This window comes from Dreissena polymorpha, chromosome 9 (assembly GCF_020536995.1).
Source record: "Dreissena polymorpha isolate Duluth1 chromosome 9, UMN_Dpol_1.0, whole genome shotgun sequence".
Classification (NCBI taxonomy): Eukaryota; Metazoa; Mollusca; class Bivalvia; order Myida; family Dreissenidae; genus Dreissena; species Dreissena polymorpha.
The window spans coordinates 61,172,513-61,316,691 of NC_068363.1; the positions used below are offsets into that span (position 1 = coordinate 61,172,513).

A 144,179-nucleotide genomic window follows, 5' to 3' on the forward strand; every position below is an offset into this window, starting at 1 on the left:
TTTAAGCATACATTTTCTCATGATACCTGTTGAAGTAAACATTTTCACATGAAACCAGTTCAAGTATACATTTCCACATGATACCTGTTGAAGTATACATTTCCATGATACCTGTTGAAGTATACATTACCATGATACCTGTTGAAGTATACATTTCAAAATGATGTGGATGCATACATTTGCACATGATACCTTTTAAAGTAGACATTTTCATGATACCTGTTGAAACATACATTTCCTCATAATACCTGCTTAAGTATACATTTCCATGATTCCTGTTAAAGTATAAATTTCCATGATACCTATTGAAGCATACATTTTTCATTATACCTTTTAAAGTATACATTGTCATGACACCTGTTGAAGAATACATTTCCACATGGTACCTGGTGCAGCATACATTTCCTCATGATACCTGTTGAACTATACATTTCCATGATTCCTGTCAAAGGGATTTTTTCATGTTTTGGTAAATTGACAAAAAAAATTGTTTCAGTTTCGCAAATTTTCGTTGTAGTTATGTTATTTGTGAGGAAACAGTAATACTGAACATTTACTCTAAAATATCCATTATAAGCATCTTTTGACGATTAAAAAACCTGAAAATTATAAAGCATTGCAACTTGAAACAATTTAATAATTTGGAAGGTTTTGTTGTTGTGGTAAAATTTTGTGACACTACGAGGATTGCTTTTATAAAGTATAAAATACAACAATCATAGTATGAGAATGGGTGGCCGAGTGGTCTAAGCAATAGACTTTTACTCCAGGGGTCAGTGGTTCGATCCCAGTTTAGGGTAACAGTACTTTTTTTCTTTCTTTAATTTTTACATTTAGAAATATAAACCATTTAATGACAAACTTCAATTCATGCCAAAATCTGTGAAAAGGCCCCTTTAAAGTACACATTTCCTTGTGATGCATGTTGAAGTATACATTTGCTCATGATACCTGCTGATGTATACATTTTCACATGATACCTGTTGTGGTGAACATACCCACACGATAGATGTTGAAGTATACATTTCCACATGATACCTGTTGAAGTATACAGTACCACATGATACCAAACTTTTGATGAGGTTTGAGGTCACTGGGGTCAAGGTCACCGAGGCTTATAATAGATTTTTTGGTCACACTTTTGTTACAGTTTCTCATATCACCTTCAATACTTTACCGATCTCTTTCATATTTGGCATGTATGTACCTTGCATGGACCTCTACCTTTTGATGAGGTTTGAGGTCACTGGGGTCAAGGTCACCGAGGCTAATAATATATTTTTTTAAGCTGGTTATTAACACATATATTGACGAAGCGCATCATCGGGGAGCATCCATCAGTTTCACTGATATTCTTCGTATAGTATGAAAACTGATGGATGAAAAAGACAATAATAATATGCATGGGCAGTATTTTTGAAATATGTTTTCATAGATAAAAATTGCTTAAGTAGTGTTGGATCCTAATTTGGGTTTAGGAAACTTTGATGCATGACTTTGATACTTGAAAAGGCCCTCCCAAATATCTAAAAAAAACGCAAAATGACAAAATAATTAGACTGTGGGATAATCTGTGTCCAGACAACATGCAAAGTCTGTCACAAAACTCTATTACTAAAACTGAATCCCTATTATTTTAATTTGCAGAGATTGGTTTTTACTGCTCGTGTTTTTATTTCTTCTGAATAATTGGTTATTCAATATGTATGCATTTTGGTATAGTCTTTGGACGGTTCTTGTCCCATGAGCCCTGTAAAATGCTCAAAATGGGTCGAATGACTTCCGCAGCCAGCGTAGCTTCAGAGCAGCCTGCGCATCCACACAGTCTGGTCAGGAGCTACCCTGTCTGCTTATGAGATCACACAACCTTGCTTGACTATAGCGGACAATGTAGCTTCTGACCAGACTGTGTGACTGCGCAGGCTGGTTTTGAGCTACACTGGCAGCATATGACATAAGACCCATGTTTGCATGACTTGGGTCATTTATTCTTTAATGCAAAATGTTGGAAATCTGCTCTGTGATGTAATTTGGTGACATCTGCCAATAATCCACTCTAATAGTTGTTTGAAATGTGTTAAATATAACTCCTTTTTTTTGCCATTAAAAGACAGTTACAACTTAAATAACATTTTGAAGAACAAAATATGATTGCACAAAACTTTTCTTCTTAACAGCGGTTATTAAAATGTATTATGAATTTATGATAGCATGATACATTTCTCGTTACCATTTTGAATGGGTTATTAAAATTATTTTATGCGCCACAAATTTGTTTCTGCAATATTTCTATATATAGCTGGGAATAATTTCGCCTTAATTGTTTTGAAAGTCTTGAGTTTTATTCCAAAATTATTAGTGATCCGATTGCAAAATTGAAAGCAAGCCTGGGCCAATTTACAACAGGGAAACAAAGTGCAATGGAAATGTCATAAAATATTGGATGCAAAGATTGCCTAGATCTCTACATAACAATTCATCAATTAGTGGGCAGAAAATCAATTTTGACAAGAAACAGGCAATTAATTGTGCGATTCATCATGCATCAAGCTGATTTAGAGAAACTGTACACTGGAAAACGTTCTATGTTTTCAAGCTTTTGACATGCATTCATATTAAGACAATTTTTTGTTTGTTCTAAAAAATAGTAGAAGAGATTTACTATTATGAGAGATGGCAAACATCTTAATAGAGAAAGAAAGTATTATAGCTAATTGATTAAAGTTATTTTTAATGACTTTTACTTTGTGAATGACATTCGAAAGATTTTCCATAAAGCCTTTTTATGTTCACTCATTTAAGCCGGTAAAAAACAAGCTTTGAACGACAATCTTGTTTCTACTAGACATAACAAATATGTGAGCTTGAATGATTTCCATTTACAAATTTGTAAAATATAAAACCAGAAAGTGGTCTTTGGCCTGGTGGCTAGGGGCACAGGGTCGTTTTTACACAATCTCTTCCCCACACAGCAGTTATGTTAGTTGTGTCATGCGAAAATGGGTCTTATTCAATATGCTGCCAGCTTAGCTCCAGACCAGCTTGCTAAATTTGGCCGTCTGGTGAGGAGCTACACTGGCCCCTATGAAGTCATGAAAGGTTTCAATGTCTCAGATAGCAGCCAGCAAAGCTCTGCCCCAAGATGGTCTGCAGCTACACTCGCCACATATGGTATAACACTCCTATTATCATGTTTGTGGCTCATTTAACCCTTTCCCACTCAGAGGCAAAGTGAAAATGGCTATGTGCAAACAGCATAAAACAAGAACAGCCTGGGAGTAACTCGCAATCTGTTCAGGTTTTATGCTGTTAGCTGCTCATCAGTATATCTAAGGGTTGGAAATAAAGCCTTTACAATTTGAATCTCATAAAAAAGGTCTTTAAATATAAATTCAATTTTCAAAGGGACTACAAATGTGTAAAAATACGTATTTAAGTGGTAAAGGGTGAAATAAGGTGATACAGATTGCGCTTCTGCCAAGTGCCCAGCTTGAGGAAAGGTATCTGGAGTAAAGAAGTTCACAAGTTAATGGGCCTCATAATTAGCCCTTTGCATGCTGGGAAATGTGTCGTCTGCTGAATTTCTTAAATTATCATTTTCTTCGATTTTTTCAAAGAGTACTATAAGAATAGCAAACAGTTTGGATCCTGATGAGACGCCACGTTCTGTGGCGTCTCATCTGGATCCAAATTGTTTGCAAAGTCCTTCAAAATTCGGTTCCAGCACTGAAAGAGTTAGTACCGGTAATTAGTCATAATTGGTTGGCACCTTATTGATGGGGTGACATTGTCATAGACAAACACTCTACTTATAAGCAATCTCCACTTATTAAAAAATATTTCAATGTATAAAGCCTATGCAAAGGGTATTTGGAATTATACTTGATTTAGCAAGTTACATGTAGTGTTTCCTTACATGTCAGAATGTAGTTATTTGCATGGAATCGGTGAACAAGTTTGGAAATTCACCAATCTTTGAGCAGACCATGTAGAGGCAAAATGCACTAAATAAACATAAAATAAGTGAATTTGTTCTACCAAAGCCATTTATAAGGCCATTGAAAATATATCTTGTTAAAATGACCATATTTAGTAATTTCTGCCATTTTTGCCCGTCTGATGTCGTAAATACAAGTTTATTGCGTATTGTGCTCCATCTCTATTTGTTCCTCATATTTAAATAAGACCCCATGTCTTATATTTATCTATATATGTTTACATTATCAGAAATCAAATGTTAATCAAACAAAAGCGGAATAGACAATGATTTATGCAAATGATCAAGGGTTGTATCGGAATAGATTGATATTAATAAGCTCTAGTGATTGTGGAATTTCGCCATAAATGAGAGAAAAGGGCGCCGCACTGTCTAGTCAACTCTGACAGATAATTAAGGGAGAAATTAAAAGATAGACTAAAACAGACAACTATCATATTATTTAAGATTATGGATTCATATCTAGCAGATTGCGTTTTTGGTTATGGGAAAATACATTTCCACATAATGTCCTCAGCAAATTGAAGTCTACAGCTGAAATTAGCACTTAATACCAATAGTTAATAATGTGTCTAACATTCCTTATCAAAATATTTGATCTTACAGAATGCTATCTTATTGTAAAAAGTACAATTTTTGTTCCCAAAACTTGCATTACTGTTTAAATAATATAATGAAACATTTGTCATTAGTCGGTAAGGGTGGGGTTAAAGTTTTGTGAGTAACTAAAAATAACAGTCTTTATAATTATGACACTTGGTGCAAAATGATAAATGTGTGCAATGGGAATGATAATCTATGTTTGGTATCCTTTATGAACCAATTGATTATTTGTACATGTAATTCTGATAAACATGGCTTCACTATAAACTAATAATTTATTTTTGTTTAAACATAGGAGGTTGTGATAAACATTTTTGGCTGGATATCATCTACTGATTGATTTTTTCAAAATTGTAGTCAGGACAGATAAACATGTGAACACAATAATAAACTTGTGCAGGTTGTCAGGACAGATAAACATGTGAACACAATAATAAACTTGTGCAGGTTGCCAGGACAGATAAACATGTCAACACAATAATAAACTTATGCAGGTAGTCAGGACAGATAAACATATCAACATAATAATAAACTTGTGCAGGTAGTCAGGACAGACAAACATGTCAACACAATTATAAACTTGTGCAGGTAGTCAGGACAGATAAACATGTCAACATAATCCTTAACTTGTGCAGGTAGTTAGGACAGAAAAACATGACAACATAATACTAAACTTGTCGTATAGTCAGGACAGATAAACATGTCAACATAATACTAAACTTGTGCAGGTAGTCGGGACAGATAAACATGTCTACTTAATAATAAACTTGCACTGGTTGTCAGGACAGATAAACATGTCAACTTAATAATAAACGTGTGCAGGTAGTCAGGACAGATAAACATGTCAAGATAATACTACACTTGTGGCGGTAGTCAGGATTGATAAACATGTCAACATAATACTAACCTTGTGCAGGTAGTCAGGACAGATACACATGTCAACATAATACTAAACTTGTCATATAGTCAGGACATGTAAACATGTCAACATAATAATAAACTTGTGCAGATAGTCAGGACAGATAAACATGTCCACATAATACTAAACGTGTGCAGGTAGTTAGGACAGATAAACATGTCAACATGATACTAAATTTGTGTACGTAGTCAAGACAGATAAACATGTCAACATAATAATATACTTGTGCACGTAGTCAAGACAGATAAACATGTCAACTTAATAATAAATGTGTGCAGGTAGTCAGGACAGGTAAACATGTCAACATATTACTAAACTTGAGCAGGTAGTTAGGACAGATAAACAAATCAAACATAATACTAAACTTGTGCAGGTAGTAAGGACAGATAAACATGTCAACATTATACTAAACTTGTGCAGGTAGTCAGGACAGATAAACAATTCAACACAATAATAAACGTGTGCAGGTAGTCAGGACAGATAAACATGTCAACATAATACTAAACTTGTGCAGGTAGTCAGGACAGATAAACATGTCAACACAATAATAAACATGTGCAGGTAGTTAGGACAGATAAACATAACAACATAATACTAAACAGTTGTATAGTCAGGACATATAAACATGTCAACATAATACTAAACTTGTGCAGATAGTCAGATAAGATAAACATGTCAACTTAATAATAAACTTGCACTGATTGTCAGGACAGATAAACATGTCAACTTAATAATAAACGTGTGCAGGTAGTCAGGACAGATAAACATGTCAACATAATACTAAAATTGTGCAGGTAGTCAGGACAGATGAACATGTCAACATAATACTAAACTTGTGCAGGTAGTCAGGACAGATAAACATGTCAACATAATACTAAACTTGTGCAGGTAGTCAGGACAGATAAACATGTCAACATAATACTAAACTTGTGCAGGTAGTCAGGACAGATAAACAATTCAACACAATAATAAACGTGTGCGATGTAGTAAGGACAGATAATCATGTCAACATAATACTAAACTTGTGCAGGTAGTCAGGACAGATAAACATGTCAACAAAATAATAAACGTGTGCAGGTAGTTAGGAAAGATAAACATGACAACATAATACTAAACTTGTTGTATAGTCAGGAGAGATAAACATGTCAACACAATAATAAACTTGTGCAGGTAGTAAGTTTAGTATTATGTTGACGTATTAATCTGCCCAAACTACCTGCACACATTTATTATTGTGTTGACATGTTTATATGTCAACATTAATTAATACTAAACTTGTGCAGGTAGTCAGGACAGATAAACATGTCAACATAATATAAACATGTGCAGGTAGTCAGGACAGATAAACATGTCAACATAATACTAAACTTGTGCAGGTATTCAGGACAGATAAACATGTCAACACAATAATAAACTTGTGCAGGTAGTCAGGACAGATAAACATGTCAATTTAATAATAAACTTGCACTGATTGTCAGGACAGATAAACATGTGAACATAATAATACACTTGCGCAGGTTGCCAGGACAGATAAACATGTCAACACAATAATAAACTTGTGCAGGTAGTCAGGACAGATAAACATGTCAACATAATAATAAACTTGTGCAGGTATTCAGGACAGATACAAATGTCAACACAATAATAAACTTGTGCAGGTAGTCAGGACAGATAAACATGTCAATTTAATAATAAACTTGCACTGATTGTCAGGACAGATAAACATGTCAACTTAATAATAAAACGTGTGCAGGTAGTCAGGACAGATAAAAATGTCAACATAATACTAAAATTGTGCAGGTAGTCAGGACAGATAAACATGTCAACATAATACTAAACTTGTGCAGGTAGTCAGGACAGATAAACATGTAAACACAATAATAAACTTGTGCAGGTTGTCAGGACAGATAAACATGTAAGCACAACCATAAACTTGGGCACGTTGATAGGACAGATAAACATGTCAACACAATAATAAACTTGTGCAGGTTGACAGGACAGATAAACAGGTCAACACAATAATAAACTTGTGAAGGTAGTCAGGACATGTGAACACAATCATAAACTTGAGCAGTTAGACAGGACAAATAAACATGTCAACACAATAATAAACTTGTGCAGTAAGACAGGACAGATAAACATGTCAACACAATAATAAACTTGTGCAGTAGTCAAGACATATAAACATGTCAACACAATAATACACTTGTGCAGGTTGTCAGGACAGATAAACATGTCAACACAATAATAAACTTGTGCAGTTTGACAGGACAGATAAACATGTCAACACAATAATAAACTTGTGCAGGTTGTCAGGACAGATAAACATGTCAACACAATAATAAACTTGTGCAGTAGTCAAGACATATAAAACATGTAAGCACAATAATACACTTGTGCAGGTAGTCAGGACAGATAAACATGTCAACACAATAATAAACTTGTGCAGTAGTCAAGACATATAAAACATGTAAGCACAATAATACACTTGTGCAGGTTGTCAGGACAGATAAACATGTCAACACAATAATAAACTTGTGCAGTTAGACAGGACAGATAAACATGTCAACACATAAACTTGTGCAGGTAGTCGGGACAGATAAACAGGTCAATACAATAATAAACTTTCGCAGTTAGACAGGACAGATAAACATGTCAACACAATAAACTTGTACAGGTAACCAGGACATATATACATTTCAACAATATAACATCAATTTAATTATGCAGGTAACTTGTCAGGCCAGATAAACCGATCAATACAGTAATGAACTTGTGCAGGTAGTCAGGACTATTCTACCAGTCACGCACGCATGCACATTAGAATAAGAAGGGAGCTTACTGTGGGTTATTACCCCAATATACGACCGGTTGTTTAAAGTGACGTCACTTCGATTGTCCACGCACTGTTTTTGAATGAAGACGACGTCATTTGATTTTCATTGTTGTGGTGACGTCGCGTTTTCGTGGAAAAGTGGAGGACGTTCAGTTAATATAATTCTCATTTATAACCTTTAAATTGAAGATAACTTATTAATGAAATTGTGTTAGAATAAAAATAAACGATGTGTAAGCGTTGGTTATTGCAGTTATAACCAACGGTTCGTCGTTCCGATGCTTGTTACCACACTACGCGGGCTACGCTCTTGTGATTTAACTACTACGCATCGGAACTCCAAACCATTAGTTATTACAGCAATAACCATGCAACACTTACACGTGGATTATTTCTTAAATAAACACGTCCACAATACAACAATAAACTTGTGGGAATTGTAAAGAACAAGATACAAGCTGTTGGAAAATATTCCTTTATTTAAATATCAGAAGCATTACACAAGCCTGTATAGCAATCATATAGAACAAGCATTTTTGCAAATAAAAAATATGACCTGCGTCTTGCGAAGAAGGGTCTTGTGCCATGTGAAATTGAGCAGTCTGGTAAGAAGCTACTCTCTCCGCTATAAAGTCAGTCACAAGGTTTCTTGGTCTTATTGGCCGACACAGTAGTTCCAGACCAGACTGTGCGGATGTGCAGACTGGTCTGAAGCTTCAATGGTCGCAAATTGCATTAGACCCATTTTCGCACGATGCAGCTTACATGGTGCAGATTAATACTGAATGCTAAAATACAAGAGTAAGCTAACCCAAGACTCACACATCAAATACATAAGGTATGATTTGTCAACTAATTTACTCTGAATGTATAACTGAGTAATTGGTCTCCGTGTTATTAATAAGTGTAACAATTCTGTGTGCATGACGAATTGTCATGGTTAATTGGGGCAAACTCACAAGACAAAACATTGTTTTATTTTGGAAATAAAAATTTGGTTTTCACAAAAAAAGGAAATCATTTATTTTTAAAACACAAGTTCATATTTAATGCATGACCAAATGCTATTCTTTGAATTGACCATTCCAATGTTGTGACCCAATTTATTTATAGGAATTTGTTTATTCTCCCCGGTTTTATTATGTGTCTAATTATCTAGTGATTGGTTACTAACCTTAAATAAAGGAATAAATGATAATAACAAGAGCACCGCATAACGGGTGCCGCGCTTGGCTGCGAAAGCTTGTCAGAAGTTTTTTTGTTTTTTTAGAGGTCACAGTGACCTTGACCTTTGACCTAGTGACCCAACAAGAGATGTGTTTGTCAGAAACACAATGCCCCCTAATGCGCCGCATTGAAATAAAATTTCTATTTATCATTTGGCAGGTATAGAAATCATCTCCCTTTACATGTTATTACTTCCCTTGAATTTTGTCCAATCCAACCGGAGAGAGGGGGGGGGGGGGGGGGGGGGGGGGGGGGGGGGGGAGACATCACTGACAACCAAGGCCTGTGATTTAAAAGAGATCATAACCAGAGTTGATCATGTATCTATGGACATAAGTCTACAGGTATGTAATGAACATCAAAGAAATTATAATTATATCATATGAAAAAAAAAATCAATCATTAGGGTTATAAATAATCAAAATAATAAATCTGTACAGTAACTGTGAAAAGAACTTCAATTCTTGGTAAGGAAATATATAATATGAGATGTATAATTATCTTAATTACTGTCCATTTTAAGCTTATTACTTCCCTTAACTTTGATTTTTCGACCCTAGATTTTGAAGGATCATGTTCACCTTGAAATTTTACCACTCAAAATATGCAGCTCCATGAGATACACATGAATGCCAAATATCAAGGTGCTATCTTCAATATTTAAAAAGTTATGGCCAATGTTAAGGTTTTAGCACGACGCCTACGGCGGACAACAAGCTGGCTATGACAAATGCTCGGGTTTTCTCCGAAAACAGCCTCGCTAAAAATGATCTCTATCAAATGCAAGTGGAAATTTTACTTTCTAAATATTTAGAGGTACAGATCAAAGCTGATATTAAAGTTTAGAAATCCCTTAAAATATTTTGTTATCTATCATTGACCATTGAAAACCCTTTCCTTTATTGAGAAATGTGTATCATTTCTGTATCATGGTTACAGATCTAATTGTAAGTTCTAGCTTGTAAATTTATTTCAATCAATATCTTAATACTAGTATGTTCTAAGACAAAAATCAATCTTTCCTCGCCCCTTGTGAGTAAAATTTTAGACTTGCCGATAAAAAACTGGATTGTTAACAGAACAAAAAGCAAATGCAAAACAAAGAAATTCTTTTTTTCTAAATCAAATACTTGTTATCAAATTGGTATGTCTAGTGGAAACATTTAATCAAGAACACTTATCCATAATATGGATGAAAATAATGCATATTTGTTTTATGTCATTGACTATAGATTGCATTATATTTTTTCCCAACATTCAAAAAATAATGTGTTGAATTTTACTCTTCAGGTATTTGCTTATATAACTGAACAAGTTAATGGACAAAATGCATTTCATTTAATAAGGATTTGTCTCATAACAATTAATTGGGTACAGAGATAACATATAAAGTAAAACACAACAGATTACAAAAATCCCATTACATACATTTGTGGGGGCAATACAAACTTCTTTTGGAATGCAAAATAAAACATTTAAAAACATGGACTTCCTCAAACTGGACAAACAGAGTCTAAAAGAAAATAATATGTTGAAATAAAAACAAGTTTAACTCTTAAAAGCAAATATATCCATGTAACAAAAAGATAGATTATTTTTTATATAGATAAATTAAACAAAAACGAATCAAAATGCAACAAAACTTTGAGACACATGTAACTGTATATACATAAAAGATGTATATCTGTACATTCAGATCTATGACTCCTGGGTAAACAATTTCAAATAAAAATTTAAACTGATTATGAATTATATTCAAGTTGTAATAACTAATATATATATATATATATATATGCAAAAAAGTTACAAAACAAATAAAGGTATTACAATTTAATAATTACAAAAACAGTGTGTTTTTTCTTACAAGGTGATGCCATCTGTGTAATATAGATTTCTGATGAATACTCAACAATAAAATACATATTTGCCATGCGTCAGATCACAACATACATGTAAAGCAGATAAATGGCATGAAAGACGAATGAATGAAAGGCAACTTTGCAATCCCAACAAGTTATTTAACAACAGTAATAGCCAATAACAATACATTTTGACAATGGAGTAAAACTAGGAAACAAAATTGAGCAAAAAATGTATTAAAACCTAAAAAACAGTAAAAAATATTATGAAAGCAGCAAATAAGATCAGATATAAACAAGATCTAAAACAGAATTTGTACAATAATACACTAATCATCATAACAAAGCTATACAATAGTGTACAATTTATCATTCAAAGCATTAGAAGAAGGGTAACAACAAAGCAATACAATAACTGCCATAAATACTTAAGGCATTAGTTATATTGATACACTGCAGGTAAAATTGCATTAAATCCATGGCTAGTCTTCAGTAATGCTGCAGGTCAGAATTCTCTCCTTTGTACCTCTCATACAAGAGAATGCAAGAAACAGAGATAATGCCTGCGATGGAAAAAAATCCTGATTTTTTAAATTTTGGCTAGGCAAATGTGAAGACTTATAGAACTTTTTCAATTAAATTCAGATACTGCATTTTATGTGAATTTATGTAAGAATGACCTTTTAGAGATCCATTAAAATTAGAAGCCTAAAAAACCTCCTTGAAATTCAGCTATTGGAGTAAATATTGAATTCAGGAATTTATCATTTCAAATAATGTCATTAAATTTATGTGAGAATAATCCTAATGTTTTACAAGTTTATATTCTTCTTTACTTGTAAAAGTTTTTTTAACACTGGTAGTATGTTTGCAAGTAACAACAACAACAACAGCAATTACAACAAACCAATGGCGTGATAAGGGACAACAGGAGTGAACATGATCTGATGCCAGTGTTTCTCATTATTTAGGCTCCTTCTATAAAACAGAAACATATTGTATCCTTAAGAGCACGAATGTATACCATGTAATCAAAAAATAATTCAAAACATCCCAAAGCCAGACAATGATAAATCAATAATCACTTTATATTCAAGCAAAAAGTTATATATCAGGAGTTATTGCACACTTTAATGTAACAACTGGTAAGTCCATACATCTCTGCCTCAAGCGTATAACAATAAAAATGTATCTGCAGGATCGGTTGGACAATTACAATATTACAAACAGCAATCACGGCTAAAACACGCAAGACCAATCTTTTACATACACTTCTCTCCATTATGCAAAACATTTGTGAGAAAACAGTGGACAATGTTTAGATGGGAAAAAATATTATGCACCCAAAACTACAAGACATTGAAAAATGCTTCATTGATCAAATAAACACTGGCATAAGATAGTGGACAATGTTTAGATGGGAAAAAATATTGTGCACCCAAAACTTCAAGGCATTGAAAAATGCTTCATTGATCAAATAAACACTGGCATTAGATGATGTTTTCTTTTACAAATATAAGATTATACGTAAGTTTTGAAATGCAGTACAATATCAAATCTGGAGTCATTTTCTAGAAATAACAAACATGTTTAATGGACGTTGACAAAGCATTACAACTTGTACCCAAAATTCTGGAATGGCTACTTCATGAGCAACACTTGCAGACATTCAATTTATTTTTTCAAACATTAAACAGATTTAATTTTCTGTTGTTGTTTTATCAAACAAGAATGTTTGTTAATTTGTCAAAGCAAAGTGACACCTATCAAAATGTTCAATTATCAGACAGTTTACCAAACTCTTTAACACTACATCAGTTTGTTCTTGGAAAAGAGGGCTTATATAAATTAATTGCGTAAACTGTCATTTTAGATAAGCCTGTGCAGTCCTCACAGGCTAATCAGAGGCAACACTTTCCTCCTTAACAGGATTTTTAAATATTATTCCCCCCCTTTAAACAAAATATGCCATAAAAGCAGACTGCACAGACTAATCATGGATGAAACATGAATAAAGCCCAGTCTTTATAGAACGAGGCTTACATGGACCTGTAAATAGCGGCTACATTGGATCACAGAGAAAAGGAATCATAAACCAGCAAACCCACTAACAGAAAAACCATGAACAGATCAATGTCTAATGACAACATTGAGCATTTCATTTTACACGATAGTTTTGACAGTTTATTCTTTATTCTTTTGACATGATGTGGCTGATGCCTATGGGTATTCATTGATACACACTCTACAAGTAATTGATTACAATTCTCAATAGTGTACAGGTGACAATTCTAATAAAAATACATCCATACATAAAGTTTCTTATAAGTCTTGTATACATAATGAAATAATTTCTATTTTATTATATTAATTTACAATGACTAAATGTATACTACTTATCATTTTGAAAATATTCTAAATTACTGTAGACAGTTGTATGTCAAAGATAAATACATTAAGTATTATTTTAATGAAAACATTAGTAAAAATTAATATATTTATGCATTTTTTTTATTACTTTTTTTTGGGGGGTGGGGGGGGGGATAGAAACTAAATCGCAATATCATTGTCTTCTCAATTGGAAAGCCTTCACAATACAAACATAACATTGCTACACAGAACACAATTTACAATTTGCATGGCACAAGGATTAAAACTGAACAATACAAAGGTATAAGCAATGACACTTTTAACTTTGTCCAGTAAGTAGCAAGTTCAATAGACCGACCACAATTAGTTAACATAGTGTGAATTTAAAATAATCTGCACAAATACAAGTCCTTTAACTAAACATGTTTTGTTACAAAACAAAACAAAATAAAAAAACTGGCATCAAAATGTGCATTCTGCAGGAGTAACTGAGACAGTTCTATTGGGTGTCCAGACCATTGTGCCAATGTTCTTCCCTATTGGTCTCTGTGAGATGAAATCTGCTAAGTCCACACTGAAACATACAAATAAATAATAGTCATCAAAAATCATTAACAACAGAACCATGAGGAGATATCGATTACATACAATCATGAAAGAGATTTCAGGATTGTTTATAATTAATGACACATTTTCATTACATTGCAACACAAATATTTAAAAAAACAAGAGATGTGTTTGTCAGAAACAGAATGCCCCCTTCTGTGCCACTTTGAAGCCATATATTTGACCTTTGACCTTGAAGGATGACCTTGACCTTTCACCACTCAAAATGTGCATCTCCATGAGATACAAATGCATGCCAAATATCAAGTTGCTATCTGAAGCGACATAGAAGTTATGAGCATTTTTCCTAAACGCAAAGTGTGACGGAAAGACAGACGGACGGACGGTCGATCACTATATGCCCTCCTTCAGGGGCATAAAAACAAAAACAAATTAATAAATAAATGTGGTATCCCTTATACCATAATTATGTTCACTTTCAATGGACAGTCTTGGTTTTATATAAATTGTAAAGACAATTGACCAGTCGCCAACTCCGCCCACATTTTGTCGATCAGCCAATCAGATATCGATTTTTCACAAACCCCTCAGCAACGCTTATCTGGCCGCCATTTTGTGCGACAAACAAAGCGTGTTGTACATATGGAATGGACGTAATTTTTAAGAGTTTACACAGATTTTATATCAAATGCATGATCATTACTGTTCGATCATTATTCAAAATTGTAGGTGCTATACATACTTTATAAAAGGTTATTATTTTATCTTTATTTCTTGAACATATGAACGAGTAATGAGGAAACAAACACAATAAATAGTTTAACCACACCAGGTGTGTGTTCTATAAAACGTGTTATACCGTTTGATGCACAATATTATTAAGCAGTTTGGGCAACATAATAATTGCCACACGTGCTTATTAATCTCAGCGTAATTGTCGATGATTAATAAATAACAGTATGTTGCGTGGATCTCAGAATGAAGGAACATTAAGGCATTGTTAGGTACTGTACACAAGAAAAGAAAACTATTTAATTACTTAAATGATTTCCAATTATACATTTATTTTCTGTGGATCATAAACAAGGGAAATCATTATAAATTGTTAACTTAAATATTGTTTTAACTAAAGTAAAAACAACACAAAGGTGATTTCAACGCGGCTTAGCCAGCTTAAAGCGACTTCAAGTGTAAAATGTACGGCTTATAATACAACAACAACATTTCTAATACAACATATATTAATACGGGGAGAAATATGTGAAAATTGCAATTAACATATAAGGGCCATCTTGTTATAAATAAGCAAATGCATAATATGCTAAATGTATTCAATTCGAATGTTCGTGAACAGCAACGTAATACCAACATTTCATTTTTTGATAGTGAAATGTAACAGGTTCGCATTAAACATAAATGAAATAAAATGCATAATAGACTATATGTTAATGAAACCACGAAATTAGGCCTGTATTAATTTATGGTTACAATTAAAATTTAATTTATATCCAAATAAAAAAAATCGGTGTCTTTTTAAAAATAACACAATAAAACAAAGATCTAAACATTTTTAATAAACAAAAAACCCATCATGATATGAATATGTCATTTGCATTTAATAAAAATATTTTCAAACTTATATATGAATAGCCACCGGGTTCACTGTCAGACGGTTGAATACAAGTTCAAAATCAATATGAAATAAATGCTCATTTTTACAACGGATTTTTCATCACCTCCCTATATAATATGTATAAGAAACGTTTCTGATAGTCAGTCTGCCGTTAACTAATTTATTTTGATTACGCCATTTCTCTCTAAAGTTTTTATGATTGTATTAACGTTTTACAAAGCAGTTTAGGTTAGTGTGCGGCTTTAATAATTTATTATATAGAAAAGAGCATAATACATCATTACAAATATAGAATTTCCCGCACGTAATCCGCTATAATTGCGATCTGCTTGTCGGAGTTTTCTAATCACTAGACCACGTGACTATGTGGGCAGAGCGATCGATAATTTGGCGACTGGTCAATTACCCAAAGACCACTGACTTTTCAACAATTTTAAATGCATCAACATTATGGGGGTACAAAAGCTCTTATTTACAATTATGTGATGTGCATGATCTACTGCTGGAAAAGACTTCCAACTTTAGCACCTATATTGTTTACAACAAAACCAATAACAATTACAACTATCATATATATGTCACATCATAGTTGACAATTTCAACACCAGCAATGTTAAGTGAAGAAAACATTGATGCCAATGGCCCAGCCACATAAAACGCCAAGAATTCAGTTGGCAGCCAAACTTGGGAGGATTAAAAACAAGGACATAAATAATCCCTTAACTACAAGATCATTCCTAAAGGCGGATGCTAAGGCACATTCCGAAAGAAATTGTCTGCCAAAAGTAATTAACCATGTTTCTGATACGGTACGATTGAGAAAGCAATTGATTTAGTCACCCTTTGCCATTATATTGCCCTGACCATTAACTTAATAGAAAACAGATCTATAATAGGAATCAACAGTGGTGAGCTCTAAAATGGGCCAAATGGCAAGGGCAATTTTTTTTATTTTTATTTTATTAAATATTATGTGATCTAGACTTGTTTTGTAGAAAAGAAACTACACTGTACATTTATATTAAATTGTAAACAATTAGTACATTTGGAATACAATTTTCTCACAACTAAGAAAATATGTTTATAACAAAAAAGCAAATTGATAATTATATATTAGATTCGATTGTAAAAGCAAACACACAGAAAAATATCAAACATTAAAGCTTTTTCAATATAAATATCATTGGCATGCTTGAATCCCCAAAAAAGATGATTTAATATAAATTTCAGTCAGAACATTCCCGTTAATGTACACACACGATACTGCAGAAACAAGGATACCCCTCTGGGGCAATACTTAACCCATTTATGCCTAGCATCTAGAAAAAGGCCTTGGCAAACAGCGTAGACCCAGATGAGATGCCGCATGATGCGGCGTCTCATCAGGGTCTGCGCTGTTTGCTTAAAGGAATTTCTGTAAGAAATATTCTAAATAGAAATAAATATACTAGACATCCCTAATGTTGGAAATAAATTGATTCAATTTAGAAGGATGGGAGAGTCAACTAGGCATAATGGGTTAATTATCAATAAGTAATACATAAATGTTTTGATCTGGGGCTTTCAATATTTTCCCAAGGACATCTAAATATTCTATTCTGACCCCGACTTTATTTGATTAAACCATCCCTCTAACCCTGCACTCAATAGGACAAATTATAAATTGTAACAACCGAAAAAAGAATGCCACCTAATTAAACAAGGGGAAAATGCCTTTTACGCAAATGATTTCTAAGAAAATGATTAGTCAGAGCTCTAGGATTGTAACCTATTATTTTTCCCTTTCATTAGCGTGTATTGAAAGTGTTTTCTGGTCCCGACATTCCAGGACGTTAATTAAGATGGGAGCTGTGAAGTATAATGAGCTGTCAGAACGTTGGAGCCGAGGCATTGATCCCGGGACTAAAATATTGAAGTTCTTACACCAATTATTCTGGGCCTGATTGTCTTAGGACAATGGCGAGTTGGAATGAGTACACAGTGCCATCGGGGATACAGCTTTCGAAATCTTGTCAGAACGTCTCACCGTATAAGTGCTAAGAAATGTGGACAGCTCTGATCAAACAAATAATCCAGGGCAAACAGCGAGAATTCTAGCGAAAAACTTTTGTCTAACATGGAAGAGAACACTGACTTGAGCTGATTTTGCCTTTGTGAGGCTGGAAAATAAATTTAATGTGACCGCACAGTCTTTTATTAAGTAAATTGGTCAAGATGAAATAAACTTACAGTGACAGATCTCATGATGGGCTCTCAGTTAAGATAGCAAATTGTTTCCTTATGAATAAATAATTGTAATAACTTAGCAATGATCATGCTATCAAAGGCCAAAAAACAGGTTTGCACCTAAAAACTATGTTTTAGGGAATGAAAGTAACAAACTGACAGTATAACAAATAATTAAATATTATTTATCACCCATTTAGGTCTATCAGTTGTATACAGCAGCAACATATGTTAAGTACACAACATATAAATTCTAATACCAAGGCCACAAAACAGATCATGAAATGAGTTGGATATCTTATTCCCAAACAAAATATAATCAAAACCTCACAAAACTAACACATTTAATTGCAAAAGCAGACTTGCAAGAGATTAGCAACAATCATGCCGGTCTTGCACACAATCCCAAGCTCAGAAACTCATGTGATTAATGAGACCAGATGATTTTTTAAGCAATTATCACCTTCTAATTACTGTTTTCTTCATATAAAGATGTCAATCTTGGAGAGCAGCAACTGGGATTTCAGATAATTTTGACTAATGTACGACCAGCATGATTATCTTTCATCAACAGGCATCTTTTGTAATTAAAACTCCCCAAAAGCTGGTGCCTATGTTGACATAGCACTCTTCATAACATCCAACTCATTAATATGGAGTTCTCATAAACTGGATGGATTAATTTCAAGAAATGTGTCTCATAAATGTCTATTAATCAATACTGATTTCTTCTTTTTCTTGTAAATTGCAGATTTTTTATGCAATCCTTCATGTGAAAGTGCCTGTACTCTGTCATTATCGTACCATTTCTCAAACATGTTAGTTCACCTAATATCTGGCTGTATAATTTAAACAACCAGTATTGCAAATTTATACCTATACAGACATTTGATGTTAATGCAACTAACACATTTAATGAAAAACATCATTCTTTTAATTTAAATTATAAATCTTATGTATTAGGGTTTCATCCATGTAAAGTGTAAGTTGCATGATGATGAATGTTAATATGTCATTCAATATGGAAAATTCTAATAGATTACGATTCTAATGTTGAGAGTATGTTTTTATCCCCACGTTTTTCTGAGAAAAAGTGGGGATATTGTGGTGATGTGCGTCTGTCCGTCCGTCTGTCCTGGCCACCTGCTTCTCCTACACTATTAGCACTAGAACCTTGAAACTTACATACATGGTAGCTATGAGCATATGTGCGACGGTGACAGTGACGGAATTTTGATCTGACCCCTGGGTCAAAAGTAATGGGGGTTGGGGCTTGGCTGGATCAGAGATTTTCACTCATTTTTTAATGTTATTTTACATTAACTTCTTCATTTCTGCACCGATTTACTTCAAATTGATACTGAGCCTCTCTTATAACAATACGGTCAATCTCAACTATGCATGGCCCCATTACCAACCCTGGGGCGTCCCGGCCACATAGGCCACGCCCACCCAAAATTACTTTTTACTATTATTTCTTCATTTCTACACAGATTCACTTCAAATTGATACTGAACCTCTCTTGTGACAATACGGTCAATCTCAGCTATGCATGGCCCCATTACCAACCCTAGGGCACCCCACCCACATAGGCCACACCCACATAGGCCACACCCACCCAAAATTGCCTTTTACTATAATTTCTTCATTTCTACACCGATTCACTTCAAATTGATACTAAACCTCTCTTATGACAATACGGTCAATCTCAGCTATGCATGGCCCCATTACCAACCCTGGGGCCCACATAGGCCACGCCCACCCAAAATTGCCTTTTACTACAATTTCTTCATTTCTACACCGATTCACTTCAAATTGATACTGAACCTCTCTTATGACAATACAGTTAATCTCAACTATGCATGGCCCCATTACCAACCCTGGGGCGCCCCTGTCAAAACTCCTTATATACACTCATTGCCTATTTACTTACATATGATGTTATAGAAATCCATGTTCAGCATTTGTCTTATCTGCCCTGTAGAGGCTGAAAACCTGTAAAAGAATGAATGCATAATTAAACAAGATGTGTTTGTGAAACACAATGTCCCCCCATATATATATCAAGTTGCTAACTTCATTATTGCAAAAGTTATGGCCAATGTTAAAGTTTGAAGCAAACCAACAAACAGACAGGGCAAAAACAACAGTCTATACTGGGGGACATAAAAAACACTTTAGTAATAAGTAGAATGTTAGAGATCTTCCATTAATAACTAGTTAATATCAAGTAAATCAAATCCAACAAGCATTAATATTTTACCGGTAGCTATAGAATACTGACAAAGGAAATATTTTTATCTAGAGAAAGCGAACAAACAACCTCAATTAAATGTATGTAGAAAATGATCATATCTTTACCTTTTCCATTAAATTAAACAATTACATGTATTCAGAACATTTCTGAATGCCTACATTACCACTAAAAATTGTTTTCTTTATTATCAAAATGTTAATATCAAAGCTGTTGGCTAGGCTGCTCTAGAAGTTTCCTGAATAAGAAGCATTGATGGAAACATATTCATGCAGCTCCATAGGGAAAACTTCAAAGACAATGACTCGGTTTCACCTAAGACATTTTCTTTAAAACATTCAATTTAAAGAGCCATGCAAATGCCAGGGAAGGTATCTCACCAATCTCAGAAGCCAATGCATCCATTTGGTCAAGTGCTTTTGGAATCGCCCTTGGGCTGTTAACAATGATCTCAATTTCTCCAACCATGTGCCCCTTGTCTGACACCTCCAGCAAAACCATGCAGTTCCCCACCTGGTACCTCTTTCTTGTGGTTACTATGGAAACAAACTCCATCAGTCCTAATGAATCTATTAGAACATCAACATGACTATCGGAAACTTTCCTTCTCTGTTCCAGCTCTGTGGAGTACATGTTCATTAGCATTTCTTTGATATCATTTTCATTGGTCAAAATCTCATCCATTGTACTATTGTTCCCATAACCAAATGAAGCGTTGACTTGCATTTCAAACCTCTTGTTACGTAACCTCAGCCAACTGTCTTGGAGGATAAGCGAGTAGCATTTGTCATCCAAATACTCATCAACAAATGTTTCAGTTTCTACAAAAACTCCATTTTTTCCTTGAAGCATTTCTTCAGACTTTACTGAACTTTTGTAAGTCCTTTTTACAGTAAAGGGATCATAAACAAATGGTTCTTGAATATGCCCGGAAGTACTTGTTTCAACAGGCTGTTTTTCTACGCTTTCAACAACATCAGCAACTGTTTGTTGACTTGAAAACTTCTGCATCGATTTTGGACTTACAGTTCTGTTATCCAAATTGTTACAAAAGGACATAGACATTTCCTCAGCTTTCTCCATCTCAATACCTGTCTTTGCAGCTTGGACCATTTCAACATTTCTAACTTCAGAGGCACTTACAGCTTCTTGCACTCCTGGTTTATCCTTCATCTCAATATAGCCTACTGCATCCTCTTCATCTTCATTACTCTCGTTTTCCAGGTCCTTAAAAGACTTTAGATGAGACATTTTTACAACGGACTTAACTTTCCTATCACCATCAAGTCCTAATGCTTCATCAGCACTGCCTACATTCTTGCCATAAACATCAGAAATAATAACATCTTCCAGGTCAGGTAAATCCTCTAGTTCATCAGCTCTTCTTTTATATTTTAGTTTCTCATCACTTTCAAGACCCCATGGATGTTGTTTTTCAAACACAATGACTACTTGACTTGTAGCATCACTTTCATCTCTTTTAGCTTTTGGTTCTGATTTCAACTCTGTGGCAAGATTTAAAATCCTACTTGATGCTGATTCAAAAGCTGGAGACCATTTCTCCCTATTGGAATCTTCAGCTGTTCTATTCTGATGGATTACATCCCTAGCATATTTATTTTCCGCAGATTCCTTAATATCTTGTTGATTTTTTGCTGCATAATACAAATTGCTAGTAGTTATTTCTGTTGAAACTCTCTCTGCTTGGGATGATTTGAAAGCTTCTAATTCTGCTAGATCTAATGATGGTGTGTCTTTATACCAGTAAAGATTCATTGAATCACTTTTGGAAGAAAATGATTTACTTTCTTGTTCATTATTTTCATCACAACCATCTTTACCAACTTCCTTTCCAAGATACACATCACCAGTGACACACTCTGTGATCTTAAGCTCAACTAGCTGTTCATTCGGTCCAAACTCATTGTCCACATCATTTTCATCATCATAATCATCAGCAAAACCATTATTATTGTTAGCAAAATCTAACGACTGCATTTCTGGTTCTAGGAAATCAAATAATCTTTCAACAGTAGTTTTTTCAGAAAGTATTTTATCAGTTTCTTCAGCTTCTGTGTATCTCTCTTGACGATCAACAAATGTTTGAGCTTCCTCATCAAGATGACCTTCAGAACTCTTGTTTGAGGAGTCCTGACCACTATCACTAACAGTGCTTACAGGATCTTTGTCATTTTCACCAAATAAGGACCGTTGCTTTGAGGACTTGGTTGGACTAATCATCTCCCGGCCTGGACTTGTGATTTTCATCTCCAACCGATCAATGAAGTTGAGGAACTCTGGTGCTATGGCACCATTCTCATTGCTATCCATTGTAACTGTTTTCTGAAACAACAAAATGTAATCAAGACAAGATACTTGAAACAAAATGCTACAATAGTTAATGTGAAGGGTGGACAGCAACATTTTAATATCCAATGATGTATTCAGCAGTTCAAAGATTTATTTTGATGCTAACAATTTGATATCTGTTATAAAAAAAAAGTAGAGAGGTATCAAACTCACAATTGCTAGACGGATATCACAATATTATCTATTACACCAAAGTGGGCCATTTGTGTACGATGACATTACTGATTACATGTGCATGTATGTGGTTGACACAAGTAAGTTTTTTGACAGTTTTTCCATAAACTAAGACCCATCAATTATTACATTTTTTAAAGAGGAAAACATTGAGCTGTCAACATCAAGAGAAAGAAATGCTTGCTTGAATGTTGCTTACAGGCAACAAACATCAAGTTTAATACAAGGGTTATAGAAATTGACAAAGTATGAGCAGTTATGTCCCATAAAATCAAAACAATAATGACTTGCTATAATGTCTAATAATATTATGTTTATTATCTTTAACTTTTATTTATGCTGAGTGCATGGATATAACTCTTTCAGCGCTGGAACCGAATTTTGAAGGCCTTTGCCAACAGTTTGGATCCAGATGAGACGCCACAGAATGTGGCGTCTCATCAGGATCCAAACTGTTTGCTATTCTGATAGTATTATTTGAAAAAAATCGAAAAAAATGCTAATTTGAGAAATTCAGCAGAAAACATTTTAGCAGACGACAAATTTCCCAGCATGCAAAGGGTTAAAAAAGTGCCAGCCTGCCAACTTACTTCCCTGCTAAATTTGCATCTATAATAAGTCTTCTTTAAAAATAAAATGTTATAAACCATCCTTTCTGAATTTGTGTAACTGTAAATTGTCATTCTTGTTTGAATTATTGTTCACATTAAATAAGTAAAATTGTTCTCAAGGGAGTAATTGCACCATCAAATTCTTTGGTCATGACAAATTTACAGATTCTAACTGTTGTCTCCAATAAAGTGGTTTTTCTTTCTGTGAGCATACATCATCGTTCTAAGACACGAAACTTTGTGCAAAATTGATTTTGATTCAATTCAAACTGTCATCCTAAAGTAATGTTTTAAAACATTTTCAGGACATGAACACCACATCGGGGAATCACGTGATCACAAAAGTACATCGTACGCACAAAATGGCGGAAAAAACTCTATCTTAATGACGAAAATCAAGGTATTCTCATATTTTATAACATCTAAATTAATGATAACTATGCGCAAAGTACCCGCTTAGTCTCCTTATGTACTCTGGTTATTGTCGTTTTTCTGAGATTTCTGTAGTTTTCTCAAACATTCAGACACAATAAACAATGAAAATTGTACATCGTCTGAACATAGTTTATTTTGACGCGTTTGCTATATATATTCAAGATGACAAACAAACAAATAAATACAACAGTTTTTGCTTTCTAACATGCTTAGAATATTTCGTACAAGGTTTTCCACGTTGTTAAGCTTTTTTAGATCTGTGGCGAGTAATTTGGAAAATAGTACATCATCTGAACGTTTTTTGTTTGAGTACATCGTCTGAACGGTTTTGAGTACATCATCTGAACAGCTTCTGTTTTTACTTTTAATGATATGTTTATCATAATAAAATTGTAATAACATCTGTGATCAGCCAAGCGATTTTTCGTCCAAATGAAGTTCCGTTCTATGATCAGAAAACACAAAATCCTGTGTTGTTATTTTTACATGTTTACATAGTGTTTAATTTTATTAAATTAAATTAATTAAATTAAATACAAGTTACGCTCGAAAAAGGTTGTTATTTATATATATAAAAGCATGAAAATAATGTAATAGGAGGTAAGTCATTTGGACGAAAGATCCTTGGCTTTTCACATATTTATATTTAAAAAGACCAAATGTAGTTTGCAGTAAAACTAAACTGAACTTAACATTTCTATTTACATATTTGGCGCATGTGACATTTCTTTTTACATACTTGGCGCATGTGACAACTTATTAAAAATATGATGCTTGGCTCAAAACAGTGGCAGCTCTCAGAGCTTGCGGTGATTTTGCCAAGCTTCAATAATATATGTAGTATATAATATTAAATGTAAATGTTAGTCTGAATTACATATATGTGGTAATCAATATATAATTATTTTTGTGAAGATAAAATATTGATGTCATAAAATAAATTGGTATAATTAGATGTCTGTTATATATAGCTGTTTCGTTATTTCAGAATGCGCCAAAAGTCAAGTCTATCGCTTCATCGCTTGAAGAGAAAGCGCTTGAAAACATCGCAAACAATACGATTAGTTACACCAAAATGCATTTCCTCAACTGCATGTCACACTGGAGTTTATCTGCAACAAATTACACCTGTGCTAATGCCCATTAAGTTACCATTTCGTTCACCATTGTATAAAGTATCTCCACCCAAAAAGCGAGCAAAGAAAAGCATTTCTGCAAGGGCTCTTTTTGAGCAGCAGCCATGTTGTGAAAAATATGCCGTGGCATTCATGACGCTACTGAATCAGATTTTCTTCTAAACATTAACAATGGATCAGTCAAAACGAAAAGCGAACAGTTAAGTGGAATCGATATCGTGTGAGTCTCAAAGCTATGAGAATACTACAACACAAGCAGACAATTTAACGAGATACATATTTTGTAAAATAGTTTGTACTAATGTATCTACCGGTAAGATATGAAATAGTTGTATATCTACATCTTAAATATTAACTCTTATCAGATTCTTCCACCTCCTTTTAATACCAATTTTATGAATTGTTATAGACTTTCCGAATGCTTTAAGAATGCTTTGTGCTACTGTGAAACCATTATTAATCGTCAGGCATTAATTTTCATAAATTTCGTCAGTCGAACGATCGGCGAATTTAAGATCCTAACGAACAATCATGCTCTATGTTTGAACAACAAACACTGAGTTGAACAATATTTTAAAACTTTACCGTAGACATGAGGCATTAAATTCCAACATAATCCATGCACACATTCACTGCTGTTTCATAATTAAGATTAATCCGGTTTTGACACAAAGGGATGTAGATTACACAAGGTACTTAACTGACACGTTACACTTCTTTAAATCGCGTGTGCAGTACAGCTGTATCGAATGTGTTGACTTCGTTTATGTAGAATGGTAATGAATTAGCGCTAATTGTTTATAACCTATTACCCATTAGGTGCATTGTGTTTTTCAGGGGTGTTGCATATTAGCCATCACGCATCGAATGCCGATGAAACCAAATGAAAAGATGACGATGTGTGATCAACATGCGTATTTATCACAAATATAATAAAGAATATTTTAATTGCTGTTTGTTGTTTGTGTTTAACAACACTTATTACTATTTTAAATGTATCAATTTATTTATTTTTAAATTATTGACATTATTAATTTATATACCGGTAGTTTACTTTTTAAGAACAAACACACACAAGAGTTTATAATTTTAATGTTGATATCAGAATAAAAAAGCATTTTATTTGAAAAAAAACACATAACAAACTGGAACCTCTTTCGTATCACACAAACAGTTTTAAAACGGTATTGACAGCATTTTAATAAAAATCATACCAACTAGAATTACGAGTGTTATCAGTATGGCAATAATAATAATAGAAAAAGACTAATGGGCAATTGGCTTCGTTGTTACAAACACTCGTTAACGGTTATTCGATCCCACTTGTCCGCTTATCATAACAATGAACGTGTGAATGGCATACATTAAGAGGGTCCATTACTTGTCCGCTTATCATAACAATGAACGTGTGAATGGCATACATTAAGAGGGTCCATTACTGTCCCTTGATAACAAAAGACTAATTAATTGGAATGTGATTCTCAAGTGTGTTCCCGCATTCATACGATTTTTCGCAACTGCGATTGATCGCGAATATGTATTACACACAAATCGGATATTGACTGACGCATTATTTTTTTAATTTAAAATCAGAATTCGGCAAATTTAAGTGCTGACGAAATCTTCATTTTTATAAAAATGACGAAATTTTGTGCTGTCGAAAATAAATGGTTTCACAGTATTTTATGCCAAATACAAATGATGTTAATGTTTTGTCATGAAATAAAGTTTAATGTTAATAAAGAAGTCATTATGACCTAGTGTTTTATTTTATATGCAACATCATATAGAGGCCCTCGAATACATGTATGTGTTATTTAATCTTGACTGGGGTCCGAAGTTGCCACACGCAGGAAGTAAAATATTTTATTGAAGCTAAATAACTGATTAAATAACTTCCTACTGGACATGTGCCCAATTTGATGGGGGTGGGGCAGATATAAGGCATTAGCAAAAAACAGCAAATACACTTTACAAAAGTTATGATGCTTCAAGAGAAATCTACTGGATTAAAGCATTTTGAGGACTTTTATATTTATTATCTATTTTATATCTATTATACCCAGTACATGAATGTCTTCCTATCAGAATATACTGCTGTTGATAGCTGAGCGCAATGTTGAAATTATGCATTTGTACTCTTCAGCATGTGGTGCATTACAACTAGTGTTTTGTGTATTTTCTTCATTGTCAGATATAAGTTCCAATAGACAACATCAGTGCAGCAATATTTTTTTTTATAAACGATAGTGTTAACAAGGTTTTGCTATAGCCATACACGGTAAACTGTCCCGCTTCCTAGTGGCCATGTTTTTCAACGGACCGTATCAATTTTCGAATTAAGCCGATGTATCATAACAACAAATGTTTTGACCAAGTTTCATGAAGATTGAAGTATAAATGCGACTTCTAGAGTGTAAAAAAAGGTTTTACTATAGCCATGTGAGCAAATATGCCCCCCCCCCATGGTGGCCATCTTTTTCAACGAACCTGAACCATTTTCAAAGAAAGCTGATATATCATTAAGACATACGTTGTGACCATGTTTCAAGAAGATTGAACGATAAATGTGAACTCTATAGTGTTAACAATATTTTTCTTTATTTTGACCAAGTGACCTAGGTTTTTACCTGTTGTGACCAAGTTTCGAACACGACAAAGATATCACTGGGACAACTTTTCTTACCAAGTTTCATGACAATCATGCAATAAATGTTACCTATAGAGTGCTACCAAGGAAAAATGTTGACGACGCATTAAGGACAAATGGTGATGCTAAAAGCACACCATGAGCACCTTGTGCTCAGGTGAGCTAAAAATAAGAAACTAAACGTTATATGTTTTATATAACAAATGTAATTTTTATTTGCACTAAACTAAATTTCCAGTGCTTTGTATTGGTTATGTCATAGTCAGAGAGGTAAAGATTATGCTCATATACAGTACATAGATTGGCATGTTCACAAATTCAAATATATGACTGTTAGATTAAATAAATTCTTTATCACAGTCATTCTCAAGATTTTTTAAGTCATATCACGGTGATAATTTTCTCATCAATCATTTGACCGGTTCGGCTGTTTGGGGGAATGAGGGGCAACAATACAGAAATCCTTCTCCAGTCAGGTCTGTTGTGTGCTGCTTAGAGTAATTTATCCATAGAAAGGGTTGTCCACTCTTACATTATCCATCCAGCTTTTCTTCTGACAGTCTCGGCGTCGACCTCCCTATATCGTGCCCTGGATAACAGTCTTGCACAGAGATTCGTGCCCGGTGACATTTCCAAACCAAGCCAGCTGTACCTAAGCACAAATATTCATGGTCATGGTAGTGCAGTTATAAAATTGCCCTTACTGAAGCTTGTTTCATTCCCTTCACTGTTGTCTATTTCTCAATATGAAAAAATCAAAAGCAATCCAGTGTGATTTGTCCACTTCATATTGAGTGCTTAATCTATTTGCTTATCGATATGTAGAGAGAACATTACCGGAATCGATTTGCTGTTGGCATACATGGTAAAGTCTTCTTGGACCTTGTATAGTACAATCTTATCTCAGTTCTGAAATTTAAATATAATACCATACAGTTGACAATATAACAGCAAATACATTTTTAACACATTGAATAAACACACATTCACAGATGGGCATGAAGGATTTCTTTGCCTATTGATTTTTGCAGTAAAATTAAAAGAATACTTAGCGTTATAAATAAAGTTATTGGCTGATCACAGATGTTATTACAATTTTATTATTATAAACATCGCATTAAAAGTAAAAACAGAAGCAGTTCAGATGATGTACTCAAAACCGTTCAGACGATGTACTCAAACAAAAAACGTTCAGACGATGTACTATTTTCCAAATCCCTCGCCACAGATCTAAAAAAGCTTAAACAACGTGGAAAACCTTGTACGAAATATTCTAAGCATGTTAGAAAGCAAAAACTGTTGTATTTATATGTTTGTTTGTCATCTTGAATATATATAGCAAACGCGTCAAAATAAAGTATGTTCAGACGATGTACAATTTTCATTGTTTATTGTGTCTGGATGTTTGAGAAAACTACAGAAATCTCAGAAAAACGACAATAACCAGAGTACATAAGGAGACTAAGCGGGTACTTTGCGCATAGTTATCATTAATTTAGATATTATAAAATATGAGAATACCTTGATTTCCGTCATTAAGCGAGAGCTTTTTCAGCCATTTTGTGCGTACGATGTACTTTTGTGATCACGTGATTCCCCGCAGTGAACACTGGGTCACTTCTATAAATATGAACAGCCAGTAAATAAATACAAGAGAAACAACAAGAGGGTCATGTTGCAACAAGGTAGCTCACCTCATTCAACAAGTTCTGCAAATGATAACGCTTAAACAGCTTAATAAGGCTTTAAAGAAAGAACATATTAATTTCAGTATATTTAAACAAAATTGAAGGTCACTCAATGAACATGTATGATTATTTATTTTGAAATTCAGTCCGTGGTCTTAACTCTTTCAGTGCTGGAACCGAATTTTAAAGGCCTTTGCAAACAGTTTGGATCCAGATGAGACGCCACATAACATGGCGTCTCATCAGGATCCAAACAGTTTGCTATTGTGATAGTATTATTTGAAAAAAATCGAAGAAAATGCTAATTTCAGAAATTCAGCAGACGACATTTTAGCAGAGGACAAATTTCCCAGCATGCAAAGAGTTATTGATTTTTAAGTTGTCTGAAAAGCTTTACAAGGAAACCTGTTCAAGCCTCTGGTGTCCATGCTTTTTAACAATTCTAAATATTAAGTATGAATTTTGTCCAGTATGAAAAAAGGAACATTCCTGTGATTTCTTTTATCTGATCATCATTTTTTTAGCAGAAGAATGTCAGAATAAGATTTCAATATTAGCCTAAAAAGGAAAACTTCTACAATTGCTTTCGGCCATGTTCTTCTAACACATAAAATTATTTTTTTTGAAATTTGGCATAGGGTCACCCAAAGAATATTTCTGTGAAATTGTTCTTAAATGCAATGCTCGTTTTTGTTTCTGAGAAAAATTTTCTATTTAGCCATAAAAGGAAAAGAGTAATGTTTATGTAATGCATTTGAAAAATATTGCAGGATTTGCAAGAGGGTCCTGGCATTGTTTCTGTGAAACTATGTACAAACCAGATATTAGCTTCAAAAAGCAGACTTTTAATGTTTGCTACTTTCTTTAGATTTTGGTCACCAAAGTGTTCCTTGAATAGAAGAAATTTGGTAAAGGACCACCCCATGACATTCTCTGCAAGTTTGGTCAAAGTCTACAAGTGTTTTTGAATCCTGGTGCTCAGGTGAACTTAAAACTGATGCTGTGAATGTGACATGTTTATTTTCTGCATCAAATACAATAGATTATGTGGCATAGAACCCATTTTAAAATGATGTGGCTCTTTTATCATTTGTTTTTGGCACAATTTAACAACAAAATGTAAAGCACTAAACCAATGGTGAAAATGCTCTAATTGAATAGACCATTATTAATGTCCCAGACATTCTAATTGGATTACATGCAAGAATTACACTGATCGTATTTTAGTGTATTTTAGTGCCAGATAAAACAACCAAAATATTTATCATTCAAACTTCAGCTTAAATTGAAGAATCAATACAATTCTATAAGCTCTAGTGGTGACAGTCTACACAAGCACTTTTGAGATGGGTAATGCAATGTTTTATGTACTGGCATTAGCATCAATAACAGCTACAGGTGCATTTGAGCAGTATTGAGATCCAATCATATGGTTGTGAATATCAGATCAACACTACTTGCAGGGCTCAACATTAACCGAAAAACCAACTTGCCCTACCGGGCCAGTACTTCCAAAATCTACTTGCACTGAACGTAAAGCAACTTGCCCAAAGATGAAATATCACATCAACTGTAAACCTCATATTGTTTGATAAACCAAAATGATACACAACAAAACTTTTTTTATTTTTGAACATTTAACAAAATGATTACAGCAAGTTAAGTCTAAATTAAATGCTTTTTGTTCTTTTTTGCACTTTTCAGGGCGGACAACTAGATTATAAAATAACTTGCCCAGACCCAACTTTTACTTGCCAGGGGCAATAGGACAACCATAAATGTTGAGCCCTGACTTGGTAACACAACACATGGTTTTGTTTCAGAGTTTGTGGTGTTGAGCAAACATTGGCTTTGAAGTTGATATATTTGATGTACCATCAATGTAAAACTCTCACCCTAGGCTGCTTATCATGCTGGCAGCCTTTTTTAAGCCATAAACACTGTATTGTTTGACTTTGGAATAAGGCATCAAACTTAGAAATGATGTTATTTTGTCATTTTCTCACACAAAACTTTACATTTCTTGGTATTAATGTATGTATGTAATATTCTATCTATAAATTAAGTATAATGAGTACTTTTCTGTGACTTTCTTATTAAAAGTTATTGTGTTTTTTTATCATTGTCACTTAAAAAAGATAAGTTGTATTTGATGATTTATTATTGACAGGTAAATAGAATACTAATATATAACAGCGTTATTACACAATCATTGATAATGAACCTTTGCTAAGCTTATTTTAAAGTATATTAAATCTAATACAACATACAAATCAATCAAACCTGTTATTAGTCGCATATCACTAAGCAAAAGGCATCATATATAAAGGGAGACGATTGCACACCTGTAATTTTCACCTGTATAAGTACAAGTATGAGTTTGCTCCCTTCTATTGCCCATGGAACTTGATTGGTTTGATGGGAAGCACAACAAAAAGTTCAAACACCTATAAAATATTTGTCTATTCATTCCGTAACAATTTCCAAACTGTTGAGAAATTCAAGTCATGTTATTTTTCCCTTGCTCAATGAATCCAAAAATGGCATGATCAGTGATACGGTCATTCCATTCTTAAACATCAAATTACAGCAATATTCATTTTTTAAATTTTTCAAATGGTGCTACCAATAATGGTAAAAGAAGCCCTTAAAATATAAATAATCAAATCTTGAGAGACCTTTATAGTATTGATTTCAATCCATGTGCATAACAATTTGTTGGACAATAATGTATTACAGTAATGAAGATTAATCCATTAAAACAGAATGGTGCGCACACTTTGAAAGGTTTAATAAAATAGTTACTATACTGTGATTTCACTTTTATTATAAAAAGTGCAATAATATTGTAAAGCAATATCCCTGAGAGAGTAAATCCACAGCAACTAGACAAGGATTATCAATTACTATCATACTTGTAATTTCATACCGTATCATCCATCTGAAGTCATCATAAGGTCAAGGTCAAAGGTTGGGTAAGTGTTAAAGTATTAAACCATGTGGGAACAACTTCTTTAGACCAGTCAGAATCAGTATTTTATATCACCATGGCAACCAATGATCAGGTTCTTAACACTTAAATTCTACCTGGTCTACAAACCTTTTTTAATAGCCTTTTTCAATAATGAATATCAAGACATTTTTTACTCCAAATGAAAGCGAAAAAATGCACATTTTAAGGCACACAAATGGAAAAACAAAGCTCAACTTAAGCATTTTAGCAATGCTCATGAAAAATCATCATACCCCTGCAGGACAGCAAGGTTTCACATGCAACAGAGGATTACACTTTACAGCATTAGCTTAATTTTTCCCGTCAGAATTTTCAACTTCCACTAACGTTTTTTAATTGACCTAATCTATTTCTGCAAAGCAAAGGTTGCCTTGGATATCTTGAAAAATGCCTAAAATGGACCAAATGCCAATTGGCCAATTATATTCTATCAGAATACCAGAGTAAATGAAATAACAAAAACCTGCATATTATTATATAAGAAACGTCTTTATAAAACCTGCAGAAAGAAATCTTTCATGAAGAAACAACAAAATCAGTTTCATTTTTTTTAACATAAAAACATGGCAATTTGCTAGCCCCAAGACCTCCCCGGGAACCCTTTCAACTTCAAAAACAGTTAATTAAAGTAAACTTTGTGTTGTTTCCAGGGAAAGTCCACACTTTGATATAGGACAAGAATGAGAACTATTTATAAGTCAACAATCTACCATGGGTCAACTAGAAGAACTACCCATGTGACCTGTACTTATCACCGAAATAAAAGTTGATTTTCAGATAAACATCAGATTAATGTAACAAAATATGGATAGATTTCACGAGATCAAAGCTGCCGGATGAGGGATGCTAATTTATTGGCGGGCTTCTGCACAATTAAACCCTCTACTGTTGATTAAAACATTGCTGATGGCACAAGATTGGGCAGATGTGCAAATTGATGAAATTAAAACATAAAGTAATGCACAAAGTGAAACACAAGTGCTCACTGATTTACATAATCAAGAAATTATACATCTTGCCAAGTGAATTAAGAAATTGTTGAAAGAATGAACCCTGGGACATGCTGTGTACATTTTAAGATGCACTTTTTATGAACCTGAAAGATACAGCCAATTACGCTAGAACAAAAAATATCAAATGTCAGTTAAATAGCTCCAGTGAATTGTACTACTGTCAGCAAATTGCATGCCAGTGCAACACAGTTTAACATGCTATAATTTCTCTAAAGAAATTTCACAGAGAAATAACATCACCATTAGGTTCATTAAAGCAAAACAAAAAGTATTGACCTTTCTGTCTTAACCCTTTGCATGCTGGGAAATTTGTCATCTGCTAAAATGTTGTCTGCTAAATTTCTAAAATTAGCATTTTCTTCAATTTTTTTTCAAAGAATACTATAAGAATAGCAAACAGTTTGGATCCTGATGAGACGCCATGTTTTGTGGCGTCTCATCTGGATCCAAACTGTTTGCAAAGGCCTTCAAAATTCGGTTCCAGCACTGAAAGAGTAAAATAATATGAATGATAATGGTGTGTAGGGTGTCCTATAAACAGTATAGATTGAACAAAACAATACATATGGGGGAAATATTATTATGGATAAAAAATGGATATGTAATAACAGTGAACATATGGATCATAATAATTACCATGGAAACAATGTACTTCTGATCCATAATACTTGATATGGAAACACTTTATTTGTTAGACCATAAGACTTGATATGGTAACAACTATGTACAAACGGACCATAGTAATAGAGTATTGATAGATGTTTAGACTCATTATGTAAACAATGTATAGATGGACTATAACAATTTATATAGGAACAATGTATAGATAGACTATAACAATTTATAAAGGAACAATGTATAGATAGAATATAACAATTTATATAGGAACAATGTCAATGGACTATAGGAACAATGTATAGATGGACTATAACAATTTATATAGGAACAATGTATAGATGGACTATAACAATTTATATAGGAACAATGTATAGACGGACTATAACAATTTATATAGGAACAATGTATAGATGGACTATAACAATTTATATAGGAACAATGTATAGATGGACTATAACAATTTATATAGGAACAATGTATAGATGGACTATAACAATTTATATAGGAACAATGTATAGATGGACTATAACAATTTATATAGGAACAATGTATAGATGGATTATAAGAATTTATATAGGAGCAATATATAGATGGTTTATAAGAATTTATATATAGGAACAATGTATAGATGGACTATAAGACTTTATATCGGAACAATGTATAGATGGAACATATTATCACTTGATATGGGGACAATCTTTTGATGGACTGCCTGACTTAATATATGAACAATGTTTTGATGGACCATACAATTTTATATGGTAACAATTTATTGATGGACCAAAATACTTGATAAGGGCACAATGTATTGTAATGATGGACCAAAAGCATTGACATGGAAAGAATTTACGACTTGATATGGAAACCATGTATACATTTACGATAAATCTTGATATATAGCAACATCCTATAAACTGACCAGACAACTTGATATGGAAACGGTGTTCTATAAAAACATAATATTGATTATAAAAAGCTTTGATATGAGAATGGAAATAAGAAATGAAATAGAATCACTGAAAATAAATAACATGAGTATGCTATAGCATTCGGATACAAACATAAATTCAACGTTTGCATACCAAACAAGTTATTAAAACTATTAACTTGAAAAAAGCAAGACTTAATGCAATATTGTGATTACTCAAGTCTACTTTTAAGTTAATATTGCGTTGTCTAAAATGTTTACACTTTGCAAAAAAACACTAAATGGTTTGCCTTATTAGGTTTAGGCATATGAGTTATGCAAAATCAAATGAACTTAATTACATTTAACCAGGGGTAGGTGTTCTACATCTTTTCCTCTGATTCAGATTCATCTACCATCAATTTCACGGCATTGTGAGCCCAACTAGGCTCCTATTCAAACTGTGTCACATGTAATCTTATTAAATTCGAACAAAGCATTGAAATTATGGGCACGCTGAAGCTGGATTCCCATACATTTGCCATCAGATTTCCTATTTATTCGGGTTTAATTAAACAAGCAATCGCCTGTCTTGATAAATGAGTTTTCTATTCAAGATTCCCTTGTAAGAAGTTTTCACAGTTTTGGACTTGCTATAATTAATATCGTCAATAATTTCAACAGGCCGATGTATAAATGTTAATGGCTCGAGTATGAACTAAAGGCATTCTTCATAAGCACTGAACCTGTCCCTAGCAACTGCGATAATGAATTTACCAATGTAATTAGCACAAACAGAGAATGATGCTACAGGTGGTAATATTGTGAGAGTATTTTAAAGGCCGTCTATAGCCTAATCCTGCTTGGAGATATGACAAGTATGGTCACACTGTGAGGCTTTGATCTCCAGAATTACTTTCTGTGACTGAATGCCCGAAATTAGCATTAGATCCTTGTTCAACGTGAATTTGTGACCACAGGGGAAAAATGGGGTCAAATGAAAGTTCCCTTTTAACCGTAACTCTTCCCAGATATCAGTAACTTAACTATTTCAGTGCTGGAACCGAATTTTGAAGGCCTTTGCAAACAGTTTGGATCCAGATGAGACGCCACAAAATGTGGTGTCTCATCAGGATACAAACTGTTTGCTATTGTGATAGTATTCTTTGAAAAAAAATCAAAGAAAATGCTAATTTGAGAAATTCAGCAGATGACATTTTAGCAGACGACAAATTTCCCAGCATGCAAAGGGTTAAGTATCATCATGCAATCTGCAGTTGCTTCTCCAAACTCTATACTTTCATTCTGCATTTGTATTTATTGGTTTAATACAAGAGAAAAGCAAACCACCTTCCAGGTTACTATTTGTGAATTCTGCCATATGCAATACAACCTATCAAGTTATTGTTAATCAGAGTTGTTTCCCTTCATCTTATCTTCCACACATTTTTTTGTATAATCGTTTGTTGTTATTCTTTGGACCAAGAAGCATATTACATTCTGGTAAAATAATGAAGTGTCACTTTATTACAACTTCTTTTTTGTTAACTTTTTATGAAAGAAAGTTGGCAAATCATCATTTATCCCAATCTGTTTCAGTTAAGTTAACACAGCTTTTATTTGAATACCCCTGCGAAACGTTTTAGAACCGTTCTATATAATTTCTAGAATTGTACTGGAACAAATGACTAGAAGTGTTCTGCAATCATCCTTAAAATTTTCTAGAATGATTTAAGAACAGTTGTTGAATGTTAAATGAGAATAATTTCTAGATTAATTGTTCTAAAACAGTTCTGAAGGTTTGTTCTAGAACAATTATTGAACCATCGTTTTAGAACTATTCAAGAATTGTTCTTGTATAAATTTCCAGAACTGTTTTAGAACAATTGTTCTATAAATTTTTCTCATTTAACATTCAACAACTGTTCCATAATAATTCTAGAACATTTTCAGTATGCTTACAGAACAGTTCTAGTCGGTGTGTCCTAGAATTGTTCAAGGACATTTTCAGAACTGTTCTAAAACGTTTGTTCCAGACTTATTTGAAACAAAACATCGGAACTGTTCTAAAACATAGTGAACTATTCATCAGGATTAACCTGATTACCTTACATTATTAAATAAAGTTTATATAAGAAAATATATAAACTTTATTTAACTACAACAATATACAAAATTGTTACAGAATTAGAAAATAAGTATAAAACTGTTGACATGAATATTATGCATAAACATTAAGTATAATTAATATATGAAAAAACATTTTAAAGGGAGGAAAATCCCCTAACATACAGAGAGGTAATATTGTAGAACAATTGTAGAACAATTGTATACCTTGGTTCTAGACCTGTTCTATATGTGTTCTTATTCCCCATTAGAACTTTTTTAGAACTTACTAATTTGAAGTTGAAGTCAAATTATCATTGTCTGAATTAGTTTATTTTAAATATGTAGAACAATTGTAGAACAATTGCAGACCTTAGTTCTAGACCTGTTCTATATGTGTTCTTATTCCCAATTAGATCTTTTGTAGAACTTACTGGTTCTTAAAGAGTTCTAAATGTGTTCTAGAACGACATTTTAGAACATTTTTAGAAATTTCTTGAACTTATTTTGTCCTTGAAATGTTCTTGAATATTATTGGAGCAGTTTCAGAACCAAGCCATGTTCCACAAATGTTCTGGATTTATTCTAGAAAACTGTTTTGAAACAATTCCAGAACATATGTTCTAGAATGTGAATATGGAACGTTCTAGAACTCGCAGGGGTAAGAACAATATATTTGAAGACGCAATTTATACTTGCAAATTCTTAGAAACCAAACAACCAAATGCAAAACTTAAAATGTATGCATAGGATCGGGATGCCACCATTCCATTTCACTGAACAAGGAAGCAAGTTATTTTTGCAACATATAATGTATTCAATTAATAGAGCACAAATGTGCTAGTCATTTGTAATCAATGCTCACATAAAGCCTATTTCACTTATGTGACATTGACCTTTAAGCAAGGATCATAGTTGTTGCATACAGCATGTTGACGATGAAACATTCATGATTGTTACATAGACCTGATGGTCACATGATCATCTACGGCAGTATTATAAAGACTGAGCACCATATTTTTTAAGCGCCTTTGAACGTGCACTCTTGCATGAAAAGGGCGCTATATAAATCCGGTATAATAATAATAATAATATTTTAGGCACTATGCACAAACTTCAAGTGTCCACTTTGAAATTCCATCATTTGTGACAAAATTATGAGCCTGACACAAACGCCTACTGTCCATGGTAAGCTTAACCATGAAGTGATCTACAAGGATATTGCATGCAACATGTTGTCTTGTTAAAGTAGCGCACCCGTAATGATTTCCGGCGATTTATTTTACGATCATTGCCGATCTTTAATGATCGGTTATTTCCGAGAGATGAATTTCATTTTTTTCAAACTTCGAATTTTGATATATGTTTATGTAATTCCTTTATAATACAGTATTTTCTCACAAAAAATATTGACTTTGATCCAAATATCATCTGAAAAATACGATTTCAGGATTTCTTCAAAGATCGCAGAGCCTTTTTATCGGTTTACTTATTTATATCTAACTTAAGCTTTTACGAATGTGAAGTTGTCGTGGTCGAGTGGTTAATGCTTTAGACTCTGCATCTTTTGGGATTTTCCCGCGCAGGTTCGAATCCTGTCGACATCTCATACTTTTTGTGGCGCGTTTTATTTCTTTTCTAACGTAGTTTGATTTAATATAGCATATAAGCTATGTTTATTGTTAAATATGTTGCAATTTTTATACACATTCTTCAATTTTTAAAATTAAAACAACGTTATGGCTAAATTGGGTGATTTAAGGCTGAAAATACGAATCATGCATGTTGCATTTTTATTTTTATTTCAAAAAGTAAACGGTAAATCTGTCTATTTCTTAGTACTTTTGCTGTATATATTGTATCTATAAAAACTAAGTACAAAATATTACTTAAATGATACGATTTTATTTTGAATTTTATGAGACTTTGTTTTTAACCAACCCAATTTCTACTTGGCTGAAACCACTAACATTTCATGGCGCTCTTCCATAGATAACTAGTTATAAAAAATAAATATCTGTAAAATAATACTTATTTTATCTTGTTTATACTTAAAACACCTTTACTGCATCTGTACACACCAACTGCATGCCCATATTTGGAAATCTCGATGAATTATGGAACTTTCATTTACCCAAGGGGTGCAAATAAACTGGACAAAAGCCGAGCCTTGGGTTGGTTTTGATAAAAATCTGTATATTTTTTTTTAAAGCATGAAAAGCCTACCTAAAAATGTGCATGTAGTTCAGTGAATCGATGCTGATCAAGAAAATAATACATTAGATTATATTTGGATATGTGCCCATTACGGGTGCGCTACCTTAAGATGGTAATTTGTACCAATTTATTCCAAAATCCCATCTTGAACAACAAAGTTATGAGTAAGACATGAAATGCCCCACAAAAAACACACACATTCAAACACAAACAAACACACACACAAACAGGTAACGAATAAATAGCCATTTTAATCAACATGTTTCTGAAATGAATGGCATGAGATGGAAACCAAGAAATAAGAAAAAATCACTGAAATCAATTTGGATTTGGGTGCTTTGCTTATGCTAATAATTAAAATTGCATCGTAACATAATTTTCCCATAAGACAGGACCCATAAGAACAACAGAAATATATGACCTCAAATATGTAAATGTAGTCAGTCTGCAGTACATACTACAGTAAAGACCCAAATTAATATTTATTCTTCTTGTCCAAAGCTGCTAGCAAATATTTCGGGGAGGCTTCATTAAAATTGACAATTGTTTCTATGGATGGCAGTACAGGCCCATTAAGAATAACCCAGCAAATCCGAGTCCATTAAGAAGATTGGTAAAATCTGATTAATCAGAGAGCGGGCCTGAATGACATGTCCGTCTTTAACGCAGTTTGACAGCAGCAATCATTAGTTAAGGCCTGCAATATAATGGCGAGCATAGCTCTGCATTGGGGAATATCAACAGAACTTATTATAGCAAGCGAGCAGAAAAAATACTAGTATCTTACTATAGTATTAAGACACAAGCGGAAATTAAATCAGAAATAACAAAAACAACTTTGAAACACATTTCTTTAATTTGTCTTTCTTATTAAGTTAGTCCACTTTTGCAATTTCAGATGACAATACTGTTTGATTAACATTGAAGACATTTTACATACAACTTCTATCAATAAAATATGAAATGAAAATGATAAGAGAATATATAAATCATTCTTTGACTTTGGTTCTGTATATATGCAAAAATAGCAAAAGAATCATACATAAGAAACCAATTTCATATACCACAAACGAGAGAAAGAGTTCACAAGGCAAAAGCAAAATCACAAAACCATTCAACCCGAGTCACTCATAGAAATCAGAACAACCCCAAATTAGGAATCAGACATCTCAGAAAGCATTGTAGCTAGTTAAGAATGCCATTTGCCTGCTGAAATTACACTCATTATCAACTAATTGGAAGGTAACAATGTATTTTCCAGAACTAATTAATGAACATCACATTCGGGGGACATGTAATTATCGTGTTAAGGTTGGTGACAGCGTACTCCCATTGTCTTGGCAACAGAATGTTATTCAGGGAAAATAAAGACAGTTCGTTCAATTGCAAGGGCACTTGTTGCAGGCATCGGCACGAGATCTCGTGACTCGCAGGTCGCAAAGCAGCCAAAAAAATTGAACATCCAACGCTCTGCCATTCATTATGCTTCAGAGATTTGGAAAAAAAATGTAGCTTTGACCCAGCGTCCCGGTCTCGATTGCTTCATTTAAATGAAATACACATTAGTGCATTTGCAAGTTGTCTTTACAAGCCTCAGGATTATGTTGTGAGTAATCTTCTGATTTTTTTAATGTTAAATTGCCATGGATACCCATTCGTTCTGCAGTTATCACTGAAATCTCTCATGATATACTCCATTGTATATCATGATCATGGTACTGAATTCTTACACATTTTAGAAATCTTCACAAATATTTTGGATGTAGTAATTTTCTGAATTCTTTTATAAAAATCACACAGGCAATAAAAAAATTGCATTAGAGGTGGATTGGGCTAGAGTTTAATCAAGCTTTTGTCTACTGGTTTCATTCAACAAATGAGCCGCATCATACAAAAATGTTTCTTGTGACATATGCAGCCAGCTTAGCTCCTGAACAGCCTGCACATTTGCACAGTCTCTTTAGGAGCTAACCTGTCCGCAAATGAGACCACTAAGCCTTGCAGACTGAGACCACTAAGCCTTGCAGACTGGGACCACTAAGCCTTGCAGACTGAGACCACTAAGCCTTGCAGACTGAGACCACTAAGCCTTGCAGACTGGGACCACTAAGCCTTGCAGACTGAGACCACTAAGCCTTGCAGACTGAGACCACTAAGCCTTGCAGACTGAGACCACTAAGCCTTGCAGACACGGAGACCACTAAGCCTTGCAGACATGGAGACCACTAAGCCTTGCAGACATGGAGACCACTAAGCCTTGCAGACACAGAGACCACTAAGCCTTGCAGACACGGAGACCACTAAGCCTTGCAGACACGGACGATCATGACCAGAATGCTTAAATCTTAGTGATTAAAAAACATTAAAACATAAATTTTTAAACAGTATTGTAAATGTTTAAAAACTTGAGATTAGGTAAAACAGGTATTTATAATGTGATGGGTGATTTAGTGTAGCAGGTATTTATAATGTGATGGGTGATTTAGTGTAGCAGGTATTTATAATGTGATGGGTGATTTAGTGTAGCAGGTATTTATAATGTGATGGGTGATTTAGTGTAGCAGGTATTTATAATGTGATGGGTGATTTAGTGTAGCAGGTATTTATAATGTGATGGGTGATTTAGTGTAGCAGGTATTTATAATGTGATGGGTGATTTAGTGTAGCAGGTATTTATAATGTGATGGGTGATTTAGTGTAGCAGGTATTTATAATGTGATGGGTGATTTAGTGTAGCAGGTATTTATAATGTGATGGGTGATTTAGTGTAGCTCTTTTTAATATAAACTATTTAACTTAATGAAGTGCTTTGCTTTCATCAACGAAATCATCTAAAACTAAAAAATATTAAATGTTGCAAACATATAAACCTCAAATTGTGTTATCACCAAAGAGTTGAAACCATATGGCACTCTTCAGATTTTATCTTTTCATCAAAAACATTCTATATTGGCAAGTGAAATTAATGATTTCAGCAAGCTATTAATTTCGTCCAAAATTTCACCTGTAAACCTCCCATATCATTGCCAAAACATTTACTTAAGACATGTCGCACAAATAAATACAAATAATTTACAGCCAAATGAAATTCCTAATTATCTGAATTTATCAGCCAGAAACATTCTGACGGTGATGACTGTCATGAAAATGAATAGTTTTAATTGAAGGGTAATTTTTGAAAGGCTCGAGCGCTCGCTAACAAAAGCCCAAATGGGATACTAGTCCTGTGTGAACTTTGGTCGATGGGTAGCAAGATACAGGGGATGTCACCTAAAACACCGAAAACACATCCAGATCAGTGACTAATTTTAATGGTGTTTTTGTAATTAATCTTTGATTCAGCATCTCAATTTACCTACTAATTAAAGTCTTATCCTGAAATCAGCGGGTTTTATTGTCCAGGATTTCTCCTGGCCTATGCAATTATAAGGCGATGGAATGTTTTCAATTAAACTGAAGCATGTCGTTTTTTGTATACCATGACAGAGGGTTCGAAATCAAACCATTACAGGGTTTGTACAATTTAATTGTGGGAAAACACATTCTGTTTTAATTTGGTGAAAATTGCAGCTGCAATATAAAGTGCTTAAGTGCTTTACATGCACAGACTGATGTTGACAAGCCAGATATTTTTTTTAAGGAATATTCATTACCATAGTCTATGTAACACTTTCAATTAATTCACTATGAAGTAGTTTGGTCCATTTTTTCAACATAACAGTTAGGAAATTGTAATGCTTATGAACAGTGCCAGTTTTCATATAATTGTATACAAACATATGTTAACATTGAACAAATAAACATTCAAGTTAAAACTGATTATTTAATAATTCCCCAGGCAATGCACCTTTAAGAAAAACTTAAAATGGGTGTATTTTCAATTAGTATCTTAAAAACTTTCAATAAGAGATATTAATTCTTCGAGACAAAGCTATCTTTGTGCCTTGGTAAAGGCCTCACTTCTTTTTAATGAGTGACATTCCCAGCCAAGAACAATAACAGCTTTAAGTACAGACATCCAGGTACCTGAGTAAGCCTATTTAATATTCTAATTTATGTTCACTGTCACAAATAACTTGCTTTTTATGCTTTTTACGTTATCCCCATGAACGATAATTACATTTCAACTTAAACCAGAGCTTAATTCGTTTTACACAAACTGCCAAACTAAAGGTTTATTTATGCAAATTAAAATCCCCAAAAGTCCATGGGTATCACCTATCAAATTTTAAACACCTTATTATCTTTACCAAACTTGTGAGGTTTGCAATTTTATTGTTATAGCTATTATAACAAATCCTGGATATTTCCGTATGGAACAATATCAGTCACTAGATTCCAAGTGATTCTCTCTGTAAAGATTACATTCATGTATATAATCCTTTCTGTCAACAGATTTGTATTGGTGAACAATGTCTAATGGCAGTAATTAAAGTAAAGGATTTTCAGCATTTCACAAACAATAATCTGCTTACTTGATTTTAGAAGTTACTTCCCTTTGATTATTATTCAAATCATAAAATCAAAACAAATGCTACAGTTAAACTGATTAGTTAGAACATCCAATAGCATGTGTGGATACATGTTTTTTTATGCAAAAATGATGCTATGAACCTGAAGAATTAAACACACTGAAACTAATTCAGTGGTATGGTACCATAAAAGTATTAAACCAAAATTAAAGAGTCAATACTCGAACAATGATGTGTTTGCTCAACAAGTTAACTTCTCAACAATGAAACATAAAATCCTTGCAATTTTTAGTAATATACTTGCAAAGTATATAACAGCAATCAGGAAATAAACAAACATGCAAAGACAATATATCATGGGCCACATAATAGATGCTACATGGAGGCAAAATATGCTTATTTGGTTGCAAGCAGAGACATCCTTCCAATGACAGACCAATGTAATGACGACAATTTGTCCAACAATTTACCACGAAACTGTGTGCCCAAAACTGCTACATTACAATCAAATTACCCCATGTTTTCTGCGTATATACTTCCAGAACACAGAGCTGGTGAAATAATAGCTCCCCCAATTACAATTTTTTTCTCCATATCTGCCCAGACAAAATAAAGTACATCCCATCTATAATTATTCCAAATGATTTTAGCATACACCAAGAAAACAACTCAAGATGTAATTATTTAATTAGCCATTGGATAGGAAATAAATCACATTTATCCCCTGACACCATTATACAGCTTTTCTGTTCCCAAAGGTCACATGAAATTTAAAATGCCTGAATGTCTGAATAATTGGGCCAATGCTTTTTGGAAAAGCCTCATTTCGTACATTTAGTCTTACCACATAAACATATATCATAGTTGGAACAAAAATGCAAATAGGTACCTAATAGGTGTCTGTATTTAAAACATTTTAAAAAGACATTTTTTCCCAAGCTGTATATGTTTTCAAAAGTTTTTTATACATAATTATGATAAACCCTTATTATAAAGCATTTTAAAAGAATCAGTTTTTTTGGGGTAAATTTCCATCAATTTTAATTTCCAAGCAATTGCATTTGATGTCCCATGTTCATAGAAACCAGATACAAATTGAACATATTTACCAAGATCAGTGGAAAACAAGTCACAGAAATGTCCCTGATATATTCCTAGCCTGCTGCAGGGACCCTTTACGGCTACCTGTCTTACAACTGTTTAACCCATTTATGCCTAGTGGAGTCTTCCATCCTTCTAATTCAGATCAATTTATTTCCAAAATTAGGGATGTCTAGTATATTTATTTCTATATTTAGAAAATCTCTTACAGAAATTCCTTTAAGCAAACAGCGCAGACCCTGATGAGACACGGCATCTTGCGGCGTCTCATCTGGGTCTACGCTGTTTGCCAAGGCCTTTTTTCTAGACGCTTGGCAAAAATTGGGTTAATAACAAATGCTCCAGCTAGGATTTGAAAAGGGCAGGGTGGCTTAATTGGTCAAAAGGGCACTTTCTAACGCCCGGTCGTATCCAGAATGCTCTCTGTTGTATATTAATTTGTATATAATAAATAATTGTTAGAATATAACATATTATTTCCATTATTATTAAACCATGCAAATAAAATGTCCTCAATGAGGAATAAATTAACAAACTATTGTCAAGCAATATATGTCCCCTACCTGCTCCACCATTTTTATTTTTTATTTTTTTATTTGTTGCCATAGCAACCAGAATTTTTGACGCAGGAACAAAGTGAAATGAAGTGCATAATGTCCATATTGCCATCTATCCATGTTTCAAGTTTCATGAAAAAATATGAAGAACCTTTAAAGTTATCGCAGGATCCAGAAAAGTGTGACAGACAGACAGACTCACAGACAGACAGACGCACAGAGCACAAACCATAAGTCCCCTAAAAATCAGTAGGGGACAATAACAATGTAATAAGAGATTAATAAAATATAATATGTCTCAATTTTATTTTTTTTATAAATAAAAAGGCACATTGAGGCCTTGGAAGGGTGGGTCTTGAGGAGGGAAGGGTGGAGTGCCCTTCCATTTAGGCTTTGCAGGAGCATTGAATTATATATAGGAATACCAGGTTACTGTCCCACGTTTTGTAATATATCAGGTGAGGCTTAGAATAATATAACGGCGAGGCTTGCCGAGCCGTAATTTTATTCGTGCCGAGCCTGATATATTACAAAACGATGGGACAGTAACCTGTTATTCTGTTTATCCTACCACATTTTCCTAACAAGGGACAAAATTGTCACAAAACCAGGTTTTCATTGTGAAAAAAAATTCTGATAAAGGGAGAAAACTCAAACTGAACTTTTGAAATGACCAAAAAAAATTAACCCCTTTTGTAATTTTTTTTTTTTTTTTAAATCTATTTTTAGTCGTGGCGACCTTGACATTGGAGATATTGACGTGATTCTTTCGTGGGACACACCGTCCCATGATGGTGAACAAATGTGCCAAATGATTTTAAAATCTCACAATGAATGACATAGTTATGGCCAGGACAAGCTCATTTATGGCCATTTTTGACCTTTGAACTCAAAGTGTGACCTTGACCTTGGAGATATCGACGTAATTATTTCGAGCGACACACCGTCCAATGATGGTGAACAAATGTGCCAAATGATTTTAAAATCTGACGATGAACGACATAGTTATGGCTCGGACAGGCTCATTTATGGCCATTTTTGACCTTTGAACTCAAAGTGTGACCTTGACCTTGGAGATATCGACGTAATTATTTCGCGCGACACACCGTCCAATGATGGTGAACAAATGTGCCAAATGATTTTAAAATCTGACAATGAATGACATAGTTATGGCCCGGACAAGCTTATTCCGCCAGCCCGCCAGCCAGCCCGCCCGCATTCGCCAATCTAATAACCAGTTTTTTCCTTCGGAAAACCTGGTTAAAAATATGCAAAACAAATCAATTTTTTTTAATTTAAAATGTACGGATCCTCGCTGATTTTGCTGATCCATCTTTTACACGTTGACATACACATAGCAACGGCGTTCGAAGAGACGACACGAATAATCGCTCATTTTAACCCTTTGCATGCTGGGAAATTTGTTGTCTGCTAAAATGTCGTCTGCTGAATTTCTAAAATTAGCATTTTCTTCGATTATTTTTCTAAGACCACTATCAGAATAGCAAACAGTTTGGATCCTGATGAGATGCCACGTTCTGTGGCGTCTCATCTGGATCCAAACTGTTTGCAAAGGTTTTCAAAATCCGGTTCCAGCACTCAAAGGGTTAAACATCGCAAAGAGAAAAAAAGTTGTTTGCACTACGAATGGGAAGAGTACACCCGCTTCAATTATAAACGTCTTAAATTGGAGATCAGGAATGGACTGCAGCGACAAATTTAATCGAAGAACACACTTCACCGAATAGTTTGGAGACGCCATTTTGGAGATGTGTATTGGAATTGACATGTTGATGATGGTGTCAATATTGACATAAGCGTGTTAAACCGTTTGTTTAAATATTTGAGGATTAGCATACAGTAATCATTATCTTGACTTTCTGTGCAAAACTTGCGAGTGCAATGACTATATTAATATTTAAGATTTATTGTCCCATTGATGACGTCATTAAACTTCTGTAGTGCGGGCTGTGGTGATTTTAAACAAGAGCACCGCCTTGCGGGTGCAGACCGCTCATCTATTTTCTTTTTAAAGGTGAAGGGACTCTCATTTTCAATCACAAAGGAGGGAGGACATTTATTACATTATCTTCCAAAAATGCGAAAAAAATGCACAAAAAAAATAATTCCAGGGGGGGGGGGGGGGGGGGCGGGGGGGGGGGGGGTATAGTGTGAGGGTTGTGGTGGTAATTTGTGAGATGATCTTAAAAAAAAAAAAAAAAAAAAAAAGTTGGGGGTGGGGGGGGGGGATGAATTGGGGGGGGGGGGGGGGGGTATAGTGTGAGGGTGTGGTGGTGGTAATTTGTGAGATGATCTTTAAAAAAAATAAAAAATTAGGGGGGGGGGGATTCGGGTGGGGGGAGGGGGGGGTTGGGGGGGATTCTTGGTGAGATGGTTAGAGGGTATTTCAAACATATAATAATAAAAATAAATAGTTGTGTTTTTTGCGGGCTGTGTGTGATTTAAAACAAGAGCACCGCCTTGCGGGTGCAGACCGCTCATCTATTTTCTTTTTAAAGGTGAAGGGACTCTCATTTTCAATCACAAAGGAGGGAGGACATTTATTACATTACCTTCCAAAAAATGCGAAAAAAATGCACAAAAAAAATAATTCCGCGGGGGGGGGGGGTTATAGTGTGAGGGTGTGGTGGTAATTTGTGAGATGATCTTAACAAAAAAAAAATGTGGGGGGGGGGGGGTGAATTGGGGGGGGGGGTGAATTGGGGGGGGGGGGGGTGTGGTGGTCATTTGTGAGATGATCTTAAAAAAAAAAAGGGGGGGGGGATTCGGGTGGGGGGAGAGGGGGCGGGGGGGATTCTTGGGTGAGATGGTTAGAGGGTATTTCAAACATATAATAATAAAAATAAATAGTTGTGTTTTTCAACCGTTAAAAAAAAATTGGGGGGTGGGGGGGATATAGTGTGAGGGTGTGGTGGTCATTTGTGAGATGATCTAAAATATAAAAAAAATATAGGGGGGGGGGGATTCGGGGGGGGAGGGAGGGGGGGGCACAGGGGATGGTTTGAGTGGAGTCTATTGTGGTATGTCAGGTAAGAGTCGTTTTGTCAAAGTATCAATCAAATCTAATCATAAATAAAGAAGTTATGGCAATTTTAGCAAAATTTAATAATTTGACCTTGAGAGTCAAGGTCATTCAAAGGTCAAGGTAAAATTCAACTTGCCAGGTACAGTAACCTCATGATAGCATGAAAGTATTTGAAGTTTGAAAGCAATAGCCTTGATACTTACGAAGTAAAGTGGATCGAAACACAAAATTTAACCATATATTCAAAGTTACTAAGTCAAAAAAGGGCCATAATTCCATAAAAATGACATCCAGAGTTATGCAACTTGTCCTTTTACTGTACCCTTATGACAGTTTGCGAGTGTTCCAAGTATGAAAGCAATATCTATGATAATTTAGGGGTAAAGTGGACCAAAACACAAAACTTAACCAAATTTTCTAAGTATAAAGGGCCCATAATTCCGTCCAAATGCCAGTCAGAGTTACATAACTTTGCCTGCACAGTCCCCTTATGATAGTTAATAAGTGTTGCAAGTATGAAAGCAATAGCTTTGATACTGTAGGAATAAAGTGGACCTAAACACAAAACTTAACCAAATTTTCAATTTTCTAAGTATAAAAAGGGCACATAATTCTGTCAAAATGCCAGTCAGAGTTACATTACTTTGCCTGCACAGTCCCCTTATGATAGTTAGTAAGTGTTGCAAGTATGAAAGCAATAGCTTTGATACTTAAGGAATAAAATGGACCTAAACACAAAACTTAACCAAAATTTTCAATTTTCTAAGTATAAAAAGGGCACATAATTCTGTCAAAATGCACGCCAGAGTTATCTAACTTTGCCTTCCCAGTCCCCTCATGATAGTAAGTAAGTGTACCAAGTTTGAATGCAATAGCATTGGTACTTTCTGAAAAAAGTGGACCTAAACGCAAAACTTAACCAAAATTTTCAATTTTCTAAGTATAAAAAGGGCACATAATTCAGTCAAAATGCACGCCACAGTTATCTAACTTTGCCTGCCCAGTCCCCTCATGATAGTAAGTAAGTGTACCAAGTATGAATGCAATAGCATTGATACTTTCTGAGAAAAGTGGACCTAAACGCAAAACTTAACCGGACGCCGACGCCAAGGTGATGACAATATAGCTCATAATTTTTTTTCAAAAACTAGATGAGCTAAAAAATAAACGTTTTTGTGATTTATGACTTTAAAATAGAATAAAATATGTACGTTCTTGGTATCATATTGTTTGTTTTGTTTAACCTGATTCATGTTGATATAAATTGTTTACTTTATTGCAAATCCCACGTTACTCCAAACATTGACTGATATAAGAACTTCCTGTTGACCATGATATAAAAAAATATATCCGGCAACGTTATATCAGGCAAATATCAATGCGGTGGTATGATAAAAATGCATATTGACATAAGGGTTTGGACTGATATAATAGATATTAGGACACTAATACATGAACACTCACCTGACTTTGGTCTAGATCTGTTAATTGTCTTGGGAAGAATGTGTGATGGTATTTCTTTCAGCAGCTGAGTGATACCTGAAATGATAATATTAAACCAATGTTAGCTTATTTTATAAAAGCGAATTTTTCACAAAACATATTTAGGAAAGATGCTGATGTACTATAGGAATCAACTAATTGGTCGCTGGACCAATCCAAATTATGAAAGGACTACTGGTACATGCATTCAAAAGAGTCATCGCCAATGTGGCAGGAAGAAACTTTACTATTAAGTTTATCACACCGTGCCAGACTTGACCTAAATGTATTTTTTTAGGGTTGCAAAAATGCTTGTTTTCAACAAGAGGGCCATGAACCCTTAGGCGCTAATCAGAGATCCCAAACTTAACCGTTCCGATCACGTAGTGTTCACAATGTTTCACAATATATACTTATAAACCGACTACACAAGACGCACAATGGATGATAAACGACAGACAAAAGGCCATCAGAAAAGCTCACCATGTGCACCTTACTTTCAGGTACATCACACAATTTTTCATTAAAGAATACAGAGAAATCAAAATTGCAGTTTATGGAACTAAATGTGACACATCCAAATGTACATCATTATTATCAGCACATGAAAGCAACATGATGGTAATAAAAAGAATAAATACTTGTTACCAGCCATCTAAGTGACACCATAAATTGCATTCAAAGATTTTTAAAAATCCCCTTAATGTGACATGTGTTTTGAAATGCATGTTATGACCGAAAATTAATAACAAGACCTGTCACATGTAACATGCAGATTAGAATCGTTGTACATTTGCGCACAATTTTAATTGCAAAAATCGGACACATGAGATTGAAGACATGTTATAACCATCATGTTTAACATGGAAAGATGATAACATCTGAATATTTCTGTCTTAACCATGATTCATGTCTTAATGCCGTCCATCAATAGAAAGTGAAAACACAAAATTATTCTGGCCTAATCCAATAGAATAGTGCTTCTGTGATGAGTCTTTGAAGCAAGCAAATGTAATTAACATTGATTGATCTTTGCACTTTGTAATTGCACAACAAAAATATTGTTTCAGTCATATCATCCTCTGCTTGATGAAATTTTCAAATTAAACAAGATTCTAAAATAGATCATTGTTCATTGGTCGATATTCAATGATTTGCAGTTAATATGAAATAAACTATAATAATTATGGGTTTTAGAAATACTGTTTTACAGCCACACATCTGAACGACAAAAAATAATGCCACTGTGTACATGATTTTTTTTTATATTTTAACATGACATGTGAACTCTTTGTGTATTTGAAATAATAGCTAATTTTTACTAAGGTGTGCTTGGGTCTCACGCTTTTTTTGTTATTTATCAGTTATTGTAAATTGTATTCTTCTGCTGTTTTTTTATCAGCAAGTTTTGCATTTAATTTATTTTAAGACATATGTGAGTACACATTGCACACTTATGAAGGTCCACATAGTAACAGTACATAATGGACTCGTATTTACCCTTTGCATGCTGGGAAATTTGTCGTCTGCTAATATGTCGTCTGCTGAATTTCTAAAATTAGCATTCTTTGATTTTTTTCAAAGAATACTATCAGAATAGCAAACAGTTTGGATCCTGATGAGACGCCACATTCTGTGGCATCTCATTAGGATCCAAACTGTTTGCAAAGGCCCTTAAAATTCGGTTCCAGCGCTGAAAGGGTTAATTTTGACAATTTCTTGCAACAGTGCATCCATTTCAGACTGGAGCAATCTTTATTGCTCAATGGAAATGGACATATTTTTGCTAATTGTTTCTCGTTAATTCCAAGTTTCTTACTAATATTGCCAGGAGAGAACCATGTTTAAATCCCCATTAGTCTCTTCAGGACATCTCATGTCCAATTAAAATGTGAACATCATTAAACAGGTCTCCAAAGAATTCGGGAAAAAGGACTTGTGTGAGACAGGGTCACATGATTTCACAGTTTTCAGCAGTTTGGTTTTTCTCCCTTGACTAGAAGTCTTCTCTTTTTTTTAATCTTTAATTATTTAAGACATATGCATTAGTTCTTGCCAAAATTACAAGAAATTAAAATGCTACTAGATTGAAAGCGATTTTTTCCAAGTGTGACATAACGTTTTATGTCAAATGTTTGAATAGAAAAGGTTCGATCGATTTAAATGCTTATATTGTCTTGGGCTTGAGATGGGGTTAATTAAAACAATTACGACCCAAGTGTCACTAGCATTTTTTCTTTATATTTAAGTATCAAACCTTATTGCAATTTTGGAGGATAACTGTTTTTGCTGTTGTCCTGCAAAATAATGGTTATTCATGTCAATTTGTTCTAAAGAATGAAATATATTGCTATTTACTTTAAATGTATAGTAAAAATCCTATAACATACACTTCTTGACCAAACAAACACAAATTATCAAAACTTTTGCAATTGAACATGTTGATGCTGTTGGCAAGTACAAGTCTATGCAGTTTCGTTGATAAAAAATATCATAATTGAATATTTGCGGAAAGCCATACATTGCATAATTCTCAATCAAATTTAGCAGGGAGATTTCGCTGTCATTTCACAAGAGCACATAAATCTGTATTTCGGAGCACTGACAAATAACATTAACAGCAGGCCAGCCAGCCCTTACATATAATTATCCCCACGTTTTTCGGAGAAAAAGTGGGGATATTGTATTGATGTGCGTCTGTCAGTCTGTTTGTCCGTCCGTCCTGGCCACCTGCTCCTCCTACACTATAAGCACTAGAATCTTGAAACTTACAAACAAGGTAGCTATGAGCATATGTGCGACGGTGACAGTGACGGAATTTTGATCTGACCCCTAGGTCAAAAGTAATGGGGGTTTGGGCGGGGCCAGGTCAGAGATTTTCACTTATTTTTATGCTCCACCTTAAGGTGCATTGGCCATAACTTTTGCAATATAAATGATAGCAACTTGATATTTGGCATGCATGTGTATCTCATGGAGCTGCACATTTTGAGAGGTTAAAGGTTAAGGTCAAGGTCATCCTTCAAGGTCAAAGGTCAAAAAAACAAATCCAAGGGAAGTAATAAGCTTTAAAGGGAGGTAAGTAAATAACCTGCCAAATGATATAAAAAAATTAAATAAGTCAAAGTGGCGCATAGAGTCACACAGTAGCCAGGTCCAGCTAAAATGACTCCGTGAAGGGGCGTGGGACCTGGTAATAAACTTAGAACAACAACAACAACAACAGTCACACAGTAGTGGCGCAGAGATGTATTTAGTATTCAATTGTTTGTGTTAACTCATCTGTGAAATGGTTTAGCTCAATCTAATGTTTATACAAGGTGAAGGGATTATAAAATATTGGCGCAAAGGGACACCTGTATATGAGAGAAGAGATAGAATGCTGCAAGCATAAAAAGCATGAGAAACTCATGGAATATAGCCTCAAGAATCTATAAAAGGGCTGAAACTTTCAATTTGTGCAATTACAATTTTAGACTCATTACTGAAAATCTGTCAAAGTGTGTGGGAAAAATGTGAGAAACAATTTAAAGCAAGATGGACTTTGAACAGGCACATCAAAGACAGACATGAAATTCAACATATTCATTGTTGTGTACAAGATTGCGATAAAAAATTTCTGAGACGCTACTATTTAGTCAACCATTTAACCTCAAAGCATAACTTTTCCAAAACAGAAGCAAGAAGATTTGCTATAAGAGAGCATGTTCAGTCATCTCATAAGTCATTCCAATTAGGATGACATGTACATATTTGACTACAGTTAAGTTGATTCATTATTAGATTTGTTAGGAGAGCAGGATGAGGAGGTGAAATTAAGGTATAGATTTTCACTCATTTTTTAGGTTATTTTACATTAACTTCTTCATTTGCACATTGAATTACTTCAAATTTATACTGAACAACTCTTATGACAATACGGTCAATCTCAACTATGCATGGCCCCATAACCAACCCTGGGGCGCCCCTGTGTCAAACATGCGGCGTGGGGATACGCGTCGGCCTCTGCTGCGCCATTTCTAGTTGATGATATGCTTTTATGGTGATTTCTTAATGGAATTCATAGAGACAGGCAAGAACTTCTTAATTGGATTGCATGAGTGACAGGGGAGAGATTTAGGGAAAGTTTCTGCAAAACAGGCCGTTAAAATGAATTAACATGTGCATGAAATTCTAAAAGGTTGCATTTTTCAATATTGCCCAATGCCCATTATTCTCAATGATGATTTGTATCCATTCAAATTTTACGTCATTGCACTGCATCAATTTGTGCCACACATACAATTGTTTTGCATTGTGAAGTCCTTAAAAAGGATCTCTAGGCCAGGCAGAAAACACAAATACCATCACATACCGTAACACTTTTACTAAAAATGCTCCATACAAGAATAAGCCAATTATTTGCACTGTTACAATTTAACAATCTTAAGATCCCAAGCCAAGAACAATACGAATGTTATCATAGATAATGTTCAAAGTTAAAAAAAAAGGTCCCACAGAATTTAAGCCCATAATGCCTGAGGTGGCAGTGTGTTTTTTTCCGTAAGAAATCAGATCGGAATATGGAAACCTTTATACTCATCCTAAAAATAGAAATATTGTAAATAACATAATTGAAAACTACAATATGATAGATATCTGGCGTACAGTATACCCAAACGAAAGCAAATTCACCTGGCACTCAAACACAAAACCAACAATATTTTGTAGACTAGACTATTTTTTAATATCTGAATCTCTTTGCAACATTATTGACACATGTAACATAAAACCAGGATTTATGACTGATCACTCTCTAGTTGAACTTAAACTGCATAATATACAACCTGAAAGAGGCCCAGGATACTTTAAAATTAACAACAGCATCTTATTGGATACACAATATCAAACACAAATAAAACAGGAAATATTAAATACAGTTCAAAATAATAAAGATGCAAACCCAAACACCTTATGGGAAGTAATTAAAGGAAATATACGTAACACAACAATTAGATACACATCATTTAAACAAAAAGAAACACACAAACTTGAAACTGAAACCATCAAAACCATTGAAACACTTGAAAAACAATTGCATCAAACAAACACAAATGATACCACCGACATTGAAAATGAAATAACATTAAAAAAACAAATATTAGATGGAATCTATCATACACGTCTCAATGGAATAATACTAAGAGCGCGTGCACAGCATGTTGAACACAATGAAAAAAATACAAAATACTTCGCAAACATTGAAAAACGTAGAAGTGAACAAAAAACTGTACACAAATTAGTAGTCAATGGCAAAGATATAACAAACATGACTCAAATACTAGAAGAACAACGTTTATTTTTCGAAACCCTCTATAAACGAAAAAATGTTGAAAATAACACCCTTTTTAAAAATACACATCACGCTTTAAACGAAGAGGAAAAACAACTGTGCGACGGATTGCTTAATGAATATGAATGTGGATTAGCCCTAAAAGATATGCAAAATAACAAAAGCCCAGGATCTGATGGCATCACAATCGAATTTTATAAAATATTCTGGAATGATATAAAAACACATCTAATTAATTCACTAAACTATTCATTTAACAACGAAAACTTAACTACGCTACAAAAACAAGGTATTATATCACTTATTCCAAAACCTGGAAAAAACTTAGAATCCTTATCAAACTGGCGCCCGATTAGTTTACTAAACAATGATTATAAAATTGCAACTAAAAGTATAGCAAACAGAATAAAAAAAATATTACCAGCAATCATTTCAAGATCTCAATCTGGTTTCATAAAAGGACGTTACATTGGTGAAAACGTTCGTCTTATCCAAGAATGCATAAATTATTTCAACAATTCAAATAATCCTGGTCTAATTTTCTTTGCAGACTTCGAAAAGGCATTCGATTCGCTTGATCATTCATTTATGTTCTCTTGCTTAGAAAATATGAACTTTGGTGAAAGTCTCATTCAATGGGTCAAACTATTTTATACCGATATTAACAGTTTAATCATTAACAATGGCTTCTTTTCAAACAGTTTTAACATCGAACGAGGGGTTCGACAAGGATGTCCACTCTCATCATCGCTATTTATTATCTGCATCGAGTATCTATCACATCACATCCAATCAAATAAACACATAAAAGGCATATCACTAGAACCTGACGAAGAAATCAAACAGTCCCTATTTGCTGACGATGCAACTTATTTTTTAAACGACACTTACGATTCTTTCCATAACCTAATAGAATCGCTAACCCTTTACGGAATGACATCGGGTCTGAAACTAAACAAAAGTAAATGTACTGTGCTACGAGTAGGTAAATTAAAACAAAATAATGTCCAATATAAAAAAGAAATGAAATTTAATTGGACATCCGATGAAGCCACAACGTTAGGAATTACTTTCACAAATAATGAAAAAGATACAGTTCTTAAAAACATACTACCTAAATTACAGAATTTTAAAAACTGCTTAAAATCATGGCATCACCGTAAACTTACACTTATCGGAAAAAACACAGTATTGAAAACGTTTGCACTTCCTAAATTAATTTATGTATTAACAGTCCTCCCAAATCCACCAAATGATATTATTAACGATATAAAATCAGCAATATTTAATTTCATATGGGACGGTAAGCCTGATAAAATAAAACGAACTCAGTTAATTCAATCTGTAGAAAATGGAGGTATCCAATTAACGAACATTGACTCATTCTTGAATGCAATCAAATGCAGCTGGGTTAAAAGATACCTAGATAATGCCAATACAAGTAAATGGAAATTATTCTATCAGAAAATTCTAAAAAAATATGGTGACTCCTTACTCTTTGAATGTAACATCAGCAATACTATCTTACATGAAACTGCAAACGAAAACATATTTCTGTCTGATGTTCTATCAGCATGGAGTGATGTCACTCATAACCTAGAAACCCAAACAAGCAGCAAAACTATTCTATGGAACAATAAAGACATAACTTCAAACAATAAGACGTTTTTCTATAAAGATTGGTTTGAACGAAGCATTAAATATGTCGACCAATTATATGACTACAGAATTAAGGATTTCTACTCTTTTAATGATATATGCTACATATACGGAATACCTTCAAATAATTTTTTGAAGTACTACACATTAATCAAAAGCATACCCATACATATTAAATCTGAAATCAATACAAATAATACACCATGTACTCAAACAACATTCGTAGAAAATATACTTGGAAGAAAAAACAAAACAAATAAAATATTTTACACACTACAAATTAAAAACCCTACAGAAAACTCAAAAACCCAAAATAAATGGAAAGTCCTTTTCGGAGTACATGAACTTAATTGGAAACACATATTTACCATGCCATATAAAGCAACTATTGAAAGCACTCTGAGAAATTTTCAATATAAATACATTCATAGAATTATAGCTACAAATAAATATCTCTTTAAATGCAAATTATCTAATTCAAATCTGTGTGACTTCTGCAGTGAAAACATCGAAACTATAGAACACCTGTTTTGGGAGTGCAAACACATCCAGCCTATTTGGAATCAATTAACATCTTTTCTTGAACAACAGCAACTAAACGTTAAACTATCTTTCTTAAATGTAAGTTTCGGAATTTACTCATTGAAATCAAAAGATTGTAATAATATTGTGAATTTTATTCTTATAATGATGAAATTGTTCATCTTTAACATGAAGTTCAAAAAACAAGTACCAAATTTTAATTGTTTTATCCATAGTCTCAAACTTAAAGTCCAGATTGAGAAAGAAATAGCCCTCAGTAATGACACATTACAAAACTTTGAACAAAAATGGAATCGGATTAAATTCTCATGATGTTTGTCCACTTATATACATTTCACTCTAATGTAAGTTTATCTTTCTAAAATATTTTTGTATGTTTTTTTTTTCAATCCTATAAGATCATTTTGAATATACAACGAAACACACAAGTCCAGTATGCTTTCTTCCGACTTTATACAACTCATCATTTTTCATAACAATTCTTCCATTATTTTTTTCTTTTCTCTTTAAAAAAAATACATATTAGCATATCTTGTATAACATGTCTGAACTTTATTGCTTTGTACAATCACTATGTTGTATATATTCATGTATACATTGTATGTATTATATTAAAAAAAAAAAAAAAAAGAAATCAGATCGGGTCCAGTATTTGGCCCCATTCCCAATTTCAAAGAAGAATATATATACTTAAAATTCCCAATTGAAGGTTTCCAAAAAATAATATTTATTTTTTAATTTTTATAGATTTCAACATTTTGTTCATATCCCATCCAGCCATATTAGTTCAACCTTATTAAAATTAATACTGAAAAACACTTTTATTCTCAATTTGAAGCATTTCTTTAGCAAAACAGCAACAACACTAAATTTCCCAATTTTAGCCAAAACACCGTGAATTTTCCCAATTCAAGGGACACAGTCCCATTCCCAAAATGGTGGAAAAAAAACACTGGGTGGTGTGGCCTATTTATAAGATTACACACCTTTTGGTGGAGTTGGGTGAAATATCAAAAATGCAAGATGAGAGGATGTGGCCAGCAGACAGATACACTTTAGAGAACAAATAAAACCCTTCATGATCTTAATCCATTTATGCCAAGTGTCTACAAAAAAGGCCTTGGCAAACAACTTAGACCCAGATGAGACACTGCATGATGCGGCCTCTCGCTGGGTCTGCGCTGTTTGCTTAAAGGAATTTATGTAAGAAATATTCTAAATATAGAAATAAATAGTGCTCAAACATGTACCCGAAAAAACCCGGATCTGCCGGTCGAAAAAATACCCGCCGATCCAGGTCAAAGTTTATGCGAACGATACCGGTTCAGGTCGCAAGCTACGAAGTACATGTACAAGCTTACATGTTAAACGTGAAGTCAAATCATCTCTTTTAAACAAGTGAAGTAAAATCACATCCTTTATCAGTTTAGGCAGTGTTGTTATTACACATTGTCAGAAATGAATGGAAGTGACCCACCAAAAGCAGAAATGTCGACTTTAGTTTGTTATTCAGATCCCAAAATGGCCACGTTATAAAAACAAAACTTGTATAATAAAGTATATTGACTCTAAAGTAGACAAGGCAGTTAGAGCTTACAGTGAAACTTATTTTGGCTTCTCCCCAAAATAAGACAAACTTTATTTTTGCTTGACATGTTGTTCTTGCTATTAATGCACTTTGAATCGCTATTCCAAGTAATACTTACGTTTGCTGATTAATTTCAACATCGTTGTGTAAACTTAATCAATAGTTATATGCAGTTCAGTATTTCATTCATAACTGAATAAATTAAAACAATAAAAAGTATAATATTCTAAACAATATACTTGACGAACAGTTGAATATTTAAGAACGCTAAAACATGCTATGCCAATTAATGTAGTTTTATTTTAATCATCTGACCCGAACCGACCCGAATTTTCTCGGGTATTTTTATTTTTATTTTTTAGTAAGCTACTAACATAGTTTTGTCTCCAAAAACAAGAGATAACACACATTTAACAAACACTGCCCACAAACAGACAGGAATCTTATGGCTGCAGTTAATGCAGTCATTCTAATACAACACAAATATGGATCTTTTTATGGCAATTAAGGTCACTATGGCATCTTAAGAAAATGGATGGTAAATCAATTAATTTCAGCAATAAGTTTCATGCAGGAAAGCAATAGATAAAATCTTGGCAGGCACTTATAAAATTATTTCACAGATTCTGACCATTCCACTACCAAAAGACCAGAACACACAGATACAAAATAGATAAAAAATAAGGGGTAATTGCAACAATTTCTCTTTGTATGTAATTTCTATATCAGTCATAATTTCCCCGAGAACAGAATAGAAAAATGAATTAGCAAAGATTATTCACAATGGCAGTATTTGTTTCTGCCGGCTTATATCAAGGCAATTGGGCCCTCAGAGTTTTCTCTGGTATTAAAGTTCCCTTGTGACTCGAAAGGAATTAGATTTGATAATATATTTCATCAAAAATGCATATTATATATTGGCATAATGGCTTTTCCAGGCATTTTGGGATGTCTGATCGTGGCATTGATCACGGTAATTGTTTTTGAAGTCCACTTGCATAAATAATTAGATCAGTGTGAACAAAATGATTGGTGACATCACGGCAATGATCGATACCATGGCAACATGTGCCACACATTACAGCGAGTATTATTTAAGACAAGAGGCATTGTGGGCCATGAATTAATCCTTTGCATGCTGGGAAATTTGTCGTCTGCTAAAATGTCGTCTGCTGAATTTCTAAAATTAACATTTTCTTCGATTTTTTTTCAAAGAATACTATCAGAATAGCAAACAGTTTGGATCCTGACGAGACGCCATGTTCTGTGGCGTCTCATCTGGATCCAATCTGTTTGCAAAGGCCTTAAAAATTCTGTTCCAGCACTGAAAGAGTTAACACCTTTGTAGCAGGCCTTTCTTCTGGTGAACTCACACTTTCCTAATCCGAATTTCAATGCCAAGCTTCACATGTATACAACATGTTTACATTACAGCACACAATCCCTACGGCCTGCCCAAAGTCCTTTTTTTTTGGGGGCATATTCATAAAGAATAATCATCCTTTTGAATGCTTTTTTGTTAAAGTTTGTTTGTGCTGTTTGTTGTTATTGTCAGACAGAAAATATTGTTTATTATGTTAATGTTTTTGCAAAACGTTTCTTAGCAGAATAAATCTTCATAGTTATAAGATCATTAAATATGCAATGTATATCAATAATAAAGAATGTAAACGCTGAGAGGAAGGCAATAACCAAGAATCAATAATAGAAAATTATAAGTATGCAGATATAAAAATGGAAACTAAATAATTATAACAGAAAAATACTAAAATATTTTATACACTTACAAAAATATCTCAATATTTATTTTTATTGTAACTCATTTAAATGATTACACAAATAACAAAAACAAAATTGTAAACATACCAAAAACTTCCTTCCTTAATAAATCAGACTTCACCATGCTACATTAGAAAGTATTTTTCCTAAAAAATTACCTAAAACCAATGCCAGTACCTTAAATGCTACATCAAACAGATTAGGCATTGTTAAAAAATGGGGGTTTTCATAAAAGGGAAAACCATATCAGGAAAACTACCATACACTTTCATATTCATACAATGGAACAATCAACACTAGCTAATCTGTCTTAATCCCAAAATTTCATGTATTACAAGGACCAGCTTGATTTAAGGACAGATAAGATTATCAAGAAATGATTGCACAACTGCAATAAAATAATATTTTGATTTAACCATTTGCATGCTGGGAAATTTGTTGTCTGCTAAATTGTCGTCTGCTGGATTTCTAAAATGAGCATTTTCTTTGATTTTTTTCAAAGAATACTATCAGAATAGCAAACAGTTTGGATCCTGATGAGACGCCACGTTCTGTGGCGTCTCATCTGGATCCAAACTGTTTGCAAAGGCCTTCAAAATCCGGTTCGAGCACTGAAATATTTAAGGGGTGTTAGGCTAGATTTACATATAGAATATATTTCAAGCCTGTCACAGGTTATATGTTATTATGCAGATATATATTGTGATATTTAATGACTTATTTTCAGGTATGGTCTGCAACTTATTTGTCTATGCATATTTATTTTTTAATAAGGTGGATTCATATCAAAAGATGCTGTGTAATGCTTATTATCATCTTTTCCGATGAAATTATTACATGGAAATAGACAACAACAAAGTAAACAATGGAATCTCGTACTTAAACCCCACACATATTATTCAGGACACACTATTTCGTTGTTTTTTTTTAGATGTTGGGATCCTGCAGTTGAAAACCTACTTGTTGTTGTTTTAATTGAATGGGTTTAGTTTGTTTTTTGTAATATGTTGTAATACTGTCAAAAACTGTGATATTTATTGAAACTGTTTGCACTTGTTTCTGAAATTTTGCTATTCAACTAGAGAATTGTGTTATTGTTTTTTGTAAAATAAGAACTTTGGAAAGTGTTACATGTGTAATTTTAATTCTAAATATATCGCAATAACCTATATTTTTTAATCCTGTTATCCCCACGCTTTTCGGAGAAAAAGTGGGGATATTGTGGTTTTGTCCGTCTGTCCGTCCTGGCCACCTGCTCCTCCTACACTATTAGCACTAGAACCTTGAAACTTACATACAAGGTAGCTAGGAGCATATGTGCGACGGTGAACTATTTGGAATTTTGATCTGACCCCTGGGTCAAAAGTTATGGGGGTTGAGGTTGGGCCGGGTCAGAGATTTTTACTCATTTTTTTAGGTTATTTTACTATACACTTCAACACCGTTATTTCGAACACCGATAATCCGAAGTCACTGTTATTTCGAAGTATTTTTCGTGTCCCGATTTTGGTTCTCCTTTGTTTAATGTAAAATTTCATTGTTAATCCGAACTTCGATAAACCGAAGAAATCGTTAATTCGAAGTGATTCAGTCGGTCCCAACACTATAATTCGCACCTAATTATCTATCTTTAATCCGAAGTCAAAACTGCAAAATACGGTACGTAATTTCACACCTTTGTCGTGGCGCGTCAAAAGCCGATCATTACACCTTTGTCGTCTGCGCGAACGCCGTTGTTCAGAGATACATCGCGTATTAGTTTTAAAAAAATGTTTCATTTCCGAAAATGTATTCATATGTATGTATGTCTGATAATTTGTGCTATTCTTTATATTTTATATGTTCTGTAATTAGACAAATATAAAAACAAGAAAAAGAATCGTTTTATTCCTCCGTTTGTTACAAGTGGAAATCTATTTGCTATCTGACTAGTTTACGCTTTTAAGTAAGCGTGTAACAAAACCATGCGAATTCCACAACGTTTCATTTTTACAGAATCAAAGAAGTCTTCTGTCAAATGTTTATTTCGAATTATCGTTAATCCGAAGTTTTTTTAACGGTCCCGACGACTTCGAAATAACGGTGTTGAAGTGTATTTTCATCATTTCTACACCGATTGTCTTTAAAACACTGTATTATGTGAATTGGGAATAAGACATCAATTTGGGAATAAATTGTGTTTTATCAAAATTGCATAATATGCAGTTTTATATGTTGCATTTATCAAGTTTAACAAATTATAATTAAAACATATACTTGCATATATAATAGCATCATTTAAATTGATTTTACTTCAAAACTGGATTTTTTATTAATTAAAAAAAAAATCCTCATGAAATGAAACTGTGTCCATGCCGCGCATGGACACGGTTTAAAATGCACTTTAAATGATACAAATTCAATCACTGTTAATGAAAAAGTCATGGAAAATTTCTTATTAAGCTTAATTTATAGATAATATATTACAAAAATATACGAAGATCATGAAATGAATAGTTTTGTTTCAGAAAATCACCAAAATGATGTCATTCCCAGTTTGATGTCTTATTCCCAATTCACATAATACAGTGTTTTAAATTGATACTGAACCTCTCTTATGACAATACGGTCAATCTCAACTATGTATGGCCCCATTACCAACCCTGTGGCGCCCTGCCCACATAGGCAACACCCACCCAAAATTGCCTTTTACTACAATTTCTTCATTTCTACACCGATTCACTTCAAATTGATACTGAACCTCTCTCATGACAATACGGTCAATCTCAGCTATGCATGGCCCCATTATCAACCCTGGGGCGCCCTGCCCACATAGGCCACCCCCACCCAAAATTGCATTTTTACTATAATTTCTTCATTTCTACACTGATTCACTTCAAATTGATACTAAACCTCTTTAATGACAATACAGTCAATCTCAACTATGCATGGCACCATTACCAACCCTGGGGCACCCCGCCCACATAGGCCACGAACACCCAAAATTGCCTTTTACTATAATTTCTTCATTTCTACACCGATTTACTTCAAATTGATACTGAACATCTCTTATGACAATACGGTCAATCTCAACTATGTAAGGCCCCATTACCAACCCTGGAGCGCCCTGCCCATAATAGGCCACACCCACCCAAAATTGTCTTTTACTATAATTTCCTCATTTCTACACCGATTCACTTCTAATTGATACTGAACTTCTCATATGACAATACGGTCAATCTCAACTATGTATGGCCCCATTACCAACCCTGGGGCGCCCCGCACATAATAGGCCACACCCACATAGGCCACGCCCACCCAAAATTGCTTTTTACTATAATTTCTTCATTTCTACACTGATTCACTTCAAATTGACACTGAACCTCTCTTATGACAATACAGTTAATCTCAACTATGCATGACCCCATTACCAACCCTGGGGCGCCCCGACCACATAGGCCACGCCCACCCAAAATTGCCTTTTACTATAATATCTTCATTTCTACACCGATTCCTTTCAAATTGATACTGAACCTCTATTATGACAATACAGTCTCAACTATGCATGGCCCCATTATCAACCCTGGGGTGCCCCGCCCACATAGGCCACTCCCACCCAAAATTGCCTTTTACTATAATTTCTTAATTTCTACACCGATTTACTTCAAATTGATACTGAACATCTCTTATGACAATACCAACCAATACCATGACTTACCAACCCTGGGGTGCCCTGCCCATAATAGGCCACACCCACCCAAAATTGTCTTTTACTATAATTTCTTCATTTCTACACCGCTTAAATTCTAATTGATACTGAACTTCTCTTATGACAATACGGTCAATCTCAACTATGCATGGACTCATTACCAACCATGGGGCGCCCCTGGGTCAAACATGCGGCGTGGGGATACGCGTCAGCCTCTACTGCGCCATTTCTAGCTTTTTTTGTTTCGTCAAAAATTGGAGTCGGCGGGTCCGAAAATCATTTCATTTAAAAATTCTTGCCTAATGGAGTGTTTAAAATTGCGTGATGTTACTAAAGGTGCTTTTAGGACTAATTTCATTTGAAGATATAGATGTGTTTCATTGCATAATTTGATTTTTTGTCTCTGTGTAAAGGTTATAAAAGATATGTTGTCTTTGTTATGATGTTATTAGTATTAACTTTTTTTCCGATGTTTTTTTTTTTTTCTTTTTTTCGACCGCCCGCTGGACCATTTTAAAAATAATTTTGTAAACCAATAAAAAAAAAAGTCGTGGCCTTAAGTAGAAATTTAGCAGAAAGTGAGTGTTACACAATTGCAAATAAAATTAAAACAAAGCAGGTGACCATATGTTTTTATTTGTTTTGTTACAATCAGGAGGTTTTCTGCCTTTTTTGGGAAAAGGAGTCTTACCAAATTGGGAATTTTTTATCGACAAAATTGGTCATTTTGGGAATTTTTGCTTCAATGAAACGGCTCATTTAGAAAAAAAAAGAGAATTAATCATGCTTAAATAATTCAGTGGTTTAACAAATAAATTTGTTTTTATTTGTTATTTTGTCTTCTTTATGTAAACAGATGTTAATGTCAAAATCTCTCTCTCTCTCTCTCTCTCTCTGTCTCTCTGTCTCTGTCTCTCCCTCCCTCCCTCCCTCCCCTCCCTCCCTCCCTCCCTCCCTCCCTCCCTCTCTCTCTCTCTCTCTCTCTCTCTCTCTCTCTCTCTCTCTCTCTCTCAACGAACACTCAAATCCGGCAATCCCAGTGATTCTATATATAGCTCTTAAATTACGTCATGGAAACCGGGCAACTAATCGTATTAATCGTGTGACAATTTAACTGGATTCCTGTCTTGCGCGATTAATTACCGGAAACCAGTCGAATTTTCATCCGGGTTATGTGAAAGCCAAGATATAAACGTTAAAACAGAAAAAAGTCTCACAATTGGCGTTCATACACGAACAAAATAAAACGTTCGGACTCGGAAAATATTAATTGAGTTGACGCATTTTTTAAGAATGAATCATCAAAAACCGTTGAAACCCCGCAGGATTCGGAGGTACATGTAATCAACATCGATTAATACTATCGGATTATTGTGAAAGTGAAAGTAGACAATCGGCAGCTGCCTCACCTTTCCCTTCCAATACTGTAGCTGATCTAGATCGTCAACCCATTCATCATGAAATTGAAATCATAATATTGACATCATTCCCTGGCCCCAGTTGAAAACATTTCCCATTATTAGATCTACACCTGCAACTTTATTTAGGACTTTGACTTTAATCTCATACTTGTTCATGTGTTTAAGAACAAAAAGGCCAGAGACATGCCTATTTTTCTTAAAAAAAACCCTGAAGTCTGTAGGTGAGTTATAGACATTGAAATGAACAGTTTTTATTTTTTCCCCAAATATGTCTCTTTCGCGCTCAATTTTCCCCTTTTACCCAGCGTCCAGCGTCTTCCCCTCTTTCTAAAAAAAAACCCTGTAGTCAGACATTAAAAAAAATATATTAAAAGACCTTATTTGGATTTCAATTGAATGTGTTTGTGCATAACCAACAGTAACTTAAACAGATGCTATGAGCTCAGAGATAATCTGTTGCAATAGGCTTTTCTCCTCTGCAACAAAAGGCTTATTACGAATCTGATAGCAAACAATGCCCTTGGGTCTTGTTTCCTGTTTGTGAGCAATGTGTGTGACTAAATATGTTGTACAAACGATTTGAACAATCTTATTAAATGGGCACATTATTAAGACTTTTCATGCAATGTAGATAAATGAAAAGTCATGCATTATGGACAAAAAAACCTGAACAGAATCATACCATCAACAATAGGACCTTAAGACAGGGTGACTATACCACGTGACTTTTAAAGATCTGTGTTGGGAGAATAAATCGCGACCCAATAAACATTTTTAACAGAGTTTTTTGGGGTTGTGGGGGAAGGGGCCTTTAGCCCTTATGTGGGGGAAATTTTACGCGGGATTTTCCACTTTGAGGAAAAATTGTGCGCGTGGGAATGTTCGCGGCGTTTCCCTTTTTGGGGGATTTGCTTACTTACTCTCTCATTATTTTAATACATTTGTACATTTTCGCACTATATTCATTGTTTTTTCATAATTTATTTCGTTTGGCAAGATTAAATTGAAATAGAATTGAGATATTATAATCATGAGGCACATCTTTCTATTAAAAAAAAAAAATTTTTTTTTTAAGGGGGGAATTTTTGGTTCTGACAGGGAAAAAAACAGCCTAATTTGGTGGGGGAAGACGCCGATATTTGGCGTCTGTTATATAAGGTAAAAAAAACCTGTTTAATGATATCTTTTTTAATATTTCACCATTTTTAATGGAATAAAGAGGAGAGCCCGCTCATTTGTGAGAGTTTTCTATAGGTATCATGATCTTTTTAAACATTTTAAGTATTTTTTCAGCAAAGTGCAACCGCGCGTTTGTAATATGAAGTCCCCACACTGATCCGACATTTTTCTAACCGTTCAAATGCGCGGTTGCACTTTACTGGAAAAATACTTATTTGTTTAAAAAGATCATGATACCTATAGAAAACTTTTACGGATGAAATATTTTATAAGAACGTATCCAGTTAATATGAATTACAATATTAACCTGTTTTGTCTCATTTTTGATCAACAAAATGATTGTGAATGTGTCCAAAAAAAAAAATCTTACCACTGCATCATGTTTAAACTTTAAACGTATAATCAAAGATTTCCCGCAATCTCTTCAGGGACGACTTAATTCTGGCTACCATAATTTTAAATGTCGCTTTTTATGATTTTTGACTGGCGCGACTTTATAGTTATGGACCATCCCCATAGGAAAGTCAACCAGAAATTCCCGAAAAGTTGACAGTTAACAAAGACCGGTCCAAAACAGCTCTTAAATGCAGTTATTGGCCCAAATCAACCACTTGATCGGAAATATTGACATTTTTCACATTTAACTGATATATTCTTTCACAAAATACTATCTTAAACATTTAAAATTTATCTATTCTGCTCTTACATATCGAGAAAAACAGCGATGTGACAGACTGTCTTGAAATGCGAATCTCTCGAGATTTTGCGGCCATATGGCGTTATTTCTATTTTAAGTAACATACCATGTGCTCAAGTGTTTTCAAAATTCAGAATGACATTTCCCGGTATTTTAAATTATTCTGGCTTGTTTTGTAAACAAATTGTTTTGTAAATACAAACTCAAAGTAAATATTATTTAAAACTACCTGATTCACTCTGAAATCAGTCTTATAATCCACCAGACGTAAGTTGTTAATCACAAATAATAGATTTCAGAAAACGAAAGTAATGTTTACAATTTCAGCATAAAATGTCAAGGTCGATCCGAAGTATCCAAATGAAAACTTGTCATGTGACAAAGCGACAATGGCGTCAAAATTGTGAATTTCAGACTGATGAGAGTTACACTGTAACTCCAATATAGTGCGGTCCGTTATAACGCTGTGTCCAATATAACGCGGGGGATCCTTGGATCCCGTTTTTTCTCCAACCTTCCATTTCTGATTCAAATCCATGTTATGCAACTTCATGTATTTTCAGAAAATTCAAAGAAGCCGTCGATCACAGCTTGATTGCTTTATCCGTCCGCTTAACTGATTTTAATCGATTAGAGGTTGAACGACACTCGACAGTTAATTGGTGTTAATCTGTTGTGTAATGTCAAAAAAGGTGTGAAAACTCGCGAGTCTGTGTTTATTACATGTATTCCCTATCAGAGCGGTTCAGTGCGCTAATTTCAATACGGCAAGTGCAAGCGGAATAATTATCAAATTAAAGTTATTTAAAACGATTACCTGTTTATGTTTTGTATTTATCGTGTATGGTATTTCATTGTATAAACTATGGCTGTGTAAGTGTGTTATCGTTTATTATATGCTACACATGCTTGATAAATAAAAATATCTGTGTGTGAGATGCACTTAAATTTGTGCCCGTTATCTGAAAGTCCACGGAAAGCACGTTTTTCACATGCTGCATATGACGCAATAAAATGTTTTTTTGTATATGTATCGTATTGCATTCAATCTAATTTTAAATTCGCTCGTCCAATGAAAGCTGTGTCCCATAATGCACTGTACTAATTTTTCTGAAAAATGGCGTAGGCATATGAATTTGTTTACAAAATTCGTAAACATATTTCTTGTCATAAATGTTTAACATTATTTTTTTTGTAAGTGATGTTGTAATTATATTGGATTATCGGATAAATGTGCACATTCAAAAAGCGGTATGTATACTGTTATCGTTCGATTCGGTTTATATGCATGTATTTGCGGATGACAACACAGCATGACATAACACAGGACCTATATTATAGGCTATACTTTACATGTTTTTATAGCCCTCTTAATTAAATAAGCTCAAAACTTATAACGCTGTCCGTTTATAACGCTGTTGCGTGGCTTGGACCCCGTCATCCGCGTTATATTGGAGTTACAATGTATTTTCATCTATTGTAAGATGCATTTGAAACATTTGAACCTTGAAATATTCCCCGATGCAGTAATTTATATTCATTCACCAATATATGTAGAAATGTATCCAAGAAAATGAATTTTCTTTGATATATAGCGTGACATAAATATGTTACGACTGGTTGACTTTCGATACTGGGTTGGCTTCAGCGTACAGGTATGGCAATACTATATATGCTATAGTCTGGTTGAGTTGTGGGTAATTTTCATAAAGTTGTTACATCACAAATATTTTATAAATATATGACCATGAATCATAATGAAAATCATTATTAACCTTTCTTCTTTAAGATGTGTTGCTTTTTTCCAAATGTTTATAGTCTTTAAACATCAAAATAATCGACTGTGTTGATAGTGTCAAACTACCATCATGAAAATAAGCTTCAGGTTGATTTGTGGGTTCTGATTGGCTGCTAGAATTTCAAGATTTGCATACTATAAATAGCCTTTAAACTGACCTTGCAGGACAGGTTAATTTCTTGTGAAAAAATGTCAACAGACGATGTAGCATGGTAAATACTCATAAATAAACAAGTTTGTGTTACTTTGAAACACTATATGAACAATACATAAATGAGGAAATACTTCATAAGGACCTATCTAGTTATGATGAATTACACTATTTATCGTGTAAGTACCTGTTATCGAACAGCACCTATTATCGGACGTTTTGTTTTGGTTCTGTATACACACGCGCAAAAGTGCGCATGATGTCACATTGATAAACAAATGGTCGCACATGAAGTCCATGACCTACTTGCCTACTTAGCTTGAAACAAACGCGCCGAAAACAGGTTAAAGGAATGCATTTATTGTTATTTACACCGTTTGATGTGTTTTTTGCTATTACTTTTTGAATGCATTTATCAAAACGTTCATTTACACACCAAAGAGCATAATTCCGTTTGCAATGTTGATTGCAGCAGACGCAGATTTTTTCGACGAGTCCGGATCACGTGATAGTCATGTGACTTTGTATATACTGTAGTAGTATTTAAGTGTCGGTTAATAGGTCATGTTTATATCGGCCGCCATTTTGTTTTGTCTGCTAGAGGTGACAATAACCAGGGAATCATTGTTATGAATTCTTGAAGGTTGTTTGCTGGAAAACTTTACAGATAAATCATTCAATGATTGAACTGTTAGTCATTTGTTAAAACAAAATGTTTTTGTCATTTTAAGTGTTTCAATTTTAACGTAATTTAACGTAATTTCTTAGGTGTTCGATAACTGGTTCGTCCACCATACTTGTTTTTGACGCATTTTTGATCGGAAAAAAATGGTGACCGTGTCAAAACATTTTTCCGTAACGAACTGCATCATGTGCGAACATTCTATCGCGAGATTTCACGCGATTTCTATACCCACGAATCAAACAGAACCCACGACTCAACCAGTAACAACCATAAGCTGTACGCTGAAGTTTCTTTAGCTAGGGACAACTCAACAATAACCTACCATACAGACAAGCGCTGCCAACAATAACGATGTTAGTAAAGAAATCTTCACTCAAATAAGTGAGGGAACGTTCGCAAATATGTCACAATAGGCGAAAATGACGAGCGACAACATCTTTGTAAACGCCTAAGCTGCACACATATTAATTTTATTGAAAAAAATCAACTTCCGGTTTAACAAAATATGGTTTCAAGAGCAGACTTCGCCATGCCATGTGATCGATTGACTGCAGATCAATATATCATATACTAATGCTTTAATCAAATTGATTGTATCACTTATTTGTTATTTATTATAATGTGTATTTGGAAAACATAATTACCGGCAACCTGTTTATATCTTCACATCCACCATTTGCAATTGTACCCACAAGCCTCTCTCCCGCCATGTGTCATACTTCAAGTTCCGGAATGAATTTCGACCAAATGAAAGTATATTTTTACTGTTGTAAGTAAATTTACGCTAAAATCAAACATTGAATAAACATCCGATTAACATTAAAGTAGACAGTGACCGGGTTTTTGTTTTGTTTTGTTTTGAAGTAAACACAACTTAAGCACAGTTCAATATCTGCAATCAAAGCACTGAAAGGGATTTGAAGTCGACCCACTAATTGAAGCAGATCAGGGTATACGCGTCCGAGTCCATAAACAGGTTACAGACAGACAAACGTTTGCATAAGAATAATCAATAAGAATCTTGAAATAAAACTTAGGTAATTGACAGCGAGAATGAAAAAACATGAGATTTTTTTCTGGTTATGAATTCAACTTACTAGCTGCTATATGCCACTGATGGTGAGACCAAACATGTGTTTGTTATTTTAAAATACGATGAATGGTTATAAACTAGTGTCTGAAATGTAATTGTGTTTAAAAAAATTTCTTTCTGTTTTTAGGAATTGAAGACAACTTTTGACATTTTTTAGTATAAAAGCAAATGTTCTTAAAATGTCATGCCAGTCGCCCCTAATGAACACATTCTATTACTATCTATCTATATATACTGCTAGTCGCCAACAATTAGCATTACAAGCAGGCACGTGCCAGTGCTAGGAAATTAAGGAAGAAGTGCATAGGAGATAAAAAGTAATACATAATGTATTTGTGAGACATAGAAACAAAGGTGATAGTGTTAGTTAAAAGAAGGAATATACAGATAAAAGGTTAAAAACAGCCAACCTGCTTAGAAACTGTGGTCTAGTTTGGTCACCCCCAGCCTAAACTGGTCCAGGGTAGGTGCCTGTACAATATTGGCTGGTAGAGAGTTCCATAGGACAATAGTGGCTGGATAGAAGGAGAATTTATAGTAGTTGCTTGGAGTGGGGATTTGTCTGAATGATAGAGGGTGCAAATGTCTAGTGAGCCGGGTCGGAGGAGTGCCGTAGGGAGGCATTGGTACAGCCACCAGACCGTGGACAATTTTATAGAACATCAGTAGCCGGGAGTCATACCTTCTGTTCTCAAGTGAACGCCACCCTAATTTGTCTTGCATGTGTGTGACACTGTTGTGATATGAGTAATCATTTGTAACCCATCGAGCGGCCCTGCGTTGGACCATCTCGATCTTGTTTATGTTGTGTTGTGTGTGTGGGCTCCACACTGAGCTACTATACTCAAGTTGTGGGCGGACCAGGGTTTTGAAGGCAAATTCTCTAATGCGTGGGTGTTTTATGGGAATGTTGCGTTTGATGAAGTTAAGTGTTTGACTGGCTGTTGCAGTAACCTGGTTTATGTGTTTATTCCAGCTGAGGTCATATGTGATGCTAACACCCAAGTATTTAGCATCACTAACTGTTTCAAGGGTATGACCGTGGAGTGTGTAAGTGGATTTGTAGGGACTTTGACCTGGTGATGTTCATAACCGTACACTTGGAAGGATTAAATTCCATATCCCAAGAGTGTTCCCATTTTTGTAGCCAATCTAGATCTTCTTGCAGGGTATTTTGTTCAGTGGGATTGTTGACCGTGATGTAGACAGCAGTGTCATCAGCAAATAACCGGACCTGTGACACTATGTTTTCTGGCAGATCGTTTATGTAGAGCAAGAAGAGGAGAGGGCCGAGAACAGAGCCCTGGAGGACACCTGATGTGACTGGAACCTCGTCTGAATTGTCACCATTTACCAAGACAGACTGAAGTCGACCTATAAGGAAAGATTTGACTCATTGTAATGTGCTATCTTGGATGCCGTGTTGGTGCAGTTTGTAGAGTAACTTCATGTGATTGACCTTGTCGAACGCTTTCGAGAAATCCAGGAGTATTAGATCTGTTTGTTGACCATGAATAAGGTTCCTGGATAAGTCCTCTACAAGTCCTATGAGCTGTGTCTCGCATGACAGTTTTGACCTAAAGCCATGCTGGTGATGGAAAAGAATGTTGTTGACCTGGAAGTGTTTGGTGATGTTTGAGGCGACGATATGTTCCATGACTTTGCAAAGAACACATGTCAGTGAAATCGGCCTATAGTTAGCGGGGTTACTTTTGTCGCCTTTTTTGAAAAGGGGGATGACGTTCGCCTTGATCCAGTCGGAGGGGACAGTGCTTGTTTCTAGAGATTTTTGAAAGATTCTGGTAACCAAGGGGGCAATTTGTACACTTAGATTTTTTAGGACAATAGGCTTGATATTGTCAGGGCCGCAAGCTTTGCCAGTCTGCAAGTTGGACAGAAGCTTTTGGACACCACTTACACTTATGGAGATTTCAGGCATTTTGGGGTATTTTGTCTTAGGGGTGTTGCTAAACAGGGTTTGGGCTTTCATTAAACAGAGTTGACCTAATTTTAGAGGATTCATTGGTGTGAAGACGGACTGAAATTGGCGATTGAGGAAGTTTGCTTGACCCTTGCTATCAGTGATGAGATTATCATTTTCCAGTAGAGGAGCGATACCTTGGGTATCCTGTTTAGCATTTTTGATTGTGGAGAAGAGCTTCTTACGGGAGAAATTTTGACCGATATGGGGGGTGTCTGGATCACCGGACTGCGCTTCGAGTACGTATTCAAGGTAACTGTTGTGGGCCTGATTTATTTTATTTTTAACCTGATTTCTGAGTTTTTTATACTGTTGTTTGACCTTGGGACTGCCAGTTTTCTGTTTAACGTACAATTTGTTTCTTTTTCTTATTTGTCTTAGGATACTTTGGGTGATCCAGGGAAGAGAGGGTTTTGAACCTAACCTCTTTGAGGGAATAAAGGTTTGATCCCTCTCGGAGAAGGTCCTTGAATTAAGTCCATAGCTCTTCGATGGACTTAGATTGGTAATTTGTGAACATGGTAGGGGACCTAGAAACAATGTATTGTTGAAAGTTGACCCAATTGGCTTTACGGAATAGGTGTACAGTGCGGGGCTCTGTCTGCTTATTCTCAATTTACATGACAACATCATTCTTTTTAACATAAATGCTATTTCATACAAAGCTTTTAAGTGGATACAGCAGCTTATACTTGACTCAAGAATTTCATTTGTGATGTATTTATTTCTGCACATTGCTTGGGTATGGTTAATGCCATAACATTTGAACTTCTGGTCTCGGTCTCATATATGACAATTAATTTCATTGTGCACTCATTATAGCCATATAATTTTTATGCTCCCATAGGAGGGCATATAGTGATAGGACTGTCCGTCCGTCTGTCCGTCACACTTTCAGTGTTTTTTTATGGCAATTTCGGGGCCGACATTCGGCCCCATTCCCCTCAAAAAAGAGTATATATTTTCCCCCTTTTTGTAGAAAAAATCCCCTCTTGAAGTTAAAAAAACAACAACAAAAAAACAATTTTTTTTTTTTTTTTTTTTTTTGGAAAGAACTGTCTAATGATAAATATATCTCAAATTTATTTCATAAACATCTAACAAAGTATATAACAATAATTAATATGATTCTGAATTATTATAAAGAGTTATATTAAATGAATTTTTCCCAAATCAGTGGCCTTGAATTGCATTTTTTCCCAAAATAGCCAGGAAAAGGCCTGATGTATCTATATTGTGTCAATATTTGTTGATAAAAACATTCCACTTTGGTCCATTTTATTGAAAAAAATGCTCAAATTTGCCATTTTATTGATTAAAAAAATCCGAATTAGACTCAAAATGGCTAGGAAAACTGAGACTGTGCATGAAAGCTGAACTGTCTGAAACTAATGTTGATTTTTTTTTAAGAAAAAATCATTGATATTTATTTAAGAAAAAGGACAAAGACATTCAGCTGTGAATATTGCATTCATACACACATGTACATGCGTATTCATATAATAAATTTCATTACATATGAAAGAGTGAATTTTTAATTTTCCCCTTTTCCTAAAAAACGACGCGTTTTCCCCCTTTGGACGGGCCTCGCCACCGTTCCCCTATAGGTGAAAAAAAACACTGCACTTTGCGTTTAGGTTTCGTAAAATGCTCATAACTTCTATGTCGCTTCAGATATTAATTTCATATTTGGCATGCATGTGTATATTGACAAGGCCTTTCCATACGCACAAAAAATTTGACCCCTGTGACCTTGACCTTGAACTTAGGGTCCGAGTTTAGGTTTCGAAATCTGCGTTTAGGTTTTGAAAAAAGCTCATAACTTCTATGCCCCTTGAGCTATAACCTTCATATTTGGTGTGCATGTGTATATGGACAAGGCCTTTCCATACGCACACAAATTTTGACCCCTGTGACCTTGACCTTGAACGTAAGGTCCGTGTTAAGGTTTCAAAATCTGTGTTTAGGTTTCGAAAAATGCTCATAACTTCTATGTCCCTTGAGATATAACCTTCATATTTGGTATGCATGTGTAACCAGGGGCAAGTTATTGTGTAACCAGGGGCAAGTTATGAAAGTATATTTAATATGTTTTATGATGCTCATTAGTTTATTTTTCATGTATGTTGGTAATTATGTAAGTTGTCTTTAATTATATTGGTGTGGTAATACCAGAGACCCTGAGATAATCATCAAAGAGAATTCAGGGACACCTTTAGAGAAGTAGTTCCACCAGGTTGAGGGGTAGACGGTTACAGGTTCATTACTTACCTCCCTTTAAAGCTTATTACTTCCCTTGGATTTGTTTTTTTTTACCTTTGAACTTGAAAGATTACCTTGACCTTTCACCACTCAAAATCTGCAGCTCCATGAGATACACATGCATGACAAATATCAAGTTGCTATCTTTAATATTGCACAAGTTATGGCCAATGCACCATACTGGGGGCATAAAAATGAGTGAAAATCTCTGACCTGGCCCCACCCCAACCCCCATAACTTTTGACCCAGGGGTCAGATCAAAATTCCAAATAGTGCAGGGTCGCACATATGCTCATAGCTACCATGTGTGTAAGTTTCAAGGTTCTAGTGCTTATAGTGTAGGAGGAGATAGTGGCCAGGACAGACAGACAGACGGACGGCGGAGATAACCACAATGTCCCCACGCTTTTCAAAAAGCGTGGAGATAATTACATTATCAATACAAAGTGTGCATGTGTAGAACTCCTTTTTCAAGTGCAGTGATCCACATGTTCCTGAGTTATGTGCCCTTGACCTTGGCCATTTTTATTTCAGAAGCATACAATGTTCTAAGTTTGTGGAATAAACAACTTCTTCATTTCTCAAGTAACTTAATTAAAGCTTGAAAATCATTGTGAAGTGATGTGCAAACGCTAAAATGTTCTTTGTTTGTGGAGTTAACTATTTCTACATTGCTCAATGGATTGAATTGAAACTTCAACTTTGTCATAAAAGTGAAGTGAAGACTTTTCATGCCCAGTGATCTGCATGTTCCTGAGTTGTTGGCCCTTGAACTTAGCCTTTTTTGTGCATAAAGTATTTCAAGTATCTGAAATAAACTTCTTTTACATTTCTTGAGCGATTGAATTAAATTCAGTGTATTATTAGTTACACTGTTAGTAACTGATCATGTATGGTATATACACCCTCAGTAATTTCATACCATACGAGAGCGAGGGTTTATATACCATACACCATCAGTTAATAACTGTGTAACAATTATATCTCAACCGACTACTCAGTTACTCCGGGTGTATGGAGATTACTCAGGGTGTATGGAAAAAATAACATGAGAACGTGACTACTCTAAGCCAATTGGATTAGGTCATTTTTGTAGGAGGTGAGATATATGTGCAAAGCACCATTTTCAAGCCCAGTGATCACATGTTCCTGAGTTATGCCCCTTTAAACTTAGTCATGTGTGTGGTAGTAGCATAAAATGTTTTTAGTTTGTGGAGCGAACTACTTAAACATTTCTCAAGAGGTTTAATTGAAACTTTAATGTTTTCATCACCATCAATATACGATTTTTTCATCCCAAGTGATCCACATGTTCCTTAGTTGTTGGCCATTGAACTTTTTTTATGCATAGATTCCTATAAGTTTATAAAACAAACTTCTCATACATTTCTCAAGGGATTGAATTGAAACTTGGAATTTGTGATCTCCATGAAATGAAGATGTGCAAAACACCCTTTTCAAGCACACTGATCAAGAACATGTTCCTGAGTTATGTGTCTTTGAACTTAATCATGTTTGTGGCAGATGCATTGTATGTTTTAAGTTTGTGAAGCAAAATACCGGTACAATTTTCAAGCAATACTACTCAAATTATGTCAAAACCATGAAACGTAAATGCTGAAGACACCTTTTTCACACGCAATGATCCACATTTTCCTGAGTTATCTGATCTTTAATTTTACCATGGGCACAGCTGCTATTCATGTGACTTAGCCAATAGCCAGTATCGTGCCAAAGCTCTAGTTAGAATATTTGCATTTTCAAAGTTTTTCAACACCTTTTTAATGGTAATAGCTATGAATAAAAAAATCTTCTCCACCCACAAAAAATGGTCAAATGCTTGTATTGGCTATGAATATACCATAATGAAGAAAACATCAAGCCTTTTTCTGTGCTTGTTGTATGCAGATTTCTTAGAGAGATTCAGTCGGTCCCTTACATACTTGATTAGAAACTATTGTCGATTTAATACATTTACAAACCTTTTGTAAAATTAATTTAATCAAGAAATGTATTACGTTGCCAACTGCTGGGACAGAAGATGATCATGATCAATATTTCCTTTTTTCATCATGTCTTTTCTTTATATTCCAACTCACCAACAATTAACTTGCATTTTGTTCCTTCTGATTCTTAATCGTATGCAAATTGTTGGCATCTCAAAGGTCTGATGAACAATGATTCTATTTCGGTAAATACTTGCATGCTACCAGATTTAATTAGTAGGCGCATAATTGCTAAGTGTCAGCGGCTTTTCATTAACCCTCTTGGGTACGAAGTTCTGAGATTCTGAAGAATAACAATTCGGAATTATATTCCAGGCCGGATGGAGACTTGTTACCGATGAAAGGATGGCCAGAATAGAAAGCAGAGATTGGCAAGAGCTGCCAAAGGCGTTCATAGTTGTAGTCAGAAGTTGGAAGGATTGGCGCTGCATTTTTTGCTGCATTTTTCATTACATGTCACACATGTGAGTATTTAATATGGTGGGATAGTAACAGATGATGTGACTGTATCATAAGTGTGTTTACCATATTTCCAGTTTTAGAAAAGAAATTAAATTGGAGAAAATCATGCATAGTTAATATTTGTCATAAAGCTTCGCTAGTGTATACAATATTTGTATGTGGATCTGACAGCCTGTAAATAGGTCAGTTTGTCAGTAAAACAAACCATGTTTGGCAGTAAAAACTGACAAATTATAAATTAATAATGGCTAACACTAAGAGGATGTTTACTGATTTTACATTGAGTCAAAGCTAATCCCTACTGAAAGATCAAAACAACCTTTATATGTTAATCCTTTTCCAAGCCAATACATTAAAACCCATAATCAAACCAGTTAGTATCAATATTGTGTGAATCAATACCAGTGGTACTCCTTGTAGAATAAAGTGGCTATTCACCTGCAAAGGGAAACAACTAGTTATCTAGAAAGTACTTTGACAATAGTATACAGGGATTATTGTATTTACTTTTTACTGAAGCAAGATTGTTTCAAGAGAAGATGCTTATTAGATATGCTATATTGAACATGCTGATTTTGAATACATGGGAAATATCTAAAACCATTGCAAATCTGAAATTACAATTATATTTGTATGTAGCATGTCTATCCGTAGTATCGGCCTCTTAACGAATACATATGAATGTTAGAAGTGAACAAATAAAAAAACATGCATGTGTCAGATGTATATCTATAGTCAAATGTGTATTTTTGAACAAAACATCAAACACTGCATTTAAATCGGCATTGTTTTGGCAGAATACTGGCTCTCAAGTGAAGTAATTCTGTATCATGTACAATGGTTCTCATAATATCAGCCCTTCTGATTGGTTGCTAATGTTTGTTACTTTGCCCACATGCTTGTTCTAAAAATAGTATCTTAATGGAAAAAGGAAACTCTTGCTCATGTTGTTCTTAAAATATTGTTACATTTTATTTTTTTTAAAGCGGCATATGCAAATTTGATAAAGCTACTATAAATCCATCAACAAACTAACATAATTGTGTGTTACTTAATTTAAAAATCATAGCATCACCCTGGAATGAACATGACCTACTATCAAATGAACAATGGAAATCATGAGAATGATCGTCGTAATAGTAATGAATAACCATCAAATAAATTAATGCTTCTAAAAATTGAAAAAACATTATCTTTCCAGCACTTCTTGAGGGTTTTTCGTTAAAGACATGATACTTTGAGGGAGGCTGATGCTATGAGAATAAGGGATATAAACAATGTATATTTTTACTAATATTAATCATAATTGGTATATTCTAGAAACTTTGCTTCTCCAATTTTTGGAAGTCAAATTTTTTTCTTATAATGTGACAACATTATTAGGCATTCTAACTCATCATTAAATTTTCCAAAGTTACCTTGCTCTTTAATTGATTTGTTATTTTTATTTTCATTTGAAAAACACAGACATCTTAAGTTGGTGGTCTGCTTTAATTTGACAATATGATCACCCGCTATGAAAACTTTAACATGGTCGTATTTGCAGGAATGTGTTTTCTTTTACCTCCACAAACAAAGTTTTAGAGAGTCTATATTTGCGTCGTTCAGTCCGTATATTAAAATAAAATGGTGGAACAAACTATTTCTGCATTTTCAAATGATAAAATTAAAACTTCAATGTCATGCCATCACCATGAAGTGTAGATATGCAAGACACAGCTCATGCCATCACCATGAAGTGTAGATATGCAAGACACAGCTCATGCCCAATGATCCTCACATTCCTGAGTTATTTGCCCTTAACCCTTTGCATGCTTGGATATTTGTTGTCTGCTAAATTGGTGTCTGCTTAATTTGTAAAAGCATCATTTTCTTCACTTTTTTTTCAAAGATTACTATCAGAATAGCAAACAGTTTGGATCAAGATCAGACACCACGTTTTGTGGCGTCTGATATTGATCCAAACTGTTTGCAAAGGCCTTTAAAATTCCGTTCCAGCACTAAAAGGGTTAACCAAAGTTGTGTGGGGTATCAAGAGCATCTATGACAAGGCTCAAGTTATAGTTTCTTTCTCACTGTGACCAAGAACTCTAAGACTGTTCACTTTTATAATAGTTCCCTGTTTACTGTAGACAAGTTAGCCTTCCATGGGCTGCATAATTTGATTTCATATTCTCATGCCAAGGCTTCCAGTATTAAAAAAGAAGATAACTTAATTAAGACGCTCCTGGATGTTGTCATAAAGCTTGTTCCATCCAATTTCTGTAAAATAAGTAAAAGAATGTGATATTCACTAATGCATTCTACATGGCTGAAAGTGCCCTCAAAGTAATGAATGGAGTCTCAGAATCTCATTGAAATGAGCAATACTTGAGAATTAAAAAACTAAGCAAGTAAAATGATCAGACGCCTCTGTTTAATTGTCAAAATAAATGCCTTTTGTCTTAGAAAATGCAGGTTATAAGTTTTAATCATGCGCGTTTGCTTTTAGTTTTGGAAGCATAATCTGTCAAAATGATACTTTAATGGTTTGTAGAGGGAAGACGATGCAGATAAGGAAATGTTTATTGTCACTTTTATGATCTTTGATAATACTGAAGAGATAGATTAATATTGCGCTGACATCTGAAAGCAAGTGTGTTTTAAGATAAATGTTTATTTTATTTTTGATGTTTTTATTTGAACACTTTTATTAAGGAATGCTGTTATCTTGATTGGGTTGGAAACCTGATAAGCCCACATTGGCGTTCTTAAATATGTTAATTTTTAAAATAAATGTTTTCAACCTCAGCAGCAAAACAAAGTGTTGATTTACCTGCAAAGGCTAGTTGAATATTGTCATTTAGGACATTTTTTTTCTCTGCATACACTAATTAAATAAGTACAGCTGAGTCCCATAACCTTGCAATGAGGTAAGTCAAAATGGAGAAAAATTCCCCTGAAAACACACTACCTTTTCCAACTAAGTAGCTGTACACTTTTCAAATTGCAACATTTAATCTTTTCATTGTTCCTTAAGATATCAATGTGTGCTGCTCCTTAAAATATCAATGTATGTTGTTCCTTAAAATATCATGTGTGCTGTTCCTTAAGATATCAATAATGCTGTTCCTTAAGATATCAATGTATGTTGTTCCTTAAGATATCAATGTTTGTTGATCCTTAAAATATCAATATGTGTTGTTCCTTAAGATATCAATGTGTGTTGTTCCTTAAGATACCAATGTGTGCTGTTCCTTAAGATATCAATGTGTGCTGTTCTTGAAGATATCAATAAGTGCTGTTCCTTAATATATCAATGTATGCAGTTCCTTAAGATATCAATGTGTGCTGTTTCTTAAGATACCATTGTGTGCATGTGCATTTTTTATAATCATATGTTATTAGCTTGGCTGTTTTCAGAGAAAACCCGAGGTATTGTCATAGCCAGCTCGTCGTGCCGTCCGCCATCATCCGTTGTTCTAAAACCTTGACATTTTGCTTCCACCTACAACTTTGAAACTTCATATGTTGATGCATCTTGATGAGTCCTACACACCACACCCATTTTTGGGTCACTAGGTCAAAGGTCAAGGTCACTGTGACCTAAAAAAAAATAATTCTGACAAGCTTTCAATGATTCAAAACTGCACTCGCAGCCGAGTGTTGGCAACCGTTATGTGGTGCTCTTGTTTTATAATTTGTATTATCCTCACTTAAAATTGCTTAATTAATACCTCTTTTTCAAATAATTTCTTTAACAAGCTTATTTTATTTTGCTAGATACAATCACTTGTGCTACAGGGACTACCATCACTTCTTTAACTACCTTACTCTTAGCCACATGTTCATAAATGTCTATGTATTTGAAACACTAGGTGAGTCTTAGATCTGTCATTGTCTGACATAAGTCTTTAATTTCCCAACTCATGTTTGTACCATTTTAAATAACAATTTATCATAGTTTGATTTTTTTAAGTCCACTCATCACATGGGAGATGTATTGCATATGCGAGATTTTTTAAAAAATAGGCAAGTTTTTAAAGACAAAATAAGTCCCCATTGAAATTAATCCTGTATTTCCCGTGACGAAATAAGTAATTTTCTTAAATTTCTTAAAATTTGGTCCAAATACATTGATCTAAACATGAAACCTTGCTCCATAATGATCCATTAAATCCTTTCTGAAGACAATATTTGACTGTAAAATCCAAAGAAATTAATGCAAATTACCAATTAAGGCCGCGAGCTAAGTCAATTTTCTAATGCTTCTGGTAGAGATTCGTCACATTGTGCCATGACCCAAAACTAATTTACTTGTTACATTCTCTAACAATGCCTGAGCTATCATGATTTTTCCAATTAATTAATGCAGAAATGCCATTTCAGGCTGATGAGCATGCATTTCCATTGCGTTTCTTGTAAGTCGACTTTAACAAGCGCTAGTCCAGCTATTATTCCAGGATGGTTCGGTGACGTTTTGGAAGCAATTTGCATAACAAGACGGTTTGTTTTTTACATGGGAGAATTAATTGGTTGTGAAGGCGAGGGATTGATGTCCAAATTGCTTTAATGTAAATGTGAAATATTTTAAATAAACCTGGCCTTTTTTATACTTTTTTTGAAAACATCTATTTTGTAACACGTTATTTCATGGTATAAAAACCTACAATTTGAATGATAACTTTCAGAAATGCTGAATTGTTGCCTGACCAATCATATATTATGTTGGAGCTGCACACACTTGTAAGGTCAATTAATGAAAAGAAATATTACATTTAACGTAATACAATTTTACAATTAGATGCTTAAACTTTTTGACATTTTTTTTGTGCTCTTTAAATTGTAAAACACTAACAATTTTAATTGATAATGCAGCTTGAAGAAGTACAGAAAGTTACGACAAGTGCCGTTTCCCGAAACAAAAAAATTGGTAGCTATTAAAATGCTAATGCAAGACCAAATGCGTTTGTCAGTTTGTGTGCTTAGCGGTAAGATATCCATGCAATTTCAAGAAATTATGTAAGGAGCTGGATGTATTGTCATTGATTTTAGGTATTGCTTAATAGCCTGATAAGATTTGCTTTGTGATAATTTTTGCATGTTTATTTAATTTGGTGTTGTGTGTGGTTCCTGGTTGCTACATTTAAAGACTTTTTAAGATGTTAACAAATGGAAAGCATTTAAATTCTTCAGCCAGGTTCACATTAAAAGCTAGGATCATACCAGACAATTTATTATTTATGGAATACATACTACTATTCATAAAAGACCAAATATTAATATGTATGGGATTATCTCACAGACAAAGTATTATTTTTGGGATCATAAAAACAATATATTATATGTGGGAGCATAGCAGATATTGAACTATTTATGGGCTAATAGCAGATATTGTACTATTTATTGGATCATAGCAGATATTGTACTATTTATTGGCTCATAGCAGATATTGTACTATTTATTGGCTCATAGCAGATATTGTACTATTTATTGGCTCATAGCAGATATTGTACTTTTTATGGGCTCATAGCAGATATTGTACTATTTATTGGATCATAGCAGATATTGTACTATTTATTGGCTCATAGCAGATATTGTACTATTTATGGGCTCATAGCAGATATTGTACTATTTATTGGCTCATAGCAGATATTGTATTATTTATTGGCTCATAGCAGATATTGTACTATTTATGGTCTCATAGCAGATATTGTACTATTTATGGGCTCATAGCAGATATTGTACTATTTATTGGCTCATAGCATATATTGAACTATTTATGGGCTCATAGCAGATATTGTACTATTTATTGGATCATAGCAGATATTGTACTATTTATTGGATCTTAGCAGATATTGTACTATTTATTGGCTCATAGCAGATATTGTACTATTTATGGGCTCATAGCAGATATTGTACTATTTATTGGCTCATAGCAGATATTGTACTATTTATTGGCTCATAGCAGATATTGTACTATTTATGGGCTCATAACAGATATTGTATTATTTATTGGCTCATAGCAGATATTGTACTATTTATGGGCTCATAGCAGATATTGTACTGTTTATGGGCTCATAGCAGATATTGTACTATTTATGGGCTCATAGCAGATATTGTACTATTTATGGGCTCATAGCAGATATTGTACTATTTATTGGCTCATAGCAGATATTGTACTATTTATTGGCTCATAGCAGATATTGTACTATTTATGGGCTCATAGCAGATATTGTACTATTTATTGGCTCATAGCAGATATTGTACTATTTATGGGCTCATAGCAGATATTGTACTATTTATGGGCTCATAGCAGATATTGTACTATTTATGGGCTCATAGCAGATATTGTACTATTTATGGGCTCATAACAGATATTGTACTATTTATTGGCTCATAGCAGATATTGTACTATTTATGGGCTCATAGCAGATATTGTACTATTTATGGGCTCATAACAGATATTGTACTATTTATTGGCTCATAGCAGATATTGTACTATTTATTGGCTCATAGCAGATATTGTACTATTTATGGGCTCATAGCAGATATTGTACTATTTATGGGCTCATAGCAGATATTGTACTATTTATGGGCTCATAACAGATATTGTACTATTTATTGGCTCATAGCAGATATTGTACTATTAATTGGCTCATAGCAGATATTGTACTATTTGTGGGCTCATAGCAGATATTGTGCTATTTATTGGCTCATAGCAGATATTGTACTATTTATTGGCTCATAGCAGATATTGTACTATTTATGGGCTCAAAGCAAATATTGTACTATTTATGGGCTCATAGCAGATATTCTACTATTTATTGGCTCATAGCAGATATTGTACTATTTATGGGCTCATAGCAGATATTGTACTATTTATGGGCTCATAGCAGATATTGTACTATTTATTGGCTCATAGCAGATAGTGTACTATTTATTGGCTCATAGCAGATATTGTACTATTTATGGGCTCATAGCAGATATTGTACTATTTATTGGATCATAGCAGATATTGTACTATTTATGGGCTCATAGCAAATATTGTACAATTTATGGGCTCATAGCAGATATTGTACTATTTATTGGCTCATAGCAGATAATGTACTATTTATTGGCTCATAGCAGATATTGTACTATTTATGGGCTCATAGCAGATATTGTACTATTTATGGGCTCATAGCAGATATTGTACTATTTATGGGCTCATAGCAGATATTGTACTATTTATTGGCTCATAGCATATAATGTACTATTTATTGGCTCATAGCAGATATTGTACTATATATTGGCTCATAGCAGATATTGTACTATTTATTGGCTCATAGCAGATATTGTACTATTTATGGGCTCATAGCAGATATTGTACTATTTATGGGCTCATAGCAGATATTGTACTATTTATGGGCTCATAGCATATAATGTACTATTTATGGGCTCATAGCAGATATTGTACTATTTATGGGCTCATATCAGATATTGTACTATTTATTGGCTCATAGCAGATATTGTACTATTTATTGGCTTATAGCATATAATGTACCATTAATGGGATCATAGCAGATATTGTACTATTTATTTGATCATAAAATACAAAATATTATAATGTATGGGATCATAATATTTAATACATTATTTATGGGATTATAACAGACACTATATTATTTTTGGAAACATAAAAAGACATAAAATGTATGGGATCATATCAGACAATACATTATTTACATATATATATTTATTTTCTGTTACAATCCCATAAATATATATTAATGATGTTTGTCTGTCATGATCCAATAAATAATGTATTGTCTGGTGTGATCCCATAAATAGTACATTGTCGGTGAAAATCTCATTAAAAGTGCATTGTCTCTTATGATTCCATATATATATTGGTATGATCCCATAAATAGTACAATGTCTGAGAAGATCCCATAAAAAGTGCATTGTCTCTTATGATTCCATATATATATTGGTATGATCCCATAAATAGTACATTGTCGGTGAAGATCCCATAAAAAGTGCATTGTCTCTTATGATTTCATATATATATTGGTATGATCCCATAAATAGTACATTGTCGGTGATGTTCATATATATATTTTGTATGGCTGCATTATTACAGAACATGCTTTATTAATAGGATCATAAAAGACAATAATAATTATTCTATTAATGCATGAGATCATAACAGACTTTATTGACTATTTTAGGATTGTGCAACATAGTCTGTAAATATGATGATTTTTAGTCATTATCACAAAAAACATGATAAATTTGTAGTTAACTAAAAGGATCCTACTTCTTTGCAATAAATATAACTTAATATTGCGCAGTTTATTGTGCATTGCTTTTTTCAATTGACATATTATGAAGACTTCTGTTTTATAGGACTGTGTCGAGGACATGACAAAGTTAAAGTCCTATCCCACAGCCTCATCAATAATTTCTAACATATCATAAACAGTGTATTATATAGTCCGGAGTTTTGTAACACCCCATCAGGGGTGTCAACTTGAATGTGTAAAAATCACACATCAGTGGTTGACAGAAGACATTTGGCGTAACTGTGTGTGACAACAAATTATGTGTCCCCCTGATGTGATTCTGACTTATTGTGTTTAAAGCTTTTTAACTGGCAGAATAGTTATTTTGTTTGGATGTGTTGAATTATTTGAGACATGAAAAAAATTGTCATCGTGACGATTCTAAACATGAATAAATAGTTGAACATACCAGTTTTATCGTCAGGCATTGTTTTGAAGTTGATGTTGTCAATAATAAAGCAATTCTCATTTAGCCAAATACATGTAATTAAAATACATTTCATAGGAAAGCATCACACATTTATTTTTTGAGTCCACAATTTCTCTACGAAAGCCATGTCAGTGTTGTTTTTTTCACCATTTTGGGACTGGGACTGGGTCCCTTTGAATTGGTAAAAATCCCATTGTTTTGGCTAAAATTATAATTTATGATGCTGTCTTTGTTCTAACAAACACTTAAAAAATGAGAATAAAAGTATTTGAATACATTTACAAAGGTTTAACTTTTAGAGCTTGATTGAAGATGAACTAAATGTTGAGATTTATTTATATATATTTGATTAAAACCTTCAATTTGGAATTTTTAGGTCCAATTTGGGAAAAATACTTTTTCCAATTGGGAATGGTTCCCCCTACACACAGGCACCAAATTTGAAGGACAAAAAACCCACTGCATGATTAAATTGGTTATGTAAGACTATCAATGACATGAGCCTCACTATGGACAAATAGGTCAGAATTCTTGTGTATTAAGTGTTAGCTAGATCAGCGACAACACTTTTTGTTTTTATGAATTTTTCAGTTTTAAGGAAGTCTCTTCTAAGCAAAATTCGAGTTAAGGCAGAAAATGTCTCCCTTTATTAGCCTTTACAGACTAGCATGGGCTAATCTGGGATGAAAATTAATCCACATGCATTAAACTTACCCTAGTAAAAGTCATGCCAAAAATGTTGATTTGGAGTGATGTAAAACCTGTTTAAGTGTAGGCATGTTTCTGCAAGTGCTATTGACTTCAAGCAAGTATTTGCATGAATTTCTTATTTAATTGTTTTAGTGCTCCAAAAATGGCAAATTAGTAATTATGAATCATAACTCTTTTAAAATAGTACACATTAAAAGTATGCATCCAGATTCTAAGAAATCTTAAATGTATATCATCACTGAATAGTTACAATAAGGAATTTTATTTTTATGATATTTGACAGTTGTAAGACTGTAATAAGTGGTCCCTAGGGTCTCATTAGTTTTCCGCCAGTCAATTAATCATCTTTTTAGAACACATATGTCTAAAGTTTCATACATTAAGGTATTGTATTTCAAAAAATGATGTACATGGCGACATATTTACACCTGCCTTCCACAGTAATTCAATTGAAATTCATTTTAAAAAGCTGAGAATATTAATCTATATTATTGTATGTGAAAACTGTACCATTCTAAGCTAGAGTTTTCATTTTAATCAATGATCTTGGAAAAAACACACTTGAAATTGTTGAAACCTTTTAGATATAATTAAGTTAATTCTGATAAGTGGATGACATAATGTCGTAATTCTGATATATTTTATTATTTACTTTGCTATCTGTCATATGAAGCAAAACAGATGCCTGTTAATATGTGCTTTCTTCAGATAACCCACTGGTTAAATGAATATTTTCGCATTTTAAAATCTTCAATTCTCAAGATAAGAAAAGTTAATTTGCAAACACATTTTCATAATGTCTGATATAAGACTTGTGTATAATTAACTTGTACTTTCTAATCTGGTTTTGTCTGATATGAAAATCTCACAGTCTCTCTTCTGACATATATTAATTTGAATTTCAGACTTGCACTTAACTGGGTGTGGGGTTTAATTGAAAACAAGATTTGAGTTAATTCCTTTTTAAAAATTCTACAGGGTAGGAGCTGTGTTTGAGCTTTCTAGCTGCAAACATCTCTAGAACACCTAGAGAAGTGCACAGGTTTTCTATGATATAAGTGAGCCTGTCTATACGAAACTGGGCTTAAGTCAAGAGCATAAAGTATCCCAGATTAGCCTGTGCACTCCTCACAGGCTTATCAGGTATGAACTATGACACTTTCCGCCTTCATTTGATTTTTTAGCTCGGCTGTTTTCGGAGAAAACATGAGGTATTGTCATCGCCAGCTCGTTGTCCGCCATCCGTGCTAAAACTTTGACATTTTGTCAAGGTTTTTATGCCTCCGGTAGGGTGGCATATAGCAGTTGAACTGTCCGTCAGTCAGTATGTCAGTCAGTCTGTCCGTTCGTCCGAAACATTGGCCATAACTTTTTCACTATTGAAGATAGCAACTTGATATTTGGCATGCATGTGTATCTCATGGAGCTGAACATTTTGAGTGGTGAAAGGTGAAGGTCAAGGTCATCCTTCAAGTTCATATGTCAAATATATGGCATCTGTCCGTCCGAAAACGTTAACATTGGCCATAACTTTTTCAATATTGAAGATAGCAACTTGATATTTGACATGCATGTGTATCTCATAAAGCTGCACATTTTGAGTGGTGGAAGTTTAAGGTCAAGCTCATCCTTCAAGGTCAAAGGTAAAAAAAAATAAAATCAAAGCAGCGTTCTCATAAACCTGCACATTTTGAGTGGTGGAAGTTCAAGGTCAAGGTCATCCTTCAAGGTCAAGGTCATCCTTCAAGGTCAAAGTTCAAAAAAATATTTATTTTTTCAAAGCGGCGTTATCATGAAGCTGCACATTTTTAGTGGTGGAAGGTCAAGGTCATCCTTGAAGGTCAAGGTCATCCTTCAAGGTAAAAGGTAAAAAAAAATAACAAAAATAAAAAAATCAAAGCTGCGTTCTCATGAAGCTGCACATTTTGAGTGGTGGAAGTTCAAGGTCAAGGTCAAAGGTAAAAAAAACAACGTCAAAGGTAAAAATAATAATCAAAGTGGCGCAGTAGGGGGCATTGTGTATCTAGCTGACAAACACATCTCTTGTTAAATAAAACGTCTGTAATAATTGTAATCCTAACAAGACAGGTATTTTAAGTTTGAATTAATTTATTTTAAACAAATTAATTAAAAGACTTTATTAAAATAACACTAAATGCTCCAATCACTCGATACAAGTTAAAGCTCTTGACATACCATTGCTTGTACAAATGGGTGCATCATGCATGTATTTATGCGAAATGTTAAAGAACATGTTATACGTTTCAAAATTGTATATACCATCTTTGGGTCATTTATTGACAAATATTGAATATGTTTTGTAAACTTAACCCATTTATGCCTAGTGTCTAGAAAAAAGGCCTTGGCAAACAGCGTAGACCCAGATGGGACACGGTCTCATCTGGATCTGCGCTGTTTGCTTTTAGGAATTTCTGTAAGAAATATTCTAATATAGAAATAAATATACTAGATATCCCCAATTTTGGAAATAAATTGATCAAATTTAAGGATGGGAGAGTTCACTAGGCATTAATGGGTTAAAACAGTAAATTTGTATGATGGCAACATAAAACATTGTAAGTAAAAATTCAAGTGAAATAACAGTTTATGCCAACAATCTGTATTATTAAGTCAAATCTGTCGGAAAGACTCCCATGTCTAAATATTTCAAATATTTGATAAGTTGATGCATGTTGACTGTCATGGTGCCTATACCAAATGACTTTTTATGTCCCCCACTATAGTAGTGGGGGACATATTGTTTTTGCCCTGTCTGTTGGTCTGTTGGTCTGTTGGTTGTTCTGTTGGTTGGTTGGTTGGTTTGCGCCAACTTTAACATTTGCAATAACTTTTGCAATATTGAAGATAGCAACTTGATATTTGGCATGCATATGTATCTCATGGAGCTGCACATTTTGAGTGGTGAAAAGTCAAGGTCAAGGTCATCCTTCAAGGTCAAAGGTCAAATATATGGGTCAAAATCGCTCATTTAATGTACACTTTTGCAGTATTTCAATATTCAAGATAGCAACTTGATATTTCGCATGCATGTGTATCTCATGGAGCTGCACATTTTGAGTGGTGAAAGGTCAAGGTCAAGGTCATCCTTCAAGGTCAGATGTCAAATATATGTGGCCAAAATCGCTCATTTTATGAGTACTTTTGCAAAATTGAAGATAGCAACTTGATATTTGGCATGCATGTGTATCTCATGGAGCTGCACATTTTGAGTGGTGAAAGGTCAAGGTCATCCTTCAAGGTCAGAGGTCAAATATATGTTGCCCAAATCGCTAGTTTTATGAATACTTTTGCAATATTGAAGATAGCAACTTGATATTTGGCATGCATGTGTATCTCATGGAGCTGCACATTTTGAGTGGTGAAAGGTCAAGGTCATCCTTCAAGGTCAAATAAATGGGTCAAAATTGCTCATGTAATGTCACTTCTGCAATATTGAAGCTAGCAATTTTATATTTGACATGCATGTGTATCTCATGGAGCTGCACATTTTGAGTGGTGAAGGGTCAAGGTCATCCTACAAGGTCAAACGTCATATAGGGGGACATTGTGTTTCACAAACGCATCTTGTTAAGATATGTGTTGGGAGAATAAAGTGCAACCGCGAGTTTGTAATATTAAGTCCCCACACTGATCCGACATTTCTAACCGTTCGAATGCGCGGTTGCACTTTACTGAAAAAATACTTATTTGTTTAAAAAGATCATGATACCTATAGAAAACTCTTTTGAATGACTGGGCTGTCCACTTTATCCCATTAGAAATGGTGACAAATTTAAAAAGAGATCCTTAAAAATGTTAACTGGGTCGCGCTTTATTCTCCCAACACAGATTCGAAAAAGTCACGTGGTATAGGCACCGTGAATTAGTACACATGTATCGACACAATCATAGTTCTACAACTCAACCTTGCAAACACTTTGCCACTTTGACAATAGATTGACTTTCTGAAAACCAGCATTCTCAATTTTAATATCTTGGAGATTGTATCAGTCGTTATTTATAAAGAGGATTGTGATCGTAATATTATAAAACAATTCATTGTATAAATGTGTGCATTTTTTAAGAATAAAATAATGGGTAAATAATGGGTATATAAGATAATAATTGTTAGCATCAAAAGTTCAAAGCATATTTTCCTTCTATGCAAATTGAGTTGAAATTGATCAATTGTAAATACGATTATATTCTTGTTTGCAAAAGCTTTGCAGCTGCAATATCCTAAAATTATTATTTGAATTTAGTTTTTTACTAAGTTCAGCTTTGCAAACAGTTTGCGAATAAGTTTATCATTACAGGTTTGCTTTGCAATAACTTTGCACTCAAAGTTTGGATTGCAAAACCTTTGCAGTCCATCAATTAATTCAGTTTTTGTTTGGATTGCAGATGTCATGTGTGCAAAATGTTTGCTGGCACTTTCTGCAAATATATACAGTAGACTCTGCCAATACTGGACTCTCCGAATACCGGAACTCTCCCGATTCCGAACGGTCGGGCCAGTCCCATATTTTCTCCTTCTATTTCTTTGTTAAAAAATGTTGAATAAACCGAACTCTCTCAAAATCGGAAACCGAACGGATATCTCTGTAGATATGGTCATTTTCAACATAAAAAACATTGAATACACCGGATGGTCCAAAATCTCAAGATGCCCGAGGCGTGAAAATTACAATACCTAGTCAGCACAACGCGTGCGGTGTAACACATTTTGCTCGCGCAATTATCGATAATGGGATTAAACATACCATAAAGGTGTCAAGTTGTTACCGCGCTAAAGAAGTCAGATTAAATAATGTATAACAAACTGTGAATGTCTATAATAGACGTGCGGTAAAACCAAAAAGTGATTGACTCGATTGTTTTTTTTTTTATAAACAATTTAATTACAAAATTAATGCATGCCGTTTCTTGTGATCTTCTGGGGTAGTTTAAAAGATCTTATAGCCATGTTTTTAACGCTTAAATGGTTGTTTGTTTGTTTGTCAGATAAAACTGTGAGAAATATGACTGTTAAATATTCATCCATCTGTCTGCAAATTCATTCATTGCCTTTTCTTATTTTCAAACGCATCTTCAGCATTAATAGTCTCAAATCTACAAATCTTCTAAAATCTAAAATGTCGCAGCCTCCAGCTAAACGCAGACGCGTAGAGCTTACGTTAGAGGATAAGATTAAGCTGATCACGGAATCAACTTCTCAACCAAAACCATCTCTGAAGGCACTCGGCGAGCGCTTCAAGATCGGGAAGTCAATGGTCAGCAACATCTTGAAGAAAAAGAACGTCTACCAGGAGCAGTGGGAGAGGAATGCGTCCGGCTCCAAGTTCCATTTCGACAATGAATGCAAGTTCGACCAACTGAACAAGCTGACGTGGGAGTGGTTTAGCTGGAAGCGGGCCCAGAACTTCCCTTTGTCTGGACCTGTGATCCAGGAGAAAGCAAGCAGCTTCTCAAAGGAACTGGGGTACCACGACTTCAAGGGGTCCAGCGGCTGGCTCACCTCCTGGAAGTCCCGCTACTCAGTGAAGGCGTTCAAGGTGTCCAGGAAGAGTGCTGGGGTGGACCAGCAGACAGTTAGTGACTTCAAAAGCCGGCTGCCAGACATCATACAGGGATACAGCCTGGAGAACATCTTCAATGCCGACGAGACCGGCCTCTACTACAAGGCGTTACCTGACAAGACCCTGGCTGTGCGCGGAGATGGTGCAACTTACGTCAGTAATAAGCGTGCGTGGATGACGTCAGCTGTGCTCTCTGATTGGCTCCGGGACGTGAATTCAGAGATGTGGAGGAAAGGACGCAAGATCCTGTTATTCCTGGACAACGCTTCGTCCCACACCGCCTACATGAAGACATGAGCCACGTCCAGTTGAGCTTTCTTCCGGCCAACACTACGTTCGCTCTGCAGCCGCTGGACCAGGGAGTTATTCGAGCGTTCAAGGCTGTCTACAGGAGGTTCATGCTTCGAGCGCTGCTGGCCACAATGGAGGAGACCGACGACACTGCCAATGTTTGTCGCTCAGTGACACTTTTGGACGCCATCAAATGGACAGTTAAGGCGTGGCAGGCAACACAAGCTTCAACGATCCAGAAGTGTTTCAGAGCCTGCGGGTTCACAGCGGAGAACACGGAGACCAGCGACGACGAGTACCCCGACGACGACATCCCTCTCGCGGACCTCGTCCTGCATTTGTGCTTTCAGTTGGATGAGCTCACATCACTTGACACAGACGTCCAGACTCATGACTCCGAGTGGGAAGCAGACATCGTCAACTGCTATAGAAAGGACGACGCTGACGCCCCCGACACTGCCGATCCCGCAGATGCCGCCAATGATGTGGACCATCAAGAGGAAACGGTGGAAGTGCCTCCAGTGACTCTCAAAGAGATCCGCAACTTTGCTCTCCGTCTGCAGTGGTATGGACATGAGACGGATGGCGACTTCCTGGCAACTGCAGACATCCTCATCAAAAGTTCAGAGATTAAGATTGTAAAGCAGAAATGTGCACTGAAGCAGAGAGTGATCTAGGACTTTTTCAAGAAATCGTGAACTTCGTGCATGTGTAGGTTTTGACAATACCTTCTGAGATTATAAATGTCTTGAAAATAATTATGACGCTGTTTTTTGTGTGTGTATGTTTTGTGAAATATGTTATGATTGAATAATAAATCGTGTGTCCACAACATACGTATTTGTGTCGTTATTCGTCAAAATTGTCTTTGAGGTTTAATTAATTCAGAGCTATTTATAGCGAACTCGAACATGACTCACTCGCTTATATGACAAATGTTACGTACGTACACGTATAAAGCACCACGCTCACTTTGGGATTAATCAAAACAAGTCGGTATGGAATGTTTTTTGCTGTTAATCGAATAAAAACACATATTTTTTAGACATAAACATTACATGAGTACAGTTATCACATGGTACATGTAAATGTATATGGTTTGTTTTATTATCCCCACGCTTTTTGAAAAAAAGGTGGGGATATTGTGGTTATCTCCGCCGTCCGTCCGTCCGTCCGTCTGTCCGTCCGTCCTGGCCACTATCTCCTCCTACACTAAAAGCACTAGAACCTTGAAACTTACACACATGGTAGCTATGAGCATATGTGCGACCCTGCACTATTTGGAATTTTGATCTGACCCCTGGGTCAAAAGTTATAGCGGTTGGGGTGGGGCCGCGTCAGAAATTATCACTCATTTTTTTAGGTTATTTTACATTTACTTCTTTATTTCTACACCGATTCACTTCAAATTGATACTGGACCTCTCTTATGACAATACGGTCAATCTCAACCATGCATGGCCCCATTCCCAACCCTGGGGCGCCCCGCCCACATAGGCCACACCCACCAAAAATTTCCATTTACTATAATTTTTTCATTTCTACACGGATTCACTTCAAATTGATACTGAACTTTTGTTTTGACATTAGGGTCAATCTCAACTATGCATGGCCCCAATCCCAACCCTGGGGCGCCCGCCCACATAGGCCACACCCACCAAAAATTCCATTTACTATATTTTTTTCATTTCTACACGGATTCACTTCAAATTGATACTGAACTTCTCTTATGACATTAGGGTCAATCTCAACTATGCATGGCCCCATAACCAACCCTGGGGCCCCGCCCACATAGACCACACCCACCCAAAATTGCCTTTACTATAATTTCTTCATTTCTACACCGATTCACTTCAAATTGATATTGAACTTCTCTTATGACAATACAGTCAATCTCAACTATGCATGGCCCCATTACCAACCCTGGGGCGCCCCGCCCACATAGACCGCACCCACCCAAAATTGCCTTTTACTATAATTTCTTCATTTCTACACCGATTCACTTCAAATTGATACTGAACCTCTCTTATGACAATACGGTCAATCTCAACTATGCATTGGCCCCATTACCAACCCTGGGGCCCCGCCCACATAGACCACACCCACCCAAAATTGCCTTTTATTATAACTTCTTCATTTCTACACCAATTCACTTCTAATTGATACTGAACTTCTCTTATGACAATACGGTCAATCTCAGCTATGCATGGCCCCATTACCAACCCTGGGGCACACCTAGGTCAAACATTCGGCGTGGGGATACGCGTTGGCCTCTGCCGCGCCATTTCTAGTTCTTATATGATTTTGTACACAGTGCATACAATGTATATTTCGGCAATATGCATACTCTTGATAAACCGAAACTCTCTGAAAACGGGACGATCAGGCCGGTCCCCAGACCGTCTGGTTTACAGAGAGTCTACTGTAGTCTGCAACACATAACTTGTATTTAACAATTACAGATATGTATTTTGTACACATATTGCAAAGAAAACTGGTATGTGGTTTGTCCTTCAGTAATTACTCAAGCTTTTTGACACTTAAAAATAAAAATAAAAATATGTGTCCGAAAATTGAAACTTTCAGCGCACTATGTTACTGATCTCACATTCGGTCTTAAATAAATTATACTGAGCTACCAAATCTTCTGTTGCATTTCTTGCTTTGAATTTCATTGGTTAATATTTCAATGAAATTAGTTTGAAACTTGTGTAATGTTAGTACCTGAACATTATACGTTTGTGCGTGTCACTCTGAAATAATTCATTACAAATATGCGACATAATTATTAATTTGATTAAAAATGCCTTTCAAGAGTGTTGCTATTTATAATGAAGGTTTTATGGTGCAGACAATAATTCCTGGTGGTAATGTTGACATTGCATGATGTAATCAGGAAAAGTTCACTCATGCAACTGGTAATTAATGCTATCAAAATTAATTAATTAAGATTGGAGGCTGTATTGATTAAGTCAGAGAAGATAATTAAAGGGTCAAAAACTGAGTTAATTAGCTTTTGCTTAATTACATACGCCCTTGGTAAATTCTATGATTTAATTTATGGTTATTGATCAACTTTATGTTATTTTACACTTTATTTTATGTCCGAGATAACTTTGTTTTTTTAGCTCACCTGAGCTCAACATGGTTATGGTGAGCTATTGTTATCACCTTATGTCTGTTGCTCCTGTCTGTTTTTTGTTGTTGGCCTTCAACTTTTATCTTATGAATACTCTTGAGGTCTTATTTATCGCCAAACTTCATGAACCTTGTTCAGAACATTTGTCCCAATGATATCAGAGGGGGTAATCACGTGATAGTCAAGATGGCGACGTCCATACCGAGACAGTTATTTTTCGCCGTTTTATACCCTTTATTACTTCTATTTATTTTGTTAATGACGCTCACTTTCCAGCCATATCAGTAATAAGGTGATTAGCGTTTATTTCGTATTAAAATTTGCTTTAAATCTGGACTTCACTCCCCGCAAATTTTCTTAGTGGAGCCCTAATTAGGTCATACTGCTAAGAAATTTTGCACCGAGTAAAGTCGAGATATAGAGAGAATATTACTATAGAATAAAAGCCAGTAACTTTCTTCCTTATATGGTTGGAAAGTAAGCGGAATAGAAAAAATATATACAAGTAATAAAGGGTATAAAACGACGAAAAATACCTGCCTCGGAATGGACGTCGCCATCTTGTTTGTCACGTGATTACCCCCTCTGGATATTGGAAATGTTAAACAGAGTGACAAGTGGGGTCGGTTCAGATCCTATGACAGTTGGTCAAATTAATAAAGAGCTTATGAACACTATAAGAAAAATTTATTGGATGTCCTGGCCAAATTTGAAGATAGGTCATGTAGTTTCAAAATTTAGTCATTAGGTCAAATTAAATAACAAGCTTGACAGTAGAAACCACATCTCTTTGTGCATTCTTCATGAAACTTTCTCAGAACAATTGTTCTGATGATTTCACTGCAGATTGAGTTATGATTCTGGTCCTTTGAAAAACATAGCCCCCGTGAGCAGGAGCAGTTGTTCTAATGTGGCTATAGTATAGTGTAGTTTGTAAAATACATAGTTGCCAGGTTTAGGGGCTTGTGGTTTGTAAAATACATGGCTTCCAGGTTTGTGGGCTTGTGGTTTGTAAAATACATGGCTGCCAGTTAAGGGGCTTGTGGTTTGTAAAATACATAGCTGCCAGGTTTGTGGGCTTGTGGTTTGTAAACTACATAGCTGCCAGGTTTAGGTGCTTGTGGTTTGTAAAAAACATAGCTGCCAGGTTTAGGAGCTTGTGGTTTGTAAAATACATAGCTGCCAGGTTTAGGGGCTTGTGGTTTGTAAAATACATGGCTGCCATTTTTAGGGCTTGTGGGTTGTAAAATACATAGCTGCCAGGTTTGTGGGCTTGTGGTTTGTAAAATACATGGCTGCCAGTTTTGGTGTATGTGGTTTGTAAAATACATCGCTGCCAGGTTTGTGGCTTGTGATTTGTAAAAAACATGGCTGCCAGTTTTGGGGCTTGTGGTTTGTTAAATACATGTCTGCCACTTTTGGGGCGTGTGGTTTGTAAAATACATAGCTGCCAGGTTTGGGGGTGTGTGGTTTGTAAAATACATAGCTGCCAGGTTTATGGGCTTGTGGTTTGTAAAATACATGGCTTCCAGGTTTGGGGCTTGTGGTTTGTAAAATACATTGCTTCCAGTTTAGGGACTTGTGGTTTGTAAAATACATAGCTGCCAGGTTTGTGGGCTTGTGGTTTGTAAAATACATGGCTGCCAGGTTTAGGTGCTTGTGTTTTGTAAAAGACATGGCTGCCAGGTTAAGGGGCTTGTGGTTTGTAAATACATGGCTGCCAGGTTTGTGGGCTTGTGGTTTGTAAAATACACAGCTGCCAGGTTTCTGGGCTTGTGATTTGTAAAATACATGGCTGCCAGTTTTGGGGCTTGTGGTTTGTAAAATACATAGCTGCCAGGTTTAGGGGCTTGTGGTTTGTAAAATACATAGCATCCAGGTTGTGGGCTTGTGGTTTGTAAAATACATGGCTTCCATGTTTGTGGGCTTGTGGTTTGTAAAATACATGGCTGCCAGTTTAGGGGCTTGTGGTTTGTAAAATACATAGCTGCCAGGTTTGTGGGCTTGTGGTTTGTAAAATACATGGCTGCCAGGTTTGGGGACTTGTGGTTTGTAAAATACATGGCTTTCAGGTTTGTGGGCTTGTGATTTGTAAAATACATGTCTGCCAGGTTTGTGGGCTTGTGGTTTGTAAAATACATGGCTGCCAGGTTTGGGGCTTGTGGTTTGTAAAATACATAGCTTTCAGGTTTTGGGTCTTGTGGTTTGTAAAATACATGGCTGCCAGGTTTGGAGGCTTGTGGTTTGTAAAATACATGGCTGCCAGTTTTGGGGCTGGTGGTTTGTAAAGTACATGGCTGCCAGGTTTGGGGGCTTGTGGTTTGTAAAATACATGGCTATCAGGTTTGGGGGCTTGTGGTTTGTAAAATACATGGCTGCCAGGTTTGTGGGTTTGTGGTTTGTAAAATACATGGCTGCCAATGTTGGGGCTTGTGGTTTGTAAAATGCATGGCTTCCAGGTTTTGGGGCTTGTGGTTTGTAAAATACATGGCTGCCAGGTTTGGGGGCTTGTGGTTTGTAAAATACATAGCTGCCAGGTTTGTGGGCTTGTGGTTTGTAAATACATGGCTGCCAGGTTTGGGGCTAGTGGTTTGTAAAATACATGGCTTCCAGGTTTGTGGGCTTGTGGTTTGTAAAATACATGGCTGCCAGGTTTGTGGGCTTGTGGATTGTAAAATACATGGCTACCAGGTTTAGGGGCTTGTGGTTTGTAAAATACATGGCTGCCAGGTTTGGGGGCTTGTGGTTTGTAAAATATATGGCTGCCAGGTTTGGGGGATTGTGGTTTGTGAAATACATGGCTTCCAGGTTTTGTGCTTGTGGTTTGTAAAATACATGGCTGCCAGGTTTGGGGGCTTGTGGTTTGCAAAATACATGGCTTCCAGGTTTTGGGGCTTGTGGTTTGTAAAATACATGGCTGCCATGTTTGGGGGCTTATGGTTTGTAAAATACATTGCTTCCAGGTTTGGGGCTTGTGGTTTGTAAAATACATAGCTGCCAGGTTTAGGGGCTTGTGGTTTGTATGGCGTCCAGGTTTTGGGGCTTGTGGTTTGTAAAATACATGGCTGCCAGGTTTGGGGGCTTGTGGTTTGTAAAATACATGGCTGGCAGGTTTGGGGCTTGTGGTTTGTAAAATACATAGCTGCCAGGTTTGTGGCTTGTGATTTGTAAAATACATGGCTGCCAGTTTTGGGGCTTGTTGTTTGTTCAATACATGTCTGCCAGTTTTGGGGCGTGTGGTTTGTAAAATACATAGCTGCCAGGTTTGGGGGTGTGTGGTTTGTAAAATACATGGCTGCCAGGTTTATGGGCTTTTGGTTTGTAAAATACATGGCTTCCAGGTTTGGGGCTTGTGGTTTGTAAAATACTTTGCTTCCAGTTTAGGGACTTGTGGTTTGTAAAATACATAGCTGCCAGGTTTGTGGGCTTGTGGTTTGTAAAATACATGGCTGCCAGGTTTAGGGGCTTGTTGTTTGTTAAATACATGTCTGCCAGTTTTGGGGCTTGTGGTTTGTAAAATACATAGCTGCCAGGTTTGGGGGTGTGTGGTTTGTAAAATACATGGCTTCCAGGTTTGGGGCTTGTGGTTTGTAAAATACTTTGCTTCCAGTTTAGGGACTTGTGGTTTGTAAAATACATGGCTGGCAGGTTTGGGGCTTGTGGTTTGTAAAATACATAGCTGCCAGGTTTGTGGCTTGTGATTTGTAAAATACATGGCTGCCAGTTTTGGGGCTTGTTGTTTGTTAAATACATGGCTGCCATTTTTAGGGCTTGTGGTTTGTAAAATACATAGCTGCCAGGTTTGTGGGCTTGTGGTTTGTAAAATGCATGGCTGCCAGTTTTGATGCTTGTGGTTTGTAAAATACATCGCTGCCAGGTTTGTGGCTTGTGATTTGTAAAATACATGGCTGTCAGTTTTGGGGCTTGTGGTTTGTTAAATACATGTCTGCCAGTTTTGGGGCGTGTGGTTTGTAAAATACATAGCTGCCAGGTTTGGGGGTGTGTGTTTTGTAAAATACATGGCTGCCAGGTTTATGGGTTTGTGGTTTGTAAAATACGTGGCTTCCAGGTTTGGGGCTTGTGGTTTGTAAAATACATTGCTTCCAGTTTATGGACTTGTGGTTTGTAAAATACATAGCTGCAAGGTTTGTGGGCTTGTGGTTTGTAAAATACATGGCTGCCAGGTTTAGGGGCTTGTGGTTTGTAAAATACATGGCTGCCAGGTTAAGGGGCTTGTGGCTTGTAAATACATGGCTGCCAGGTTTGTGGGCTTGTGGTTTGTAAAATACACAGCTGCCAGGTTTGTGGGCTTGTGATTTGTAAAATACATGGCTGCCAGTTTTGAGCTTGTGGTTTGTAAAATACATAGCTGCCAGGTTTAGGGGCTTGTGGTTTGTAAAATACATAGCTGCCAGGTTTGTGGGCTTGTGGTTTGTAAAATACATGGCTTCCATGTTTGTGGGCTTGTGTTTTGTAAAATACATGGCTGCCAGTTTAGGGGCTTGTGATTTGTAAAATACATAGCTGCCAGGTTTGTGGGCTTGTGGTTTGTAAAATACATGGCTGCCAGGTTTGGGGACTTGTGGTTTGTAAAATATGTGGCTTTCAGGTTTGTGGGCTTGTGATTTGTAAAATACGTGGCTGCCAGGTTTGTGGGCTTGTGGTTTGTAAAATACATGGCTGCCAGGTTTGGGTATTGTGGTTTGTAAAATACATAGCTTCCAGGTTTTGGATCTTGTGGTTTGTAAAATACATGGCTGCCAGGTTTGGAGGCTTGTGGTTTGTAAAATACATGGCTGCCAGTTTTGGGGCTTGTGGTTTGTAAAGTACATGGCTGCCAGGTTTGGGGTCTTGTGGTTTGTAAAATACATGGCTGCCAGGTTTGGGGGCTTGTGGTTTGTAAAATACATGGCTGCCAGGTTTGTGGGTTTGTGGTTTGTTAAATACATGGCTGCCAATGTTGGGGCTTGTGGTTTGTAAAATACATGGCTTCCAGGTTTTGGGGCTTGTGGTTTGTAAAATACATGGCTGCCAGGTTTGGGGGCTTGTGGTTTGTAAAATACATAGCTGCCAGGTTTGTGGGCTAGTGGTTTGTAAATACATGGCTGCCAGGTTTGGGGCTTGTGGTTTGTAAAATACATGGCTTGCAGGTTTTTGGGCTTGTGGTTTGTAAAATACATGGCTGCCAGGTTTGTGGGCTTGTGGATTGTAAAATACATGGCTACCAGGTTTAGGGGCTTGTGGTTTGTAAAATACATGGCTGCCTGGTTTGGGGGCTTGTGGTTTGTAAAATATATGGCTGCCAGGTTTGGGGGCTTGTGGTTTGTGAAATACATGGCTTCCAGGTTTGGTGCTTGTGGTTTGTAAAATACATGGCTGTCAGGTTTGTGGGCTTGTGGTTTGTAAAATACATGGCTTCCAGGTTTTGGGGCTTGTGGTTTGTAAAATACATGGCTGCCAGGTTTGGGGGCTTGTGGTTTGTAAAATACATGGCTTCCAGGTTTGGGGCTTGTGGTTTGTAAAATACATGGCTGCCAGGTTTGGGGGCTTGTGGTTTGTAAAATACATGGTTTCCAGGTTTTGGGGCTTGTGGTTTGTAAAATACATGGCTGCCAGGTTTGGGGGCATGTGGTTTGTAAAATACATGGCTTCCAGGTTTGGGGCTTGTGGTTTGTAAAATACATGGCTGCCAGGTTTGTGGGCTTGTGTTTTGTAAAATACATAGCTGCCAGGTTTGTGGGCTTGTGGTTTGTAAAATACATGGCTGCCAGTTTTGGGGCTTGTTGTTTGTAAACTACATGGCTTCCAGGTTTTGGGGCTTGTGGTTTGTAAAATACATAGCTGCCAGGTTTGGGGGCTTGTGGTTTGTAAAATACATGTCTTTCAGGTTTGGGGGCCTGTGGTTTGTAAAATACATGTCTTCCAGGTTAAGTGGCTTGTGATTTGTAAAAAAAATGACTGCCAGGTTTAGGGGCTTGTGGTTTGTAAAATACATGTCTTTCAGATTTAGTGGCTTGTGATTTGTAAAATACATGGCTGCCAGGTTTAGGGGCTTGTGGGTTGTAAAATACATGGCCGCCATGTTTAGGGGCTTGTGATTTGTAAAATAAATGGCTGTCAGGTTTAGGGGCTTGTGGTTTGTAAAATACATGGCTACCAGGTTTTAGAGCTTGTGGTTTGTAAAATAAATGGCTGCCAGGTTTGGGGGCTTGGGGTTTGTAAAAAACATGGCTGCCAGTTTTGTGGGCTTGTGGTTTGTTAAATACAGGACTTCCAGATTTGGGGGCTTGTGGTTTGTAAAATACAGGACTTCCATGTTTAGTGGCTTGTGATTTGTAAAATACAGGACTTCCAGGTTTGGGGGCTTGTGGTATGTAAAAAACATGGCTGCCTGGTTTGGATGTTTGTGGTTTGTAAAATAAATGACTGTCATGTTTGTGGGCTTGTGATTTGTAAAATACATGGCTGCCAGGTTAAGGGGCTTGTGGGTTGTAAAATACATTGCTGCCAGGTTTAGGGGCTTGTGGTTTGTAAAATACATGGCTGCCAGGTTTGGGGGTGTATGGTTTGTAAAATACATGGCTTCCAGGTTTTGGGGCTTTTGGTTTGTAAAATACATGGCTGCCAGGTTTGGGAGCTTGTGGTTTGTACAATAAATGGCTGCCAGGTTTGGGGGCTTGTGGGTTGTAAAATAAATGGCTGCTAGGTTTAGGGGCTTGTGGTTTGTAAAATACATGGCTGTCAGGTTTTGGGTCTTGTGGTTTTTTAAATACATGGCTGCCAAGTTTAGGTGCTTGTGGTTTTTAGCGAGGCTGTTTTCAAGAAAACCGGAGCTATTGTTTGTATAGCTATAGCCAGCTCCTGCGCCGTCCGCCGTAGGCGTTGTGCTAAAACCTTAACCTTTGCTCTAAAATCAAAGTGCTTCCACCTACAACTTTGAAACTTCATATGTAGATGCACCTTGATGAGTTCTACAAGCCACACCCATTTTTGGGTCACTAGGTCAAATGTCAAGGTCACTGTGACCTCTAATATTAAACTTTAACATAGACTCTAAAATCAAAGTGCTTCCACCTACAACTTTGAAACTTCATAATATTATGTAGTTGCACCTTGATGAGTTCTACATGCCACACCCATTTTTGGGTCACTAGGTCAAAGGTCAAGGTCACTTTGACCTCTTATATAAAACTTAAACAAAACCCTTAACATTGCCTCTAAAATCAAAGTGCTTCCACCTACAACTTTGAAACTTCATATGTAGATGCACCTTGATGAGTTCTACACGCCACACCCATTTTGGGTCACTAGGTCAAAGGTCAAGGTCACTGTGACCTTAAAAAAAAAAAAAGCTTGGCACCCGCTATGCGGTGCTCTTGTTAAAATACATGGCTGCCAGGTTTGGGGGCTTTGTCCTTGTAAGGCTAATGTGACACCTTGGGAACCCTTAGGACCTATTTAGAACATTCTTGCTCATTTGTGTCTCAGGTGAGCACCTAAAGGTCTTTGGCCCTCATGTCTATGAACTAATCTTAAATTGTATTCTTTAATAGCTTAACAACTTTATGTAAGTGTATTTAAAATGATGAATCATATTTAATTTACAAACTTATATCTTACCACACCTGTCCCATGAAGGGAAGAAATGCCTGAGCACCATTGCACCACTACTGTCACTGTTACTACACTTAAGTCTTTGTGCATATGATAATTTGTGTAATAGATTTTGTCCAAACATTTTTTTTGTTTGAAAAAAATATAAATGCAACAATAAAGTTTATAGTTATGTTCATTAATGTGATAAAGTGTACATAGAAGAATGTACATTGAATGACTGTTGAATTTTTTGCAATTCTAGCAATCCATGCATGAAATAAATTTGTTATGATTAGTCACTGCATAATAGTTTGAAGTAATTTCAGGCTGTTATTACAAAACAATTTAAACAACTTAGTTCCAATCATCATCACAAGCTGCAATGGTCATATGTGAAGTCATTTCTTGTCATGCCTCTTGTAGCCCTCATCGGAATGACACTGAGTATTCCAATTCCAATTGTATTTGCTAATTTTTGGCTCCATAGATCATATTTACTGTGGAGATTGCATGCTTTCATATGAATCTTGGCCTAAATGATGCATACAATAATTGTATAAATGAATAACGCGTCACCTTTCCATTGATTGATGCTCGCTTTTGTCATTTCGTCTTCCAATTTGGGCTTTGTCTATAATGATTGGATTCTGACAAGATTTCTGATTGCGAATTATAGGGAACAATTATAACTGGGAATGAGGACTGTTGAGGAAGGCCTTCTTGCATGGGTCAATAATTGTCTCCTTGGTATGGTGGCTATGGTTGTGCATATGAGCCTTGCTCTGGGAAAGTGGGCCTTAATGCAAGTGCTTCAATTGTTGGCCCAGATTAGCCTGAGCAGTCCGCGCAGGCTGATCAGGGATGACATTTTCCAATTTTTATGGATTTTTTTTACTAAAGGAATTCTCTTTTGAACCCAAATTCAGTAAAGGCGGAAAGTGTCATCCCTGATTAGCCTGTACAGACTGCACAGGCTAATAAGACATGACATTTTATGCAAATGCAGTAAGCCCCATTGTTTCCAGAGGGCAGATCATGCTTTTGTTTAGTTTGCTTTTGATAAACCATCTTTTTTTGTAAAACATAAATACTTATATGTATTTTGGAATGCTTCCTCTATTAAGTTTGTTTATTATTGATAAATGAATGATTAAACTTCTTGAAGTGTAATTTTATCATAGACATATATCAAAATATTTACCCTTGCATTGGAGGGGAGGAAGAAAGGAGTCATTGTCAATTTGTCAGTTTGTCCTTGAAAAATAAAATAATTTTTGTGGAGCAAACTACATCTTCATTTCTCAAATGATTACACTGAAACAACAAATGTTATCAACATAAAGTGTAAATGTGTCAGACATTTGTTTCATCCCCAATGATGCATATGTTTATGCGTTTCTGTATCAAATCCATCATTGTTGGCCTGATTGACTTTGATTAGGACCTTTTCTAATGGATGGCCCCAACCAAGGGCATGTGGTTTGTAGCATTATTTACTGATTGTTGCAGGCTTTCATTACAAGTGCATATTTACAGTCTTTTTGCATTTTGTCCTACAGCTACTATCTGGCATGAAGTTCTTGTTGTTCCATTGTGCATGTTTGTATTGCTTCCCTTTAATTAGGATCGTTTACCTTTGTTAGGAACCCTTGCTAGACAAATGAATAATTGGCTATTAACTTCGCTAATGAAACTACTTTGGACAGCAAAATTGAATCATTATTTTTCAGTCATAAGCTAGAGTCATTAGTAAATTTGCTTGGAAATATAGTGCACATATTTTTTTTTCAGGGAAATTTGAGCGTGTGTCTTAAGTGACTGGGTATGTGTTCGGTTGAGCAAATACTTTTTTGACATACCATTGTCTTAATTCTGGCTTTCACTTTCTGTTCACATACTAATTAGAAGTGTTTATCTACAAATAACTTAAATATTAATATGTAAAGTACATATATAATAGTAATATAGAAGCTTTATCATTATCAGCAGCAGCAGAAGTAGAAGTTGTAGATATTGTACAAATTATACCGTAATTACTCTATGTTTTCGGACACTCTAAGATTTCGAACACCCCCGTTTTTAGCAAAAATAATTATTTTTCGTGACTCTTAATTTTCGGACACACAAGTTTTTGTCCATAATTAATGTCTCTAAGTTTTCGGACAGTATATTTTACAGTGCTATTTTACCAAATTTCGGTCCTGTTTTCGATATCTAATGACACTTTGATCGTGGGGTTTTACATCCAGATTAACATCATAAAACAAAGCAGGCGCATGCCTGAGGGCAACGGACCATTACATTTGCATAATTTTGTAAATAACCTTGTAAACTGCTAGTAAAAAATGGTTTCGCCCTATAGCATTTGAATTGATGCCGTATTAAGGAAGCAGTATGTTTAATGTTACCGGGTATATATCTTTGCTCCATATTATTTCAATAAACAACAACTATCGGAAATGAACACACAAAGAATTCATAGCTTTTTTTATTGCGTTAGTTACAGGTTCATACTAGCGAGTATCGGTACATCACATGCTCATCTTTGAACTCGTTGGTCAAAGTACAACCTTATAGTAACTTTCTGTAAACTAAATTAAGCACGTGCTTAAAATTATTATCCCCACGCTTTTTTTCTCCGCTGTCCATCTGTCCGTCCTGGCCACTATCTCCTCCTACACTATAAGCACTAGAACCTTGAAACTTACACACATGGTAGCTATGAGCATATGTGCGACCCTGCACTATTTGGAATTTTGATCTGACTCCTGGGTCAAAAGTTATGGCGGTTGGGGCGGGGCGGGGCCGGGTCAGAGATATTCACTATTTTTTTTAGGTTATTTTACTATTATTTCTTCATTTCTACACCGATTGTCTTCGAATTGATACTGAACCTCACTTATGACATTACTGTCAATCTCAACTATGCATGGCCCCATGACCAACCCTGGGGCGCCCCGCCCACATAGGCCACACCCACCCAAAATTGCAGTTTTACTATAATTTCTTCATTTCTACACCGATTCACTTCAAATTGATACTGAACCTTTCTTATAACAATACGGTCAATCTCAGCTATGCATGGCCCCATAACCAACTCTGGGGCGCCACACCCACATAGGCAACGCCCACCCAAAATTTCCTTTTACTATAATTTCTTCATTTCTACACCGATTCACTTCAAATTGATACTGAACCACTCTTATGACAATACAGTTAATTTCAACTATGCATGTCCCCATAACCAACCCTGGGGCGCCCCGCCCACATAGGCCACCCCCACCCAAAATTGCATTTTACTATAATTTCTTCATTTCTACACCAATTCACTTCTAATTGATACTGAACTTCTCTTATGACAATATGGTCAATCTCAACTATGCATGGCCCCATCACCAACCATGGGGCGCCCCTGGGTTAAACATGTGGCGTGGGGATACGCGTCGGCCTCGTCTGCGCCATTTCTAGTTTAAATTGCAGTGCAAACATATATATATATGTAATTTATACTAAACGGCATGGTATTTTACAAGTACGTGCTATTACCGGTAGTCGTTGATACAATTGACGCTATTTTCGGACACTTTAATTTTCAACTCTTAAGTTTTCGGACACCTGTATTTTGTGAATATGTTTGGTATCTAAGTTTTCGGACACGAAACAAATTAATTATTTTTAAATGTCTGAAAACATAGAGTAATTACGGTACATGTAGTATCAATATCAACATTTGTAGTAGCAGAAGTATAAGTTGTAGCTGCAGCAGGTTGAGTAGTACATTGTAGTTATAACAACTGATGTCAAAAGTAGTGCTAGCAGTAGATTAAGTCATTCTAATAATTTTAGTAGATATCTGTATCAACATCATTATCATCATCATCAACAGCAGCAGCAAGCACCTGTAATAATCATCAAAGAAGTAATGGAAGGAGTAGTTGTATCGACAGCACATAGTTTTGAAATTCATTTTCTATTAAACATATAAACATTTATGTAATAATAATAAAAATGAACAAAATACACACAATCTAAAATGAAACTTATGATTTAGTTGTATAGGTCTTCAGATTTATCTAAATTGTTGATGTCTTAAGCTCATTAGATAAAGATCAAACAAAAAATGGACTATAAGCAGCAGCATTGCATCAACTAAAAAATGATATATTGGCGCAACTAATTTTTATGAGTAGTGTTATTATTGGTTTGCAATATTTATGCTTGAAAAGACAATGTGTGCACTCTTTGAGGATATTTCATCTGGCCTTTTGTGGTTATTTAGAGTTCAGTCATTAATTGAAACAGTAGCTGGATGCTTAATTTCTTTAATGAACCTTTGATGCTCTTCAACCTTATCATTTTCAGAAAGCATTCCAAACCCCCTTGATTTATGGAAGCCTGTTTATGAAGGAATCAGATAACATGAAAAAGCAAAGTAAGTGGAAACTGCTAATTATTTTACCAGCAGTATCCGTGTGGCTCTTAAATACTGTGGGATTGTGGGAATTAATTTTACTGCCATGTCCTGTGCTATTTTACTAATTAAAATTGGCATAAATATTGGTGGTAATTGAGATCACATGTGCATGAACTTTACATGAGGTTTTCGTGACATTGTCAGCCTGTGGTCTTGATATGGGTCAAAAATATATGGTGATATCATTCCTCTCACAAAGTGTTCTTGTACACACTGCATGGACTAGCTAGAGACCATTGTCTTTGATGTTGTACTAAGGTATACTTTAATTAACCCTTTACAGCTTAGTTACATATTTTGACCCATCTGTAGTTCCTTAGAAAGTTATATTTAATTTAAGACTTTTCTTAGTAGATTCAAGATTTTAAGGCTTCATTTCCATCCCTTAATTATTGATGAGCAACAAACAGCATAAAACCTGAACAAACTGCGAGTTACTCACAGGCTGTTCTGGTTTTATGCTGGTTGCAATAGCCATTTTCACTTTGCTTCTTATACTTAAAAAGTATATATTTTTCCCAAATGAAACCTTAAAACTCCCAACTGAAGGTTTCCAAATTTTTTTATTTTTTAAGTCTAAAACATGTAAATTTTTAAGTTGAACCTTAGAAAATATCATATTGAAATCACTTTTATTATCAATTTCAAAGTATTTGTAAGCATAAAATCAACAAAATTAATTTCCCAAATTTAGTCAAAAGAAAGGGATATTTCCCAATTGAAAGGGACTGCAGCCCCATTCCCAAAATGGTGAAAAAAAAAACACTGGGCCTTAATTGCAAGACGTATGAAAGAAATGTATACCACTGTCTTCATTTCTATTATAAACAAGAAACTGTGTTTAAATTTCTCGAACGACTTAATATGCCTAATAAGAAGGTTTGATTTAATTCTCTAAGGTTTATTAAATAAACCATTTCTATCAGAAATGGCTTGTTAGCCACATTGTATTATTAGTTTTAACGTCTTAGCCAAATCAACATTGTTATTTTCTCTTCAAATTGATTTTTTATGAAAATGTAATCATCAGTATGATTTTTGATGTGTATATGCAATGTAATACATATATGTAGTATAAGTTATGGCTTATTGAAAGTATATATTACCCTAGCATGGTGTAAAAGAAACTCAATATAAATATCAATAAAAACAGTTTCTCCTGCTATTATTGAAATAAACCCCGACATGGTAATACAACTCAAGATATCAAACTTGTGAGACTTTATAATCTGCTAGAAGTGATAGTAATTGAGAAAATGCAACATTGAATAGTCGGGACAGCGGATAATGAACTCTTTCAGTGCTGGAACCGAATTTTGAAGGCCTTTGCAAACAGTTTGGATCCAGATGAGACGCCACATGTACATGGTGTCTCATCAGGATCCAAACTGTTTGCTATTTTGATAATATTCTTTGAAAAAATTCGAAAAAAATGCTAATTTAAGAAATTCAGCAGACAACATTTTAGCAGCCGACAAATTTCCCAGCATGCAAGGGTTACAGACAGTGTCTGATAGGACAGCGGATAATTAAGGACAATGGCTGATAATACCTTGGCCCACCACTTCCTGTCTGGTCCAGACGTGAAAACAAAACTGCAGCCCAAGATCTTAATCATGGTGCACATTAATGAGATTTTCCCAGCATTTGGAAAAATATTAATTATGGTAAATGACCGAAACACTTGAGATTAGGGCAGGGCTGAAGGTCATAGGGGGGTCATTTGAGGATGCTACTGGGCTGAATGTCAAGAACCTGAACGCAGGTCATACAGGATTGGGGGCTTTTGGCTATTTTTTTTTAATACATCTGCAAACAAAATAATGCACAACAACTTTTCAACAAATGTTTGCTTTTACTCACTGCTTTTTTGTTGATCTTTAAGGACAATTCATTTATCATGGTTTGATACTAAAGTGTATAGAGGAAATAATAGTTTTCATGTAACATCATTTAATGTACTTGTATGTGTCAAATGCTGATGTAAAATTGGAAAAAAGTAGCTATGTTACATAACGTGGTAGTATGTTACATAACGTGGTATTATGTTACATAATGTGGTATTATGTTACATAGCGTGGTATTATGTTACATACCTTGCTATTTTCATTAAAGGGACTTGTTCACAGACTCACAGGTGTATGGTTGATAATGTTCATTAAATGACTTTACTGCAAACTAACTTCAAACAGAATTAAATTAAGTAAAATAATGATAATTTTAAGAAAACACAGTGATTAAAATGGGCCATGTTCTGTGAAAAAGGGGTTAAATGCATGTGCATAAAGTGCCATCCCAGATTAGCCTGTGCAATCTGCACAGTCTTATCAGGGACTACATTTTCCGCCTAAACTAAATTTTTGCTAAAAATAGACTTTCTTGAAACAAACAATATCTTAAAAGCAGAAAGTGTTGTCCGTGATTAGTCTGTGCCGATTGCACAGGCTAATCTGGGATGACACTTTACGCACATGCATAAAACCCCCTTTTCACAATGCACAGTCCAAATATAAGCATGTGAGGGATTTGAAAGGAGGTTCTTTTAGGGCATAATTTAACTTGCATAAAACCCAGTCCTATATGCTTCACAACTATTTTGCATATTTAATTTTTAATTGTAATGCTATTTTGGGGATACAGATATACTCCAGCAATATAAACTGATAATCATTTTTTTCTTTCTTTTTTTAAACCTAGTTATTTAAGCTCGATTGAATAACTAGCCTAAGGCTTATATGAAACACTCTCGAGTCCGTTTCTATGGTGTCTATAGGGGAGAACTAAAGAACACTCCCACAGTGGGGATCGAACCAGTGACCTCCCGATCGCTAGGCGGACACCATATCCACTACGCCATGGCAACCTTATTTTGATAGATTGACATTTTGATAGATGATTATCAATAAATGAAATGATATTTTTTATATATTTCATATGCATGATAATTATTTTGCTTTTTAGAATTTTATTTTTGTTATAGATATATAACAACATTTTTTAAAAATGTTCATTTTTTCCGATTTGTTAACAGGTGCCTAAAAATTAATGCTCATTCATTCTGGGTCTATGCAGATAACGATGGGAAATACTAACTGAACTTTTTAAACATGTTTATTTATATTTATAGTTGCCCCTGTGTGCCATATTCAAAAGACCATGAATGTCACCTGGGAAATATGCAAGCTGTACCTTATTAAAAGATGTTTTTTTTGCCTACTTCACACACACGGCTGCTTACACATTCAGGGACAAGTAATAGAGTAACCATGGGTTGAATCGGACACAGGGGGTTTATTGGACAACCACAAAAAGTGGAATATTTTCATACAAAACGACCTCGCATTCAACAGTTTGAGCTTTGATTACATTTTTAGCTCATCTATTTTTTGAAAAAAAATTATGAGCTATTGTCATCACCTTCGCGTCGGCGTCTGCGTCGGCGTCGGCGTCCGGTTAAGTTTTGCGTTTAGGTCCACTTTTCTCAGAAAGTATCAATGCTATTGCATTCAAACTTGGTACACTTACTTACTATCATGAGGGGACTGGGCAGGCAAAGTTAGATAACTCTGGCGTGCATTTTGACTGAATTATGTGCCCTTTTTATACTTACAAAATTGAAAATTTGGGTTAAGTTTTGCGTTTAGGTCCACTTTTTTCAGAAAGTATCAATGCTATTGCATTCAAACTTGGTACACTTACTTACTATCATGAGGGGACTGGGCACGCAAAGTTAGATAACTCTGGCGTGCATTTTGACAGAATTATGTGCCCTTTTTATACTTAGAAAATTGAAAATTTTGGTTAAGTTTTGTGTTAAGGTCCATTTTATTCCTTAAGTATCAAAGCTATTGCTTTCATACTTGCAACACTTACTAACTACCGTAAGGGGACTGTGCAGGCAAAGTTATGTAACTCTGACTGGCATTTGGACGGAATTATGGGCCCTTTATACTTAGAAAATTGAAAGTTTGGTTAAGTTTTGTGTTTTGGTCCACTTTACCCCTAAAGTATCATAGATATTGCTATCATACTTGGAACACTCGCAAACTATCATAAGGGTACAGTAAAAGGACAAGTTGCATAACTCTGGATGTCATTTTTATGGAATTATGGCCCTTTTTTGACTTAGTAACCTTGAATATATGGTTAAATTTTGTGTTTCGATCCACTTTACTTCTTAAGTATCAAGGCTATTGCTTTCAAACTTCAAATACTTTCATGCTATCATGAGGTTACTGTACCTGGCAAGTTGAATTTTACCTTGACCTTTGAATGACCTTGACTCTCAAGGTCAAATTATTAAATTTCTTTAAAATTGCCATAACTTCTTTATTTACTCTTACCTGACATACCACAATAGACTCCACCCAAACCATCGCCCGTGCCCCCCCCCCCCAACCCCCCCCCCCCTATTTTTTTTTTTTTTTTTTTAAGATCATCTCACAAATGACCACCACACACTATACCCCCCCCCCACCCCACCCCCTCCCCAATTTTTTTTTTAAACGGTTAAAAAAACAAAACTATTTATTTTGATTATTTTATGTTTGAAATACCGTCCAACCATCGCACCCAAGAATCCCCACCCCCACCCCCCCCTCCCCCCACCTGAATCCCCCCCCCTATTTTTTTTTTTTTTTTTTTTTTTTAAGATCATCTCACAAATTACCACCACACCCTCACACTATACCCCCCCACCTCACCCCCCCCCCCCATTTTTTTTTATGAAACGGTTAAAAAACACAAATATTTATTTTTATTAATAACCAGGTTTTCCGAAGGAAAAAACTGGTTATTAGATTGGCGAATGCGGGCGGGCTGGCTGGCTGGCGAGCTGGCGGGCTGGCGGAATAAGCTTGTCCGGGGCCATAACTATGTCGTTCATTGTCAGATTTTAAAATCATTTGGCACATTTGTTCACCATCATTGGACGGTGTGTCGCGCGAAATAATTACGTCGATATCTCCAAGGTCAAGGTCACACTTTGAGTTCAAAGGTCAAAAATGGCCATAAATTAGCTTGTCCGAGCCATAACTATGTCGTTCATCGTCAGATTTTAAAATCATTTGGCACATTTGTTCACCATCATTGGACGGTGTGTCGCGCGAAATAATTACGTCGATATCTCCAAGGTCAAGGTCACATTTTGAGTTCAAAGGTCAAAAATGGCCATAAATGAGCTTGTCCTGGCCATAACTATGTCATTCATTGTGAGATTTTAAAATCATTTGGCACATTTGTTCACCATCATGGGACAGTGTGTCCCACGAAAGAATCACGTCAATATCTCCAATGTCAAGGTCGCCACGACTAAAAATAGATTTAAAAAAAAAAAAAAAACTTACAAAGGGGGTTAATTTTTTTTGGTCATTTCAAAAGTTCAGTTTGAGTTTTCTCCCTTTATCAGATTTTTTTTTCACAATGAAAACCTGGTTTTGTGACAATTTTGTCCCTTGTTTTATGTTTGAAATACCGTCCAACCATCGCACCCTAGAATCCCCCCCCCCACCCCCCGATTTTTTTTTCCTTTTTTTCGCATTTTTGGAAAAAAATGTAATAAATGTCCACACCCCCACACAATGCACCGCTCTTCACTCCACCCCTCCCTCCTTTGTGATTGAAAATGAGAGTCCCTTCACCTTTAAAAAGAAAATAGATGAGCGGTCTGCATCCGCAAGGCGGTGCTCTTGTATAAATATGTTTTCATAGTATTATGTAACCAATCATCCGATTGGGTGATGGAATAAATCGGCGATTTTGATTTGAAGATGCGAGTTCCTTTTGAGAGACATCCCCTCTTCACCTTGGCGAAAATCCAAGGGTCAGGAACATTTAAAACGGTCATTTTACAAGTAACGGAATGTTGTGAAATGAGTGTCTCAATTCCGTTGTGAGAAAACAAAATATTTTAACTGATATATTAATTTTCTGACGAACATAATAAAACCATTACAAACATTACATGTATTGTAAAAAAAAATAAGAAAACTTAAACTGTCAGATAATCCCCAGGTAGTAAATGCTTCGTAAAATGCTATCGGGGTTTATCGGATACCAAACTATGGCAAGACCTATAGAACTTAGGTGTGTTTTCTATACTTTTATTAGATGAGCTCAAGAACCATTATGGCTTCGTTGCAAAATAGAGACATTGGAAGAAACGGACCATTAACTAAAATATAAATAAATAACAATGTATATCTTTTATATGCTTTTCAGATATGCCAAAACAGGGAAAAGGTATGCGATGTAAATATGCCATATATTTGCAAATATATACGTAAAGTAACTACAAAATACAAATTCACCGATGTATAGACTTCACAGCTGAAATAAAAACGCGATATTAAACCCAACAATGGAAATATTTACAACCAACAACTGTCCGATTTAAGCCATTTTAGTGTCCAATACAAGACTTGAGACGTCCGGTTTTACCCTGATGCGTTGATATTTATAAAGTGCAATCTCATTGGTTGAATTAAAGGTATAAAATAGATTTGAACATTCCATACTGTTACATGAAAGCTACTGTACCATGAAAACAAAAGCATTCCGCTTCGAATAGTGAGTCATCGAGATTACGCTGTCTTTTTCCTGGAGTCGTCAGATATAACCCAGGGTTACTCTAGTATTCCAGAATATTTTTCTTCCAAATTTTGACTTAAGATTCTTTACAATTGAGAGCCCAAGAATGGATCACAACTGTTTTCATGTTCATGGCCCTGGCCTATTTCCTCCACCAATCAGAGGTCATTAAAATGATCATCTGCCTTCCCTTTACCTCAAGTGGGAGAACCTGTTGATAATTAGGTAGTTAATTAATGACTTTCATTTCCTCTCCTGATATTTTTCTGACACCTGAAGAAGTCCCAAATGTTTAACACTTGTTTATACCTCTCTGATTGAACTTAGTTGCCTAATTATAACACAAGTTAAACTTCTGTTAATTGTTTCTTCATGTAATGCTTTTTTGGCACAATTAGCTATGCTTTTCGTGCTGTAGGTCATATATGCATAGGGAATCAAAGTAAACTATACTTGTGGTAAAGATCATTAGCACTGTGTTTTGTTTATGCTTAGAATAAATATTTGCTTTTTAGATGTTGTAGTAGCTTTGTTATAAAAAATCCCTAAGTATTAATTATTTAACAGATTTGTATGCTCCCGGATCGATAGATTGAGGGTATATTGTTTTTGTCCTGTCTGTCTGTCTGTCTGTCTGTCTGTCTGTCTGTCTGTCTGTCTGTCTGTCTGTCTGTCTGTCTGTCTGTCTGTCTGTCTGTCTGTCTGTCTGTCTGTCTGCCTGTCTGCCTGTCTGCCTGTCTGTCTGTCTGTCTAAAACTTTAACCTTGGTTAAAGTTTGATAACTTTTGCAATATTGAACATACCAACTTGATATTTGGCATGCATGTGTATCTCATGGAGCTGCTCATTTTGAGTGGTGAAAAGTCAAGGTCAAGGTCATCCTTCAAGATCAAAGGTCAGATATCATTGTATTTTTCTTTTCTAAAACTTTAACCTTTGTTAAAGTTTTATCATAACTTTTTTAATATTGAACACAGCAACTTCATATTTGGCATGCATGTGTATCTCGTGGAGCTGCACATTTTGAGTGGTGAAAGGTCAAGGTCATCCTTCAAGGTCAAAGGTAAAAAATAAAACAATAAAATTCATTTGTCCATTCAATCTCTTACTTACTTCTTGTAGAGCTGCACATTTTGAGTTGTGAAAGGTCAAGGTCAACCTTCAAGGTCAAAGGTCAAAATATAAAAAACATAAATTTTCTTAACTTTTTGAATATTGAACACAGCAACTTCATATTTGGCATGCATGTGTATCGCGTGGAGCTGCACATTTTGAGTGGTGAAAGGTCAAGGTCAAGGTCATCCTTCAAGGTCAAAGGTAAAAAATAAAAAATAAAATTCATTTGTCCATTCAATCTCTTACTTACTTCTCGTGGAGCGCACATTTTGAGTGGTGAGAGGTCAAGGTCAACCTTCAAGGTCAAAGGTCAAAAAAAAAAATATATAAAAAATTCATATTTTTTTATGCCCCCGGATCGAATTAATTCATGCCCTGGACAAACCAAACATGAAATAGTTTGCAAAATAAGCTGCAAATAGTTTATTTTGAATCGAATCGAACATAATCGAATCGGACCATTTGGTATCGAAATCGAATCGAATGATGAGTGAATCGTTACAGCTCTAATATTTTTGCATATGAGCTGCTCACGGACAAGCAGGCTAAATACATGTGCTGAAGTGTTGTACCAGACCAGCCTGTGCAGTCTGCACAGGCTAATCAGGAACAACACTTTTCCCTTTCATGGAATTTTTCGTTTAAAATAAGTCCCTTCTAAACAAAAATCCAGTGTAAGGGGAAAGTGTCATCCCTGATAAGCCTGTGCGGACTGCTAAGGCTAATATTGGATGACACTTTACGTTCATGCATTTTTCCGTTTTTCAAGAATGCTGTTTTGAAGTTACACTATTCTAACATCATATTTATGGGCTATTGATCTGCTTGTATTTTGATTTGAACACAATCTACATAAAATTTATCTTGTTGAGTCCCACGAAGCAACAAATTTTGTCCTGTGGAATTTCTTATGGACCAAGGAACGGGGCTTTGATCGAAGATCTATTTTCACACTAATTGTTTTTGTAATTAGCTAAGTCATTGTTATACATCACCTACTAATGTCAGCGTAAGAGGCAATTTGGAAGGATTAATTTCTCATTTTATATGGATGCGAATTCAACGTGTGCTGGAACCTTTCTTTGTGATTAAGTCTTTTTTGATAACCCTAATTTGCATGATCCCATCTTAGCCATTATTTCCATAATTATACAGTCAAATGTGATGTTTCCTTTCTGGTTCTGTGTTTGGTTTCAGTGCTTGAGGGCATTTTTGTACATGTAGATGCATATGTTTTTTAACACTTAATTTTAGATTGTGCTGCATTCAATTAATAATTAAAATATTTTAGAAAAAAAAGCCTGAGAGTTTAAGTGTTTGTTGCATAGTTAAATTGTTAGTTGTAGAAGTTCAGTTTAATTGTTGTTCATAAAACTTATTTTATTTTATGAAAACAACATGATGGTCACTTTGTTTCACATATTTGATGGTGGTCACTTTGTTAAAACTATGAAGTGAATACTTTGATATCCTTTTTGGAAAGGCGAAGGGATACAAAAGTGTAAGCGTCCCTCCATCCATGTGTTCATGCTTATGCGTGTGCCTGCTTCCGACTGTAACACTCTCTTCTGTGCACACCTACTCCAACATTTTGCTTGTGATTTTTGTCAAACTTTTTCCAAGGGACAGAAGGCACATTGATTTAAGATTTAATTATTTTTTAAGGAGTAATTGTCCTTTGTTTAAAATTAAATATAACAGTTTGTTTGTGCAACTTCTCCTACATTTTGCATGCTTGTTTTGTCAAACTTCTACAGAATGATTATCTCAAAATGCTTCTGTGCATATTGTGAAGGTTTACAAATGCTTTAGTTTTTAGCTCACCGGTCACGAAGTGACATGGTGAGCTTATGTGACCGTGTGATGTCCGGCCTCCGTTGTGTGTGCGTGCGTGTGTGCGTGCGTCCGTCCCTCAACAATTTTTTTGTGTAGACAGTAGAGGTCACAGTTTTCATCCAATCTTTATGAAATTTGGTCAGAATGTTTATCTTGATGAAATCTGGGTTGGGATTGTATTTGGGTCATCTGGGGTCAAAAACTAGGTCACTAGGTAAAAAACTAGGTCACATAATAGGTCAAATAATAGAAAAACCTTGTGTAGACAATAGAGGTCGCAGTTTTCATCCAATCTTTAAGAAATTTGGTCAGAATGTTTATCTTGATTAAATCTGGGTTGGGATTGTATTTGGGTCATCTGGGGTAAAAAACTAGGTCACTAGGTCAAATAATTGAAAAATCATCAACAATTAGTTTGTGTAGACATTAGAGGTCACCGTTTTCATCCAATGTTTATGAAATTTGGTCAGAATGTTTATCTTGATGAAATCAGGGTTGTGATTGTATTTGGGTCATCTGGGGTCAAAAATTAGGTAACTAGGTCAAAAACTAGGTCAAATAATAGAAAACCCTTGTGTAGACAATAGAGGTCGCAGTTTTCATCCAATCATTATGAAATTTGGTCAGAATGTGTATCTTGATGAAATCTGGATTGGGAATGTATTTGGGTCATCTTGGGTAAAAAACTAGGTCAAAAACTAGGTCAAATAATAGAAAAACCTTGTGTAGACAATAGAGGTCGCAGTTTTCATCCAATCTTTATGAAATTTGGTCAGAATGTTTATCCTGATGAAATCTGGGTTGGGATTGTATTTGGGTCATCTGAGGTCAAAAACTAGGTCACTAGGTAAAAAACTAGGACACTAGGTGAAATAATAGAAAAACCTTGTATAGTCAATAGAGGATGCAGTTTTCAACCAATCTTTATGAAATTTGGTCAGAATGTTTATCTTGGTGAAATCTGGGTTGGGATTTTATTTGGGTCATCTTGGGTCAAAAACTAGGTCAAATAATAGAAAAACCTTGTGTAGACAATAGAGGTCACAGTTTTCATCCAATCTTCATGAAATTTGGTCAGAATGTTTGTCTTGATGAAATCTGGGTTGGGATTGTATTTTGGTCATCTGGGGTCAAAAACTAGGTCACTAGGTCAAATAATAGAAAAACCTTGTGTAGACAATAGAGGTCACAGTTTTCATCCAATCTTTATAAAATTTCATCAAAATGTTTATCTTGATGAAATCTGTGTTGGGATTGTATTTGGGTCACCTGGGGTCAAAAACTAGGTCAATAGGTCAAATATTAGTAAAACATTGTGTAGACAATAGAGGTCACCGTTTTCATCCAATGTTTATGAAATTTGGTCAGAATGTTTATCTTGATGAAAACGAGGTTGGGATTGTATTTGGTTAGTCAGGTGAGCGATTCAGGGCCATCATGGCCGTCTTGTAAATAGTTATTGCCCTTTGTTAAAATATGCATATAAAAACTTCTTTGCCCAACTGATACATTTTGCTTGTGATTTTCATAAAAATGTTCACTCTTGGCAGGAGGGACTATGGGTAAACACTTGGCTGGAGGTACTATGGGCACACTCTTGGCTGGAGGTACTATGGGCACACTCTTGGCTGGAGGTTCTTTGGGCACACTCTTGGCTGGATGCACTATGGGCACACTCTTGCCTGGAGGTTTTATGGATAATCTTGTCTGCAGCTACCATGGGCACACTTTTGGCTGGAGGTACTATGAGCACACATTTAACTGGAGGTACCATGGGCACACTCTTGAGTGGAGGTACTATGGTCACACTCTTGTCTGGAGGTGCTATGGACACACTCTGGCTGAAGGTACTACGGTCACACTCTTGCCTGAAGTTTCTATGGGCACACTCTTGGCTGGAGGTACTATGAGCTCACTCATGTCTGGGCATACTATGGGCACACTCTTGGCTGGAGGTACTATGGGCACACTCTTGGCTGGAGGTACTATAGGCACACTCTTGCCTGGAGGTATTATGGGCACACTCTTGGCTGGAGGAACTATGGACGCACTCTTGCCTGGAGGTTCTATGGGCACACTCTTGGCTGGAGGTACTATTGACACACTCTTGCCTGGAGGTACTATGGACACACTTTTGCCTGGAGGTACTATGGACACACTCTTGCCTGGAGGTACTATGTACACACTCTTGGCTGGAGGTACTACGGACACACTCTTGGCTTGAGGTACTATGGGCACACTCTTGGCTGGAGATATCATGGGCACACTCTTGGCTGGAGGAACTATGGGCACACTCTTGACTAAAGGTACTATGAGTGCACTCTTAGCTGGAGGTACTATGGGTACACTCTTGCCTGTAGGTACTGTGGGAACACTCTTGGCTGGAGGTACTATGGGCACACTCTTGGCTGGAGGTATTATGGGCACACTCTTGGCTGGAGGTACTATGGGTACACTCTAGACTGAAGGTACTATGGGCATACTCTTGGCTGGAGGACATATGGATACACTCTGCTGGAGGTACTATTGGCACACACTTGGCTAGAGGTACTATGGGCACACTCTTGGCTGAAGGTAGTATGGGTACACTCTTGCCTGTAGGTACTATGGGCACAGTTTTGCCTGGAGGTACTATGGGCACAGTTTTGCCTGGAGGTACTATGGGCACACTCTTGGCTGGAGGTACTATGGACACACTCTTGCCTGGAGGTACTATGGGCACACTCTTGCCTGGAGGTACTGTGTACACTTTTGCCTGGAGGTTCTATGGGTACAATCTTACCTGTAGGTACTATGGGCACACTCTTGCCTGAAGGTTCTATGTGCACACTCTTGCCTGGAGGTACTATGGGCACACCCTTGCCTGGAGGTTCTATGGGTACACTCTTGCCTGGAGGTACTATGGGCACACTCTTGCCTGGATGTTCTATGGGTACACTCTTGCGTGGAGGTAGTATGGGCACCTTCTTGCCCGGAGGTACTATGGGCACACTCTTGCCTGGAGGTTCTATGGGCACACTCTTGGCTGGAGGTAGTATGGGTACACTCTTGCCTGAAGGTATTATGGGCGCACTCTTGCCTGGAGGTTCTATGGGCACACTCTTGCCTGGAGGTACTATGGGCACACTCTTGCCTGGAGGTACTATGTACACACTCTTGCCTTGAGTTTCTCTGGGCACACTCTTGGCTGGAGGTACTATGGGCACACTCTTGCCTGGAGGTTCTATGGGCACACTCTTGGCTGGAGGTTGGCTGGGCAGTTTTCAGATTTGGCAGTCGTACAGTTTTTTTTAGAAACTTAACCAATATTTCTGTAAATGTTTGTGTAGAATCTTAACCAATCTTTCTGGAAATGTTTGTTGACTCAAAATGGAGGCTTTGTATGATAACTCTTTGCAACATAGAAACGTTTTTTGACACATTTGTAATTCCTTAGAAAGTTAAATTTAATTCAAGACCTTTTTAACCAGATTCAAGTTTTATTTGCAACCCTAAGATACTGATGAGCAGCAAACAGCATAAAACCTGAACAGACTGCGAGTTACTCTGTTGCACAGTCCTTCTCTATATGCTGTTTGCACATAGCCATTTTCTCTTTGCTTCTGGGTGGGAAAGGGTTAACCAGCCAAGTTGCTGAAGGCATTGGTAAGAGTCATTGCCCCCAAAAATGTGAAGTTCATTTCCTCTCTCTTAAACATGCAGTTTTCATCACATCTTCACCTAAATTACTGCGAATGTTTTTTGACATAAAATGAGGGCCAACGTTGATGACCCGCCAAATCTCATCACTTCAGAGTTATTACCCTTTGTATATAAAATGCAAAATACGGCCATTTCAGGTCTCTTAACTCAATATCTGTTGAGAGAATCCTCAGCAAACTTTCCAGGTTTGTATGTTCCCATAACATGGCCATCAAGTTTAATAACCAGCCAAAAATTAGTGTATCCCATGGGGTCATTTTTTTAAAGACAGGAGTATATTTCTGTCCATGATCTTGTGTAACTTTTGTTGCCCATAACTCAAAAAGTGTTATTGCTAGCAAGATAAAACTTTGCAAAGAATAAACCTCATGTGAAGTTGCACACCTCCATATTTGGAGTACTTTTATATTTTCTAAACAACCGAAGTTATGGCCCCTTTTTAGCAAAACTGTACATTGTTAAACTTTTGTCGTGCATAACTAAAAAGTATTGCTACTACAGGTCTGAAAGATTACAAATTTATTAACCATTGTCTTAATGTGCAAGCCTTTATGTTCAGTTTAGTGCCTATGTTTAGATATAAGAAGAATGTTTGGGCATTTGCGTCCTTCTGACACTTTTGTAGTTTCTAATTTATACTACTTTTACTTATTCTAATAATGCTAATACTACTACCCATAATAATGATTATCCTGAATATGAAGTTCATGTTATGCTTCTTATTATGTTAAAATCTGCTATATATTCCTCAATTTTCTCACCTCATTTCTGAAGTATACAATTTAGCGCACATTATGTAATAGAAAGATTATTCTGGTTTTGCATATTAACAGAAAAGATAGCAGACCCATATGCCACCGTATCACCTTGTAATCACAATATTTTAATGAACATAAAATGTAATCAGCATTCAAAATTGTTTTGTTTGAGTACCAGATGCAAAAAAAACTGATTCAAAACTGCAATAATTCAAAATGCCAGTATAAGTATTTGTTCGCAGTTAAAGTTTCTAATTATCTCCGCCCAGTTGGAGTCCCTATTTCCAGCCTCTTCCTGCAGAGTTAATTACTCTGAAGGAGGAAAAAACTTAGTTATGTGGATTCTAATCCTGTCAATTCATCAACGTTTTGCCGAAATCTTAACCCTATATCAAGGTTATCTAGAATTTTGACAGTGGATCTACATTAATGGATGAATGGATCATTGGCATATTTCTTTCCCTCCACCTTATTTATGCTGATTAGTTTTGCATCTGAGAGCCTGCAGTTTTAGACAACACAGATTACTTTTGTTTAGTTGTTGTTTTTGGGACTGTTGGCAAAAGCCAACTTTCTTAAGTAGGACTTTTTTAATAATTTGAATTTTGTGATTTTTTTTCTGGCCACCAAATACTTACTATCATTACCACACAATTTACTCTTCATCTGACATGTACACTGTTACACATATAATATTATTGACATCAAGTTGTAATTATGTGTAACTAACAAATAAACAATATATTTTCTTAGTCTAGCAACGAGTTATTAAATTTGTAGTGTGTAAAAATGGCATTGAAGAAATTAAATTACATTTAAACAAATAAATGCTTTCTGTGTTTTTTTGCCAAAATTCTTTTCAGGCTTTCAGAGTTTTTATCATGTCTTGATATTGTTTTTGTTTTAGACTTTCTTTTTTTTTCAAAACATTTATAAACAATAGGTTTGTGTTTTATAGAAATTGAATATCAGTAGAGATTATTAAAAAATATGTTGGAATTTTCTTTACCGATCTTTCGAAAAATTGAACAAGTAAAAAAACAAATTTATCTGCAAATTTTAACATGCCTGGAGGTTCTATGGGCACACTCTTGCCTGGAGGTACTATGGGCACACTCTTGCCTGGAGGTACTATGTACACACTCTTGCCTTGAGTTTCTCTGGGCACACTCTTGGCTGGAGGTACTATGGGCACACTCTTGCCTGGAGGTTCTATGGGCACACTCTTGGCTGGAGGTTGGCTGGGCAGTTTTCAGATTTGGCAGTCGTACAGTTTTTTTTAGAAACTTAACCAATATTTCTGTAAATGTTTGTGTAGAATCTTAACCAATCTTTCTGGAAATGTTTGTTGACTCAAAATGGAGGCTTTGTATGATAACTCTTTGCAACATAGAAACGTTTTTTGACACATTTGTAATTCCTTAGAAAGTTAAATTTAATTCAAGACCTTTTTAACCAGATTCAAGTTTTATTTGCAACCCTAAGATACTGATGAGCAGCAAACAGCATAAAACCTGAACAGACTGCGAGTTACTCTGTTGCACAGTCCTTCTCTATATGCTGTTTGCACATAGCCATTTTCTCTTTGCTTCTGGGTGGGAAAGGGTTAACCAGCCAAGTTGCTGAAGGCATTGGTAAGAGTCATTGCCCCCAAAAATGTGAAGTTCATTTCCTCTCTCTTAAACATGCAGTTTTCATCACATCTTCACCTAAATTACTGCGAATGTTTTTTGACATAAAATGAGGGCCAACGCCAATTTTGTGATTTTTTTTCTGGCCACCAAATACTTACTATCATTACCACACAATTTACTCTTCATCTGACATGTACACTGTTACACATATAATATTATTGACATCAAGTTGTAATTATGTGTAACTAACAAATAAACAATATATTTTCTTAGTCTAGCAACGAGTTATTAAATTTGTAGTGTGTAAAAATGGCATTGAAGAAATTAAATTACATTTAAACAAATAAATGCTTTCTGTGTTTTTTTGCCAAAATTCTTTTCAGGCTTTCAGAGTTTTTATCATGTCTTGATATTGTTTTTGTTTTAGACTTTCTTTTTTTTTCAAAACATTTATAAACAATAGGTTTGTGTTTTATAGAAATTGAATATCAGTAGAGATTATTAAAAAATATGTTGGAATTTTCTTTACCGATCTTTCGAAAAATTGAACAAGTAAAAAAACAAATTTATCTGCAAATTTTTGTAAATGTTATACATACATAATTTGTTTAATTTTTATGTATGACAATCTTGTGCAGATTAGTTAATGTATAACATACATGGTCACCGTATGACAGTCAAAATCCAGTCAGCAGTGTCACATTTCGACCCTGCAGTCCTTCCCTAATGCCAACAGGGGAGCATCATCTACTGTGAAATCTTATATGAGTCCCTTATCTCTCTTAGCCAATAACTTTGAAAAAAAAACAATGTGATGTTAATATTACTTCTTACAGTTCATCCCAATTAAGATTTGAATTGCATTTTTCTGCATTTCATCGGTGTATGAACTGTCGTGAAAATTACGCCTAATTTGCATAAACGCCGACGGTGTTTATGCATAAATTAGGTGTATTTTTCCCAACAGTTCATACACCGATGAAATGCAGAAAAATGCTATTCAATTCTTATAATTACAACACAAAATGATCTTAAAGCTGAAATTGTATCGTGGTTAGGGTCATTAAAGTCCTTTTTAATCTAGTGTATGAATCTATTTTCAGCTTCGGTTTCATCTCCGTCAAACGGGTATATTGTTGAAGTTCGCGCATAAATAAAACATCATTTCGTTATTGACCAATTAAAAACAACGCCATTAAGTTTAGCGAAAAACATGACGTCATTTTGGCAACTTGTTTATGACCAGAAAGTGGCGTCATGAATATTCATGTTTAAATTTGCATACAAAGTGGGTTCATCGGAAAATGAAAAACTGGTCACCTGAACAAATTATCCAATCAGAATGCAGTATTCATATGAAAGTGACAGAAGTTGTAATTATATGACATTTAAGCCGCGAAAACAACATTTTATTTAAAAAGTTCATTACGTCTGTGATGATGTAGACATCATCACAGTAAGGTATGTTTAACAATTCAAAAGTAATGTTTGACTTGTCAGTTTCCATGCCAAATATTAGCACATTTATTGTCCCCTACCGGTTTCACCGAAGGGGACTTATGGTTTGCGCTCTGTCTGTCTGTCTGTCTGCCAGTCTGTCTGTCAGTCTGTCAGTCAGTCTGTCTGTCCGTCACACTTTTCTGGATCCTGCGATAACTTTAAAAGTTCTTCATATTTTTCATGAAACTTGCAACATGGATAGATGGCAATATGGACATTATGCACGTCATTTCATTTTGTTCCTACGTCAAAAATTGTGGTTGCTATGGCAACAACAACACACACAAAAATCTGAAAATGGTGGAATTTCTGACAATGGTGGAGCCGGTAGGGGACCATATTGCTTGACAATAGCCTTGTTCAGAATATGACTGTACAGTTCCTTACATCAATAAAATAAATGACAATTTATATAGGCAGAATTTTAGCTACTGCTCATCTTAATGAGGCAAGAATAGTAGACTTTTAATTTACATTAAGTACTTATTTAAAGCTTGAAAATGTTTCAATAAGCCTCTGTGAAACCTGTGCTTAATGCATCTGCGTAAAGTGTCATCCCAGACTAGCCTGTGCAGTCCACACCTGCTAATCAGAGCCAACACTTTCCGCTGAATAACTGAATAATTAACTGAATATTTGTTTAAATGGATTAACAACAGATGGTGCTTTTTCACTCTAGTTATGTTGACAGGGTTGTAAAACAAACATTATGTCACCATCTTTTATGCCAATTTGGTATGTACTTGGAGATAATAGCTGGTTCTCTATCAATTAAATTAGGGACCATCAACTGTGATTGATGAAAATAGAAAAGTTATAAAATACCGTATTTTTTTACAATTATTAGTTTATATTGATCACGACTGGTTTATTACATAACTTGAAAAAAGTTTTTTAAGTTTTCATATTTTCAGTATATTTGGTATTAAAGGGGGCTTTTCACATTTTGGTCAGTTGACAAAATTGAAAAAAATTAAATTGTTTCAGATTTGCAAATTTTCGTTTTAGTTATGATATTTGTGAGGAAACAGTATTACTGAACATTTACTATACTCTAAAATAACCATTATATGCATCTTTTGACGATTTAAAAACCTGAAAATTATAAAGCGTAGCAACGCGAAATGATTGAATAATTTGGAGAGTTTGGTTGTTGTCGTTATATTTTGTGAAGCTACGACAATTGCTTATATAAAGTATAAAATACAACCATCAACACTGTATTATGTGAATTTGGAATAAGACATCAAACTGGAAATGGACATCATTTTGGTGATTTTCTCAAACAAAACTATTCATTTCATGATCTGAATTTATTTTTGTAATATTTCATCTATACTACAAGCGTAATAAGTAATTTTCCATGACTTTTTCATTAACAGTGATTGTTTTTTTTATCCTTTTTTACTTTAGTTTTAATCTGTGTCCATGCGCTGCATGCACACAGTTTTATTTCTTGAGGATTAAAAAAAAATCAATAAACAATCCAGTTTTGCAGTAAAATTAACTTAATTGATGATATTATATATGCAAGTATCTGTTTTAATTATTATTTGTCAAACTAAATAAATACAACATATAAAACTGCATATTATGCACTTTTGAAAAAAGGTAATTTATTCCCAAATTGATGTCTTATTCCAACTTCACATAATACTGTGTTCATCATAGTATGGGCACGCATGGCCGAGTGGTCTAAGTTATAGACTTTTGACTCCAGGACACCAGGGGTCAGTGGTTCGAGCCCTGTTGAGGTTTACTGCTTTTTCTTTTTTTCTTTTATTCTCCATTTTCACTGGAGCTTTTTGTATCCAATGGTAACATTTATCAAAATAAAGCATTTAATGACAAACTTTAATACATGCCAAAGTCTGAGAAAAGGCCCCTTTAAATTTTACAGGGCACAGGTACCAGGTAACTACCAATTAACATAAATAACGCAAGGTGATTGATCATCATCGTCCCGTGGTAAACCCAGGAATGCAAATTGTGTATGCGTAGTGAATTGTATATATTTTATATATAATATGATCAATCTGCTTGCGTTATTTATAGTGTGTTTATTGTTATGTCACTTTTTTTGCGATGTACTTTGGATTTCACATCGCAAAATTGTATTACCGAATATACTGAAAATATGATCATTATAGTATATGAGAACATAGCTGAACATTTTAGAATATGACCCAAAAAAAGAAATATTTAATAACCATTATACTGTCATTTTCTTATTGACTCAATTTACAGATTTTCACACATTATTGTTCCATTTTAACTTGGGTGAGCGCTTTAGGAAAAATTATATTATGGAAAAAATTCTTAAACACTAGAGACCATATTAATGGCCCAATCTTCATGAAACTTGGTAAAAACATTTTGTCCCACTGATATTTTGGCCAATTTGAAACTGGGACACATGGGTTAAAGTAATATCTCACTATATCATTAAAGTAGGTGAACACCAGAAGTCACAGGTGATTGTGTAATTTTGATGAAACTCGCTTAACAAATTTGTTTGAATGATTTCCTGATAAGATATAGTTCCAGTTCATTTAAAACATGGCCACGATGAGAAGGGGCAGTTTTTGACGATGCGAACAGCATCGTCCAAGGTTTGATAATCACCCTAAAAAATTTCACAATGGCGGCCTATGTAAAAGACTGAGCCAGTCCGATTGAGATAACTCGATTTTTCAGTTACTTCCCTTTTGCATACGCCACTGCGTAGGAGCATTGATAACATTCTCCTAGCAGAGTTGTCGTTCGTGTTTCAACATTCAACAATGGCCGCCTTAATGAGAGTCTCGATTCAAAACTTTCTTACTGCATACATTGGCTTGTTTCGCTATTTAGAAGCTGTCATTTAGGATATATGAATTATTTATTCACTAAATCTCCGCTTATGACAACAATAGTTGGAATTCGAAGGATATATACTCGATGTGAATGAAGGACTTTCTGGATCGTAACAGCTTGACACGGCAAAACTGGCATACTGATTACTGGTATTTTTAGTTATCAATATAAGTCACATTGTGCTTTATAAATTGTATTCGAGCATTTTGCGACTTATTGAATGACTATGATACCCGATATCAACATTTCATCGGGGATTTGCAGATCACCAAGCTGTCCTGAGATTCAACATTGATTTCAAACTCTTTACTGGTTAGTACTCTTTCTTAGTGTTAGTACTTTTTATCATTTTAAAGTTAAATGAACTGTGTCACAGTAAAAGAAACATTAAGTGATTGTGGCCAGTTTGGATCTAGATCAGCCTGCAGTCGCTTGAAAGCTGTTTGCTTAAAAGCGTTTTTCTGACAATAACAAATAATTTAATTGGATACTGATTTGACTGCGCTTTTCCTGTGACCTGTCTCAAATAATAGAATTGTCATTAATCAAATTATTTATTTCGAACATTAATCAATTGTTTTTCTTGTCCCTCTGGATCAATGACTCCAGCACTTTCCTGTTGAGAATTGAATACTGCTAAAGGCGATGCTAGGGGGCTTGAGAGTTGTTGCACCTTCCAGTATCGCTCCATTGTTCATTGTCAGCTCGGGTACTACGTACATGTACCCCGGGTACTCTTAAGTATACTTACATGTATCCCGGGTACGGTAAATATACTAAAATGTACCCAGGAAATTTAACCCTAAATCAGTTGTTGTCGACTATTTTTTTGTAATAATTATATATACACATCAGGGCTTAACACTAACTTTTTTTCAACTAGCCCATTCGGGCTAGTAAATGCAGAACCTACTAGCCCTGACCAATCTTTCATGTGCCCTGACCCAAGTATTATAAAAACCTTTATATTTATCATTCAACTTGTATTTTCTTGTGCTTGGAGATGCGCAATTATGATTAAATCATTCTTATTAGCTTGCCTTACTATATAATGCTATTGAATTCAATATTCATCTATTTAAGACAACTATTTGTAATCTTCACGCCATTTCTGGAGAAATTTTCTTGTTTTTTTATTTCCTCATACTTTCTCTTACTTTCCTCCCTCCCTTTTCTTTTCGTATCCGAGGAACCCCCATGCCCACCCGTAAAGCCAAACTTAAACAACGACATGAACGTTAAAACCTTTTTTACATAGATTGCCGGGTTACCATCTTAAAAGAAATGGTAAGTGAATCTTAGCAAAATAAATAACGTGTTACGGTAGTTGTAACAATTGTACAGGGTTAACTCTCTACTAAAAGCCGGGATCAACCATTAATATTAGTTTTGCTAATTGAATTGCGTAAAAAATATTGTCAAAACACTTCTAATCTAAATAAAGTCTCTATCTTCCTCTAAATGGATTTATTAATCGTCTAAAGGATGGAATAACTTTTCCATAATGACAACAAATTAAAATTATTTAAAATTGATAAATAACTATTAATTTTATAGTAACTTTGTGTTAATGTCGAGTTTTATACCTTCATCATTCCGGACGATCCTGGGCGATCCCGGCTTTTAGTTCCAATTGTATTTTTATTGAGAAAACACGTCACTTCGAGGAAACCAATCAAAAACCATGTCTAGCGGCATTCCGTTTAAATATAGGTACTGACGTGTTTTACCAGGAAAACCGCTGGGGATTTTCTGAATTGTCGGCCTCTTTTTGATTGCAATCAGGGGGTTCCGAATCTATTTCGAGATACGATCCGTTCGTTGTCTCCCAACTCACTCTGGGATATAATTGTCATCTGATCGTACTGTATCAAGATTTTTGCATCTTTGAAAAGCTCATTTAAAACGCAGTTTATTGATATAGAACATATAATCCCCCCCAAAATACACACGACCGGTCGGGCATGTTCCTGGGACATTGGCTAGCCCGGACCAAGGTACAGGCAGTGAATGTCGTTCGGACGTGCCTTAGTGTTAAGCCCTTCACATTTATGTCAATTTTCTGTAGAATGGCCTCTATATTATCGGAACACATACTCAAAAAGCATGTTGATGCAGTGTTTTTTGAAGAGAAGTGTGTTTAAGATAATCGGTTGCGCGTTTTACGACATCGGATTTTGGGCGCGAATACAACTCGGGTACAGTCTAATATGGACCGAGTACAATTACGTTTATTTACCGTACCTGGGGTACATGTAAGTATACTTAGAGTACCCAGGGTACATGTAAGTATACTTAAGAGTACCCGGGGTACATGTAAGTAGTACCAGAGCTGACAATGACCAATCAAGCTTCATTATCCCTCATGAACTGACTCAAAGAACCGAGTCGGCAATATTTGACTTAATTTTTGGTTTGGTTGCTCTCGAGGGATGGAAAATTTCAGAATCTTCCTGAAAGCCCTACGGGTTTAATCCCCAAAAGCGACATTGAAAACTAGCATACTTTGTTATCTAAAAGGCTGCTAAACCTGATATACAATGATAATGTGAATTTTCTCTCACATGATGTTCATCAGTCATATTATATAAAAACTTACAGCAGTAGTAAACAACTGGACAATAATTAATTAACGCATCTTTCATTTGTCTTTGACACTTTGATTTTGACATGGCCTAGATTTAAATATGTGACTGGACTTTACCAGCACTCTTGTAACAGAGCTAAAGTTTAAATGAACCATTGAAGATCACCTAAATCCAGATTTGCTATTATAGACGTGTGGAAAGTTTTAAGGGTGTGACAGTAAGCAAAAATTGGTCATTACTTAGAGGCCACAACTGATCTATGACTGTATTAAAACAAGAAAAATCAGTGCCTGATTTAGATTTCCTTAGATAGTTAAATAAAAACTAAATTCATAAGCCTGGTAACAGTTTAACGGTTATGCTACCAATGTGTCACACCAGGGCCTTGAATTTGAAATCTAGGACATGCATGGTCATTTCTTCATGAAATCAGGACACAAAATTGTATTTTAAGTCCTAAATTGACCTGGCTATAGTTCTCAGATTATTATAAGCTCAATCAGTATATTTATATCATTATTTATGCTAAATGTGTATTGTAAACATATACACAATCATGCAGTTACATGATAGCAATAAATGATATCAAAGCTACCCATACTATAAAGGTCATTGACAAAGCCTATGGTCAAAATGTGAACACATTGAGTGTAATCGCCCTCTCGTGCCAGCAAAAACAACACGTTGACAGGTTGTCATTTTTGACAGTTCTACTTTCACTTTCATTTTGTGATATCAAACTATTAACAATAATGTGTCAGTCTGTCCGTCCGTCCTAAAACTTTAATGGCCATAACTTTTTTAATACTGAACATAGCAACTTGATATTTGGCATACATGTGCATCTCATGGAGCTGCACATTTTCAGTTGTGATAGGTGAAAGTGAAGGTCATCCTTCAAGGTGAAATGTCAAATATAAAGTGTCTGTTCGTCTGTCCGAAAACTTTAACATTGGCCATAACTTTTTCAATATTGGCGTGCATGCGTATCTCATAGAGCTGCACATATTGATTGGTGTAAGGTCAAGATCATCCTTTAAGGTCAAGGTCAAAGGTCAAATTTTGCAATATTGAAGATAGCAACTCCATATTCGGCATGCATGTGTCTGTCATGGAGCTGCACATTTTGAGTGGTGAAAGGTCAAGGTCAAAGGTAAAATATATGGCTTCAAAGCTGCGCAGCAGGGGGCATTGTGTTTCACAAACACAGCTCTTGTTTAATATATTTTCTGCACATTTCTTCAAAAAACTTACATCAATACACGATTTTCTTCGTTAATTCAATCATTCCTGACATACTTGTGTACATATTTCGCTTACATTTTGACGCGCGTAGGTAGGACCGCATTACCGCTTCCGAAATGTGTATTCATACTATAGCCTTCGAGGAACTTATCTGATGTTTGACGGAAAGGGCCAAAAATGTGCGAGTGTGGGTCAAGTTCCCCACAGGTACTACTTTCCCGTTCCCCCAATTTTTTTTCCGTACATAAAATTTTTCGTACCCAATTTTTTTTGGTACCCAATTTTTTTTTCATCCCCAATTTTTTGTTCGTACCCACAATTTTTTCGGTCCCAATTTTTTTGTTCCCAAATATTTTTTCGTACCCAAATATTTTTTCGTACCCAAGTTTGTTTTCATACCCAAATTTTTTTCGCAATTTTTTTTGACCAATTTTTTTTTTCTTACCAACATACACAATTGTGGTGATTGTGGTGATGTAGATAAACTTAACTTGATGCTTTTATATCCATCCTCTCAAAAACATCGTCACACCAGTACTGTCAGTACTTTGATTCTTACAAGGCTTCAGTTTGAACACGCAAGAAGTCACATTTATCCTCACTTATCATGAAACTCTCTCAAAACATTTTATCATTTTGTTATCCCGCCATAGGCGGAGGGATATTATTTTGGTTTTGTCCGTCCGTCTTTCCGTCTTTCCGTCCGTCTTTCTGTCCGTCCGTCCAGAGTTATATCTTGGAAGTGCTTGGGCAGATTTCATTGAAACTTGGGTGTGAGTATATATATGGATAAGAGGATGATGCACGCCAAATAGCACTGTATACCATCTGTTAATAATGGAGTTATGGCCCTTTGTATCTTGACAAATTGCTTTTTATATAAGCTTAGAGCTTTATCTCAATAAACACATGAGCCAGAGCCATGAAACTTGCCATGGTTGTTCTCAATCATCTGGGGGTGCTTCACATTCAACACCCATAATCTTAGGGGCTAAGGTAAAGGTCACACATTGAGGTCAAAGGTCACACATTTGATGAATTATTCATCATTTATTCATTCCTTTACTATGCCATGAAACTTGCCAAAGTTGTTCTCAATCATCTAGGCGTGCTTCACATTCAACACCCATAATCCTAGGGGCTAAGGTCAAGGTCACACATTGAGGTCAAAAGGCGTTGTCCATCTGTCCAGAAAACTTGTGTGTCCAGAAGCATAGTGGCGGGGGTATATCAATTCAACGAATTTGCTTGTTTTTATGATATCTGGGCTGAGTATGAAAATTATTGTGGTTTGTTCAAACACATTGGTTTTAGGTGTTGCAGCAGTTTTCCTAAAGTCTGTTGTAAAAACTGTTTGAACTGTTTGAAACGGTCTAGTTCCTTTGGGTTTCATGTGAGCGCCTTAGGGCTTGTGTCCCTCTTTAAATATTCGTATTTCAGTAAATGGAATTATCATAAATGATGCTTGACTAACACAAAAATATTAAAATAATAAAATCCCATGATCTTTTCAAATGAAATACAAAAAATGAATGGGTAAATCACATGTATTAAATGCAAATTATTGTCACAGGGAAAGGAGACATATCTGTTCTTTCAAAAAATATCTTGAGTAATGTTACATAGTTTTCACACTAAAATATTATCTACTTTGCTTGAAGAGTTCTTTAAAATGAAGTTATTATATTTAAAAAAAACAACAGCTGTACATTTTTATTAGTGCAAAAATGCCTGATGTATTATTCCATCACACAATTTACCACCAAGTTTCAACTATATATAATTCCAATCAGGTACATCTTCATTGTGTTGTAGTTGATTCAAGGAATGCTTCTAAGAAGGCATAATTGCGTTGCTCATCCATCCCCAAATTTGTCTAAATGGAGAGAAAGTTCAACAAGAAATTCTAATTAGTCCTCACAATGTCAATAACAGGCCCCGCTAGGGTTATCAATCACATATTAATTCAAAGGCCAGAAAGAAGAACTTTAGATTTTGACAGATCCATTTGTAACGTTAGCACAAACTCGGCAGTACAATGGTAAAAATTTGCATGCGCTTTCAAGACAATGATGTAATCAGTGTAGATAGAAGCCTGCGAATAAAAGGAGGAATATATATCAAGGAAAGGCTCAATCAGTGACTGTATGTGGTTTATTAGTCCATTTAAACAAGTTGGTCCTCGGAGATTTTTTTTCGGAAATGTATGTTAAAACAGATAATTAGATTTTGTGCGGTTCCATTTCACAGCGTAAGGGATGTCCACATTGATCACAGCTAATTAGAATGATAAAGCTTGTAATGAGAATGCTGCTGGCTACGAAAGGACAGGAATAACAATGCCTCCTCCAACGAGGGTGGAGGAAATTTGTTTACAAAACGCATTATACTGGTGATCAAATTTTTGGCTTCACTGGATATTGTGCCTATTATCCCAAATAGGAACTGATTGGCTGGCGTAGTAGATGTCTGCCTTTTTTGCTTTGTTATAATTAAGCGGCTACACTTATATAGATCACATGAGGAATGCTAGAACTACATGGCAATGCACACACTACGTGGCTTAGGTTGAATGCATTATAATAGAAGTGTTTTTCTAAAGGGTTTAAGAAGAAGAACATACTGATTGTTGTTAATGTTTTGGAGAGCGAGAACAAAAGCATTGTATCTGACCTTGTATGACATAAGATCTATGGCAGAGAAAAGAACAAAAACAGTAAAAGACATAATATGAAAAACAAAATATGTGCCCTTACACATTATAATATTGCTGTTATTGAGATTGCTGTTATGCCTCTTTATATTAGGCATTAAACAAGATTGTTTGTGTACAATTACCTTACCAACCAAATGTGAACTTTTTTGGAGTTTTCAAAGTTACGTTAAGTAACCATTTTCGCTACATTCAATTTTATTTTCTAAGTTAATTTTAGAATTAATTAAAATTATCCAAGAAAAGAATGTTAAATATAGATTGGAAAGAAATCTGCATGTGATTGCTTATTCGCATTAATTTGAAATTGTTAAAGCACACAGTAGAGTTCTAAAATAAAAAAGCTGTCTCAGTAAGGAAGTAATGAAATCTAACACAGTAAATACAATTATCACAAATGTAGACAATTTATGACCATTTTCAAAACTAGAGTGTAAAGTGACGTCTATATTTGGACAAATTATGTCAGTAAGTAGTCAGCTAATTAGTGTTTGGAAATTGAAAGACGCAAATTGAACTCAATAGAATATAGCTGTCAAGCCCAAGAGATATAGGATTGGCGTGTCTGTCTGTCAGTCCCCCCATCCGTCTGTCCGTCCTTCCATCAGTCCGTCCGTCTGTCACAAAATTTATTTTGGGCGGTCAATTCAATAAATTTGCTTGTTTTATTTAATAGTGTATATTGTGTTTTTACATCAGTTGTTCTAAACTAATCGTTTAACTTTAAGACTGGAATTTCTGGTTCATGACCACTAATGCCATATTAATTTTCCTGAAATTGTATGTATGTATGTATTTCTTTTTACCTTGCAGTCAAGGATAACCCATGAAAGTGCAAGCATTTATTTCCAATGGGGTCCTTTGTTTTTTGCTGAAGAGACAGCAAGTAGAAGAGACAGTATTGAGATACAAGGAATCTGGGTGCGATACCCTAGCTCTTTGGGAATAGATCCCTTGATTCTTTTACGTGCTCAGTGTATTATAGCACCGATACATGTGAGAATTACCTGGGTTTCATACCAGTGCATTACTAGTTGGGGGGGGAAACGCTTTTCTGAAATTTCCAGTGCCCCAGTCAGGAATTGAACCGTGGACCTCTGGAATGGTAGACCAGTGTGTTACCACTCAACTACCGCACCACCTCACATTGGTTGACCCTCACATTTTTAAAAGGCATTTTGTTAAAGTATACTATTTTTAAATATGCTTGAATTCACTTATGCTGTCAACAATTACAGTGTTGTCTAGATTTAACCTTATATCCTTGTGACAAAGCAACATCTGGGGTTTAAGTGCCTGAACGCTTGGGCAGTTCTTTATGCTCCCCCCCAAAAAATTTGGGGGAGCATATAGTTGCCGCTTCATCTCTCCGTGCGTCCGTCCGTGCACAATTTTTGTCCGGGTTACTTCTCAGCAATTAATGTACGGAATTCAATTAAACGTAATGGGAAGCTTCACTACCAAGAGGAGATGTGCATATTATCAGCCGGTTCTGGTCGGATGATTTTCACAGAGTTATGGCCCATTGAAATTTTCCATTAACTGTACATATAGTGCAATTCTTGTCCGGGCTGTTTCTCAGCAACTAATGACCTGAATTCAATGAAACTTTATGGGAATCTTCACTACCAAGAGGACATGTGCATATTATCAGCAGGTTCTAGTCAGATGATTTTTCACAGAGTTATGGCCCTTTGAAATTTTTAAGTTGCTAAACCATCCATCGTATTATTTTGTCCAAAGTTATGCCCCTCAAGACGTTTCCTTTTATCTGAATATATAGTGCAATATTGTGACAAAAAAACACTTTGGGGAGCATCACCCGTCTCCGACGGTTTCTTGTTTTGATTTGGTTAATGAACCAGGGTCATTATGGCCCTATTGTATTTTTTACCCTTTCCCTTTTTATACGCCCCTTTTCAAAATGTGAAGTTTTATAAGCTCACTCTTGTTGGTCAAGGTCAAATGAAAAAAATCAATGTTTTTAGACTTTGTCTAAACCTACAAATGGCTGTATCCACAGGCCTATTTTAGTGACAATGACCCGCTTGTTATTGGCTTTGTTGCCTTCAGGACCTAAACTAAGGACTCTGTGATTTAGACTTCTATAATGTTGATCAACTCTGGCCTGAAGGCTAATCATTCTGTAATTGCAATTTTCATTAGCAGTTTGTTTGGCTTGATGTTTTAATGGTATAAAATTAATTTCTAGACAAAAGATGTGTTTGGAAATAAGAATATTTTCCATAGAAATTACAATGACAACTAAAACTCTATTTACTGACTGAAAATGATCAATTTGATTGTAATTTGAGTATGAAAAAAAATCTAGATAAAATAATTTTGTTTTGTTAATTGCAAACATTGCTAAATTAATTTTAAAATGAAAAATCAATATCAAAATCAGAATCAGAAGCATTTTTAAGTATGGTAATTTTACTTTTTTTATTAAACACTTTTTTCTTTGATTGAATTTTCCAAGTCATATTTACAAGTGTGGTGAAAGAACCAGATCTATTGGGTGTGCTTGTGATTTGATAGCCATTGAGTAATATATATCTCTAACCTATCATGTGTTTCTTTTTAGTAATGAGGAAAGGTTTGTCAGGGGCACCTACCTGTGACTGTTCCTGTCATTCACCTCATGATTAATATATTGCATTTAAAGTAGTATATGTTAACTACTGTTATTTGAAGTCAAGACAGGATGTTAACTCCAAGAAAATTACATGCAGCGTTGGCATAAATACATGCTTCAAATTTTGCTTAAATAATAAATAAATTGTCTTGAATGGAAACTTGTGTATTTTGAGGTGTAAAATGTTGTCATGTTGAACTGTATTATACAATAAGAACGTTACAGATTCAGGAATATTCTATATATTGTAGACTTACGTCTAAGAATTGTATGATGAATATTGATCTTGTTAATGACAATAGGACATGTAAGTCTTATGAAATAAATATCCATAGATATTGTCCTTTATTGACCCAAAATTTGTGAAAGATGTATGAGTTAAAAAACAATTTACATCACTTTTTACTGCAAATAAGATGAATGTGTCAGTTTTGTTAAGAAATGATTTAACAATTATTCAAGCTTATGTCGTAATATATATAACGGCAATAATAACATTATTTGGTCATTAAAATTCTATACTTGCAACAAACAACATTTAAGCAAGAGTTATCTGTCCTTTGCATATATAAAAACTATAGTGTATGTTGCCTCAGAAGCAAGTAAACACAGCTGTATGCAATCAGCATAAAACCTGAACAGCCTGCAAATAACATGCAGGCTGTTCAGTTTTTATGCTGTTTGCTAATCATCAGTATGTTAGGCTAAGAAATAAAGCCTAAAAAAACTTTTCAGTAAGGTCTTTAATTTAATTTCATTTTCTTAGCGACTACAAACGCAACAAAATGCGTTCAGACTTTATGCTGTTTGCTGCTTATCAGTGTGTTAGGCTTAGAAATAAAGCCTAAAAAACTTCAGCAAGGTCTTTAATTTATTTAGATTTTCTTAGGGACTACAAAAGGGAGATAGAGTGCTTATCTGAGTAACAAAGGGTTGACAGGCAGTGAGCCCTATTAAAGCTTAGTTTTGTTTAATTATGCTCCCCCCAAAAATTGGGGGGGAGCATATAGTCGCCACTTCGTCTGTCCGTCCATGTGTCCGTGTGTCCGTCCGTCCGTGCAAAATTTTTGTCCGGGCTATTTCTCAGCAATTAATGACCGGAATTCAATGAAACTTTATGGGAAGCTTCACTACCAAGAGGAGATGTGCATATTATCAGCCGGTTCTGGTCAGATGATTTTTCACAGAGTTATGGCCCTTTGAAATTTTCCATTAACTGTACATATAGTGCAATTCTTGTCCGGGCTATTTCTCAGCAAATAATGACCGGAATTCAATGAAACTTTATGGGAAGCTTCACTACCAAGAGGTAGTGCATACTATCAGCGGATTCTGGTCGGATGATTTTTCACAGAGTTATGGCCCTTTGAATAATTTTTTTTATAAAATAATTCTTGTCCCCCCAACTTCTGTGCCCTCAAGACATTTCCTTTTATCTGAATATATAGTGCAATATTGTGACAAAAAAAATCTTTGGGGAGCATCACCCGTCTCCGACGGTTTCTTGTTGTTTCAATGATCCAGGCTGAAGTCATGCCATCAGGGAGCCTCATGTCCTAATCCAGCTTCTCTGCTCTCTGTAAGTCCAATGTGGCAGCATGGGGCATCTATTGAGACTGGAAATGACACTTCCTAGTGCAGGCTAATTATCCTTATTTCTTTGTTTTAGAGATCAATTGTTATTAGAGGATTATAATTGGACTAGTTCTACGTCTATAACATGTCTGTCCCTTTCCAGACGTCCGCAACAAATTGACTTTCAATATAGCTGTCCATTTTTGTGCTAATAAATGACAAACTGTCTGCATGGTTTGCTGTTTAATTGGTATGAATTCTCCAAATGTATGACAGGTTTGTTCGCCAGAATGGTTGATACAAAGCAAGTAAACATTTTAGGGACTGAATGTGGTACATGATGATATTGTCTAACTGGGTGGATGGCAGGGGCGTTCCTAGGCATACGGCAGTACGCCAATGCATATAATTCAGTTTCAAACTTAAAACTCTGAAAACTCTTAAAATTTGAAAACTGCAATAAAAAGTGAGGGCTAAGGTGGGTTAGGGATATAATTATGTAAACAAGCAAACAAGACGTCCACTTTTAGAAAATAACTATAGGTACAAAACAAGACTCAGAGAGCATGTTTATGTTTCATTCAAAGAGTGTTTCATTTACAGTTTAATTAAAAACAATTTTAATTTTTAGTTTACCAAATACCCCAAATAAAATCAGTTTCAGCAGAAAATAATGACGGGCTTAGTTTTTGGCGCCACGTCGCAACAGGTTTGACGACTCGTCAAAACAAATACACACGCCGTGGGCGTGGCACTTCAATGGAAAACATGCTAAATCCTTTACTTTTTTTAGAGGAAGAAATTAAGGAATAAAATTGCCACATGTCCCTGAAAAATAACAACAAAACGCTCAATCTGCAATGAAATCCAAAATTTTCTGGGGGAGGTAGCAAGAGTCAAACATTTCCTCACATTTACATACCCATTCCCTCGCAGTCATAAGTTTCTTGATTTAAAGCCTTGACACTCAAACTTTATAGATTATGTTCAAAAGTATATTTGCAGCTGGCAGTGTTTATTGAAAACATTTATGTTTCACATTTTTTTTTAGCTAAAATTCGAGAACAAACATTGCCAAAATGTGCCTGAAATGCAACACCAAAGTACACCTTTTGCAAAGAAATTTCCAAAATTTTCTAGGGGAGGACCCCATACTCCCGCCAGCAATAGAGTTGAACACACAATGCAACTACGGATCCATTCTCCCTCGCAATAAGGCTTCTTTATTTTTATGCATTGACACTTAAACTTAGCAAATAAATTATGGTCAAAAGTATATTTGCTGTTGACAATGTTTAATGAAATATTTCCTTTAATCAGTATTTTTCAAGCATGAAAAATGATGAATAAAATTGCTAAAACGTGGCTGAAAGATAACACCAAAACGCACCATCCGCAATGAATTTTCCAAAATTTTCAAGGGGGAAACCACCTACCCCACCCCGCCCAGCATGAGGGGGAAACCCCCTCCCACACCTACCCCCCCACTCGCAGCATAGCTGCTCGATCGTGCGTATAACTGAAATAGCCTCAGGAACGCCCCTGGATGGGGGTACAGTGTTTTTATTTGTTCAAATTTGGGTCCAGTAGGGGGGCCCATTCCTAATGGAAAAAAGTATATTTTCTTCCCAAATGGGACCTCAAAATTCCCAATTGAAGGTTTCCAAAAAAGATCTTTTTAATAAGTTTAAACATGTCAATTATCTCCAAATCCAGCTTTATAAGTTGAATTTTAGAAGTTATAATATTGAAATCACTTTTATTATAAATTTTAAATATATATAAGCATAAAATCAACAGAATTAATTTCCCAATTTTAGTAAAAAAGATGTGATTTTTCCCAATGCAAAGGGACCCGGCCGCATTCCCAAATGGTAAAAAAACATTGGGGTAGTTGGCTGTTGTTTTTCGGTCATTTTATTTTCAGACTGAGTTGAGAAGTCACATGTGCATGCATGATCTTAAATATTAACGATCTTCAAAAAAGGCAAATTATATCCTTTAAAATAAAAGTATTGTTTTCGCTTGTTTGTTTTTTTGTATGAAAATCGAAAAAGGCCATAGACTTAATTCTTAAACTGATTCTTTTTCATGTTGTTTTTGTTGTGTTAACCATACAAACAATTGCTACAATATTTTAGCGGTGACAATTTATATTTGGCCAGATTAATGGTGCTTTTTCTGTTTTTCCACAGTAGAATGATCTAGAATCTATAGTTTTAAAATTGCTTGTCTTAAACTTCTCTATCTACTGGGCGGATATTACATATCTTTTACTGCTGAATGTTTTGATAATTGTTATGGAAGGAATTTTGAATGCGACAAGTTTTTGCCTATAGTCTTTGTGTGGGCTGCAGAATATAAATGGGATATTTTTGTATCCAAACATGAATTTGGGGGTCGGAGGTTAGGGCATCAATGTGTGTGACAACTGTCTAGTAGCCAGTTTACGCTTTAGAGAAACTTTTCCTGATGAATATCTCTGCTCCCAATTCTTATTCTTCATGTTGTAACCCATCGTCTGACTAGCTGCTGGGACTTTGACCACGATCCTTCTCAGTAGGCAACACACTAACCACTAGTTCACAGAGATGGTGCTAGTATACAATTAGATAATGTAAACTTAATTGTACTATGGCCCATTTTTTTGCCTCCCCTGATTGCAAAGTGCTCATGGGGAGTCTGTAGGATACTGTGTTGTCTGTCGTCTGTCAATCCAAAGGTACCTGCGTCTGTCATACTGTTTCATCTAATGACTTCTCCTCCTGAATTGCAAGGCACAATTAAATCAAACTTCACAGGAATAGGCTATGGATGACCATCTTTCAAACAAAATTGTTCTGGTCCATTGTATATGCAGGTCACCGGAGCAAAAAGAAAAAAGAATAATTGGAAACTTTAAAATCTCCTTCGCTGAAACCACAAGGGTAAGGGGTTTAATATTTGTTCTGTAACACTTTATGGCTTATTTTCTTATGTCAATAACTCTGCTCTTGTTAACATTATCTTTTAATAAACCTTTCAGTTAATATGTCACTGTCGGAGAGGTACTGACTGGCAAAGTCACATTTTAGATATATTGTGTGCGTGTCGAAATGCATGCAATTAATGGGTTAAAATTATCTGTGATTGAGAATTGAAAGTTGATTTCCAATCATTTGATTATATAATAATTATTGGGGTGTGGGGGTCCTTTAACACTTGGATTTGAATTAATTGCCTTGGATGTCACTCATTTATCATTCCCAGGGCCTGTGCTTTTATCTATGACGATAATAACTGCAATAACAAGTCCCAATTAAATCAATTATCAAAATGATTATCATTAATTATTGTACTTTGCATGTATTTAATTACATGGTCTTAGCAATTAAATGTTTGAAAATGTCGAGGATCAATATAAGTATGAAAATAACTATGATCTGATTTCATCCGGCAATTAAATAGATAAAAAATGTCGAAAATTCTGCTTGGCTTTTATCTGTTAATTAAAGCAATTTTCACTATTAACACTGTTGTTAACAATTCGAAATAACTGTAATGTCTTTTTGATTCTCTATAATAATCTTCCTAGATCCTGATATAAGTAAAAGTGTGCAGATAAGAATTATTTAATGTGTAACATTATGCATTATGCATTTGCATAACTTAAAAAAAATTGATTAAGGTTGTGATAACATTTTTAGCATAATGTTGTTTGCATTGTAAAAGATATTATTTCGGCAACATTTTGTTCAATTTTGGTCGCTTAATTCTCTGGATAGTGAGTTTAGTATTAAGATAAAAAAATATGCCTGCAAAATGAATACAGCCACAGATAATTGAAAGAGATTAATCATAAATTAAAATCCACTTAAATAAGGGATTCCTCTTTAAATAGAAAACTCCCCATATCAGGAATCTAATCAGAGGAAGAGAAGAAAATGGTTGGTGACCCGCAATGAAGGCTTTGCAGTCAAGGAGACCCGACAATTGTGTCCCCTTTTCATGGGGTCACGACCTCAGCACAATAGGCCTGTCATCGAGCCTTGTTGGTGTGAATTATGATTGTCATCTGACAGATATCGGGTTTGATGGCGTAACACAGTATACCATTCAAGTTGGCTTGGATTATTGTGGAGCATTAGTTCGCTCTGGGTAGTAAACATTCAGGAATATCTGTATATCATAATGCTTTACTGTAAATTATTGGTGGATTTGATGTCTTTGATTATAAATTATTTTTTTTTGGTATTTTTTAAATTTTGCATATATTTTGTCAGTAGAACAGTAGATAAGCATTAAAATGTGCATTGCAACTTCTTTTACAATACCTCAGCTTTGATATGATAAATGTAAATGCATAAAAGACATCGCTGAAATTTACTATCAGAGAGGTTTATCTTCATTTAACTACAATTTAAGTTTATTTGGATTTATTTGGATTTTTCAACTGTAAACTACTAACCTAATAATTCAAACATGATTTTGAGTGTGACAAATCTATGATTATCA

General features: G+C 35.2%; 4 protein-coding genes and 2 long non-coding RNA genes across 8 annotated transcripts; 4 read left to right on the forward strand and 2 right to left on the reverse strand.

Annotated features, from left to right (window-relative positions):
* Positions 1-8,816: 8,816 nt before the first annotated feature.
* On the reverse strand, positions 8,817-71,317 carry LOC127846430 (uncharacterized). 3 transcript variants are annotated; one of them, XM_052377668.1, is made up of 7 exons: positions 71,252-71,317; positions 50,070-50,144; positions 29,389-29,487; positions 28,400-28,776; positions 20,872-22,834; positions 20,171-20,232; positions 8,817-14,385 (listed from the first exon to the last, which is right to left on the reverse strand). In XM_052377668.1, exons 4-6 carry the CDS (start codon positions 28,406-28,408, stop codon positions 20,207-20,209), a joined length of 1,998 nt encoding a protein of 665 aa, XP_052233628.1. In that variant the 5' UTR covers positions 28,409-28,776; positions 29,389-29,487; positions 50,070-50,144; positions 71,252-71,317; the 3' UTR covers positions 8,817-14,385; positions 20,171-20,206. The 3 variants fall into 3 exon arrangements, with proteins under 3 accessions (XP_052233628.1, XP_052233627.1, XP_052233629.1); XM_052377667.1 differs by lacking the exon at positions 29,389-29,487 and having other exon boundaries at positions 28,400-28,519; positions 28,705-28,776; positions 71,252-71,309; XM_052377669.1 differs by lacking the exons at positions 28,400-28,776; positions 29,389-29,487.
* LOC127846448 (uncharacterized) lies at positions 23,056-26,914 on the forward strand. Its single transcript, XR_008033509.1, has 3 exons — positions 23,056-23,115; positions 23,952-24,046; positions 25,070-26,914. It is a non-coding gene; the product is annotated as an uncharacterized LOC127846448 (long non-coding RNA).
* Positions 71,302-82,942, forward strand: LOC127846451 (uncharacterized). Its single transcript, XR_008033512.1, has 3 exons — positions 71,302-71,376; positions 78,265-78,413; positions 82,780-82,942. It is a non-coding gene; the product is annotated as an uncharacterized LOC127846451 (long non-coding RNA).
* A 10,051-nt stretch (positions 82,943-92,993) lies between these two features.
* LOC127846092 (tigger transposable element-derived protein 4-like) lies at positions 92,994-93,734 on the forward strand. The gene has a single exon (XM_052377269.1). It carries the CDS (start codon positions 92,994-92,996, stop codon positions 93,732-93,734), a length of 741 nt encoding a protein of 246 aa, XP_052233229.1.
* Positions 93,731-94,405, forward strand: LOC127846094 (tigger transposable element-derived protein 6-like). The gene has a single exon (XM_052377270.1). The coding sequence runs from the start codon at positions 93,731-93,733 to the stop codon at positions 94,403-94,405; it is 675 nt and encodes a 224-aa protein (XP_052233230.1).
* A 3,492-nt stretch (positions 94,406-97,897) lies between these two features.
* Positions 97,898-102,948, reverse strand: LOC127846095 (uncharacterized). The gene is made up of 6 exons (XM_052377271.1): positions 102,665-102,948; positions 102,006-102,320; positions 101,079-101,546; positions 99,702-99,908; positions 99,160-99,357; positions 97,898-98,099 (listed from the first exon to the last, which is right to left on the reverse strand). Exons 1-6 carry the CDS (start codon positions 102,946-102,948, stop codon positions 97,898-97,900), a joined length of 1,674 nt encoding a protein of 557 aa, XP_052233231.1.
* Positions 102,949-144,179: the final 41,231 nt, after the last annotated feature.

Excerpts from the sequence above, each read along its gene's own strand:
- LOC127846094 (XM_052377270.1), top strand. The coding sequence starts at position 93,731 with ATGAGCCACGTCCAGTTGAGCTTTCTTCCGGCCAACACTACGTTCGCT.
- LOC127846430 (XM_052377668.1), bottom strand. Across the intron at positions 20,233-20,871 it reads TGCATTGGCTTCTGAGATTG|GTTTTCAGCCTCTACAGGGC; the intron begins GTGAGATACCTT and ends ATTCTTTTACAG.
- LOC127846095 (XM_052377271.1), bottom strand. The coding sequence starts at position 102,948 with ATGGCGGCCATGTATTTTACAACCCACAAGCCCCTAAACCTGGCAGCC. Across the intron at positions 99,909-101,078 it reads CCCCTTAACCTGGCAGCCAT|CCCCAAAACCTGGACGCCAT; the intron begins GTATTTTACAAA and ends ACAAACCACAAG. Across the intron at positions 99,358-99,701 it reads CCCCCAAACCTGGCAGCCAT|CCATGTATTTTACAAACCAC; the intron begins GTATTTTACAAA and ends CAAACCTGGCAG.
- LOC127846092 (XM_052377269.1), top strand. The coding sequence starts at position 92,994 with ATGTCGCAGCCTCCAGCTAAACGCAGACGCGTAGAGCTTACGTTAGAG.